General features: G+C 40.4%; 1 protein-coding gene across 7 annotated transcripts; it reads left to right on the top strand.

The window, feature by feature from the left end:
• Positions 1-5,018: 5,018 nt before the first annotated feature.
• TENT4A (terminal nucleotidyltransferase 4A) lies at positions 5,019-69,387 on the top strand. 7 transcript variants are annotated; one of them, XM_063326201.1, is made up of 13 exons: positions 7,754-8,608; positions 22,919-23,042; positions 24,536-24,582; positions 25,514-25,634; positions 27,212-27,319; positions 28,028-28,156; positions 29,253-29,466; positions 36,139-36,265; positions 43,659-43,759; positions 44,020-44,192; positions 47,823-47,891; positions 55,584-55,742; positions 67,122-69,387. In XM_063326201.1, the coding sequence occupies exons 1-13, from the start codon at positions 7,770-7,772 to the stop codon at positions 67,296-67,298; spliced, it is 2,388 nt and encodes a 795-aa protein (XP_063182271.1). In that variant the 5' UTR covers positions 7,754-7,769; the 3' UTR covers positions 67,299-69,387. The 7 variants fall into 7 exon arrangements, with proteins under 7 accessions (XP_063182274.1, XP_063182271.1, XP_063182270.1 ...); XM_063326200.1 differs by having other exon boundaries at positions 67,119-69,387; XM_063326202.1 differs by lacking the exon at positions 47,823-47,891 and having other exon boundaries at positions 67,119-69,387.
• Positions 69,388-115,694: the final 46,307 nt, after the last annotated feature.

The raw sequence follows: 115,694 nt of genomic DNA, 5'->3' as shown, positions 1-115,694 counted from the left end.
CAGATTAACCGTTCAGCCATGCTCTCTCAATGATTCACATTTTTCCTATCTTTGTTCCTATTCTCATTCTAAAGGACCTGCTAAACTGTATTATCCTTTCATATAAGCCCGTATCTAATCTATCCTACAGCTGCTGCACATTAGCGTTACCAAAAACCCTGCCAAAAAATCTTGCTCTCCTTTGATCTTCTGTACTCCTCTGCTCACTTATCCACGGGCCAATGTGAATATGGCTCAGGTCAGCACTTTTATACTGGCATGAAGCTGTTTCTCTTCTGGAAATCTCCTTCCTGAGATGTCCAAGTGATTTAGTTGCGGCCCAAGAACTGTTAAAAATAATATCTTTGAAGGTGGAGATGCAGGACAGAGACATACTTAAGGAAAGGGAGGTGCATTGCAACAGAGTGCAGTTTCTATTTAAAGAGCGAATGCGCATAGGTACGTGCATGTGCTGCCTATAGATAAGGACCAGTGGGCAGGATGAACCAATGAAAAATACTTAGGCAGCTGACCATGCAAGATAAATTAGCTTCCAGAAATCTGTACAAGATCAAATATGGCTTTGATCTAACTTGGAAGCTAATAAAAGTGAGCTACATCTTTCACCATGATAGTCTTTGCTGACACCTGATGTAACTTTTCTTTAATTCTATACACAGCCATTCTGCTATGCATAAATGATTCTTCCAGGTTTAGTTTAGAAGCAGCTGGTGCTCTATCTGATGCCATGTTAACACGACAGATGAGGGATCCAGGGCACATCCTCACTAAGAGAATTTTACATCGGCTCTCTCACAGCTTGTCCCGTATGTCCTAGCACTCTTTAATCCTATTTTTTTTAATAGTATCTTGCTCTCCTCAGCAGAAAGCACACATTCAACAGACCTGAAGGAAAGCATTTTTATTGTAATATTGTTCCTAGGAAGAACAATGCATTACTTACAGATTCTTTTCCTAGCAGAAGGTTAAGACAGATCTACTTTTTCCTTCCATTTTAGAGCATGTGCAACCACACCGTGAGCTGGTATCCATTCCCATGAACTTTCATGAGAGTCTCCTTAATGCGTCCTCTCAACCTGTCATTCAAAGGCAAGTGATCCTTCTTACAAAAGCATCTCTCTGCAGGGTTCTGCATTAACCAGGACAGGAAGACAGAACACCTGATTTCATACGACTCTTCAGTTCCCACTTAGAAAAATACTTTCAAGAGCTTTATAGATATTTAACATAAACTTCACTTGCTTATGATCTCTCTCACAGATTATTTTCTACACCTAAAATTACTCTTAAAACCCTCTCTGTGCTTGTTATCACAATTTAATTTCCACATCTAAATAAGCCTTTGAAGAAAGAAAGCCTGTAAGATTTAATTATCTTCAATTAGGTGTTAGTGCTGGCAGCATATTCTCTCTTAAGAAAACTGACAATTCTTAAAGGCAGAAATTCCTAATCTCTGAGTTAAAAAACAAACCTTTCAAAAATTTGTATCCTTCCAAACTTTCTCTAGACAAGGGAGAGAAACAAAATAAAACACAAAAACAATTTAAAAATTTGCATACACCATACTTGAAACAGAATAATTAAATAATTATTTGGTTTATGTCACGGAAAACGGTAAAAAAAGGCTGTGTTAAGTATTTAATTGCTGTGTAATAAACCAAGATAAATAGTCATATTGAAGCAGCATTTTGAAAGTAATCCCTACCAGACCCCCAAATATATAAATGGAAATAAAATGTGGGTGACACATTTATCTTGCTCCTGTTGTAGTATTGCACAACTACACAGTGACGAAAGGTCTCCAAGACAGAGTTCCCGCAAGAAGCGTTGACACACATTCAGCAGTGTGAGGCAAGAATGACACCTGGCTGCCCATGCAACCTCTCTCCCCCAAGCTGCCACCCTGACTGCAAGCGTCATTGAACGGCTTGTGAACCACCTCCCACGCGTTCTCCATTTACCATCCAGCTATTTCGTGTAGGCAGCTAGAAAAGGATTTTCATGTGTATGAACATGCCTGGCTGGAAGCTGCAGCTGTTCAGCTGTTGATTTATCATCTGTTCAGCTTCTCTGACACAGGGCTGGCAACCCTTGTGTGAGAATAGGGGGAGAAGGAGTGGGAAGAGGAGGCGGCTGGTGGTTGACAGCTGTTTCAGCCCCTGCACTTCAATTGGCTCTGAATGTGCCTCAACACCCTACATTTTGCCGATGCTCAGTGTTCATCAGCAGAGGACGTAAAGCCACAAAGAGAGAAAGGACTGAGCAAAGTGGAAGATTTAAGGAGGAAAAGATGACATGATTTTATCCTGTTCATGGTTACTCATGCCAGGCCTTCCTTAACAGGAGACAGAAGCCATTTTTAAGAAGGTAAAAGCCCATGTTTCCAGAGGACAGATTACAAACACGCACTAAATCATGCCATGTAAGAATCATAAACTCCTATTCTGCCTTTCCATTTGTCTTCCCACTGTGATCAGCTCCATTTGAGAGAGGAAAACTCTATCTCCGCTCTCCTCTCCAGGAATGCATTTACTGGAAAAAAGAAGTGACAAGGTACAGCTAAGAAAAGTGTCTCCCCTTTACCTCCTGGTGACTACCACACTCTAAAGGTCACTTGTTAGAGGCACATCGCCTTGGCTGGACAGCCTTTCTCTCATGCCCCCATCCAGCTCAAGATGGTGTTTTTTATCTGCCTTCAGCAGATACACGGCTGATCAGAAATACTGCTGAACCTTACTCTCTGTGCCTTCTCCATCCATCCTGTGGGCCACAAAGGCTACGAATAAGGAGATCAGAGCTGGTGAGTGTGAAGGAGGTGATGCATCAGAGGCTTGCAGCAAGATTGTGGGTGACCAGAATGAAGGTCATATAGGACAAAATCCTGGAGACATCCTGCAGAGTGTGAACTGTTAGGAGAACCCGTTGGTTACCTCTCAGCCACTGTGTCGCCCTGGTGCAATCACACCCGTGGCAATCCCCAGCTTCAGAGAAGAGAACTAAGGTTGCATCACCTGAGTATGCTGTATTTGCATCTCATCATTTCCAGGGGTGTAAACTGAGACACATTAAAGGCAGGAGAGACTATCTGCCTTTCCCTGCCTTAATGACTTCAGGAGGCTTGTTAAAAAAACCCAAAAACATTAATAGCAAGCATTGGGCAACACTGCCCTGTATATATCCCACTTACAGATTCAACTCGATTGCCATTATTTACCAAAAGACATGATATGAACTATTCACAGATTTGGAACTGCAGTCATCAGGACATCAAAGTCATCAAGTACAAGGTTACCAAAGACTTCAGTGCTGCCACTGTTGCCAAATGAAAAATGTATTTGGCTGAAGTTGAAACTGAAATACAATCTTCATCCAAGAGGGAGCTGTGGTTCTGTTTTCTGTGACAAGCAGCCAGATTAAAACACTTTATAACAGATTAATTAAATGACCTCAGAAGTAATGAGACTACATTTTAGTCATTAGTTCTATAACTTCAAAGTCAAATACTACCTTAAGGAAACTGAAGTCACAAAAAAGAGCAGGTATAAGGACATTGTGTTACTGGCATAAGACAGGCAATGCTAGTATAAGGCATTGTAATATGACATTAATAATCTGGATCAAGCATTTGAGGTTCACCACGGCAAACATGGCCTTGTGTCTCCTGAGATTAGGATCTTCTCAATATCTGGGTCCTCACAAGTTCACCAGTGGGAAGGAAGTTCTTTTGAAAATAAAGCACTTTTTTCTAATGATCAAAACTATATTTGACTTTCAAACTTTCTGAAAGTCTTTCCTTCAGTGAGTAGTTTCATTCAGTAAGGACAACTGAATTAAAATCAACCAGTTTTTAAAAAATCAATCCTGGCAAAGGAAATTCTCACTTTAAGGAGACAAGATTAGAAACATGCTTTATTTAGATTTCTCAATGGAGATGCTAGAGGCAGAGTAGGAGCTGATGTTAGAAGACAATAATTTTTCTTGTCCCTGTGCCACGACAGGCCATTGGGTGTTATGTCTTTACATTTTACACACTTACAAGGAAACATGTAATGTCTCCTTTTCTGCAGAGCTATTTCAGTGACATCCTTCAAGCTTCAGAGAATCATCATGGCATACATGAGTGAACTAGCATGTTAACCATTGCTTGTAGATTTTTCTGAGGTGAATTCCTTCTTCTCCATGTTCTTAACATGCAGATCCCTGAGTAGGTTGTGCCCAAAACTTCCATCCTGTGCCCATGATTACACTTGCATAGTATTTGCTGCCTTGACCCCACATAAGGAACTGACAAAGCACCATTTTAGCTTCAGAAATTCTGTCTACAGAACACAGTTTGAGTCAGCGAGAGGCAACCCCTTCTGATAAGACTGTAGCTACTTCAGTAAAGAGTCTGGCCCCTTCCAAGACAGCATTGTGATTGGTGAGAGCCTCAGGAATGTTGCGTCGCCCATCAATGAAAAGCTGCTTTTGAGTTATTGCCTCTTACAGGGCAGCGGTCTCTACCAGCTAGACCTCAAAATGAAGTCAGAGATAATTTTAGCAAGTGGGAAATTAGGCCCTCTTGAAAGCACTGACTTTTAAAAGATGGCAGCAGGGCAGGGCAGGTGTCCTGGTTTCAGCTGGAAGAGTTAATTTTCTTTCTAGTGATTGCTGTGAAAGGCATGTCAATAATACCTCTTGTTTTAAGTTGTTGCTAAGTGACGTTTACAATATTCAAGGACTTTTTGTCAGTTTTCCATAGAAGCATAGACAGAATGATGGAACGGCCAATGGAATATTCCATACCATAGGCATCATACTCAGTATATAAATGGGGGTTGGTCAGGAATCCACAATCACTGCTCTGGACAGTGCCAATTCACCTGGCAGTGAGTGCCCTGTGTCACTATTATTATTGCTATTATTAGTTATTTTTCCTTTTCTGTTATTGTTTCTATTAAACTGCCTTTATCTCAACCCAGGAGTTTGTTTTTTTTTTCTCCCTTCTCCCCCCCCTTTTTTTTTCCTCTTCTCCCACCCTTCTGTGAGGAAAAAAAATGGGGGTCAAGCGAGCGGCTGCATGCTTCTACTTGCTGGCTGGGCTTAAACCACAACAGAAGGAAAATAAAGAAAACAGGTCATGAAACTGCAAAGCTTGGAATTGCCTCTGTAAGATCAGTCCTTGTGTCTTTTTTTTCATTACTTTTTTAATTTATTTTCAAAACACTGATCAGTACTTCTTTATTTTTAACTCAGCAGCTTGAAGATGCGATCTTCACCTGTTGTGTGAAAAGTCAGAACACGGAACTGAAAAGGTTGGGATCTGGGCTCTATGGCCTCCTCAGTACTTCAAAGCAGATCTACAAAGTAACGATCCTAACCACCAGCATACCACACCGGCTAGGCTTGCAGAAATACTGCCGATCCTCGCCTCTCCTTGCTGAACCTGGGCCATCATAGAGGCAAGAATGCAAACTATTCAGGGCTAAAAGAAGAAAGATATAGTATACTTCTGTGCTTTACTTCTTATGGTATTATATAAGCAGAGTTGAGCGACCTGTTTATTTGTCTCCATTCAAGTTCAATTAAAGCCAAACCAAAAAAAAATATCCAAAATCCTTTGGGAAGATGAACTGTAAAAGCAAGGACTGCTACTCAAGTGGCTGAAATCTGTGCTGAAGATCTGTATACCTAGTTGACCACACAAGTTAGAAAGGCGCTTTGGTTTCATCAGATGGAAATTCTGGTGAACATGCTTTTCTATGAGACAAGCTTAATGACTCTTTTATGTGGTTTGGTTTTGGTTAGTTTATTGTGTACTTTTATGTGCAGTTTGGCTGTCATTCCCGAAAACAGATCTGTTTCTTAACAAAAACAAATGAATGACTTGCTCTTTCTAAATGACTTCCAGCAATAAACATTAGGCTGTCACCCTCAAATCAGTTTCTCTTACTCTGAAGTCTAAGGGTATAGTTAGAGTACAGCTGCATCAAATACAACTGCCCTCTGCTAACAAATGAGTCTCATCTTCTCTCCAACCCCCTCCTTAGTGCCAACTCCAACCACAAAATAAGCTCATTCAAAATAAACTATTACTTTTCTTCCTAGTGCAGTTTTCTGCTGAATTAACAAGTTAAATTGTCTCACCGATCAACATCAGAGCTTGTGCAAGAGAGCAGGAAAAGGGAGTAGCAGGGTTACTGAGAGTCGGATCTCTCCTTTTCTCTTCTTCTGTGGCAGTAAGTTGCTAGATCACCTAAGACATACCACACAACTGCACAGGAGGCCTACTGTAACTGGAATTCCCCTGATACTATTTGTCATTATGCACGTACAACCCTTCTCTCTGCTGTTCTGCAGTCAGGTAACAGCTGTATCCAACTGAGTAGTGATTCCTGGACCACTGGAGACTCTGGGGTATGCTGGTGAGAGAACACTTGATCCATATGCATGCTGAAGCTGCTCAAGGAAAAGACCAGATCACTGGATTAGAAAGAGAACAGTTGTGGACATCATTCTGGAAAGCTGGCTGTTAAAGCCTATCTGTAGGCCAGAGAAGAAACACAGAGTATCCAAATTTGATCCCACTTCAACAGCGATCACCACACATGAAACCCGTCCATTAGAGACACGCCCTGCAACAGGCACCAAGCCCCTGAGATTCAAGCCCAGTAAAAAACTAAGTAGCCAGCAGAAACACAGCACTTCACGGTGCTTTCTTGGTGCCAGAACGACAAGCGGGAGAGCCTCCCCTTGCTTACGAACGGCGTGCTTCCCTTTGCACGCACAGCCCGCCCGCCCCAGGCCTCCCCTGTCCTCCCAAGGGTCAGCGTGGCCCCGCTCAGTCCCCGCCCTGCCAACCATTCAGCCCCTCTCGCAGAAGCTCTGCCGGCGCTCGCTTTTCTCATCTCAGTTACCCCTCAAAAATTCACCCTTCTATTTCTGTGGGAGCAGGGCTACGCCTCTCCACGGGGGACGAGCCCCGGAACGGAGGGAGGAGACGCAGGTCCTCGCGAACAAACCGCCGCTGGGCCCCGGCTGCTCTAGCCGTTAGCGTCCACGACCTAGTAGAGGCTCCCGCCAGCCGGGACCGTGTTGGCAGGGCCCGCCGGCACCACTGTCTCCCCTCTCTCCCTCACCAGCGGCGACCGGGGCCCAGCAAGGGCCCGCCAGCCACCACCAACGGGGCGGGAGAGCCGCTCGTGCGCAGGCGCGGCGGACGCCGAGCCCCCCCCTCTCACCCGAGAGTTTCCGAACCCTTTCCAAACTTTACGAAGCTTTCCGAACCCTTCCGAGGCCCCCATCGGCCGCGCATGCGCGCAATGGCGAGCCCGCCGGAGCCGGGGAAGCCGTGCCAACGTCCTTTTTCCTCCCGCCGGCCCCGGCGGGGCCTGGTCCCGCCCCTCCGGGGGCGGCCAGCGCGCATGCGCGGTTGCCAGGGCGGCCGTCTTCCCGTGCAGGTTTAAAATCTGCGGCGCATGCGCAGTGCCGGTTCTGGCCCGGGCGAGGGGGACGCCACATTGGAACGGCGAGGGGGAGCGCTCCGGGCAGCCGCCGGGCCGGGTACAGTTTGCGCCGCCTCCGCTCCTCCCGGACCGCGTTCTCCTCGCCCGGCCCGGCTCTGCCCTTCCTCCCTCCCCGCGACACATGCCGCTGCAGCCGGCCCGTGTCTAGCGCCGCTGCCGGGCCCGGCGCGCTGAGGCGAGGGGTTGCGCGGTGAGCGGGGGGCGGCGGCGTCGGCGTCGCTCTGGCTGGGCCGTGAGGGTCGGAGGCCGGGCGGGCGGGCGTGGATGGATCCCCGCGTGGCCTGGATCCAGCCCGAGCAGAAAGGCCCCGCGAATGCGCTGTGGATGCAGATCTGGGAGACCTCGCAGGGCGTGGGGGGCCGGGGCGGCGCCAGCTTTCCGCACTACCTCTGCCTTAACTCCCCGGCGCTGGACTCCGCCGCCGCCTCCTCCCCGCCCCGCGGACACAGCTGCGTGCGGCTCGGGGCGCCCGGCGGCGGCGCCTGCTGCTCCTCTTCCTCGCCGCCTTCGCCTTCACCTTCCCCTCCGGCCCTGCTGACCGGACTGGTTCCCGCTGCCACCGCCGGCCCCGCGGCGGTCAACGGCGGCGGCGAGGGAGGGCGGCGGCTGCAGAAGTCGCCTTCTGTGTCTTCCTCCTCCTCCTCCTGCTCGTCGGTGGAGTCCGGCACCGAGAGCCCCGGCTTCTCCTCCTCGGGATCGTGCAGCGGCGGCGGAGGCGGCGGCTCCTCCTCTTCCTCCTGCGGCCCCCGGGCGGCGGCGGTGGTGGCTCCTCCCGGGCTGCTGGGCAGCGGGGCCGGACCCGGGGAGTTTTTTAACTTCCACGAGAACAAAGTGAACGGTGTGAACGGGCACCACCAGCCCCCGCACCTGGCGCGCAGCCCCCACCCGCCGCCGCCGGCCTCTCCCCAGCAGCACCAGTACCACCCGGGCCGGAGGAAACGAGAGAATAAAGCCAGCACCTATGGGATGAATTACCTGCTCTCCGGCAGCCGTGGCGTCGCCATCAACAACTCCCCCCACCAGCAGCGGCAGCCGCCTCAGCCAGCACTGCAGAGCCCCGGCACACCCTGGAAGACCAGAAAATACAGCCCGGGCGTGCAGGGGTGAGCAGCCGGGGCCCCTTGGGGCTGCTGCAGCCCGAGAGGAAAGGGGGACCTCGGCAGCCTCTCCTGCGGCTCCCTCCGGGCACGGGGGGGGCGGGTGGGTTGGGGTCAAACACCTCTGGAGCTGGCTGCGGCAGCGAGGGTGATGACAAGGGATGGTGGGCACGAAACTGTGTTCTTTTGTAAATCACCTTGGTCTGTGCTGGCTGGGTGGCTGCTGGCCCGAGCAGCCATGCGGGCAGGGCCTGGGAACCCATAGATACAGGGGGTTAGGCCTTGCCTTGTAGTAGGTAGAGGTGAAGATGTCAGGCCCCTATCAAACGGCACGTAGAATAGTTAAAGCAGAGATAGGTGGTGGATGCATGTCAGCCGCCTAGGGGTCAATTCAGATTGTAAGGGGGAAACAGAAGGCTTCAGAGGAGCTCAAAGACGACCCTTGCACTAATTTCTAAATGCCTCTGCTTAGGCCGTAGCAGACTGGTTACTTTGGGGAGTGTTAGGGACATCAACTGAAAGGGAAGTGCCCAATTCTGGCTGAAATAAGCATGAACGTCAGTGTGGTCTTAGAATGTTTTTGAGGGAGATGTTCTATCTCTAGAACAGATTGAGCCAGCTGATACCTGAAGTCTTGGCTTTCTAAAGAGAACACTTTTATGAAGCTTATACTATTTTGTGACCATAACTTTCTCATATAAATGGATAGTTAGTGAGGCTGAGTATTCAGTTTGGTCCAGTTGGCATGTAGAAGGGATGAAACTTGAACAAAACACCTCTGGGATGCTCCATGAGGCTTCTGTATTTCATCTGTCAAATTTCACTCAGTCAAGGGGAAATGTTGCTTTCTAATGTTAAGGTTATTTTATTCTTGGAAAAAGTGCTAGCTGCATTGATTGACCATAGCAGATTTCTGATGTCATTTCAAAAATAGTTTCCTGGCACTCCTAAAATCCAAGACCCTTGGATGCCCATGGAGTAAAGGCACTGCATATTTGTAGAGGGAGATACATAAAGATAACAGGGTGCACTTTCTGAGCTGGAGAAATTTAAGTGAGAGATTGAACTGAAGGATGGTGTCTTCCTTTTCTCTTTTGGGTGGTATTGCTAGGTGTTGAGTGCATTGAAGTTATCCAGAAGTATTAAAAGAAGTTTTTAAAATTCAGATTTTGCAAACCATAGCTTCTCCTGGGGGAGGACAAGACTTGTGAGTACTGCTTTTTAATTCCAAACTGACACTGACAATGAAAATTGCTTACAGGAAGCTAAGATTTGGATGTTTAAGAGATGTCATGTGCTAGGTGCTTTGGGTCCTGTACTAATAAGATATATGTCTAAAATTCCAATATTATCTTAAAAATAGTCTAGATTTCTTTGGTTTATTTACATAGAGATACAGTAGAACACTGACTTAATGTTTTAATTTATCTGTGTTAGACAAGTCAGTGTTGCTGAGGTAGATCTCCAGGCAGGCAGATGAGGGGGTTGCCTGAGGTCACCCAGCAAGTCTACAGCAAACCTCGGAATCAAATCCAGCAGCACGTATGCCAATCACATATCCTTATGTTTCATCTTCCACCCTTTTTTTTTTCTGTTTGCTTTCCTTATAAAGTTTATGCCTCTTCTCAAATACAAGTTTATCAAAAGTTCATACACAAGAAAATTGTTTAGCCAACCTTCAGTTGCACTGTTCAGTTCCATAATACAGGTTATTCTTTTGCTGATGAGTTAATGACAAGTTCTTGGCTAAATATCTTTGAAAGTGGAATCTGTGTTTCCTGGTCTTCTGTCAAGGATCTATATTACTACATGATGCTAGGGCTGGGACACCAGTAACTACAGCATGTGTGATCCCGTGGTTCCAGACTGTCTCATGATTAATTTGTCAAATCGTTACGCTTCACAAAACTACAAATGTAGAGTAGTGGGGAACTAGTGCTGAAGGAGAGCGTTGAGACCATAGACTTAAATGAGAGAAGCAGTTTCTGCTTAAAACTTTGAGTTCTGTTACCCAAGCTGAATCTTGGACAAGCATGTATTCTAAAACAATTTTCTGTTTGGTGTTAGAAATTTTTGTATGAAATACGTACATGATTGAAATAACAAAAATATTGTCACTGATGGAGTGGCTTTAGGCGTCTATCTTCTGCAGTAATTCCTGACTTCCGTTGAGTTTAACTTCACTTTCCTGAAACTAGGCTGGTGTATTATTTGGCTCTTCAAATCAAAATACTGAAAAGACTAGTGTCGGAACAGATCCTTACAGAAGTTTCTTCTGGATCTTTTACGTTCCTGATTTGTTGCCTGGTATTACTTGGAATTCTCAGCCCAGTCTTGGAGCATCACTTCCATAGCTGTGATGGTCGATTGACAGAGCATGTTCAGTGGTGTCAAACTGGCATAAGCAACTGTCAAAAAAATGTGTTCCTTACAATCTTCAGTTGCAGTCTGCTTTGGACATAGATTATAGGAAGAAGGACTTGATCAGTGATGCTCTTTTGCTCATATTATACATGAATGTTAGAGCTTACTCTGCCACGAATGTTGTTCTCTGAAGAATGTTTTTCTACAACGTGCTGAAATTTCCAACTGATGTGCAGTAGCTCACAGTGTTACTGTAGTGTCTTTTGGTAACAGACTAAGAAGGTAAATCTCTGTTTGCCCTCTCCCAGGCTGCAGTAGTAGTTTTGATGAAATGCTTACATGCTTTGAAATGGTACTGTCTTCTCTCTGCTTCCTCATTCAGAGCTGGAGATGGTGTGTAGCAGTGCAAGTCATCATCATTTTTTTCAAATGGATTGCATTCAGTAGTTTTGTGATGGTAGGTGTGGTGATATTTAGGAATGCTTTATGTTGTAAAGGCTGCCTATTGCTCTGTGTACAGCATTCCTTTTTTCCAGTGGACTCACACCTATTGCTTTTACTGCCTTATGACAGTAGCATGCCAATCTTTGTGTTGTAAAGGAAAGTTTCTCTCTTGTAAAACACAAGTGTGAGTAGCCATGCTTGATTAGATTTCATCCTAAAGCTATGCGTTAGGATACCCTAGATTGATCTGTGTCATCTTTTTCCAGATTTTTGGAAGGTAAGGAGTGAGGAGAATGAAGCTGTATTTATTCCAATGCTTCAACAGAGTGGTTAATCTAGCAATAGTGTAAATTCTTAAATGCCTGGGTTTAGGTTAGAAGTACAGCACAGCAGAGAAGACAAAATGATTGGTTTCAGATGCAATGCAGATAAGTGTCCTTTAATATTATGAGGTTAGCTCAAACTGTTGTGACTGATGTTCAGAACTACCTGTGGTTTCTTGGTACTGTAAAGCAACCTCTCAAGAGGTTTTAAACTACATCTAGCATTTTAGGGTCTGCCACCTTTGTACATCAAAGTAGCAATACCTTCTGTTTATGTTAAGTCAGTATTTTAAATATATATGACTAATTTAGACATCCAGAGAGTTTAAAAGTGCATTTCAAAATATGGAATCAAGCTGTTCTAAACTTTTTGCTAAAGACTCTACTGCTAGGTTTGCATTGCTTGGGTACACAGCTACTGCGGCACTTTCTTTTAAGATGTATCTAATGACTTATAAGTAGTGTAAAATTGTAGATGATTTAATTCTTCTGCTTCTTAATATGAAGTTAACAAAGTAAGTAAAGAATTAAGGCATGTTTAACAATATGAGTCTGTTCTGTGTAATACTGTCATCTAAATTTTCAGATTAATTGTAGATGTTGAATGAGATTAGTGCTGAAATACCTGGCATATCTGCTTGGTACATTACAGTGCTCTGCAGAAACAACAGAACTGGCTTGTTGAAGATTAGTGTGGATACCAGAAGTGTTGTGATACTTTGGAGTGGTGCTTTGCCTGGACTAATTAGCATTGCATAGCATCTCATGATTTACTGTATTCATTTTTTCCCCCTCCATACCTATTGTCTTTAACCATCTCTTGATTATGATGCAAAAGTTCTGTTGTAGAGCACAAACACCTCCACCTTTGGTTAGGCTGAAGGAGGATTTGGGCCAGCATTGTCTGGTGACCATAGCAGATACCTGGGGAGAGTTCTCATAAGCAAGGTAAGCTTATGACGATGCTTTCCCAGAAGACTTGCTTCAGTGTTCACCAGTTTGTAGCTGAAGGATACTGTGTACCAAAAGTGATATCCGGAGATTCATTTCTGTACCTACTCAGATGTGATGGTGTTACTATATAGAATAAGTCTATATTAGGATTTGTTTATTTTTTCACCTGTATGCTGAAGTATTTCTAATTCCAGTCTTACTGGGTTTTCTGCTTTTATGATCTGTTGCTGAACTTTGACCAAGCTAAATTCAATTACTGGGTTTTGTGCAATGCACTATTAAAAATGCATTGCATTCAGGACCTTTCATAGCTCTAGTTCCATGTTTGTAAACCCCTGCTTCTTATTATGCTGCTGTCAGAGCTGGACAGTGCTAACTAATGTGTAGGGATGCCATACTGTCAGCCCCTTTTGCGAGTTTTATTTTCTTGTACTTTGTCCGAGTTGAAAAAATGCAGACTTTGGAAACTCTGTGAGGCCTTTACTGGGGTGTCCAGCACTTGTAAGGGCTTTAAGGGGTTCCCAAGGGTGATATTCTAACTCTTCCCTGTACTTAACAGTGCTGTCTTGCTCTAATACAGAATCAACACAATGGACTGTGCTTCGTCTGTTAAATCGTTAGTGTCTTTTATCTGCAATATTAGGTAGACGCTGGAAGTGAAGGTCTTAACGTAAAAGGCAGGCAGCGCTGGCAATGTACACGCGGTTCTTGTTTCATCTGGCTTTAGGATCAGGGCAGAACTAGGCAGTATATACTGTAGTATGCAAAGAGGAGAGTGGGAATAGTTAGTTGCCTGTTAATCATAGTAAATGTCTGGAGAGAGACTTGAGAGAGCATCGCGATGTGGTTGAAGGGATTGTTTTCATGCCTAAAGGCTGGTACACAGCAGAGTTCAAGGGTAGCTGCTGGATGAATTGTCAAAAGAACTGAACATTTCTTTTTTGTGGTCAACAAAGTTGAATAGACTAGGTAGAGCTCAAAGTTTCCTTGTAAAGTGGATGCCTAGCGTGGAGTTAGACTGATACTTTCGGTAATGGAATGAAAGGAGTATTTTGGCAGCAGTAGACTTGAGAGAGAACATACTACTAGAGGTCAGAAAAGCTGAGCTACAGTAGTAAAACATGAGAAGGCTTTGCATGACAGGTGCTTACATCTGTGCGTAAAGGAGAATGGGACATGTTTGGAGCAGTTTAATCCTGGCATCAGCTTCATGATGCTTTTCACAGTTGTTAGGCTTTGGCAGAAGAGATAATTGGCACTAAGAACATAAACAGCTGTACTGGGTGAGACCATTAGAGGCCAGTGCCAAATGTTGGGAGAAGAATATATCAACATGAGCCTGTGGCGATGTTTCCTGGAATAATCTTTGGATTTTGGTGATCTGTGGTTCTCAGACTGCCTGGGCTACAGGCAGTGCATTGTTAGGCTTATTGTGGATTTTATGTATGAATTTGTCTCATCTCATCTTGATCTGGTATGAGCTTCTGGGATCAGCAGTGTCCTGTGGCAAGGTGTTCCTCAGTTAAGTTACGCGTTATGTAAAGATCCAGTTTTTTTGTCCTGAGGCTGTCACTAAGGTTGTAGTTGCTGCCAGACACAGGTCTGTGCATTAATGAGGTACCATGAGTGCTCTTTGCAGCTGACTTGGAAGAGGGAAGGGAAAAATTGAATCACCTGACAGTTGTCTGTTTTCTAGACTGTTTAATCATTGCTTCTATTGAAGCTGCTTCCTGCCTCTAGATGTTGATCGCCTCTGTACGCTTTACAGCTCTGTTGTATCTTTGGGACTTGAATGAACCAGACCTGTGCGCGATAGCGTCCCACTATTTCTACATCTTGGGCTATCTTGTTCTATCTTTTACTTCTGTTTCCTGATTGCTAACGTGGGACTTGCCTGTTCATTTTAAATGGCCACTGAGTATTGAACAGACCTTTTAAGAATTCTTATTTCAAGATCTTGATCCTCAGTGTTTAGAGCTGATGCAGAGCCCCAAAGATGCAATCATCTTTGTAAAGACAGAATCTTCTCATATGCCTCTGTTGTGCTTATATTTATCCTATCTCAAATTCTGCCTGCCACTTCATTGTGCAGTCTGTATTTTAATGTCCATCTGTGGTTCTTGAGCTGGCTTATTCTAGATAACCTTGCAGCCTCAGACTTGTCAGCTTTACTATTTGTCCCTGTGGCCGGATCACTTAAGAGGATGTTGATTAGCATAGGGCACTTTAGGGCTTCACTGGTTACCTTCCTTTAACATGCAAACTAAGAGTTCCATCTCCTTTTTTTTTTTCCTGCTTAAAACAGTTCTTTATCTATGTGAAGGTCTTCCCTCTCATCCCATGTCAGCTTAGTTACTTCATAAGGACATGTGGACCATTATCAAATGCTGTTTGGAAATCCAAGTAGATAACAGGATTTCCTTTGTGGTTGACTGATTCTTGCAAATCATTCCTAATGGTTTTCTTTAAGAAACTACCTCTATTTACGAAAGCTATGTTGACATCTTGATATAATCATAACTATTCATGTGTTGCATTGATTCTACTTTTGAGTAGTTTGACTATTAGGACTGTCAAAACTAATGCTTTTAAATTAAAAAAAAAAGATTGCTGCTTAATATTCTTCTGATATAAATGCAGTATCAAGTGAGTACTGCTTTTGGTGCATACCAAATTACCAAGAATAGATTTTCCTGTGAAGTATTTTCTACTAAAAAGTTGGTCTGGGACAAGTTCTCCCTGTATAGTTAGGGATCAGCGAAACCTCTGAGGGATTAAAAAAGAAAAATACTCATTTCTCTACTTGTCATGCATTGTGATCGCTTAACTTTCTCTGTTCTGATCATTTAATTCACTTAACAGAAGCAGATTTTTGGGCTTCTGAGCTAGTTTATCCTTTCTCAAGCATAGGTTTGCATCTCGTTAAGTTGTTCCTCATAATCCTTTTTGATATCCTTAATGTTGCAATCCTCTTTTCTTGCTTTGTACATGACTTCAGGGTTTCCGAAGATGTCTTCTGATGGAATCCTGTGACAAGGTAGTAGCTCTTTTTTCCCTAAAATCTGATTAGTGATGCAAGCTTTTGCTAAACAACCAGTGTGGTATCTTTAATAGCCTCTGAAACACCTTATTCTTGTGGGTGAGATTCTTAAATTAAGAAGCTTCCTCTTTAATGTGGTGAACTGCAGCAGTCCTTAAATCCAGAAAATGCTTTTCTAGCTTTTGCTGCTTTGCAGAGATACTGATGTTGAATGTGCAGGGTTTGCTGCCAGTGGTGCTTTGATGGATGCTTTTTGAATTAGACTCTGCTGCTTGAGATTATGTCAAGAGTTGCATCTCCTCTTAAATGTTTCAGTGGCTAACCTGGTGTAGTGCGCACCTGATCTACATAGGCATAATTAGTCTCTCATTGCTAATGTGTTTCTGCTGTTGCAACCTTTCTGACATGTCTGGGATTTTAATCACTTGCTATCTTTGGGCATTTGGAAAAGAATAGTATTAAGACAGGAATTTCAGTGTTTAGCGGTTTTATTTATTGGCATAGTGAGCTTGCTGATTCAGTTCCAAGGTTTAACATATGGTATGCTCCTTCACTGATGCAACAAAATAATTATGTGATGTTTTCTTGATGGTGTGGTGAAGTTCTGCTGGGCTTCACAAGTAACGTACAGCTGTTCAGAAGCTTATGTAGTGGGTCTATTTTGCCATGTATTGACTTGGAGAGATATATCAGTTTCTCTTCTAGATTTTTATTATGCAGCTTTTTCAAAGTACATCCAGCCATTAATGAGGGGGTCGGTTCAGCTGACATACTTTGCAAAAATAGATTGGTTTTGGATTCTTTTTCTCTTCCAAAATGCAAACAAATTCTGTTACTTAAGGCTGGAAATTTGCAGTGTAAATCAATCCAAGAAGCTTAGTTTCTTGAGTATGTGAACTGTGAAGTGCTCCTGAGGTAAAATTTAATTGGCAAGAAACTCAAGCTAAAATTAGGACTGGCTCTGACTTGCAAGAGTGTGGGGCAAAGAGAAAGCTTAGAGAGGAAATATGAACAATATGATTTCTTGTGGAAAAGGTACAATATATTTTGTAAACTACCCTCTTTGATCTATGGATGAGGAAAAAAAAAAAGTACTTTTTGTCTTCCATTCTTTTTTTAGTAGCTAACTTGCAAAGTAAGCTCGATTCTTATTTGAGTTTACTATTTAGGATACCTACCTGTAAAACATTTCACAGCTCTGATAAGTTCCATATAGTTGAGATTTTTTTTTATTTTATTCTGCCAATCTTTGAATTTGCTGCCTTCCATACAGTTACAGTGACAAAGATAATTGCTGTCTGAATTACGTAGTAATATGAGACTAATTTGGTGTGGCAGTATAGTCTGTGAACGTGGCACTGTGTTTTCATAGTTCCTCTCATCTGTAAGCCTAGAACATTGCATAGAGCACTGCTACCTGAGCGTTACTGATAGTGAGGGGGACTGGTATACAAAAGTGAAGGCATCTGATAGATGATGTGAGTGGGATGGGAAGAGAAGAATAAGAAGTTCATCTCCTTCTTGGTCATAGTTCTATTTTTTCTACGTTTGCAGATGTCTTAATTTTAGATCATATTGGGAAAAGTCTGTATCTCAGAATACACTATTGCTTTCAATCATACATACATATTCTCCCTTATTTTCCTAAACTGTGTTCCCAAACTGCAGTGCTGGTTTCAACTGTTGAATGCATTTGATTGTTGTAGTGTAAGATTCCACCTGCATTTCCACAGTAATGCAGCTGTGCTTTGTGGTAGTTGTAGGTGAAGATATAGTTCAACAGATTTCTGAAATATGCACAGTGGCTGCTGGGCCTTTCACCATTTAATCTCGAGAAAGCACAGTTGTCAGGCATGTTTCAGAGCTCACATGTCATTGAGAGAACGTGTCCTATTATTTGTAACCTTTATTTCAACAAAGCTTCTGTTGAAATGCTGCCTGTGCCTTCCCATTTCTTTACCTTCCTTTACTTTCCTACTCACCCCTAGTGTTTCACCCACATGCTTTAACTGTGGGATCTATTCTTTCATTTTAATAAGGATTCTTGTCTGATGTGTTAGACTTTTCAGTTAGAAAAATATTCTTTACTTACTAGAATGAGTATGTTTTTAAAAAGAATGAGTTGTTCCATGTAAATGATACAGTCATGTTTCTATGTGTTCCTTTCAAATAAATTAACGTGTTTTGTAGTGTAGACATGATGTTGAAAGGTAACAGGATGCTTACTTGAGGGAACAAAGTCTCTGTAGCTTTTCATTCACCTTCTAGTTTGCTGATGCTGTTTGAGAATTTCATTTTGTTGTGTTGAAGGTATCAAGTCAGTGTTATATATAATAATAGTTGTAGATACAGTAAGTGATGAGTAAACTAAAGGATCTCCTTTCTTAGAAACCTGCCTTTAAGGAAAGACATTGGAAAAGTCTGAGTATGTCTCCTGAGTATTATTTTAACCTGAAGACTAGAAGTGTGTCTGCCTTTCCTAAAACACTAAAAGGGCTATTTTTTTGGTAAACAAAAGGTGTCAGTTCCGTTGCATAGTTCAGCCTGTAAGCAGCAGATGTTTACTGTGCTTAGCAGTAATAGCGTTAGTGAATGGTAGGTTCCTTCAGGCTGTTCAAATTAGCAAGCTGAATAGTGTAGCAAGTGCAACCAGCTTCTATTCTGCATCCTTGCATTCTGATCTTTTCTACCTTGCATTAAGAGTGCAGTTATAACTCACCAAGTTTTGTTCCCAGTGTTTCTATAAATATAGTGAAAATGCCTTGTGAAAAAGTTAATTAAAATGCCTGTCTTTGCTAGGAAAGTACTATAAAAGGCATCTTAAAGTATGATAGAAGATAGCTAGGTGTTGGGATGCTGCTGGAGCCCAAATTCTTTGAGAAACCGGAAGGAGATTGAGAAAATTGGCTCGTGCTAGGTGTTGAAGGAAGTTATCTTTAAAACAGAAAAAGAATTAAGATGTTACTTGTATCTGCATGTACATAGTGTGCTGCAAATTGAAATTCTGTTCCTAATGATTAAGATACTGTCACAGTCATGACTTAAGAAGTAACAAATGCTCGTGAAGATCATAGAGGCTAAATGGGCAAAATACTTAACTGAAAACTGTACCTGTATTGGCTGAGTGAATATCCTGTTGTGATCTGTTTTTTTTTTTCAGATGCCAAATTATTCCTTCAGCTAGTAGAGAAGTTACTCTTAGTCCCGAGCAGCATACAGCAGCTTGTTTTATGTATAACAGAGATGCTTTTTTGTGACTGTTCCAGTAACTTTGAGCAAAGATGTTTAGAAAAGTGTAAACTACAGTAATACTAAACTTTAAAAAAAGCATCTCAGTCTTAAGAATCTTCTTCAGTTGGAAGCCAAAAGGGTAAAATGCTTGAAAATGCTGTATTAAGATGTTTGTGTTGTCATAAGCTGACTGTGAAGATAGCATTGGCTCGTATCCAGAAGGATGTAGACCAGGAAGATGGTGTTCTCTGAGAAGCAGAAGCTGTTGAATTAAGGAAAACTGGAAAGAGCGAACAAAAAAGTCTGTTAAGACAGAAGGTTTGAGAACTGGTTTGCTAAGTGAATTAAATGTGAAAACCTTGCACATCAAAAGCAAGAAACTTGGTAGAGTCACTAGGACTCATAGAAAGAGACATGAAAGGGCACCCAGGAGAAATCAGATCGTGTAGTTAAAATGAAGTGAACTAATTGTATTGCTTTTTGTGAGAGAAGGGCTTAAGAGACTTCTCACCAGAACTTTCTTTGACTCCAGGCAACTGTCATTTTAAATTTTAGTAAGGAATGTTTAAATCCATCAGCAGAATAATACTATTGTACAGCCATGTCTAGAGGTATATGCTGAAGAATTCCAGAGGAACTTAACCATGAAACAATGGCATATGGTTTGAACTTTAAATGAGTTTTGATTTTCTAGCTCTCGCGCTGTTGTCCCATGCAAACTGAAGCGTTAAATGAAGTGCTGCCTTGTCCCTGCAAGGCAAAAAATACGAAGCCGACTTCTTAAAAAGTAGATGAAGGAAATATAGACTAGTGATGGGTGGTATTCTTTTGAGTCTTTCATGATACGATTAAGAATTGCGACAGTGTTAATCGTCTGAACAGAAGTTCAGTGGGGCATTGAAGTGAGAGAGTGCTCGTGTTCTTGCTGTTTTTCTGGCCTTGCTGACACACTGGGGACTGCTTTTGAAAGACTATGCTGTGCATGGTAGAGGCTGCAGTGTGCAGGGGAACTGAGACCCCTTTTATTCTCCTCCTTCCCTAATATGGGATGGCTACTGTAAACATATTGTTTTTTTCAGGAATGTCTGGGTTTCCTGGAGCAGTGGTATGAGGTTGATACCATAACAAACCAGAACTTTTGAGTGAATAAACATAAAGAAAGGGGTTAGTGCATGCTTTGATAAAAGTAGTTGTCTCACAGGTCTCATTTCCTTATACATGTAATCAGTTTGATAACACAGAGCTGTTGGATTTTTTCCAGAAGAATGTCTCTGAGATTCTTTTTTCCAGACTTTGTAAAAACTGAACAGTCACAGGTTTGCTGCATTTAAGGCTTAACTGCTTAGAAGTAAGCAAAGGAAGGAATAAACTATTTACTTTATATAATAAGGGAAGGTTACCTGTGGAATTACTCAAGACCCTGTTGCTCGATATATTCATAAATACCTGGAGGGAAGAAATGAATGAGAAAAGGATAGAAAGGATAATAGAAAGCTAGAGCTGACTGCAGACAGTTGCAGTGGGAGTTCAATGTTCATTAGGTTATAAAATTTCTGATAAAATTAAATTCTAGTAAATATGGAATCATAAATCTGAAGAAAAATAATTCAGGATGAATATACCCAGTGGGTGGGCTTTATGTTGGTGGTTATTGTTCAGAAAACACCTTGAAGCTCCTTCATAATGGTTTCTTTTAAAGAGCAGCTGTATGCTCAAATATCCTCAAATAGCAGTTAGCAGCAATCTTTGCTAAGACATGGACAATAAAATGAAAACAAATGTGTGTCATGGATGAATGGTGTAATTATGTATTGACTCTGTGCATTTCTGGCCACCTGTCAGAAAACATGGTACAACTGAAAAGAAGCTGAAGAAGGTTAGCAGTGATCAAACTTTGGACCTGCTCCTGTGTAACGAAAAACAGATGAGGATTTCTAGCTTGAAAAATTGCTGGTGGATAGAGACAAGTGGATATGAATTGAGAGCCTGAGAAGTGCTACGTTTGGAGATGAACTGCCAGTAATAATTTTTTTTTTTTTCCCCCAAGAAGGAGCATCAAATAAAATCATGAACAGGCAGCACTTTAAAAGATAGCACTACTTTATTCTGATGCATATTTAAATTCTCATAGAATGCCATGAATGACAAAAGCATAAATGGATTAAAAGGACCTGGAAAAATCACTGGAGGAAAAGTCCTTTGAGCTAAAACATGTTATGGTTGGGATCCACCCCAAAAGTATGCTAAACAAAATTACAGGAGGCTTGGAAGGATTGCTGCAAGGGAATTGGATAATTGCTTTGTCTTTTTTTGCTTTCACCCAGTATCTGCCTACTGCTGATTTTTTTTATAAGTAGGACAATGGGAAGTCTTTAGTTTGGCCCCACTGCTGTTAGGTGTGTTCAGGTATTTTCTTCATTGGTCTTGTCTTGGAGAGGGGAAAAAAAAAAAAACGTGCTTTCCAGAAACAAAATGAAATAGGTGCATATTAATTTGTACCTTCTGTCTTGCTTTGAAGTTTTGATATCAAGTAGATTCATCAACAAATTGAAAAGTTTAGTTGATAAGTTGACTGTGTAGTTAAATGTTCAATTGTGGATCCGGGCCCAGTTTAAGATAAGAGAAAGGGCAAACAGTAATTGTAAATATGTATACTTTTTAGAAATATCTTAGTGCTTTGCTGCTATAAAATTTCTTTGTGTATAGAACGGAATCCTGACACTTAAAAATTGGGCACGTGGTCAGTTGGAGGCTATCTGTTAGAGTGGGAATTCTCTATGAAAATGAGTTGCAAAAGTCTCAGGGGAAGAATTACGAGTTCTACTAACGATGTATAAAATTTTCCTTTTGAAAGTCTAAGTATGCTAACTAAGGATTGAACCTGACTTTTTTCTTTTTTTTTTTTTAGGACAGTATTTGGATTTCACTACAATGTTGAATTAATATGTTTCTTGAATTAGGAATCTTAGAGATATGTCAACATCAAAAAATGTTTTTGTAAAATATCACAGCAGTAGTTATTACTGTTCTGTTTCAGAAACTATATTTTTTTGGTTTTGTTTGGCATGGCTCGATGCTTTACCATTGAAAGCAAACACGACATTCACCTCAAAACTCAAATTGATCTTTCAGATTTGGCAGTGAGTGTTCGATAGGGTTGGGAGATGGGAAACAAAAGGACTTAACAGGTGTGTAAAGATCCAGTGTCAGAACTCCTCATGTGGCACTGGTATTAATGTACTTTACACTTGAGAATATATTTAACCCCTTCTCACATTGAGTAGTTCGTTTGGAAGGTCACTTTCTCTATGAATGAATGGCTAATAAAGGTCTTGAGTGGTCAGAGGAATCCCCGTTTATCAAACTGGACATTCTCACATCAAGGAGTACTCAAATGTCCCTTTTATCACCCTCTACAAAAACTCATTAATGCTAGTGGCCTGTTTCCAAGTTTGTGTAAACTTCCACATACACAGAAGAAAAAAATCCCTAGAAGAATAAACCTACTTGAAGATTTTAATTGGTCTTGTGCTGCTTCACATTTGGATTATTGCATAGTTTCTAGGACTACGCTTTGTTTTTTAAGGAAAATAATCTTTGGGAATCAGGAATTGAATTTGACCTTCGCTGTTGAGCCAGTAAGAAAGTTAGTAAATATCTACTGTTTTTTGCATCCTGTGTCTTTTGAGGTCTTTAGCATTCTGGTAGTATGTTGAGGGCTGATGTGTAGGTATCGTTGACGTTACTGTGAGGTGCTGCCTTGAAAATCAATATGAATATGTCTGCCTGAACCCTCCAGTTTCCCATATGAAAGCCTTATTACTGTGGCATTCACCTTTCTTGAAAGTACTGCTGATTATTGTTAAACGATGATATTAAATAAAGCCTGTGGCCTGTTTTTGTTGAAATTTATTGTAATAGTTAAATCATCGTTATAACTGGTGCTACTTTCTCCTTTAGACTACATGAAGAAATAATTGACTTCTATGACTTCATGTCCCCTCGTCCTGAAGAAGCAGCTATGAGAAGAGAAGTGGTGAAAAGAATAGAAACGGTCATCAAAGATCTTTGGCCTACAGCTGATGTGAGTGTAACTCAAGTGTTGATTTGCTTCTCTAGTAAATTGTAGAGCTCGGTTCGCTTAACCTGGCTATTATCTTTGTGTGTTTTAGAAATGAATAGATAAGACTTCCATCTTAAGCCAATTGACTTGATATTACAGCTCTTGCAGTACTTGACAGTTTATTTTAAAAAGAGGAAATTTGAAACCTAGATTTCAGTTTAATGAAGACACTGATAATTCTTTTCGTTTTGGGAACTGGGGATGTGAAAACTGTCCACTTCAGGAAGTGCACTTCTTAAAGTAAAAGCTTAGGAAATTTGTCTCTTTGTCACTTTAATATTCCTTTTGTATATTAAAGTGAGACTGACTACCTATGTATCCGTTTCTGCAAGGACTCCTGGCTTGTAAGTACAAGTGTCTTACAAAAAAACAGTTAAAAACCCCAGAATATTTTTTGACTTCACAAATTTGACATTCAGGGAATTAATTTAGCCCTGATTTAGTGGGAAAATTGGACTTGACTTCCTGAGATATCTTGTGACGACAGTTGTTGTATTTCAAACCCTTTATTACCCAGAGACTGTTTCCTCCAAACAAAGAACATCCATAAGGAATTTAATGTAAACTGTATCTCTAGCATCACCTTTCTGAATACGAGATAGTAGCGTTGTCATTAACAAGCAGAAAAACATTTCAGAACAAAGTGATTTCAAAGGCTTCCATCACAGAGTGAGGCCTGTGGCCACAGTGCTGAGCTAAAGATACTGTAAAGGTCATCTGCTTCGTCCTTACCTGCAATTTTCCATAGTAATAACACTGTTCTAGCTTGTGGGAACAGGTATAAACACTGAAATGGGCCAGTGTTGCCCAGCCTTTTTATAGGTCACTTCAAGGATGTGGACTTGTACATTTTGCTCTATTGTAGCAGAGGGGGAAGAATGTCTCAGCTCTCTAGATTGGAAGCATGCTAAAAGTATTTGATGCGGACTGTGAATGTCTCTTCAGCATACCTTCTTTTCCACGCACAAACACATACCACAATTTCATGGTCATCTTTACAGTAAAATTCATGTTTCTCTGAATTATATGTTTAGATACACTTGCTGGGTTTTAAACAAAAAAAGTTTGGAAAAATATTTCCTTTAAACTCTTCTAATTTCAGTGAAGCTGTCCTACAAGTAAAGAAGGGAGCAGGAAGGAAGGAAAATTATAACAACTTCTGTCAAACTAGAAATTAATAGTGAAAAGGACTTGTTTCAAAAGTTTATGCTCTGCTGCTAGCAGGATTGGTGGTCGTTGTATGTTCAAAAAAAATACGATTTCCTGTAAAGTTGCATCTATAAGAGAAAGTGTATTTGTTGAGGCTTAACAGAGTATGTAGTAAAGTAAGTTCAATAACTTTTTTTACTGGGCTATATCCTTAACAGGTCTAGAAAAATCTTAAGTCTTGTGAAAGTGAAATGATGTGAGTGTTCATAATTACAAGATATTTCACTGGTCTGGGTTTTTTTCAGGTCCAGATATTTGGCAGCTTTAGTACAGGGCTTTATCTTCCAACTAGGTAAGTAATAATTTACTTTTATGTAAAGCTTGTCTTCTTTTAGAGTAATGGTAAATTTTAAAGGTGAATTTAGACTGGAATGTGTAAACTTATCAAACTTCCAGTAAAATTTTTCCCTAATGTCCCATGTGACAAAGGGAAGAGCTCTTGAACATACAGATTTGAGATAAGTATTTGGTATATCATTGTACTGTTGTAGGTACTTACTGACCCTTTGGTGAATTTCCTTTTCTTCCTTGTGTCTGGGGTTAGTCTTTGGCTCTTTGTTTTCAAGATACAGTGAAATTGAATGTTTAGTATTTCCTGTGTGAAGATTGTGTTTTGTTAAATAAGGTGAATTACTGAGTGTGTCACTTGTCACAGAGTTACTGTGCAAAGTCAGAGGAGTCATCAGCGCTCTGTTTCCCCATTTTTTGGGAGCAAAATGCCTTATTTCAGTGGTTTATATTGCTAAATGGTTTAATAGATGAATGTGGAAAACCTGTATAGCTATGTCTTAAAGAGTATGTTGTCTTTACATAAATTAAATTTTCAGTAGGAAAGCACTGGAAGTTTAATTTCTGTGAATAATGATCAATGATAAAAATTATTTGGACTATTAACATTCCTGTCAAAGTGGGTTGATGAGGGATGGGATTAGGCTGTGGAAGTCAGAGGGGAGGGAGCAAGAAAGGTAAAAGGGAGAGGAGCTTAAAGAGCTCATCAGAGAACTGAAAGCAAGAAACCAGAATACTATTTTGTGTCCTAAAGTGAACTAGACCATCTCTTACTTAACATAACTAAAGGAAGCTTATGGGGAACCTAAATTAAAAGTTGCAGAATGGTCACCCTGAAGGACTTGTAATATGGAGAATGCCAATTTTACCTTTTTTTTTGGTAGAGTATTATACTTTAGTCCTTATGGATCTCATGCTGTGTTCTTTTTGTCCAGTGATATTGATCTAGTTGTTTTTGGGAAATGGGAACGGCCCCCTTTACAGCTGCTGGAGCAAGCACTAAGAAAACACAATGTGGCTGAGCCATATTCCATTAAAGTACTTGATAAAGCTACGGTAAGTAATAGTCTATGGAATACCAAAATGAAAAGCTTTCAGACCCCTTAAGATGTTGGTGATAAATAGTGTTCTTAATTCATCAAGCAAATGATGTTTTCTTAAGCACAATATTTTGCTCTGTGCAGTATTTTAGTAGAATGTATATGTGCTTAACAATAGGACACAGTTTTTTACATGGACAACGGTAATTCTGTGTACTGTATTTGCTGGAAGGCCATACTTTATGCTTATGTTGTCAATAAAGATCTGAAAGTCAGTAGTTGCAAAATATCTAGTAAAATAAGTTAACTATTTGTATAATGTTCTTACACTGACATTTGAGAGGACTTTGAGCCAGAGGCCAGTAACTAGAGCTATTTAGCTTGAAACCCCAATTTTTCAGGTTGTCTTGTTTCTGATGACAGTGAAGTGTTCCAAGCCTAACATTTGTTTTTCCCTTCCAAAATATGCTACATAAGAGCTTTATTTAATTTGTGAAACTGATATATAGTATCTCTCACGTCTTTCTTGTAAGCCTAACAGATCACATTGAATATGCTAAAAACTTAAAATATGAGAATTTTTTGTTACTGAACAAGTGGTGTTTTCTCCAGGAGCAGAGTATTCCAAACTCCTATTAGCAAGCTGTTGCATTTTCAGGTCTCTGAAATAAGGTGACTGTTTTAGGTCCAGAAGATTCCAATGGCTTCAGTTGGAGTAGCGGTACATAACAGTAACTCTGGTAATCTTTGGGTGTGATTTTCAGAATTGGTGATACCAGTTAGTGATGGATAATGGCACTAGGCTAGGCTTATCAATTTTACCAGCCTTTCTTGTTTTATTCCTTCTGCTGTTGGTATAAAATGATGCTATACTTCTGCTCTTTTTTGTTTTTGACTTCAGATTAAAAATACAAGAAGTTGAATTTAAAATAAATGCCATCAGCTGAAGTTTTAAGTTATGACTGTAAGACCATTTTGTAGGATACTGCCTTCAAGGTGGTGGTGTGAGACTGAACTTGCATATTCAGTAGTTCTGTAATAAATTATTCCTGCCAGAAGAGGAAAGACTGCTACTCCTGCTTTGCTTTGATCCGTTCTGGCTTTCATTTGACTCTGCAGTGAACCAGTTCAGCTTGATAAACCAACACAGTGCTTTATTTTTTCTGCTAGGCTGGTCTTCTGTCAGTTTAACAAGTGAATGGTGCAGTGCTGGGTAATGCAGTTCCCACAGGTTATGAGAGTAGAATCACTCCTATGAACAGCAGTGAGTCATTAAATTAAGTAAATTTAGTTGTCTTACAAAAAGCTGATATTGCAGCTATGAAGGCAGATATCTAATAGCTATGGGATGGTACATGAGTGATCATATGTTAATGTGATCATACATGCCTGTGTTTTTAATCACCTCACTAAAAAGTGTTTGCTTGTCAGTCAAGTTAGGGTTGTTATCTTTTCTCAAAAACATGTTTTCTTGTCTTGATAGTTGCATTCATTTGGACTGATAGTATCCATGTGTCTTAAGTGAATAAGGTGGAGAATAGCACCAGCGTTGCATTTCTGGGGATTCGTAAAACCTTGTTTTAACCTTTTCAGGTACCAATAATAAAACTTACTGACCAGGAGACAGAAGTGAAAGTTGACATCAGTTTTAACGTAGAAACTGGTGTGAAGGCAGCTCGATTTATCAAGGAATACATGAAGGTATCAACTATATAATGAATGTTATACCACTTACCAAGGATGCATTAGATGCTTAGCTAACTTTTTTTGGTATGGCGTAAGACTTTTGAAGATTTATTGCTGAAGACTATTTTCATTAATTAGACATGGATGTTTTAATTTATTTTCTATTGGTGTGTATTCAGTGTTGCCTTTGAGTGCTAGGTGTTTTGTGTGGATAAACCTGTACACTGAACAGACTTCTACAGTCATATCTAGATCTGCAGATAGGTACTAAACTTTGTTTCTAAAGCAAGTCTGTTCAAGTTTTGCTTACCTTGAATTTAAGTGGTGCTTGATTATGAATATTATCTTGCTAAACAATGTCTGAAACCAATTCTTCTGTAGCTACATACTTAAAATAAAGTTACTTTTATGCTCTGCAGTAAAAGTACTGTTTAGATGGAAAACTTCGACTATGAGTGACACTGGCATTCAAAAAAGGATATAAAAATCTTACTGTTTAGGGGAAGGAAATAAATTTGATATGTAAGCTGTTTGATCAAATAAGGGTTGAAGTCTATTCTAGAATAAAAAAGCATGTTTCAGTTCTTCCTGTGGAAACACTATAGCACACTACTGAATAACGTTTTTGTATTAGAAGATGAATCTTCCTGTATTGAGATTATGTAGTTCTCTTTGTTTTGGAATGTTGACATTTTCATTGATGTGACTTATCTTGCTTTGCAGAAATATTCTTTGCTGCCTTACTTGATTTTAGTATTAAAACAGTTCCTCCTTCAGAGGGACTTGAATGAAGTTTTTACTGGTGGAATTAGCTCTTACAGCCTAATTTTAATGGCAATTAGTTTCCTGCAGGTAAGTCTGTTCCTTATTTGTTTCTGTGTTCTTTAAAATATTTTGGTTTCTGTATTTACACTCTGTTAGGATGCTGTTTCTTTAGATTCCCCTAGCAATGCACAGCTTTATGTTTATGACTCTAGCTGTTTGATCATTGGCAGCTCCTACAGACTGCCTCTCAAACCTCTAAGAACTTCTGTTCACTGTGAACTGAAAAAGTAGCAGGAGCCTTGTGAACAGCATAGAGGCTGTGTGTTGCTTTCTATACCAGGGCCTGTGATGTGGATTATGCTACCCTCCTGGGCAGTCTATTCCAGTACCTGAATCATCTTACTAGTGTTTTGTAAATCTGCCAGGATGCAGTTTAAGTTTGTTGCGTCCTAGGCTGTTGATACTGAATGTACAGAGTAGTTAAATTCAGTGTTTATTAAAGTTACGAAATCAAACAGTCAAGTTTTTTAATTATGTTGGCTAGGTTTTGACATACTTAAAACTGGTAGATATTGTAGGTAACTAATGAAATAGCTAATGAGTTATAACTTCTTCCAGTACATTTTTGTGACAGTAAGCTTTGTATGAGTATGACGAGGTACAGTGTTAGGCACCTCTCAGAAGCTGTGATAATGGAAAAACCTACATATCCTGCTGCTGTTAACGATTATGTTGCTATAGATTATGCATACCACATATAACATGGGGGGATTGATAAAAGAACTGTATTCCAATGGGGGTAAATAGATTCCCTCCCACTTGTGAAAACATTAAGACCAATGGATTTTCTGTGAAAAATCAGGTATATTACTCCATTACTAACTAACCTGTGATGTAGTATGCAGTACTTCTTTATTGCCTTTGGTTTAGGGAAAAGAATTTACTAATCTGCAAATAGCTGGAAGAGGAGGCAAGAAGGAATTCTTTGGCTTCCAGATACTACTTAAGTGCTGCCCCCTCTTGGTTATGTGAAAGTGGTTTAAGTACATGAAGAATTAATGACTCAATTCAGACTTGTGTAAAGAGATTATGCTCAGCTGTTTAAATGAGAGCTTTTTGTTGCACTTTGTTATGGTCTGAAAAGCACTAATTTTTAATAATTAACAACTGTTCTGTGTCACAGCTGCATCCAAGAATTGATGCCAGAAGAGCTGATGAAAACCTTGGAATGCTTCTGATAGAATTTTTTGAACTTTACGGAAGGAATTTTAACTACTTGAAAACTGGTATTAGAATAAAAAATGGAGGTGCCTATATTGCCAAAGAAGAAATAATGAAAGTCATGACTAATGGATACAGACCATCCATGCTATGTATTGAAGATCCTCTCCTGCCTGGTAAGATTGTACACTTCTTGCAATAGTCTAAAGCTCTGGCTCTACTTGTGCACTTACAGCTTACATTAGAGTCCCTAAAGTCCACCAGATGAGTTAAGAAGCTGCACTGAGAAGTGACTTTTCTGATGTCAAGGTACAGTTACGGAGATGCACTAAGGGAGTAGGACGTGAAGTGTCCCAAGATTCATAGCCTGAGAAAATTGGATTGTATGCAAACAGTGCAGATATATAATGCGTTGGAGATTCAGAACTGTTGAGTGTATAATAAGATTCTTTACCAGTGCTGAGGGGCAGCAGAAGAAGGAGGTCTAGGAAATTGTGGAACGGGGTTTATTAGTAGGAACAGCTCTTCATTGTCCGTTATGAGAGAATGGGAATAGAAGGTGTAGCTTTTTCTGGCCACATTCTGTGGTGCCATGTTTCAGACAAGTTATACCATAAGGGAAGGAAGTGCCCCAGATGAGGTACCTGCCCTGCAAGGCAGTGCAGTAGGGACTGCACAGAAACATGGGTGTATATCACTGAACGTGTAGTAAGGGAGCAGCTGTGTTATGATGTTGGTGTGAAGAGTCTGGTTTGCATAACTGGCTTCTGTGTTGCACACGGACCTTTGGAGAATGCCAGTTCTAGTTGCATGTACTTTTGAAAGTAATTAACTTAAGGGTTTTTTTTCTTTAAGGTTTGGTTTTGATTCGGTAACCTTCAAAGTAATCAAGATTAATTTTGTCTGAGCTCCTGAAAAAAATTTCCAGCTTTGTAGTACTCGGTTTGGATTCTATTTAGACTGTCACAAGTAGCTGAAATTCCAAGACAGCTTTTTAACTAAGTCAATTTTCAGTTAATTTGGACTTAAGCATTAGTATTTGTAGAATGTAATTGGCACTCAAACTCCATACTGTCACGTCTTGTGGGTAGACTGCTTATGTAGAGCACTTTTAAAGCAAATACCATGGATCAGGAGCTGAAGTCTGGCACCTTTCTAAATATTCAGTATGCTGAATGTTTGTAGTCCTCTAGAAGAGGTTACAAGCTACAGTACTCATTTATCTAACCACGTCTCCGGTATGTTTGTAGCTCTGAGCTTGTGTCCCTCATGACTCTTGTACTTTGCCAGGAATAGGTGTGGTTTTGCAGAACTTTCATTGTGTTATTGAGATTTCCTTCAGTAGATGTGTACTAACTTGCTTGAAGACCCGTTTCAGTAGCAGCATGAGCCACATGTCTTTAGAGTCAAAAACCTTTACTGTCCTCCAGTACTGTTCCTTCCTATCTGTTGAGAACTAAAAAAGATGATACTACGTATGCTGCACAATGTTTTAATCACTGCTAATAGTTAATCTTTGAAATTTTGTCTTCTCTTTGACTTTTCAGAGAATAAAAAAAAATGAATTGCAAGTCTAGTAAGGACTCTGAACTGTTCCTCCTAGCATAAATCTTGCAGAAGCAAAGAACTATAATTCAAAAGAAAGATATCTAGTTATATACTATCAAAGAGTTAAGAACTAAATTTTAGATGAGGTTCTATGGGCTGAGATAATGCAATTCCTACAGGAGAGAAAGTGTTTTAGCAAGGGAAATGAAAGCTGACAATAACTTGAAGTTCTTTGACCACTGTGTCCCATGGGGATATTTTCTGGCAGCTACCATAAAGCTTCAGAACTTGCCTGATGGAACTAGGAGGAAAATCACGTAGAACATACAGGATGGCTCTTTGAATCTTAACTCACAAATACAGCCTTCCTAGATCTAGACTCAATCACATATTCCTACAGTATCTAAAAGCACCTGTCAGGTGTATGTAGATAATGTCTAGAATTCTGTTAATTAGTTTAGTTCTCTACTGCTTGTGTCCCAGTACAAAAAACTTTTCCAAGGGTTCAGGACCTTGTCCAGTTGACAAGTCATCTCTGCTTGATTAGTTTGTGGCCAGATCCACTCAGTGTCTATATCTTCATGAGGGTCAGTACCAGTACTGTGGAGGAGATGGGAACAAGTATTTTGGTAAAGAGTGGATGCGTATGTTTTTTGACTTAAGTTTGTGTAAGCTGCTCTGGAGTTTTTCCCTCAAACCAGTTTATGCAATATATGCACAAATTTTTAATCCTTTGTTTACCATCTTTTTTTAGCCTGATCACAGCTTTCTCTAAAGTTCTGGTTAAGCCTTGGAAGAAGACTTCAAAAAATGACGACTTAATCTAGAAATGAGACAAAAAATACAGGGATGAAAAAAAGCCTTTCAATTGCTAAAGACTATCCAAGTAGCGTAAGGTCCCTCCTATGAACGCGTACACTAGTTCAGCCTTAGGATGCTGAAAGGTATAACTCATAAGAATAGCTTTAGACAGTCTTCTAGGAAACAGGATTAAGTTTATTGGGATTAGTTCCTTTAAATTGTAGGAAATGTTTTTTCTTCCAGTGTGAAATGGTGATGTCTCGCTATCAGAAGGGTATGATACATCATTTCTACCTTCTCAGTACCTTCTGTTAGTTTCTGGATTTGGAAGGAACAGGCATCAACCTGTTGTCTTGCTGTTTTGGTCGTAGTGGGTTTTGTGCAGATTCTCTTGGGTGCTGTAGGATTTCCTCTAAGATTCTGAAAGATCTATTCTTGGGTGCTAGAGGATTATAATTTCTGTGATTTGAGAAACAAGATTCCAACAAAGATGTCAGGAGTGTACACTCAAAGCGGGAAGTGTGTTGAAATCTGGATTTGAGACGTCAGACTAACCTGGCTGGTGATGCATTTTGAAGTGGTAGTTTATACTTGCTTTTCATACGTAGCCTAAGATTCTTCATCTTGAGTTAGTGTCCTAGGACAGGGTAATGAGATGAAAAATTTTCCCTTAGCATCATCCAAAGAAGGAAGTTTCTATAAACGTTTTGTAGTTGCCACCATTTCAGTTTCTCAAAGCAGTTGTCCTTTCTTTGATGTGGAAAAAGTGGAAATATTCATTTAGGAGAACTGCAAAGCCGGACACTCAGAAGTCTGTTCACAGGAACATGTTGGAGCGAGGCAGGTGATACCATCCTAGAAGAGGTTTGTGCAGAATTTGTCTAACAGCATCCTGTATTGGAAGACATGACTCTGCAGGTGACAAATCTTTAATCTGTGGTTGTGGGGGAAAAAACAACAACAACAACAACAACAAAAAACCACAAAAAAAACCCCCAACCAACCAAACCAACCTTGACACTTATTCAACAGATTGTTAGGGAAGTTTATTACTCTGTGCCTTTGAGTCAGGTGATTATCAAGGTCATTCTGTCATTTCTGATGCTCAGAACAGGAATGTTTTTGATCTTGGTTCAGATGGGCAGTGGGCAAGAGTAGCTAAATTGCAGTTTAAGACTTGGAGTTCCACCTGCATTGCTCCCTTCATGAGAAAGGTTGTTCTTCATTCTGAATTGCTGCGGGAACTAACAAAAGTTCTAAACCTTAAATTCAGTGTGTTTTCTCTGAAAAGAGACGCTTTAACTTGCAGGACTAATTATGCTTTATGTTGCTTGCTTCTGCATCTTGATAGGTCACAAATCGAGGAAGTAATTATATTTGAGATTGGCAGTAACTGTTGGGATTATCTATTCTATCCTTAGTGGCCACCCAAAGTTACTCATTGCAGTTTTTCAGTATCTGATGTTTGTCATTAGAACCTGCAATTATATATATGTGTGTGTATATAAAATATATGCATTTATAAAAATATACAAATGCATTGAAGTTAGCATCTGAAAAAGCACTTTAATGCTGAATGTTGCAAAAAGGTACTTACCAGCTAATAGCTTAACATAAATAGATCTGCTTCAGTCCTAGCTCATGGTCTTACCTTTACCTTTCCAGGCCATGTTCTTAAAACTGCTTCAGGTAATGGAAGGCCACCTGATGCAGTGGTAATACTGAAGCAAGTGATGACAATCTTAGACATGCTCCTTTAGGATGAAGGCTTTGTAAGAAGGAATGAGGTTTGAATTATACATGAAATCACACACCATTGTTATCTACTAATGTACATCTGGGGATTGAAGTCTGTATGATTTTTTTAAAGAGTGAGAGCATTTGGGTTATGTGCTTTAACTGATCAGTCTGTAGACTGTGACAAAAGAAGGATGCTCAGGTATGTAAGAAGTGATCTGCTAGTGAGAATGGTCTCTCAGAAGAAAATTTATTCAGGACAACAAGTGCAAATGTGTGATCTTCTGGCTTCTTTAATGTGTTGCTTCCCGGATTGGGTAGGGCCACCTCTATACAGGCTTCACTGGTACAGTTCACAGTAGCTTGCATAGTAGCTTTGCCTTCCATACCTGCTTTTCAGCTGCAGTGCAAGTCAGAAACTCTGCAGACTGTATAATTGAATAAGACTGTTTATTCAGACATTTTTATGAACTAATTACAGGTGCAGAATGAGGCAATCCAGGAACCTAGGCATGCTATGGCATGAGCTATCCTGCCTCTGTTCTCAAATCTGCTTCAATCAAGACTCATACACAACTTCGTTGGTGGTTTAAACTAAACTGCTTGAGTTGCCGTAAGTGGATTAGGGAAGGCTTATGATTTCTTTTGCTGGCACAGCAGTGGAGGTGGCAACGGCTGATGAAAAGAGTAACCAACAGTTTGTAGCAGCAGTGTCTTCATTTTGGTCAAACTCCATGCAGGATGCATGTCAAATGTAGCATTTTTACATCAATCAGACTAAACTATTGCAATTTGATTGAGTGTGTATTCTTAATTCCTGTTATGTGAATTTGTAGAAACATAGAATTATTTAGGTTGGAAAAGACCCTTAAGATCATCAAGTCCCACCGTGGATGAACTCTAATTTAGTGGTAGGTGCAACTGTGTGTTTAGCCACTTGTATATATTCCATTTCTGTATTGCTTCTTAATTTAATTCTATTTTGTATATACGTTTAGCGTGGCATTGTTGCAGCACACAACAATATGTCCTGTCCCTGGAAGACCAGTACTAAATTAATTTTTGTTTTTCTAGTAGAATTAACATTTTCGTGATCTGATTTCTTGACCACTGAAATACCTTGGTCTCTATTCAGCTGCCTTTGGACTAAGTTCTTTGTGAAGTTCTCTGCTACTTTGTAGTGCAGCTCTGAACTTGATTACAATGTGTTTCTTCCTAGATTCTCTGTTCTAGGACCGCATTGGTCTCTGTTTCTACCTCAGGATAGAGTTCAATTGCAAATATGCCATTTAGGGAGGCTTCTGTAGTTTTGAGTGTAGTAGCTGCTGGATACTGCAGCGATGCATTCAGAACAAGATACTCAGTTACTTCAGTAAACAGGGAGTATTTCTTGATCACCTTCTATTTGATCACATAAATTACTGAAGAATTTTTGTGTTCCCAAAATGCTCTTGTGTTCCCAGTCTGTTTTCATTGATTATGTTTTCCTGATAAAGTGGCATTATGATTGGAGAATCCTGAAGGACTAAAATATGTTGTGAAGTAGTAAAGCCAAGGCTGTTTTTTCTCCCCCCCCCGGATGGCAAACCTCAGTATGTTTGTCTATAATGGCTCGCTGGACAAAATACTTCAGTGAATGAAGGGTTCCTCTAAAGTCAAATTCAGCCTCGTTGGATTCAGTCCTCCATCAGATAGATACTGTCCTATACCCATCAATTTTCAAGGTAGATTTTTCATTAAAACCTGTTCATGGGCCCTGATCTGATTTTCAAGCTTAAAATAAACATCTTCGGTGGTTCGTCCCTTTCCAGTGTTCTCACAGCATTTCAAGCATCATTCTGAAGGAGAGAACCTTTTACTGTAAGCAGCTTTCTACCCACTCAAGATCTAGTCTGTATTTTAAACATGGAATTTGCAGAAGTTTTTCTCTGTGTCTTTTAAATTGAGTGGTGACAGTGAACCGTTGGTGTCTGGTGCCAAACATATCTACAAAAAAAACCAAACCCAAATCTTTCTTCTTGCTAGTACTAGCAAGATCTTTCTAGGTGCCAAATGGGAGACTAATGCTTGTATGTTGTCACTGATACACGGAAGCATTAGCATGTTCTTAACTTCTGTGGTTCCTCACACTTGGCACTGGATTTGGAAAGAGTTCTGCTATAAATGTCCCTCGTGCTTAAAGAGGGGCAGTCAAGAAGTGCCACTAACTTGATCAAAAAGCAATGCTCTACAAGCTTCTGGAATCCTCTATGATAGATTTTGTCAAACTGGTTTATCCTGTGGAGATAAATAATCTGTCTGAGCTGGCTTATTAACCTGTAGTTTCGATAAGGTTAAGTAGAGGTTGATGTAAGTATACCTGGCCCTATGAAGATAATGTTGCACAAGCGGAATTTTAAGCTGAATTTGGCCTGCAGAAACTCTACTGGTAAGTGAGACACGATGCTTTAAGCTTAGTGGGTTCCCTCTTAAAAGACAGCTGTAAGAGCTCTAAGCTTATCTCTATTCTGTTTCTTTCAGGCACTGGTACATAGGTGTTTTAAAAGTGGTGAATTTGAATGCGTAATGTTAAGTGTCATTCCTAAGGTTAGCTGCTTTTGTTGAGATAGATGCACTTAGTTGTTCCTGATATGAGTAGGATGGGCTAACCAGTTCAAACAGAGTTAAGCTGTATTGTTAAGGCTTCTGAGCTTTAAGTATGAATAATTTTCTGGTTACTGATATTAAAAAAAGATGATCTGATGACTGTCACATTATTTCAGGAAACGACGTTGGCAGAAGTTCTTACGGTGCCATGCAAGTGAAACAAGTTTTTGATTATGCCTACATTGTTCTTAGCCATGCAGTATCACCACTTGCAAGATCATATCCAAATAGAGATTCTGAGAGGTAATTAGTCCACTTTTTGAATATCCATTTGTCTGTGTAATCAATTAGGAATGTTTGGGTCTAAATCAATAAAAGGAATATTGTTATTTATTGTTTAACTGTGGCTGTATTGAAATTTGTCTGGAAATTTAGGCTGCCTAGTGGTATGAGAGTGTAATATCTCAATGTGCAGCACTGAAATGAAGACAGCATGACAAAACCCAGGACGAGTCCAATATGAGGTTCTGTTAGTGTGGAAGGGAGAGAGAAGATAATTGGTCTTTCCTCAAACATTCTGCTTAAAGTGCTTCAAAGGAAGGTCTGCTGGTTTAATGTTTGGTGTGATGTATGACTGTACTGTGGTAGAAGGCAACGTGTGCAATCAAATTGCTTGTTTAGACACAAAACTAGACAAGGCTAGAAATTTTCCTAGTTCTTTAATACATGCTCTCATAAGCTGTTTTAAAAGGCTTGATATGTAGTTAAGCTATTAAAAGAAATCAGTTCAGTTTGGCCGGAATGTCAGAACTGCCTTTAAAAGCAGCATACTTCTACACGTGCCATTATAATGCAGTTCTTAATGTCTTTCGTAGAAACACTGTACAGTTAGTACTTTCTCAGCTCTCACCTTTGCAAGTTTTCTTCTTTTTCTTTTTTCGAAAGGAGGAGGAGAAAGAAAATGAAGGCATGTCAGCCATGTTGTATTTGCATTTATATATCTGCTCTAGCATCTCTTATTCTAACCCTCAGTACAAATTGGGTGTAGAACAGGGGCCATCTCCTTCCCTGATACTTCCCTAGAATTCCAATGACTTTGACTTCCCTAGCTAGTGGCCAGGAGGGATGGCTGTAACAAGTCACATAAACCATCTGGATACAATTACAAACTCTAGTCAAGCTGTTAACTTCCAGCATTGATGTCATTGGAAGGTGAAATAGTTATTCTACAGTAAGTTTACCACAAAGTGGATGCAGTCTTTCTCTTGTGTATTTAAAACTGACAGTGTTTTAGTAATGCCTATGAATCTCTAGGTTTTCTGTGGTGTTAAAATCACGAAGGTTGAGGCTGCACTTCTGCCTGTGATGGAGCTATAGGAAGAGTGATACATAGCGTTACACACTGACATTTGAGACTGCTGTTTCAAGATCGATTAAACCTATATCTGTTAAATGTGTACTGGCTGACAGTTCCTATTGCAGAATGAAATTTCATTCTTATATAAGTATAAATAGAATACTCAGGGATTCCTGAAGTTTTGCTTGTGTCTTGGGTCCTGGCTTTCATTAACTTTTCTGTGTTTCTCCAAAGGATATAATCATTCTCTTATAAGGTACCTGTATATATTACAGACATCAAAAAGTATATTTGTAAATGTATTTTAATGGAAGCCTCAGATGTCATCAATGTGTGCACTTCACATGTACACTTCTTATTGTATTTGGGAAAATGCTTTGAGTGTTGCTGTAACTTCAAACCTCGGGAGAAGTCCCAGTAGCAGTGTTCAGGTGTCATACATCTGACCTGTCTTTGTGCTGGTTCTGGGCTCTCTGTGCCAGTGATGTCTGAGTCTCAGAACTCGTCATGCCAGAGGCTTGCCATTCTCTCAGAGACTGATGTTGCAAGAGGAACAGCATTCGACAAAGTCCTGTATGCAGGTAGTTCCCCCAGCACCAGTCTTGTCAATGCTGAAGGACCTGTAGATGGATGGTGAGCTGTTTGGTAACCAGTTTGTTGCAGAACCACAACACCAGACCATGTTCATTCTCAGTTTTTAGTTAAACCTTGGCAATCCAGGTGTGTTTCAGATCCTTCTTCCACCTGTTAGGAGGAGTGGGCCAGGCTCTGTATAAAGACTTTTCAGTGGCCTGACCTAAAGCCTTAGCCCTTCAGGAACCATTTGTCCTGATCCACTTTTTTCCCCTTTTCTAGGCTTGTTAGTGGTAGGTTAAACTGTAAACAACGGTCTCCATTTAAGAGCAGTAACTAGCTATATGCCTTTTTACTAGAAGGATCGACAGAGACTAAATGAAGAGCGCTTGAAAGGGCAGGAGCTTGCAGGAGGCTGAATTCCCCAGGCTGACTTGAATTTATTCAGTTTTGTTATAATGGGGGCCAGTGTTCCCCTAAGTGGAACTGTTCTTGAACTACCTGGTGGTTTTGGATTTGTATCAGCTCTTTGTAGGGAAAATTTCTGTGTACAGAGTCCTATTTTGTAGATGACAGTCTTGGTAGATTTCAGATCTTTCTGGGTGATTATTGTTACTGCCCTTTTTCAGGGTCAGTCCAATTTAAAGCAGCACAAGCCTAAATTAAATTAAGGCCTTTGAGCCAACTGCTGCTGCTGATATTCCTAGTGTGGGGGGAAAAAAAAAAGTCGCCATATTTTGGTCCTTCCTTTCTCTTGTCCATGTTCAGTAGTAACAAGTCCCACAGAATAATAAGGGGTAGATTCAAATCACTCTGACCAGCATCTTCATTCAAGCTTCCACATATACCATGTGGAGTGTAGTAGGAATAAAAAGCTATCTTCTGTCTGAATGGAAACAGTAATCAGCTGAGTCCTAAAGGTAATTCTTACAGCTACAGAAATTACCTTAACACTGTTTTGTCCCCAGTCTGTCTCGAGTCCAGTTGTTAACCTAGCACTGCCAAGTCCACCGCTAAACCATGCCCTGAAGCGCTGCATCTGCATGTCCTTTAAATACCTCCAGGGAAGATGATTCAACCGCTTCACTGGGCAGCCTGTTCCAATGTTTGACAACACTTTCTGTGAAGAAATTTTCCTAATATCCAATCAAAACCTCCCCTGGCACAACTGGAAACCATTTCCTATTGCTTGTTACTTGGGAGAAGAGACTGACAGCGACCTCTCTACAACCTCCTTTCAGGTAGTTGTAGAGAGTGATAAGGTCTCCCCTCAGCCTCCTTTTCTCCAGACTAAAGAACCCCAGTTCCCTCAGCCATTTCTCACAGGACCCGTTCTCTAGACCCTTTGCAAGCTTTGTTGCTTTTCTTTGGACACAGAGTTTTAAGTTAGTGACCATTTTCCCAGTTTTATTCTGTTTCTTGATTAACCACAGGAAACTTTAGCACATGTTTGGCAACATGCTCTTGCTCATTAATTCATCTTCTTTGAAATAGTGGACTATCTGTTACTCCCCTGTCCATGGTCTCGATATTAAAGTGCAGTTTTTCATTATACCTTGTCTAGCCTATCTGTGGGCTGTCTCCTGTCAGCTGGCCCTTTTTGTTCCTTCTCAATCTGTATGTTCCCGACTCTTGCCTTGGATCAGGTTTAGCTTATGTCAAGATCATCAACAACACTTATGTCAAGAAGTTGATCCAGCTTGTGGCTGTGTGATGGGCAGATCAGAAGCAAGAGAAGCAACAGGAGTTCATGTTTGGGGGAAGATGGAGAGAGTAGTATTGTACCATTTAACAGCAATAAGTTGTGCTGATCTGGACGTGACAAAGATGCATCCTCAGGTCAATATGTATGCCTGTAGATCAGGATGTTGGCTTACATGTTGGCCTGTCACATGGTTCAAATACGAATGTGTGCTCAGACTGTGTCTCTAAACAGCAGCATAGCCACATTTGGGAGGCAGATGAGGTCATGTGAAATGAGGAATGCAAGATTGGTTCGGCTGTGATATGCCCTTCCAGAGTAACTAAGACTTCTGAAGCCTTTTTTCAGTTCCTAGAATTGCAGGTTGGTAACAGGTTCATCCTTATTGGTGCCAGACATGTGGTGCAGGTGGATGAGGGAAAGGGACTGTCATGCCAACAGGCCAGATTTCAGAGTTTGAGGAAGCCTTGGCAGGGTTTTGTTACTGCATATCTGGTGTTGTCACTTAGAGGTGATAATCTTCAAAACTACAGTAGTCTGGGCCATATATTAAGTGATTTTTCCATCTCTGTGCTTGAAAGCTGTTTGGGTCTCTTCCTAGTGTACAGTTCAACTGATCATACTGCTAACAGGTCTCTATGTTAGGTTTGGGTTGCTCCTGGTTGGCCAGAATAGTCCTGGGAGCTGTCAAAGGGAACCTTAAATTTGCCTGCTAAATCTGCTGATGCCAAAAGCAAAAACGCGCTGTCTGAAACAGTCCTTCCTCTGCTTCACATATTGAATGGTGGGTGGCTGTCACTACAATGCATGCTGTCTCTTAAGAGGTATCAGCAATATCAGCTTTTCCTACACAGAGTATTTGTCTGGGTAAAGGTTTTAATTTTTTCTTTATTTTTATCCTCATGCTCAAATGGATCTGTCTCAGGTGTTCCTTAGTCTGCTTTGAGATTATATTGCCCGTTTAATACCAGGGGGATATTTCATAAGCTCAGTTAAGGCCTACTGAATGGTTATTTTGACTGTTCTTTCACAGACTTGATGTTTTTTCTTGTTCTGGTACTCACTCATTCATGTAAAGCTTGGCTGAAGCTTTAGATATTTGATTTTACTGAATCTTATATCAGCAATCTGAGCATTTTAAGAGTCATCTTAAGATTTATTTGTACCGTAGTTGTGTTGTAATGACAGCTAGAAAGTGTCCCTGTGAACTGAGGGCTTGCAGTGTGTAAAAAGAGGAGCTTCTAACTCTTATAAAATAAACCAGGTATGTAAATAGCTTATTCCTGGTTCTACTATATGATAATATTAGAGAAAAACCTTAAAGGGGCATCTTTCACAGGAGAGATGTTTAATTTTATTAAGCAGTTAACCGTGTTTTCTATGTCATCTAAACAAGTACCTTTGAAGAAGGTAGTGTCTCATATCTGTAGAAATTCTGGCCTCAGCCAAAAAAAGACGACCAAAAGCATGGAATTTTGTCATACTAAAGACGGGGCAGATTAATAGGTTTTTTGTTCTGAAGCATTTTCAGTGTTGAACAGATATAAGATACAGATATAAGCACAATTTTTAAATGTTTATTTTAAAAAAATTGTTCTCTGTCCCTGTGGGTGTACTTGAGTCCCATACATGTGAAAGGGTGTTCTTTGAGAGCAGTATCTAGTTTGATCATACTTGCTTCCTCTTTCTTTGCTGCCGTATTAAGCATATGGCAGTATAGCCTTAATCACCTTTCAGTTTCTGATGTCTCATAATGAATGTTTTTAATTTTGGTGTACAAGCAATGTAGCATGGAACTGCCTTTTGACTCCTGACCTGATAACTTAGTGAATTTCTTCCCCCTCCCTGCACCTTTCCAGCAAAAATGAGGGTTTGGGGCTTTGATCTCTATTCTCTGTGAAAGGAGCTAGTGAGATAAGAGATTCCCTGGTTCCGTGTGTACAACTTTGCCAGAATTGTTAATGTAGCAGGAGTTTCACCCTTTACATCTATTTGATAGCAAGCATTTTTGGTATATCAGTCACCCTGGCTGATATAGTGCCATCTTATATCATTCATTTTCCTTCTGGATATGAAGGCATGACTATTGATTTGCTTCTGGGGAAAGTACTCCAAGAAGCTTCAGACTTGACAAACTCCTACATAAGAGCTTATGTTATTCAGTCTGTGTCAATTTTCTGGTTCTAAGACCACAGCTGGTAGTAGTTGTGAAATTTGTAGGTCATCCTGGAGTGAAAACTCAAATCTTTCTGCAGGCATTCTCAGATGAAAACTTTTAGCTGTGAGGTTTCCTTCTCTGTCCCAGTGCTGAAGAGATCCAGCACGCGTATGTTTGAGTCCCATACTGGCATTGCTGTCTTGGGAACTGCAGCTTCAAGGCCACAGCTGATTCTCTGCAGTATTGGTCATCCCTGTCTTCATTCTGTCTCCTCTGGCTTAACTTCCTTTTGAGATTAAGAAACCAGAACTGCATTGAGTATTTAAAATGCTGTTATGTCATGGGAGCATACGTTGACAAGATACTGTCCTCTGTTTTTATTTGTTCCTTTCTTAATGTGCTCTACATAGCTATTGAGCTGTGTTTTCCAAAGAATTTCCTATTCTTTATATATATATATATATATATATATTATATATATAACCGAGATCTTCAGTTGCTGAGTGGTGACAATCATGCCTTTAATTCTGTATGTAAAATTCAAGATTTTGTTTTTCTGACATGCATCATTTTATCTACATTACATAAATAGAATGATGGATGACATTCATTCTGTCCATGAGGCCCTTATGCAGTTATTGGACTTGTAACTTAGATGATGATATTTGGTTCAATGTTTGCTTAAATAGTTGTACTGCCTTTTTCAGTACTAACATACCGATGTGCCTTAAAGTTGGAAGACTAAAGATGGAACATGTGGCATTTGGTCTTGCATGATATAGTAATCCCTAAACCAGCAGGAGAATTATTGATCCTTTTTAAAGTGTTACTAAAAAATCGACCAAATAAAGGTAGTCTAAATATATTTAGGCTCTGTACGTCCTCCCTTCCCATTATAAACTTAAACCAAAAGAAAATTCTAGTACAGGTACTATGTATCTTTATGCTGTGAAATGCACAATAAGCTTTATTGTAACTCTTGAAGATTTTTCAAAATTGAAATAAAATTACCTTCTCCAAGATGGTAACTTTTCACAGTCCATTTTTGTACAATAGTCCGTCCTTCATGTATCTTGAGCGTCGAATTTATAGTTAAGTGTTTCAGCCACTAGTCCCCAGTAAAAGCTTGAAAGTTTAGCTCTTGAACAAGGATGCAACTCCTGCTCATGAAGTAGCACAATTCAGATAGCTGAATGTTGGGAAGGTATATTGGAAAAATATTACTTTGTACTTGTTGATAACTGGTCACTGTTCAGCAGGACCAGGTAGGCTTTTTCTTTGAACCAGTTACTGTTATGAATTTTCTTAAATTCTAACTTCCTCTGGTTTTGGAGCCAGTCTGTTTGTTTCCACTACTTTATGATCCATGGTACTTCCTTTATAGTTGTGGGAATCTTGCACCTTTTAAGTTGTATTGTAGATCTGTAAGCAAGGACTAGTGAAGGTCTCTGGCTTCAGCATGAAGGTCAGCTAGGGGGGCTGGGGATATTAATAGTCTTCAGTGCATCCCATAACTGTTCTAATCCAGATTCTGGGGAAAAAAATAATTTCTGTATGGAGAAATGCAAGAACCTGTAAACTGCTTTTATCAAGTACGTTGGTATCTGCATGTACATTCTTGATAATTAAGATGCACTCACTCCATTTAGAAATATAGAGTAAAAATCTTACTTATATGTCACTGTTTGCATATTAGTATGGTAGAAGATAAGTATTATACTAGTTTAAAAATTATGATGCTTTAGTGGATTAAATGGTGTGCTAAGGAAATGGAAGTTCAAAAGGATTCAATTCTTTGGGTAGGGATATCTTAAACTGACTTCCAGCTTAATTTGATTGCTTGTTGAAATGCTTGCAAATATGTAATCAACAGTCTTTAATACTTAGTTGAATTTTTTTTTTTTAGTACATTAGGTAGAATCATCAAAGTGACCCAAGAAGTGATTGACTACAGGGCCTGGATTAAAAAGAAGTGGGGGAGCAAAATTAACTTATCACCTGAACTTGGTAGGTATAGCAGGAATCCTCGAAACCAATGTAATTTTTTTTTCTTGAGTATGATGTAATTCAAAATTACTCGTGCCTTGAAATAAATCACTTTTGGTTACGTAGGAAAAAATAGAAGGAATTTGGAACTTTCTAACCCAAGACTAGTTTTCTCTGAGCCTATTTTTCAATTAACTTGTTAAACTGCAGCTCTTCCTAGACTTCAAGGCCCATGCGTTTGTATTCTGTGCTCTTATATGATACTTATGTTTTGTTAACAGATAATAGGTTGAAAATAAGAGACCAGATAGCTCCGTGTAATGGAGAACAGCAGCAGAACAGAGACTCTGAACCATCTTACAACCAACGCTTGACTTTGTCATTGACTAGTACACAACAGTTATCCTCTGGCTCTTCTGCCTCTTCTGTATCATCACTCTCCGGCAGTGACATTGTAAGCTTTTTCTTTTAATGGGTTAAACTAACAAGAAGCAGAGTTTATGACATTCTTCAAAGCCTCAACTGATACAACAGCAGTTAATGTGATAGTATCCATAAGCTGCTACAGCAAATTAATAGTTTCCCCTGCTCAGAAAAATTACTGAAATCAAATATTTTTTCATTAAATTAAATGGGTCTTAATTACATACTAAATCTTCAGTACTCTTTGTGATAGCAGTTAGATGTAATAAAATATAAAAACCCAAGTTAACAGTAGCTATTTAAGTAAGAAGAGTAGAAATGTATCTTCATAAATCTTCCCATCAAGCAGAATCTCCCATTGTTAAATTCTGGTCCTTTTCCCCCACACCCCAAATTGAACATGAACATCATACCATGCTGTGAAGGTGAATAATATTCTTTACTATTTTCATCCAAGCAGTCAGTTCATGTTTTAATGGTAATGGGGCCCTCGTATGCAAAGTCTTGCTGTCAGCTTCCTTGTTTGAAAGTGGAATTTGAAAGTAATTGCTGGCCTTTATCGTAACTTTCTGGAAGTTAAAGGCTATAGTCTCTTTAGGTATGTTCCCAGACTCTTAAGATTCTGTAAGGTGTTTTTGTTTCGATGTGGAGTTAAATCAACACGGAATTGGGCAGTGCAGATTATAAAGCACAAAATTGCATTGCATTGCATGGCATGAGGTACTCATTATAAATCTACTGAAGTGTTCTGTGCTGGGTAGAGGTATTGAGTGGAACAAGATGTAATATCCCGTTAGCTACAGTACTGAATAACTGGATGATGCCGAGAGAGGTCCAAGTACCTGTTTCTTGACTGCTTTCAAAAACTAGTCAAATATGGAATTAAAAGTTGGGAATTGTATTCAATAAAAATTTAATAACTTCTGGGGGACAAATGCATTCTTTATATGTTCTGGTTACTTCCTGTAATTTCTTTACTGAATTTTCTGCGTTGAATTGTCTCTTCACTCCACCTCCAGTAAATATGGTAAACGCTTTAGTTGCACCATCTAGCTAATGGAAAAAGAACAGCATGATGCTTGCCAGTGATACTACTAGCCATGCTCCTGGTTTCAGTATGTTAGTGAGAAAGATATCGCTGTAATAAGTTTTATGAGAAAAAGCAAATATTTTCTTAATATTATGAACTCTCAAAGTAATGGGTGGTGAGTGGTTATGACCTCCCCTTAGTCCCTTTTTGCCTGACACTGAAGGTGAAACTTCATTGCCTAATGCCAGAGAAATTAATGAAAAGTGAAAAGGAAGCTCTCAACAAGAACGACCCGCAATCAGTTTCGGCATCCACACAGTAAATGGAAATGCTGCCTTTTTTAACAAAATACCTGATGCCCTTGTTCTTATGACAGCCCCTAGTTTAAGACCTGGTCGTTTATTGGTGTTTCATCCTTATTAGACTGCCAGCATGTTGTCTTAATTTGGAATGGAATGGTGGGTTTCTAACAAATAACTGATGAGTTCATCCTGCTCACACTTGGATATGTGAGGATGAGCAAGTTCTGGTTAAGCAGTCCTGAGCTGCACCTGATTCAGGAGGAGAAGCCTATTCTGTTGGAGTGGAAGAGGCTGTCGCGGGCATGATCTGGCATTATACTATGCCCAGGTTCCAGCAAAGGAACATCTAGCATGCGTGACAACTGGTATTTGTGACAAAACTTCTGCTGCACTGCAAACAGGTATGATGCAGTGAACTTTGGTATCAGCTTCAGAACAAGGGAATATGGATATGGTGCATCTCATCACTGTAGAGTTGTATGTAGTGGTAGCTCTGATCTTGTGGAAGAATTGTTCTTCAGGACAGATTCTGTGTTCATTTAAAGTTAAATCTTCCAAACATCTCTGATACTGGAGACTGAAAGCAAGATACAGATTATAAAGAAAATGCGGGAAACGGGGAGATCCTAGATTGACAGTTTTTGGATCTCTTCTCAATAATTGCAGTTTTATTTTAATAGCAAAATATTCATCCCTATGATGCCACTGTTGACCTTAAGCACAAGGTCTGCATGAAGACACTGTTTCTGGAGATGTATTTTGCATGACTGCAGAATATCTTTTGCTGTGTATCAATGACAAGATCGTAGCTGTCAAATTAGAGTGACTTGATAGTGTATTTGCTTTCCAGTTTACTGCTAAAGTTTCACTGGTAACAGTGATCAGATGCACCTGGACCTTTCCAAGATTGGCCTACCGATATGATAGAAGTCAACTTACGTATGTTGAGGAAGAAGAAATAAGCTTGGCAACTTGTGACTTGATTTGGTCATACTGCCTCTCTCTGAACTTCAGCTCTACTGAAGGTCAAATATTCCAGCTGATATATATATTAAGTGTGCAAACATTATCCAAGCAGTGCAGTATTGCCCATAGCGATCCTGGAATTTTTATAAACCCTATAGTTTAATAGTTGGTTGTAACAGTAGTTAGTTTAGTTGGTTGTAATACAGCATGCTGTATGGTTTTTAGAGATTTGCTTCCTTCAAGTTCTGGCAGTGTTACAGATTTTTGCCTTATATTCTGTAAATATGGCTCAGCAGCTGAATAGACAAGGCTCCGGGTGTCATGGATTTATGGGCACTTCAGAGATAGCAATGGTTATAGATTTGTTCCAGCAGCAGGAGAACAGGTGTCAGAATAGAACAATAAAAAGGAGCAAGTTTTTCTGGAGGCCTGATTGGCATAAACCAGAGCTAACATTTAGAAGTCAGCCTGTCAACTTTTGTACATACTCAAAAAAATGGAAGTGTCAGGGATATACGAGCTTAAAGTTACTACCCTGAGTTCTTTTGATTCCTGCTACTGCTTTCCTTCCTTCAGGGAGCATACTGATGGTAATCTTTTGAAGATGAGAACTCAGGTACCGCTGAGGAACAAGAGAACTGCCTCCTTCAGGGACAGTCTTCTCCTTCCCCATATTTAATTGTATATGCTTTTTCTTAGTACACTGTCTCAAATTCAGGAAGATGATTGCTTTAATCTCTGCAGATCCAGGAGTAGTTGCCCAGAACACACTTCTGGGCCATTGTCTACACAGCCCAAAACTAAGAACTGGATCTAATAAGGCTAAGTCATAATTTGTACAAAAAGTATCCTTTTATGGATTTTCCAAGGCAGCAAAGCTATTTACAAAATGCCTCATGCCGGCACTGTCTGGCTGATGAAATTCTAGTTGTGCTGTCTTTCAGAAGCGTCCAAGGAAACTGCAATATCTTAGTCATAAGAGAAAGCTTTCATAAGCACCAGTAAACTGTGGTTCCAAGACTGTAAAAGAGAAATATGTCTTCTGGTATCACCGTTAGGGAGAGAGCTGTCCTGTTTATGGGCTTGTCTTACTGTACCTGTCAGTACAGAGCTCTGACTCTCACTGGTACCGCTAATGTAGTTCCTTGCAAAATAGTGAGTACTGAAATTCCTGCCCTGTTACCTCAGCTCTGTGCAGAATATAAATATTAGTGATCAGGAGCTAACTGAGGAACACATGGAAATAAACCCATGGATACAAGGAGTCTGATCATCAGAATGTACTCAACTGTGCATACATTTTTCTGGATTCTGTTAATTATCAAACTGACCTGTGTAGTAATTGAAGTATTCTGCTGTGCAGGTATTTAAAATACCATGTGCTGCCCTGACAAAGAGGCAGTATGTGTTCTTCACTTACTCATGCAAACAGGTAAGTTGCACAATACTACACATTCCCACATGATCCAACAAATGTTGAAGTGAATAATGGGAGGTGCTTTATAAATATCTTTGCTATCAAGGACAGTGCAAAGTGTGTGAATTTTTACTCTACGGGAGCAAGAGTCAAACTGTTCCACAACAGAAAATAAGCCTCTGGCATTAGTAAATCTCACTTTAACCTTCATACAGAGTAAAGTTATTGTTAGGAGAGTCTGAAACCAGATGAAATGAGCTATGTTTTCCCCCCAGCTCTCTGCTTGTTCTGGCTAGTTGCAGATGTCAGTCTGAGAACCTAAGCAGTGACCAAATTCCTCTTGAAAATGCCTTTTTTTTCCTGGGTACTTTTTTATTCTGGACCTGCACTCTGTAACTGGTGACCTAGATTTCTTGTTGCTTAAGCATTGTGGAAAGCTGCTTTTTATTAGCTCAGGAAGTCCTAGAGTAGTGCTGGAGAATATCTGCTGCCTGATCAACAGTCTCTGCCAAGTAAAAAATAATCATAGGTATGTTTTTGCATCTCATTTTGGTCTGGTATAATTCCTGGTGTTAAGTATGCTCTGCAGTTTTGATGCTGTTATGCCAAATAAAGCATAGTATTTTATGTGACAGTGATACCTGCGTATCAGTGACAGATGTAATGGCTCATAGGAAAGCTTTAAAGCTCTCTTCTGTCACCTAATGCATATATCATCTCATATCCAGTCCAGCACATAAGCTCAAAGTTGTCTGTTAGAAGTTCGGATCTAAGAAATTTCATACACCTTATCTCAGTGTTTCTGGTGATAATGTTCTTTGGGCTTCTGTGACAGGATTATTTTGTGAAGAGTTCTGACTTCTCAAGACCATGCAGTCATGTCAAGGTAGTTGAAGTTCCAGTGAACAAGGTATCTGTGTAGTCTAGTTTGGGAGAGAACACAATCCTTGCCTCTATTTAACTGTTTAGCACTTACAATATGTTCTTTCAGACTGTTCTTGAAATTTTAGCTGTAGCCATTGCTGTTCAGGCTTTATAACAACCTTTCATCAGAATGTCAGTGCTTGATGTGCCTAATGTTCTGCCCCCATCAGTTAGGGGATATACCAAGCAGTACCTTAAGTGTTTTGTGGAATGTGTCTTTTCACTGTCTTCAGGTACTAAGTACTTTGATCGGATGCATACATTGTGAGAGTAGTATATAAATGTCTGTAAGGCTAATACTTGTTATTGCTATCGTTCTGCTGAATGCATACAAGTTCCACGCTGACTTTGGAACTGTTACTTGCTCTGCAGTAGTTGTGCCTTAGTACTTGAAATCAACATGCTTAATGAAGTTATCACCATCTCCCCTTCCTTCCTATTAGTCAAAGGCTGTGCATTTCAGCGTATTCGCAGGAACTGTTGTACTTCCCTATTCACAGATAGAGGTCATAGTCATGTATCTTGTCCTGATAAATGTTGCTTTCTTTTAAAGCAATTAAATTTGCAGGTGTAAGATATGCTTATCTGCAGTAGAGGGACAAACACTTCAGAATAGTTACTGTAGCCGCTCTTGTAGTCCTGTTAAATCTGTCTTAATGACTATGATTAATTTGTAGAGTTCCAGTTGAAAGTGTGTGTGTCGGAGAGGGGGCAGAAGAGGGTAGTCCAACAAAATTCTCTGTCTGAGAGCAAGCACTCTACAGATTTTCTCCCTTCTTCCTACATGCCTGAATATTCTCATGTTTTAACCAAAGTAACAATTCAAATATGCGTATAGATAGTTGGTCATCTTTTTGTAGAAGAATGCAGGTTCTGTCATATTCTTTTCCACTTCCTGAACAAGTAGAGGCAAGTGCTCTAAAAAGTAGGCCTTTTAATCTTTAAAGAAAAATACAAATGCTGACTTGCAGCCAGCTTGTCTCCAAATAAAGCAGTGGGTAATCCTGACTGTGCAGACATGGACAACCTGATTTTACTAGGGAAAAGCTTTGGTTGACATTTGATTTGGGACTTCTAAGTGTTTACGCCCCATATCCTTTAAAACTCTACTGTTTTCTCCTATTCTTGCTGTGCAGATTACTGACAGTTTCTGCAGACTGGAGGGGAAAAAACTTTTCCAGTGCTGCTTTTGCCTATTTTCCTCTTTCACCATACAGTCCCACATTTGTTTTTTGATTTTTTCACCCATATCTCTGACAATGTGCTGTTTTATACTGCCTTATGCTCTCCTTCAGTTCTTCCTTCTCAGTTGCTTAAGCAGTCTTTTATCTATATCCACTTGAAGAATAAATTTCTGCAAACTGCAGGAGGCACAATTTTGAACACAATTATAAAGTAATTTTATTTAATAACAACTTATTCTAAGCAGCAAAGAGTACAGAGGGAATGTGTAAATCAGCAAGTAAAATTGGATTTTGCTGCTGTGATGTCAGTGAAGTAAGGAGAGAAGCAGACAATTTTGTAACAGCTCAGACTACTTTCTGATGCCAAGTGCCAGTCATGTTCTTGCCATATCTTAACATTCCCTCCCCTCAAAAACACAGAGGTACCTAAGCCTTTTTAGAATAGAAGAAAACCTAAACTCAATATTTATGTGCTAGTATGGTATATATTCAGCTTGCATAATGAGTTCTATAATTTAGTGCTTAACTTGAAAAACACTAACTGGAAATACTACTGTACTCTTAACAATACAGACCAGTTGAAAGCCCGTGAAATGAAAGTATTAGAAGTAACAAAGGAAACTTGAAATGACACATTTCTGGGACCTTTTTTTTATTTAAGATGGCTTATCTGAAATACAGTGAGTATTGATAAAACATGGAATAAGCCCATGGTTAGGCCTGGCAGGATATAACGAGGTGAGGTTAAAGGGGTACTGTGCTTGTGCTTAATCTTTGTAGATACTGATTAGATTACACCTTTAGTTGTCTTTCTGGAAAACAAACACTAACGCTTTTGGAGGATGTATATTTTTTCAGTTTGTTTGTGTATTCTGTATATCTTTTACTTTTCCTCTCCTGTAAGCATAATGACCAAGACATTTTCCTTTTGTAATGCAGTTGACCTAAAGGCAGAGAAATCAACCAATTGCGTCTTACTCGAGACTGTTTTGTGTTGCTTATAGGCTGGCACATGGGGATGGTGCAACCATATTGATGCAAATTCCGGCCCCCCCCCTCTTCCCCCATAGGAGTAGAATTTTTGTTCATCTCAATTCTACTTTATTTACACCATAGTTTAAGTTATGGCTCCACCTACCAAAAAGGCAAATGGCAGAAGCTGGTGTGGAAGAAAGGAGACAGGGGTGTAATCCTTGAAATCACATTGGGAAGCATGTTGCTTTATCAAACAGAGTTAAGTACGCTGGGGCTAAAACCATTCAAGCAAGAGCATGCCTTGAAGTTTTTCTGCTGCACATGGCCCTGAACTATGAAGTATCTGAAGTTTTCCGGTGTTGCTTTATGTTCCAAGGAGTGTGGTTGTACACTTTTACTAAGCCAATCCAGTAGTTAGATGTTCTTGCTGGGGATGTTTCTGTTCACTAGCTGCTCCTGTTTTTTTGTACTGCTGTTCTTCTGATCCTGTGGTGAGCTGATTCAGAAGGTGAAGACAGTAAAAACTGTTTCTGTGGTTCACCTCTGTGAAATTGGCTCATAATAATGTCAAATGCTAATGCAGGTATTAATGGAGAAGGCTAGAACAGGAAAAGAGGCAAAAGGAGTAAGACTGGCAGCAGTTACCTGTTAAATCACTTTAATTGTAAGAAAGGAGGGGAGCCCATGAAAAAATCTGTAGTGTAAAATGCTAACTGTAAAGACCAATTTTCTCACTATTTTCAGTTCTTTGCTTTCAAAGATGGAACACAATTTTTACTGAAGTCGTCATTGTTCTCTCACAGCTTCCAGCTCCTGAATGTTGTGGGAAAGAGGAAAAAAAAAATAAATTCAAATAGTAGAAGTTTGGACAATAGAAAAAGTAAGAATCTTTTTGCCAAGACCTCTGTAGGTAATTCTTTTGGGGGTGGGGCATGAAGTATAAGAACCCAAATCTGTCACATTAGCAAGAAATTTGCATTCTATTGTTTAAGTTTTGATTTGTGGATACTGACTTCTAGGATAGTTAGACTTTTCTACCACTGGGCCAAAACTTAAAAAGACTGGGATCATGAATTAATCTTCTTAGGCCACTTTAAAAAAATATTATCTTGGAAATTGAAAGCTCTAGAATGATAAGTATTGTCAGTCGATTGAAACTTCTCAACTGAGTACATCATGAAACAAAGCAGAAGGCGCCACTTTTTCCTGCATTTAGCATCATGGAAAGGAAGCTTATGAGTATAATCAAGTGCCCATGGAAATGGAACTGTTGTCTTGATGGATGAATGTACTGGTACAGTTTACCTTGTATCTTAACCCTCGAGTATTAATGGCATTGAAAGCTCTTACAGCCAGACGTAATTAATAAGGAGCTTCTTTCAAGTAAGTATTCTCTTGCTGATGAGGTCCTGGGACTTGTTACAATGGGAGATGCATTTTGCAGAACAGTAAAGGATTTTTTTTGTCCTCTTATGTCAGAAACAGAAGTTTGGATTGTAAGATTGCTTCAGCTCTTCATCTTCCATATGACTGCAGTGTTTAGCGTTTCTGTCTAGACAGAAAGCTAGGGGATTCCATTTCTAAAATTTGGAGCTAGATGAGAGTTCATCAGTAACACTTGAGTTTCTAGGTCTCTTCCATACTTTATCTTCTTTCCAACATTAAGGTAAATTAAAGAGTCCTCAGTAATCAAGGCTATGAATGGTAGATACCTTCCTTCTAGGTACTAAGTTCTTATTTAGGAAGTTGAAACTGGTTTAAAGTGTGTGTTCTAAAATGGAAACTTCCCAGTAGAATAAACCTGCATCTGGCAATCTCTCTCTTTGTTTCTAAAAGCTTTAGAAGATAGATCTCTAGAAGGTATTTTCCTTGCAGGATGAAGGACTCTGTATGATTGGCATTCGTAGTAGTATTCAAGACATCAGGAACTTATCTTGGGTCTTAGTGCAGTCATTGTAGCTTTATTCCTAGATTATTTGCTAAAATCGATTGAGGGATCTTACCCCTTTATTTTACATTCATCTTTTTACGATGTGACCTCTGTAGCCCTGAACCCAGTAAGGGTAAGAGGTTTTTGTCTTCCAGACATGGATCTAAAGTGTCAGAGCATTACTGGTGTGCATTTGCTTACTGTAGGTCTTCTGAGCTTCTGTAGTGCTTCAAATTTGCACATTACACTCACGTGGTATTTTGGATAGCATTCTTAAGACTTAATACCTCAGTGTAGGCAGTGCCTGTGGAAAATCAGTTTTGTTCACATTCGGTTCAGCTTTCTGATCACTGAGGGTTAACCTTTCAGTTTGAGGAAGAAAGGTAATGCTCTCCTTCACAAAAGGGATTTTGATGCTGATGAGAAGTCAGTATATCAACTCCATACAGCAATCCTGTTAGCAATCCAGGATTGCCTCAGAAGAGGGATTACAGTCTACTTGTATGAGACCTGTATCAGTAAATAACATTGAGGCAGAAGAACATACGTATTACAAAATTAAAATAAAGCAACACAAGCTTCCTTGTGTTGAAACTTACCTAGTCACAGTTAAACCATATGACTTCCTTTTCTCTTCCGTCTGCTGCTGCTCCATACTGGAGCTAACTTTTTGTTAGCAAAAAGTTTCTGTTGTTTGTTGGTTTTGTTAACAAAATCCCTTAGAAATCTTATAAATGGGAAGTGTTCCATCTGGGTTAGGTATGTGAATCTTCAGGTGGTCTAAGTGTATCTAAGCAGAAAAGAAAGGGGAGATTCGTTGAGTGGAGAGGCTAAAACTATTCTTTGGTCAAGTTTGTGAAGGTTGCATCGCAGAAGATAGTGCATTGGTTTGGATAGACAACAAGATCCCCTTTTCCCTCCCATCTGCCTGCTCATGGTTACTTGTGAGCATACTCAGAAGTTGTCTGTTCAAACATGATTACCCCCTCTTTATTTTTCCCACTTTTTATAATTCCATGACCAATAGTGTCTGAAGAACCTTCAGTTTAGAAATCCGAGTTCTTGCCCTTGTACCTGACTCTACCACCTACTTAGTTAAGAATATATCAGCTTCATCTTTGTAGAGACCTTAGCCTGTTCCCATGGCTAATATTGTAGGATTGGGCAAAGGAGAAAAATGCTGTCATCCAGGCAGTCAGCTTTGCATGTGCATACAACTAAGCTTAATTTTTTGATCAGTGCTACAGCATGTGGTTGCCCACTGTGAATGTACTTATTAAATGGTAAACATCTGATCTCATAAATAAGACTTAAGCTTCTGCACAGATTCTTGTTACCAGTATGGTCTGTCTCCAGTGAATTCATGATGCAAGTATCTCAACCTGCTTCACGAACGCACGCTCCAACTTTTACCATTAGTTGACCTAGTAGGAGAGCAGTTTCTTTCTAGAACATATTTTTCAGTAAGCACAACTTCATATGGACCAGTAAAGGAGTGATTGTTCTAATAGCTGACAGTTTTATTGAAGGCTGTTTCTACTGTGGGTATTCACTTCAGCTGGGATGCAAGTTTTGCTTTCTGGTAATTCATTGCTTAGGCTGCTCAGTATTCACAACTATCAGTCTCCCTCACATGACCTCCTTCTTTCCTCAAGAAAAAGTTTTAAATATTTTCTTGTTTCTGTTCTTGAAAATGTTTTCCTAGACAGCCTATTCTCTGAATACTCTAATTTGGAAAACAAGGCCATGTGAGGGCAAGTAGTAGTGGTGGAGGTTTATTTAAAGTTTGCTTTACTTAAGCGAAGAGTTTTTGCTTCCAGTCAGTTAATCTTTAGAGAAAGAGCAATAGAATATTTTGGTAATTACTTTGACAGTAAAGGTCCTTGATGATCTGAGCCAATACTGTCTTTTAATTTAGTAACTCCTAAACTACTAATTGGCCAAGTCCCATCTCTTGCTATACTTAGAGCCAAACGGATAGGAATGGAAAAAAGCAGTCATGTTTTGGGACAAAGAATAGGTTTTTTCCACTATTTTCAAGTTCAGAATACTTTGGAATTAAGGGCAAGGTAAAAAAGCAGCAGATTTCCGATGGAAAGTGAGGGGAGCAGAGCTCCTAACTAGCAGTGAAGTGGATGACTGGTGTCCATGTACTAGTCTTGACTGGCAGACCATCTCCTTGTTTCTTGGTAGGTGGAGCCTTAACTTTGCTGTTGCTGGGTAGAATGGGAGAAGACTATGACAATTACAGTGAGTAACTTTGCTGTACAGTTAAGTACAATCCAGAACACTGTTCAGAGGACTGATTCTGTAATGGCACCTAAAATTCTAGCCCATGTATCACTAACAGTGTTGCTGTTCTTGTTCCATTTTTTTTTTTTCCAACCTTAGTTCCCATCTTTTAATTCAAATTTGGTAGAGATAAAAGTTTGGCTTTAGGTTGTGCTGACTGAAACTGACCTGTGATAGACCTGTTGACATTACCTTCTTGATGCAGGTTCAATTAAACTTTTGCTCAGTATGTAAAATAAACATAGTGCTGGCTTGTATTTTATTTTTTACCATTGAAACAAATCATTAAATTTTACAGTATTCACATGAGTTGATATTTGGGTGCATTTTCACATGCATAGCCTGTATATACTGTACTTTCTGTAAAGTTGCTTTTCTTTTCCCCTTTTTCTCTGCCAAAAGGATTCTGATACACCACCTTGCACAGCTCCTAATGTTTACCAGTTCAGTCTGCAAGCACCGACTCAGCTTATGGCCAGTTTACCACCCGCATTGCCTATGCCAAGTGGTAAACCCCAATCTGCGCCTACGAGAACCTTGATAATGGCCGCCAGTAATCAGGTATGAGCCAACTAAATGGAGCGACTTTTTCATGAGAAAGCGATCAAATCGGAAGTGTAGATCATTTACGCTGTGCTGTCAGTCTAAAAACCTCTGAAGATAACCTTCATATAGCATGTGCTAAACTTCATGTAATCATAAAAGTATTTATCTGCTGTGTCAGAAACGTGGGGAGAAGAATGGGTGGGAAAGGGTTCGCTGTTTGAGACACACCTCTGAATTGAAGAGCCCTTCCACAGCACACTGACATCTAGGAATACGTTGAAGGGAGAGTGTCAGATGTTTGACTCCTTAAGTTGTACTTGAGACTCCTGGTCCCTAGCCCGTGTGATATTTGCAGATCTTTAGGCTATTTAACTTCCTGTTCTTAAAATAGAAACTTCATGTAGGTGGTGTATCTGTAAGCTAGTTTTGAATCTGAAGAAGTAATACTGATCTGTCTAGGCTTGTTTAGTTGTCTTGATTTTTGAATTATTAGAACGTATCTGACTACACTTGTAACTTTCTGTAATACATTTTAAAGACAGAGAACAGAGAATTAATTGTGTACATGTGTACAAGAGCTTTTACCAAAATGTTAAATGTGCGCTCAAATGTGCTGGGAGGTGAACGTGCAGGGAAACTGTATGCTACTCAGCTAGCCTGAAGTGTTTTTGCTAATGTATCTGTTATAGTACAACGGAAGATTTTTTTTGGAAGATTTTTTTTTTTTTGGAAGAAAAATCCTCAGTTTTTCTTACAGCCTCAGTGCCTCTATCTGTAGGAAAATAGTCCCTCAATTTTGATTATTAAATTATTAGTCAAAACAGCTGTCTCACGTGAGCTTGTTGTGGGTTGCCTATGATAACAAAATAATGAGTTGGTTTCTCCGAAACCTCATTTTGGTCAGGTTCTTATGTTTTCTTGCTTCTCTCAGTCCTCCTATCACAGTTCTTGCGAATCTAGGGCCAGGATATTTTTTAATTTAATGACCTTGTCTTTTTATTTGATTCAGCACTTCCTTGACAGTTTGGGCATGAGACAAGATGTATTTGCTTCAGTTTCTCCTTTAAGATTGTTCAAGTATTTTGCAGAATTGCAGAATAGTTGAGGGTGGAAGGGCCCTCTAGAAGTCACCTAGTCCCACCGTCCTACCCAAAACAAGGTCAGCTACACCATGCTGCTCAAGGCTTTGTCCTGTCAGGGTTTGAGTGTCTCCAAGGATGGAGACCCCCCAACCACTCTGGGCAACTTGTTCCAGTAAAATAGTGTTGTTTTCTTAAGTTAAATGGTGTTTTCTGTATTTCAGTTTATGCTTATTATTTCTTGTCCTTTTACTGGGTGCTGATGAGAAGAGTCTGGCTCCGTCTTCTTTACACCTGCTCATTAGTTAGACCCATCCATAAGATCCTTTCCGGGCTCTCTCTTCTTGAGATTAAGCAGTGCAAGCTCTGTCATAATTTTCTTGTATGACAAATGTTTCAGTTCCTTATTTATCTTCGTGGACCTTCATTGGACTCCCACCTGTATGTCTATGTCTCTCTGTTACTGGGGACCCCGATCCTGGGCCCAGCACTCCGTGTGGTGTCACCAGTGTTGAGTAGAGGGGAAATGATCACCTCCCTTGACCTGCTAGAGATACTCTCCCTAATGTAGCCCAGGATGCTGTTGGCTTTCCTTAAGGCAAGGCCATTTTGCTCGCTCATGTTCAATTTGTCCACCAGGAATCCCTGGTCATTTTGTGCCAAGCTGCTTTCCAGCTGTGTACTGGTGTGTGGGGTTATTCCTTCCCAAGTGAGGAGTTTAGCATTTCCCTTTTGCAAACTTCATGAGATTCATGTCAGCCCTTTTTTCCAGCCTGACAAGGTCCCTCTTTATTGGCAGCACAACCATTTTTATGTATAGGCCGCTCCTTCCAATTTTGTATAATCTGCCACCCTGCTGAGGGTCGCTCTCTCCCATCGTCCAGGTCATTAGCAGAGATGTTAACTAGCATTGACCCTAGTATCAGCTCTTGGGATACACCACTAGCTGCTGACCTCCAGCTGGACTTTGTGCTGCTGATCAAAATACTCTGAGCCTGGCATGTCAGAGAATATTTTTCATTCAGCCTGTGAGTTTGATTTATATGTCTAGAGATGGTAACTGCCACTTACTACAGAATAATAATAATAAAAAAAGATAGTGCTTTAAACATTAAAACTTTTAGATGAATAATGAAGACTTTTCACCCGGACAGCATTTTCAGTATTCAATAATATCAGCATTGAGCTAGGGCATGTCACAGCTTGGTGCCCAAATTCTTCATGCTTACTACACAATTGCTTGGTTTAGGCACTTCGCTGCAATATTTTTCACCCTCTTTTTCCTTTAGACCAGGCTGCTTTCCCTTTGCTCTTTCTAGCTAGCTCTGCAATCCTCAGTTATCTACCAAGCCCCACTTGTATCTTGAGGTGTGCCTTTTGTTTTGGTCTTGTGATTCCTCCCCTGCTCTTCCCCTCCTTTACCCGTCCTCCCCTACTGCTGAATCTTACCTAGGCAAAACCAGCTTATCTGCACAGGAAATGTTTTCTATTAGTGAGAAGCTAATAGAAAAAGATATTGCTATTTTAATGTCTTCAATTGAGTATTCACGTGCTAGTGTACAGTCTGAAGCTTTTGAAGTTTGTTTAGAATAAAACTGGAGTGCTATTTTAAGCTAAACTTCATCTAAAATGCAAACTTAGTCTAGTTTATTCTTTTCCTTAACAGCTCTGCTTTTCTGAAGAGGTACCCTGGAGCTTAACTTCATCAAAATTATACAAAAAAAGATTCCAGTTTTGAGGCATGCAGTTGTTAGCGCAAAACAAGTTGGCAGCCAGAGTTTTTGCCTCAGTTGTGAAGAGGCAATGTTTTGCGTGAATTTTGGATCTCTGATGGAATTTCGAATCTTGGAAAACCAACTGCTTTGTAGCACTTCTTCTGGCTTTCTGTTACTTGGCTGTCCTTTCCAATACTTGTTAACTGTTCTTTTAGTAGTTTGTGCAATACTTTTATGTTTAAAATTGGGAATTTTTCTGTGGCCTTTGCTTGACAAAGATGTGCCTTTGGGATTCCTTTTAAATCAGAGGAATTTCTTGCTATCTACAGTTCAGAAATGGGATGATGCTTTTTCTGCATTGAATTTACCAAAAGCTTATGTATTGTGAAGTAGAAATGTTCATTTTTGATAAGGATTATGACCAAGTCCGAAGCGGGAAAAGAAATCATTCTACCCAGAAATGAAGTCACTCTACTCCTTTTAATTTGCAACTTTCTGGAGCGTGACTGAGCTAGATTAGGTTGATGGCTTTCCTTTTGCAGTTAATATAACTTAAGACCATGCTAATATATAACTTTTAATGGGCTCATTTTACTAGCTCAGAGGACTCTTATCCTGATAGACTTGAATGTGTACAAGTCTTTTTCTTAACAGAGAGTGTGCTTTCATATTAAAAAAAAAAAATCTTTGAAAGGGATTCATTTGTCTGCATGGCGTGTTCAGCCTTTTCCCTGGCAACTTTCTCTGCCTCAGTTCAGCTTGGAAGCTGTACCTAAGTGTCCAGTACTACCCTCAAAAGCAGGAGGTGCCAATGTCAAGAGCAGTAGCTGTATTTTGAACAACTTGCAGCCTTCTAGGCAAATTCTCTGCCATTAGAACTTCCTAATACTTTCTTTTTTGAAACAGCTTTGGTGTGATTACCAATTCTGTTTACATACTGCATAATTAATTGGAGAATTTCCAGGCAGTTCAGGGACTAATTAAGCGCCTGATATAGGTCTATGTGCTTGTTGGGATCATCATCATCATTTTTCCAAGGTAATTATTCTTCTGCTTTGCTGACAAGCAGTTTGCAATTTCACTTGGGAGAGCAGAACAGTTTAGGAACCAGTGCTGCCCACTGCAATAAGCAAGAAAAACAGATATTGGCATGCGTGTCCAGATGAATGGAGGGGGTGAAAATTGTTTGGTGACTTCCCATGGAGAAGAAAGAACTCCTTTTGGTGGTGTTATTTGGAGTTTGAAATAAGTTCAGTTCTCTCTTGGATTGTTGGTCACTTAGTCACCAGTGAAGACAGAAAAAATTTCATGTTGTTTAGGTCAGAAGAACTCTTTTACTTTAAATTGCATTGTTTTTTTGTTTTGTTTTGTTTTTTCTCTCAAAGAGTGTTCTCTTGATTCAAAAGTATCTAAAGCCAGTAAGCACCAGTCCTGCTGCGCTGGCTTCCCATGTGCCAAAGAAAACCTCCACTGAAGGCCCTTTAGATAAATGGTATCTAACCATGAATGTGTCATTGAGATTTTGTAGCAGCATTCACTGGCTCAGTTGTGAAGCACGGGAGACAACTAGGAATGAAACCTTAATGTCAGCGCTGAAATACCACAGTCTAAATAACTTCTAGAGGAACTTGTAGAAGTAGTTTGTTTCTCAGATTCTTTTGTGTTTGGCCATATAAGGCCAGACACTTGAACTTATAAACTGCTTGTTTATATTGCTTTACAGGCACTTCACTAGCTGAAAGACTGCTTCAGAGTTTGTTCTTCTCCAGCACAATTGTTAATGGTGTTGCTTCGTCTCGCTGGTAATGCTGATACTGCTAGTGTGGCTGGAATGATTCCTCAAAAGTTAGCAGCATTGGAAACAAAAATTACTTTGCTCAGGGGCTTGAGTCAAAAATGTATTTCTTTCACATGAGTGCAAGCAGTTAAGTGTAGTTTACTTTGATGAAATATACATTTGTAAAGATGCATTTTAATTCATGTCAAGGCTGAACTCTAGTCCACTTCACCAAATATTTCTGAGAATGCAGGTGTCATCAACTGGTCAAATGTACAAATGTGCTAAACTCCCTGTAGTGTGATGCTTCAGAGTTTTAAGTGCATTCCCTTCAATTTAGAAGTGACCCAATTTGTTTCTTCAGTGGCATTATTAAGCTTCTTAGGTATTGAGGGTTTCTTCAGTCAACCAAGTGGCATTTTTCTTATCTTTTATTTAGAGCGCTCTCATTTAGGGTGGAATACGTTTTTGGTGTCCATGCTTTTTCTTAGACAAAGGAAGGAGGATGCTACTGTCAATTTTGGAAACAGTTTCAGTTCTAGATGCCAGACTCCTATCTCTCTGTATGACAGAACGCTGTTTGGTTTTTGACTTAATACATGCAAAATTAGTAAAAGATGATGATGTTTTATTTCCTTTCCTAAAGAATGGAGAGAACAAAACTGCATCTGAGTTTCGGAGGCTGTTCAGCTGAAAACAGTACTCGAGATATTTTTCATCTTAGATTGTCATATATTTATATGGACAGCCTTTACGTGGTGATACCCTTCTGTGTACGGAAAGGGAACTCAGCTTGAATAAACCCTGGGTAACCTAATCTGTTCTCCAGAGGTCTCCATATAAAAGCATCCAGCCTAGATGTTTATATGACTGTATGAAAGTCTCTGGCCGCCTTGGTGGTTGCTTCCTGAGTGCTTTTTGAGTTGCAGGAAAGACATAAAATCTAAATAGTAGTTTCTAGGAACATAAATAAACCCACCATAAATAAAATTTATAGAAATGTAGCAGTAATACCTGATTTTTGTTTGCGTAGTACACATTTATCTTCCAATGTCACTGTAATTAGATTGTTGGTCCCAAACTGAGATTGATTTGAATATTCACATATGCATTTCCTCTACTGACTTTTTCTTATATACTGTATTGATATCAGCTCATCATTTGCAAAGTGTTTTGGGTCTGCTTGCTCTAGTAATACTTTTTTTGTGCCAAATAAAAAGGTGAGAAATCTCAGCGGGATAAGATTTTTCTTTAAGGTCTAAAATAGTCAGCTTTATGCTAGAGAAGCTATTATCTCTTGTTCTCCTTAATGACAAGTATGCAGATAACACTTCATGGCCCATGTCACAACAGTAGCAAAATTTCAGTATGAGTTCTGTCTTCTGGTAGTGTTGTTTTGACTCTTGCCCCTCATTTTTGAAACTTGACTGGTGACAAGATCAAAAAGGGTGTTTATTTTGTGTGTCAGATTCTACTTTCTCTACCACAAGGCAGTTCAAAATGTGCTTAGATTATGATGGTAGTCTCTACTGTCAAGTCACTCATTCTGAGACAAGGCCCTCTGATCTCTCAAATACTAGTTTATTTTTGAACTGACGAGAATAGTGGTTGCCTAACCTGTTGTTAAAGGTGGAGAGAACCAAAAGCTTCCCTTTGTTACAGGCTACTGGCAGAGCTACTGCACGAAGTAAGATAAGATATGAAGGACTGATATAACCTGCTCCATGGTGGCTTTGACTCTTTCAGTTCTCTAGTGTTAGAAGATGAGAAACATCTGAAACTTCTTGCTTTTGAGCTCTTTCTAGTCTCTATGTTGATTTTTCTTTTCTGTGCTGCTCTCGCAACTGGTTGCATGAGTGCTGTTTTCTCCTTTTAATAGGAGGAGAAATGGGTTTTGGCTCATTTTATAGAATCTGTTCAGGACTTAAGATCGTGTCAGTTGCAGCTGGAAGTAGCCAGTGGGTCCAAACAAGGGGCCCAAAAGGAAGTGTCTTTGGTATTTGCAAAAGGCCCAATTGGCTTTGGGCCTTATTTCCCCACATCACCAGTTCTACACAGCTTGAATATGAACTTATTTTGGTTTTACTATACTTCAGCTTAGAAATCTGAACCACTTCTAAATCTTACCAGGTTAAGAGTATGCCCAGGTAGCAGGTGCAAATATCTTGTAGAATCCTCTTAGCTAATTTAAAGTAATGAGGCTAGATTGAACGACAGCCTAATAGTTAAGTTATTGCCTGTGCAGGAAGGATTTAAATTAATGGCTAGGTTGTTGCCCATTGTTTCTCTGCAAAACACTGAATTTATTTCGTAAAGAACAAGAAGCTAAATTTTACTTAAAAGAAAGATGCATTTTTTTAGTGTATTTCCAGATGTTGTTATACTTAGAAAATGTGAAAGTGAACACAAATCCTTTAAAAAAGGGCTCTTTATGTTTTGTTTGGGGGTTTTTTGTTTTTGTTTTGTTTTTTGCTACAAGCTGAAAATAGAGAATTTGGAAATACGCTGAGAAATTGAAAATAACTTTATGAAATACTTTGATTATTTAAGGCAATAATTAAAATGTTAATGGTGCATTAAAGTTCTTCTGAATACTACTGTAATATTTCACATGGAATGATTTTGAAGTCTACAAGTTTGATTACAATTTCGGTCAACTACAGACTAGATTCAACCATGGCCAGTAATCTTGTAGTCTTAACAACAAAACAGTAAATATATGTGTTCTTCCTAAACTTTCTTACGCCCTTTCTAAAGTTTTCCTTTATCTCTGTAGGTCCTTACCAGTTTTTGAGTGCTATATGAATATTCTCTTTTCTGTTAAAGTTAAGGGTACTGAAAATTCATTTTCATCGATAACACTTCTCTGTGTTTTTCTCCTTACTTTAGAGATGCTAAGGGGTAAAAAACCACAAACACCAGACCAATTCAGAAACCCTGTTTATGTTTAGACTTCAGCTCTGTTATGTTACTCATGTTATTTCAAAGTGTAGGTGACTCTTTTTGGCTATAAATTTTCTTTTTGAATAATGACAGTCTTTGAACATCAGCAGTTTTGTATAGTAAATTTGCCAGTATTTAAGAATAAAAGTTTGGTTTCCTTAGCAAAGAATTACCTGGTATTTCAATTTCCACCAGATTTCTGTTTGGGATAAAGGCCAGGAACATCCTTTTCTTAAATTTCTGTTAAAATATCTGGAAGCTTTTTTAACCGTGTATGTGATAAAGAATTCCACCCCACCCACTGCCCCGCGGCTTGCCTTAATTGCAATTTTATAGTTTTTTCTCCGGAATCTGTCAGCTCTTATTTGCAGAGGATCAAACTCAACAAATTTGTCAAAAAAAAATAATCCCAACAAACAAACAAAAAAACCCCAACAACAACAAAAAAAAACAGGAAAAAAAACCCCCAACCACCAACCCCCAAACAGTTCTATCATTCAGTTGTTGAATCAATAGCTCTATGATAGGAGACAACGTTATTCTATCAAAAGAAATAGATCTAAAGAAGTCAAAACATCTAAACCAAAGATTTGTCTGTGACATCACAGATGAAGGGCTTTCTTTTTTGATCATCTAATGTCACTCCAGCTGTTATCTGCTTACAGACATGTGCCATTTCTCAGTGATCATGGGAGTCCCAAGCGTGTGAATATCCAGAAGTGTGTGGACAAGAGAAAGCTGTTTGATACAGTCTCTTGAGATTTCCAAAAGACAGGAAGGAAAATTCTTTTATCAAAGATTCTGAAAGAAACTAAGTGAAAGGTGTGCATTCTCCTGTAAACAATTAACTAGTTAAAAGATGAGAAACAAAGATTCAGTTTTTGTAGTACATTTGTGCCAGGCCTTGTGCTGCCTAATGTCTGAAAGGCAATGGATGAAGTGTGGCGAAGTTTACTTGTGTTGTTAAGCTCCTTAACTGAGAAGGGATACCGAAGGACCTTTCAAGGCAATGCGAGGGGGAGAAATACGTTAAACTTTGTGGAGAGTGGTAGGCCCTGGGCTGACGGTTTCTGGCAAAGTTGAGATCTTGATGTTTTTGCAGAAAACTGCCTTGATAAGGCTTTCTTGATTTTTCTACTGGCAATTGAGTGTCAAACCAAATTTCAGACATTATTAGCAATAAAGAGCAGAAATGAAAACATCATGTAAAAGTCTATGTATGTCTTCCATCATGAACAGTAAGTACAATTTTGCCTCTGACATTTGAAGAATGGAAGAAGAGTAGGCAAGGATGGTAAGAGTAGTCAAACATGTGGAACTGCTTCTGTGTGAAGAATGAATGATACTTTAACCTGGAGAAGAAAATGAGGAGGTATATGATCTAGGTCTGTGTAGCCATCAGCCGTATATGGAAAAGTCAGAGAGCAGAACGACAAGAAATTAATTATTCTGAGAACTAAAAAAAAAATCAGATGGTAGGTTCAAATTAAATATGATGCTTGTTTAAGCTCTGAAATGCCATAGCACAGGATGCTAAAAGCTTGTGATTTCAAAAATCTAAACAAAATAACTATCTAATTGACAACTACTAAATTTAAAGGCATCATCTCTGACTTACAGGGCCCCTGAGTCAGCTTCCTTATGGACCTGCTCTCAGCTGAGTCGTTAGCAGGTGGATTCGGATTCTGCTGATAGTTTGACAGTTTTTATCTTGATGGCCTAAAAGAGTGTGAAATGTTTCATGACAAGCTAGAGATCACTTTCTAGCTAGCTTATTAATCCTTCTTTGGAAGTTTGGTTACCTTTTGAACAAACCAGGGATATGGCTTCTTTTAGGATATGGGTAGATTTAATTGTCATACTTGCTGTGGTGCTCGTCTGATCTTGTGGTGACCTGCCTTCCTGCCCCCAGTTGTTTTTTGTTGTTTCTTTGTTTTTTTGTTGTTTGGTTTTTTTTCTTTCTGAATTCTCAAATGGAGGATGAAGTTGCCAGATTTTTCACATTTCCAGCTGAAGAAGATAGGCTCACTGAGACTTTGTATGCTCCTTGGTCAGAGTTTTGTTCTCGTTCTACAGTAGCAAAACTGAAGTTTTCCTCTTCCTTTTTTTTTTTCAGCATATAATTGAGGGTAACTGTAATGACTGGCTGGTTTTAGTGTTTTAACTGTTGAAGGATCATTTTTAATATTTTGACCTCATTTGATGTAGATGCTTAATTGTCTGTTTATATAATTAAGTCAGATGCACACTTATTGAACTAGAAAACTTTGCTGCGCAAGAATGTGACAAGGTGGTGTATTTGCTTGAAGAACCACTTGCCAAAAGTATAAACTTATTCTACTTTTTTTTTTTTAAGTTTCATCTTGTTGACTTTCACAAATAGATTCTGGTAGATGCTTTAGCAACATACAACTGCCCCAACCTTATTTATTGATGTGTCTCTTAAGAATGAGAGATTCTTAGCTTGCGCTCCCCTTTTTCTGTTTGTCCTTAAATATTTCACCATTGGTAGTCTGAGGACAACACTTAGCACATCTGTCCTGAGAGTGTAGAAGTTGCATGTTGAAGGTTGATGAGGTTACTGTAGGATATACTTTACAAATAAAAAAGACAACTTTAGAGGTTTTGACCATCCTGCAGTTAACCTTAATTATTCCTCAATATTAGTCTTCACCAGTTTGTTTTTCCTGTATGCTCCGTGTCTCTTCTAATTATAATTTGACAGTAGAACGTTGCTTATGGAATTATGCTTTTCAATAACTTTTGGTTTTGTGCACACACTTGTAATGATGGCTTGGTGTTCTGATTTCTACTCCAAACTTGTTTGGAACTATAGATTAGTAAAGTAGCTGCAGATATTTCGTATTCTAAGCAGTTCCCTCAATTGTTAGCTTTGTGCTGTTCCTGTTTAACCACTTATGGTAGACAAAATGATGTATTAGCTTTTTGTTGAAGGCAGTCAGTTGTCTGTCTTTAAGCTATTGCTGTCAGTCATCAGAAAAAGTTGCTTGCATTGAAGTTACCAGTATTTGGGAAGTCTGTTCCAGTTTCATCTTTTGAAACTCTTGTACGTATTTTAAGTACATACCATGTATGTACTTAAAATGTATGTAAAACAAGTATGTAAACCAACATACTGTATGCCATTAAGTGATAGGGGTGCCAGTACTGACTTACGGTGTGGTAGATTTACTTAGGCTGCCACTAAACCATTTTGGCAGCTTCTGTTCCAAGTTATTGGAGATTCCCTCCAAAGAAAGTGTCATACCATGTTCCTGATCACTTAATTGTTTTGCCTTGGTCTGGATGTGAGGTATGGTCTAGAAGCCATGTAGCCCTGTGATCAGACTAGTAGGATTTACAAGCTCCTCACAAGCCATAGCTAGTTTACCTGTAGCTGAGTGAGATTATGGGCAGAGCAGACTTGTGCTTTGTATCAGCTCATATGATCGCACCCTTACATTTCTCCATGGTGTTTCTGAAAGTCTTATTGAGTATCTCACTTGGTCATGCTCTTGCTAAGATCTTCTAAAATAGACAAAACTGTCACAATTAGTATTTAATGTGGAATGGAAGGTCTCTTGTTTTTGTAAGGGTGATGCATAGGGAGCGTACTTCAAACTGAAATCCAAGGGTTTTAAGGATTCTTTGAAATCTACACAATTTCATTTGCAGTACGTTTACTTCAGAAAACGCTTATTAAGCTGTTAGTGCCATTGCACTTGCACAGCTAAAATTAGACAAGCGTGAAAAGACCAGTTTCTTCAAAGAGCGTTCTGTGGGAATGACTTCTATATTGAGGAAATACCACTGGTGGTATGTGCTTTGTTTCAGTTGTTTGTATGCCTAAACTGAGTTCTTACCTTGTGTTTTTTAGCAGCACAGTGGAATGAAGTTTTCCATGAAAGGAACTCATAACCAAGGCAACAGCTACAGCCCTGTCGGCAGCGGAGGCATGCGGCAACCAGTTGGTAACCGAGGACACCACCAGTACAATCGTAATATGTGGAGAAGAAAAAAACACAGAGACAGTTTGCCTATTAGTCTGAGCAGATAATGGCAGATGCCAAAATGACCTTCCCTGTTCAGACAAACTGAGCGAGTGCCACTCGACTTGGGGGATGGAGACCAGCGTCCAGCACATCGTTTTATTGGTGTTGCCAAATATCTGCAGCTGACTTCTTTGCATGTTTCTTTGTGTGGTGGTTCAGTCCATCTTCAAGAAGTAGTTGTGCTTATCTGTGAAGCCTTATTAAATGTGGAAGTTTGTTTTCTGCCTTCCCACAATGGTTCATACAGTGCCGAAGCAGCTCTGGCAATAGAACTGCAAGGACAGTTACAAATGCTGTGGCTTTTTTGCTGTGGCTACATCGGTTCCTTTGTGGGTTCTGTTTTCTTTTATTTTAGAAGTGAAGGAAACTTCAGCCCCTTGGAATTTTTTTTTTCTTTGCAGCAAATCAAGTTGGGAATTCATAAAAGTAAATTTGCTGCTCTCCTGTTTTTGTTTCAAAGTTCAGAATTTTTTTTCTCTGTAAATATTGGAAGTATAATTTGTGCAATAACTTGGAATTTTTAATTTAATTTCATATTGTCACATAAGTTATATTTAAGGGGAAGAGGTTTTTTTAATTTACAGATCCTTTCCCAGGTTGCATTATCTAAGTTGGGTTCATAGTTTTGGCAGGTTGTCTGAGCAGTGTTACAAACATGACATTTGGTAATATTTGAGGCTTCTTGATTCACAATGAAAGTGCGATTTGGCTTACGGTTTTAAGAAGGTATTAAGCTCCAAAGCATTTTGACCCTGTGTTTTTTAGCTCATTGTCTGGCCTCTATCAGTCGTCTTGCTCTGACCAATGAGTTTTAATTTTATTCCTTTAACTAGACAACAAATCCAGCATTTGTAGTACCAGAAGTAAAACTTTTGAAAGGGAGGGGAAAAAGGTTGGTTCAAGTCCTGATGTGAAATTAAAAAGCTGTGAGCTACACGCTTTGATGCATTTTAGTAATGTAACCTGTTAATGTTTGGGTTCAAACAATGTTATTAAACAGAGGTACCCGGCTTAAGGAATGTGGAGAAAGGAAATATGTTGATTCCATTAAGGAATCTGTATAGCAGTATGCATTAGTTCTGTTAAGAGCAAATATATAAAAAGTACTTCAGCTGCTCTAAGCATTACGAGAAGTATCTTTTAATGTATTGCAGGAGAGCACAGCCCAGTGTTGTACACAGTATGAGTGGCTGGCACTTAATTTACAGATGCATACAGGTATACTATGCAAGTGTGTATTGCCATGACAAACACTGTCTTTAACTTTTTGAAAAATGTACATCCTGCCTAACCCTGAGTTTTTAAAGCACCACAGTTGTCCTGGGAGTAGGTCGCATCTCATGCCCTCTGACTTCCCGTTTTGTTGTTTTTTTTTTTTTCTTTTTAGTGAGAGTTCTAAAGCTATACAGAAAACTACAGATCAGTTATATAAGTCACTAGCGGAGGAAGCTGAAGAATCCTGTGAACAGGACGTCTATACTGTGTACAGATATAGAAGGTTTTAAAACTGATATCTGATTATTAAAATGAGGTGTCAAGCATGAAGCTTTTTAATATGCTGTATGCCTTTGGAGCAGAAGTAGTTCATGTTATTACTGAATCTGTCAAACACAAACAGGTCCTTGAGGGGAGAGAGGGCAACATTCCAAAGTAGAGTAGTGCATATCTGTTTGCAAAAAGTTTGTCTTAATGCTCCAGACTCATCACAATTAAAAAAAAAAAAAAAAGTTTTAAAAATTGTGAGCTGATTCATAAATAATATCTAAGGGCTGTTACATGAGCCTGTACTGCTTAGTCTTCACACACTAGCAATATTGAGCATAACTACATTAAAGAGCCTTCAAAGGCTTTAGTTGGTGTCTTATACTAGCGTCCATTTTAAAGCAAAACTCATTTGAAAAGTGGTATCATGTAACACTTCAGTCATGGTGAACCAAATAAATTGGCCTGGCTATCACTGTGGTTATGTGCTACAGGTTTAAAAAAATCATGTTTAAATTTTTTGTGTGGACAACTATGTGGAAGCTAAAATTGACATATTTTTATGTAAAGTTTTCTATTCTTTGATTTTTAATAAACTTTGGAGACCAGTCACTCTTCTGTACCTTTTTATGGGAAATGTAATGGATGAAGTAATACTTGACCTTATCACCTTGTTTGACATACACTTTGAACATCTGCTTTAACACGTTCATGCTGAACACCTTCAGAATGAGCTTCAAAGGTGGATGGACGCTCTCCGTTAATGTTTGTGATGTGTTTATAAAGGGAGTAATGAACACTGCTGTTGGTTTTGTAGTTGTGGATTTGATCCCACGATAATATGAGAGAGCAAAGGAGTTGGAGGTAGTTCACAACAATATTCTTAGAAGGGGAGATTGACTGACAGATCCCTTGGGATACCTTAACTTGCCATATAATTTTTTAGTCCCTCCTCGTAGTTTCTAACTTCCTTTCAAAATCTCTGTCCAGTTTTCAGCCTCCTCAAAGATTGGACATACCTTATCTTTTTTGTTAGTGTCTGTTTACCCTCTGAGAGGACTCTGAAGTATTAATAACTGATTCAAAGTCAAAATTTCAGAAACTGAGTCTTTGGAAGGAGCTTCTAAAACCAAAGTTATGTCCTGAACTCTGCAATTAAGAAACACGAGACGAGGCACTGATTAGGTGCTGATGGTGCCTTGTACTTATGCGCACAGACTATTTTGATAGGGGCTTGGCGTGATATGGAAAGTAGATGTAGTGCCAAAAAGGATTTTGGAAGTGGCCTTGGAAAGAAGGGAGGCCTGAAAAGGAAAGTAAAGATTCTGCCTGGAGGAAAGACCCTGGAGATCAGGAAGATGAGTGGAGAAAAACACCAGGGGATGCCCAGGGACGTCGACTGATAGTGCCTCGGACTGGTAACGGTGAGTAGCTGTATCGCATGAAGGGACATGGTTTTCTGCCTGACCTTCAGACAGCAGCAGCAAGCCTTCCTGCTGGGAAGGGAGTTGAGGCCCTGGCAAATGTCCTGCTTTGGGGGTGTGTGTGTGAGTGGATGCGTGTGTGACATGATCAACCAGAATAAAAGCTCTAATCTTGTTGGTTTGTAAATAAACCCTTGTATTCAGACATAGTACAGGTTGTTCACTTGAATTCACCTGTAACAGAAAGCGGTGTCAGAATCACAATACTGACCATTTACTGAACCGTAGGTTGACAGCCAGAAGACTGTTTCAGCTGACCTTTCCCAAAACCGTCTTCAGATGGCTTTATGCTTTCTTTTCAACCAGGATGTTAACCTATTGTATTAAATTTGGTTTGTTTGTTTGTTTTTTACTTCAAACAGACTGCATAAGTTTCAATCCTGGAGGTGCCTTGCCTGTTTTGGATGACAGAAATCCTTCAGTTGTTCTTGGCAGTAGGAGATCACTTAAAGAAACTATGGACAGTTCATGTCTGCAAGACATTTATTGGGCAAAGTGTTTTTAACTTTTTAACTGAGGATTATTACTATAAGATCAGCCATATATTTCTATTATAATTGGTTAAAGGAATGGACTACAGTCGTGTTTCAGTGAAAGGATGATTGGGATGCATCTCTTAGAACGTCTATGTACCCAAAACATGCAAAATTGCTGCCTAAGGTTCTGGTCACATCTCTTCTCAGCATTAATGCTACTGCAAAAGTTTTGAGGGAGAATGTTGCCTGTGGGAGAACAGTCTCAAATCAATTAGGGATTCCTCAACCATTTGCTTTTTTAATAAGACTTTTTTTTATTGGCAGATTGTTGCATGAACGTAAAAGGAAATTATTAATGGAGGGATTTTTTTTTTTTCCCCTTCAGGGAGTAGCCTTACGTGCACGCTCATACATGTCTTCATGCTCGAGATCAGGAAAACTTTCTGCTGTGGCATGGCTTATGGCTTTCGTGCTGCTGTCTCTCGTGCAAAGATTGTGGGTGCAAAGGGCATCTTGTCTCCGACCCCAGTACTTTCCCCTTACCCACTGCTGTGACATGTTTTTCTGCTGTGAATTCTTAGCTGTGCAGCAAAGCTGTTTCCTGCTTGAGTAACTTACGAGAGCTGAACAGTAGGTTGATTTACTGTCTTACTAAAAAAATGGGTTCCAAATAAATACTTCACTGACTCATTTTTAAACCTAAACTGAGCAGGATTTAGGAGCTCCTATTACAGGATTTTCTGTGTGAGAGGATGAAAGTGGTGTTTAAACTGGAAGTCCATAACCTCTCTGCTAAAATTACCACTTTCTATCAGTGAAAACTTTGGCACTGATCCACCTGGGGATGTTCTGTTCAGAAAATCTTTGCAAGACGATTCCTTGCTTCTTGCTCCTCTTTTCCAGAGAGGAAAAGCTGAATCTTCTGATGGGCTATATCCACCCCTTCAGGATTACTCTTGGTTGCATCTGGCTAATTTGAAGAGCCAAGTAAATGATAACAGATGACTTGAGTACCACTTACTGTATAATCATGGGTGAGATCATCAAATCATCTCCATTCTCTCGGGGAAATTTCTTAGGAGACGGAGGAAGAGAGAATTAGGTTAATCTACTAGTCATTCATACACGTGCGTGCAGTCTCAGGCAGACGAGCAGAGTTGCAGTTCTCAGCTGAAGTGCAAAGTTTGTTCTGTTGTCCTTACGAGGACCTCAGGAGGAGCAAAGTCAGCCCAGTAGATCTATTTGCCCCTCAAATTAAGAGGACATCCTGCCACTGATCCTCAAGAGCAGGTCTGTGCAACAAGTTTTCTGACTAGTTCCTGATAGAAGAGCTGAACAAAATGACTTGCCGTTTCTTCCTGCTCCTCTGTTAAAAAGGAGTGGTCAAGAAACATAAGATTGTGCGAGTGACGTGCGCCGTGTGGACGTGAGGGTTAGAAAATCACGAGTGGTTAAGCGCTGAATACAAATGCTCTCAAGTGGTTGTGAAATTTCCACCTTTTGAAATTTTCAAACCCCGCCTGGAGAGGGCCCCAAGTAAACCCACGCTAACTTCAGAGTCAGTCCTGCTGGACCCAGGAGGTTGGGCCACGTGGCCTCTGTGGGGCTGCTCATAATCTAAATTTTTCTGTTATATCACAAAAAAGAATAACTATTTTTTTTGTTTTATCTTTATCTCTGTTGGATTTATGAAGTGTTTTAATGGGGCCACAAGTCAGGCAGGAATTGTTCATTTTTTTCACTTTGCCCTGCACTTGATAAAATACATCTGCAAGTTCTAGGACCAGCGGGTTGAAACAGGTAAGAATGCACTTTCTTCTGAAGTTAATAATCCCTGGAAATGCATAGTCCCCAAACATATATTACTGATCAAGAAGTAAATAAATAGATTTTCTGGATTAAAATGCATTTTTGTTTGTATTTTCTTTGTATTATTATTATTATTGATGAACATATATTTTGTGTCCTCTGATTTCAGTCAACTTGCATTTGCAATGGTGACGCAGTGCAGATGTGTGGGAGTACAGGGGTTCATGGAGGGCATCAGCAAAATACTCCAAAATGCTAAGTCCTTCGCCTCTTCTTCCTGATGAGAGTTGCATAGATTCATTGTGGAAACTTTTGATAATTAAAATCTGCTTATTTGCATTTATTCTGCAGTACAGGGGTAGGTGGAATACTTACACTAATACTGCCTGAAAGGTAGTGAAACAGCACTGATGGGAGCTGAAAGCTTCCTGAAAAGTCTTTTTCAGAGGTAAGGTTTGGAAGCTGCTATTTGCTCAAGTTTTACCTAAATAACTCTAGGTCATATCTGTCTAGATCAGAGCTGTTCCTTACTTCGCATCACAGAAATGAAGGGGGTGATAAAGTTCATCAGGAGCAGGTATATAGAAAAGGAAATTTCCACAAAGAAAAAGGAAGCAAAAATCTAAGAACTTAATGATCTTAACTTGAAATATAAAATAACCATCCCAGCAGAATGGGAATTGTGACATCCCAAGCTGATGATCTACGTATAAGGACTTAAAGCCAGCAGCAAAAAAGCCCCTCTAGTGCTAGTATGATGTATAGAGAACAGCTCCAGGATCTCTGAGCTACCAGTATCGCTGAGAAATGAATAAAGTTGTTATTGGGACAACTCCTATCAGTATTGCATCTTTGTTTCTGTGGGGAAAGCAGAATAGGGCTAATTAGAAACCGAGGGAAAAATTAACTCTAATTTATCAAATGTTTTGTAATGTCTAAGACAGTGTTTCTTCAATTAAAAAAACAAACAAAAAAACAACAAACCAAACACATAAATATATTCTTTAAATTGTTCAGTAAAGCGTATGGTATGGTTCACCAGGGTGTTACCTTCTACTTCACTGGAATGGAATCAATAGATGGCGCTAAGTGCAAATTTTTGGGCCAAGGTGGTGCAGTTAGTTGAAGATTAATTTTAGAAACAGATTATTTTGACTGTGTTCGCTAATGGTCGTGACACAAGAACTGCCATGCGCTGGCTGGATTTGCTGATGTGACAAATGTGGGAAGTGTGAAGAGTTTTGTTGTACTGCGTATTAGAGACAGGATGAAATACAAGGCACAAGGCTGGAAATTAAGAATTTATAGCTACTTCAAATCAGTGAAAGCTTATGGGTTAGAAATGATACAGAGGAAAGAGACCTGGGCATATTTTTTGACGGTATGACTGAATTCACCAACCTGTCTCATAAAGATGTGTGAACCTAAGACACATCAGTTGAAATATTGCCAGTAGTGTTAGTGATTTTTCTTTTAGTACAAGTCCAGAGTTTTGCTGGTTAAATTACCTGTGTCTTTCCTCACTTCAGGGAGAAAAAAAGAAGGGACAAAAAGAAAAATGTAATCCTCTTTTTTTTCTTTATTCAGTCATGGCAGGAGCTACAGACACAGGTTTAAAAAATCTTCTGACACCCGAGGATCTACTTAATCTGGAGATTCATCAAAGCTCAAGTTAGCTTTTATGATGTCATGTCAAAATGGTGTGAAGTCCTAGAGATAACAGATACCATGACCCAGCTTTTTGCATCAGTTTGCACTGTTCTTTTATTGACAAACTTTTGATCTTTGGCTTTGATGTAGAAGTGATTTGCCTCCTGGGGATGCTAAGCATTACTGGCTGACTGTCATTTCGGATTTATGGATGACAAGTAGAAGATCTGACTGGATGTAATTGATCTAGGGAATCTGGTATGACTGAAGTAGCCATCTCTCCTCCTTCAATTTTGGTAGAGAAATGCATGTGGTTTTACTCTGGGTTTCCTGTCAGAAGCTTTTGTAGTAGCTGGAAGAAACAGGCATGCAACATCTCAGACCCCTCCAATAACCCTGAGCGCTTCAGGGGATAAAATGGGATGGGAATTTCACGACACCCTTTGACCCAGCCTGGCATCCAAGACCTAGCTTAGTCCCTGATGGCTCTTGCTTCCTATTCCTGTTTGTTGACCTACTGGTGCAGGTAGGTCCAAACTCAAATGTCTGGGAGAGGAGAGGTGGGGAGGCATCTGAGATTGTGAAGAATGTAATCCCATAGTCATGAAAGCTATTTAAATTCTCTTTGCATGGCTCCTGTCTGTCTGCGATGGCTTGCAAAGAGACTAGTTCTTCATCAAAGAGAAGGGCCCTCCCATGAGGAATGAGAGATCTACCACATGATTGTTATGTCTAAAAGGAATAAATTTCTGTCCCCTCTCCAAGTCCTCCTCCCATCCACTTGTACAGTCAGGTCTTAGTGACCTGAAAGTATTTTCTTCTCTACTATTTTAATGTATTTGCTTTAACTTGGTACAGCTAGTCTAGACTGTCCCAAAGGGGAGAAATAGCTCCATTAAGCTGATTTTACCTGTTACTCGCTGTACAATATTCTTAATACCAGTGTTCTCAGATTTATGCAGGATATAGTCGGGTTTTTTTCCTCTCTACACTCCCTGTAGCTCTAAATTTGATGCTCTACCTACAGCAGAGAGAAAGTTGAGACCCACCCTGATTATGCAGTTATCATTCAAGCTGATGGGGCACATTATAATGTGTTAAGAGTCTGCTACATGATCACGCCATAGTCACAAGTTGCACCTTAGTGGTCAGAGCACGTTCCACCATGGCATAAGCCACACGTGGAGCTTTGCTCAGAAATGTCTCCACCTCTGACGTGTTCTAAACAGCTAGATGGGATCTCCATGTGTGCCTTCACCGAGCTTTATGGAACTGTTGAGACATCCGAGTGTCTAGCTGCATTTCACAGAACAGTGCTAGGATCGTTATTTGCTTGGGAGACTCAGAAATGCCTGTAGAGACGCCAAGATGTAGGATGCTGCCTGCCATATCCAAGAGTATGGAGTCATGTCAACCAAGCCCCAAAGAAAGAAAAGGCTGATGAACAATTCTCAAAATGATCCACCTGTTCATTCATCTCACAACTATATTCTCATTTTCCCTGTAGCCCTTTCTCTTTTGTAGGAACCGAAAACCTGTGGTTTCTGGCGCTTATGAACTCCTGAGAGGAGAGAGGACGGTGGGGGAGGAGGGGCGGGGAGGCATCCAAGATTGTGAGGACTGTAATTTTCTAGGCATGAATGCTATTTAAATTACCAAGGCAAAACATGCTACCCTTTATGCATTTAAATTTGGGAGACCCTTCTGATGCACATGAGGTCGAAAGCTCAGCACGATCTTTCTAAAGATGTTTTATGAAAAGGATTGCAGTGAATGTGAATTAATTTTTTCTAGCATTTTTTAAGCAGGCTGTTGTCAGTGGATACTTCACAATTAGCTTGTCCTTATCTCTTTTTAGGTAAACACTGAATCTGAGGGGGGGAAAAAGAGCTTTTTTTTTTTTCCTGTGCATTTTACAGTTGTGGTAATTTTTTTTGTTTGTTTCGTTTTATTTTAAGTGAAAGTCCCCATGGAGTCCTGGAACTGAATGCTGCTCATCTAGCAGTAAGACTTTGAATCGACTCTCAAATATAGGATTTTTAATTTTTTTTTTTTTTTAATTTTTACTTAGCTCCTTACGGGATATCGCAAGATTTTCTGCTGTTACGAAGGTAAATAATGAAATTTGCGAGGTTCAGTTTGCCCTGGCTGCGGAGAGGGTGCGCTCTTGCACCGCTCTGATGTCCCATCGCCAAATGAACAGCCCACCCGCTTCGGGCGTGGAGGGGGTGCTGCCTCCACTGAAAAACCTTTCCTGGGGCACAGGGTAGCTTTAAAAGTAATTTCATTTGGCTTCATAAGCATAATACTCATAACACTTTATTTGTAATAAGTAATGGATCACTGACCAAGGTAATTGTTTGTGTTTTTGTTTTTTTGTTTTTTTTTTTTTTTGTTTGTTTTTTTTAATTAAAACCGTACCTGGGAAACCCTATGTTTGATTTGGGCTGTGCTGCTGTACCACTAGCATAACATTTCATGCTTCCGGATGTTAAATTGTTGTTTCCTTCTTAGGGATCTCTCAGTCCCTTAACTACGCAGATCGAGCTCAGGTGCATGGGCTCCTAATTGTTTTACCACGCAGAAGAGATTTTTTTTGGGTGTGTTTTTTTTTTTTTTTTTTGTTCCTAGGTGCTTTTGGGAATGGCATGGGGACACTGACAGGTTTTCTCCAGCTTGCCTGAAATGGGTGTTTTGTATTTTTTTTTTTCTCTCCCTTCAAGTTTAAGATGTCAGGTGAAAATAGAGTATGCTCAGCACGGATGTAAAAGACACTCTTGAAAATAGCTCCAAGCAGTATACAGATTGGGGATTCTTTGCCTTGTGCAAACAGATACTGATGTTCCTTGTGTTCTCTAGCTCTAGTTCAGTTGGTCAATTAGCATTAATGCTATTTTCTGAAGGTTGAAGAGTTGATAGAGTGAAATCTTTAGTCTGTAACATAATATCAGCAATCACAGTGGCAAATGAGATTGTGTTCACTAAAAGTGCATGCGGAAAAATAAATAGGAATAGGACTTCTAACATAAAGCATAGACCTATGCAAGGCAGAACTTCATTCAGTTCTTCTGTGCAGCCCAGGCTGTATGCAGGGAATCTGTGTTGCCGTCAGTTTAAGAGTTAATTTTGTGCTTTAAAAGAGGAATTGGAATTGCAAGTGAAACAGGCTGAATCAGTAGACCTTGAATTTAAATAGGCTCTTATGTTTAATTAAAGAACTTTTAAAGACAATTATATGTGTTGACAAGGTTATCTTTTCTTGACCCAGAATTAAGAGTTATTTCACTCTGGGTTTGGGTGTTGGCTTTATGTTTGTGTTCCTTCCCCCTTCCAAAGCTTTTCTTTCCTATCTTACCCCCAGCTTCTTCCTGGAAATTACTAGAGATAAAGGTACTAACATCTGTTTCTCATCTTGTACCTTTTTGCCAGGGTACTGTCTTAATTTAGCCTAACATTCAGTGAGAGCATTTAAGATTTTCATTATCTTGAGTTTATATTGCCAGTGTGAGAAATGTGTGATTTTACAGAGCTGCTTGGCTTTCACTGTCAGAAGAAAGCGTTTGCTCTACTGTAGTGGAAGGGTCTTGAATCCTCTTCCAAAAGGAGATCTTTCCTAGAGCCTGTTTCTTTCTCCAGCTACTTCTAGGCTATATAATGAGTAGCTCTTCAGAAAAAAATCACCTTTGTCTCATGGAAGTTCATAAAATATTTTAGCCATGTAGTAATAATGTGTAGCCACATTATTTATGGTTTGGTATTGTATTTCTTACCATGAATTCAATATACATATTAAAAAAAAAAGCTTTCAGTATGTCTTTTTTTTTCCATATAAGTTGCTTTCACATAGCTGTCAGTCATTACATCCATGCCTCGATTCAGATTTATTGAAGAATCTGAGCCTTCTATTCAAAGTATGGGCAGATTTGGTCACGTGGAGAGCAATGTCCTCTATAGTTTCCATATAAGACCATATAGAATATACAGATTAGGACTTTTCACCTTTGGGAAAAGATAAGTGAAGACGGATGTGACAAAGGTCTAAAATAGGCAAAGGGAAAGTTGCCAGTCTCTTCTAATAACAGTGGAGCAGCATCAAGCAAATCACGTAGGTGCAGGTTGAAAGCGAGCAAAGGGAACGCTTTCCATAACTCCTGGTTAAGCTGCAGAATTTCTTCCTGAAAGATTTTGTTATGTGAAATCTTATTTGAGTTTGAAAAGCAGCTGGACAGATCCCAAGAAGAGACACCCGTTCGGGGCTACTAAACGCAGGATAATACCTCTGGATGGAGGAACCAGAGCTGCAAAGGGGTTGGTTTGGAAAGGGGAGCTGTGTGCTCCGGACGGAGGCTTCTCTCTCCCACTACATTTCTCTTCAATCCCCCTCAGAGGCAGGCAGCGGCTTCCAGAGCTTTGGCTGCTTCAGGGTGAGGTAAGCCGTCTCCAGATAAGCTGAGAGTGGTTTGTGTGGAGGAGGAAAGGGCCAGAAGAGAAAAGGAGCTTCTGCAATGAAAAGGATCTGGGAAAAGGCGTAATAAGATGAAATTAAGGAAAATTGCATTAAAAGGTACTGGTGGTACTGGCTTCTCCAACTACACAGGAGAGTGGTAAAGGGCTGTAGAGTGAGGAGAAAATGAAGAGAAAGCTAATTGCACGCAGGTAACTGGGGAGGGGGAGTGGAGAGAGAGAGATCAGTGGGACTCATGGCGGGTGAAGGGAAAGAGGAAGAATCAAACAGGAGGGAAAGTTTGCATCCATTTATAGGGCCTTAATACTTTATCCATTGTGCCCCATTGCGCCACTTGCCCACCTACAACTTAGTTCCGTGCGGTAGTAGAGCCTCCAGTTATTATTGTCTTTTTTTGCCATCCGCCACTTCTCTGATTTATCTCAGCCTGTCACTGTCCCTGCTCTGTTGTGTGGCCGATGCCATTTCTAGTACAGCTCTGCTCCTACCCACACGCGGGATTCAGGCCAGTGAAGTCCGTGGTAAATATTAGTAAGGCTAATGTGCTTATATATATGAAATCAAGCTTTGATTGATGTGTAGAAGCTTCTTTGTATGTAAGTTTGTATGTACCTTATTATGTCAACGTTCCATGGATTATTCTAATTGCACCAAATTTGTGAGTGTTGCCTATTGGGTCTGTCCTCTGGTTTGGTCCATTGGCAGTTCTGCTTGGGCACAGGTTAGGGCAGCCTGAGACCTGCCTTGTTGCGTGAGTGGGTCCCTTAGTCATGCTTTTAAGGAGGTTTTGTTGTTTTTTTTTTTTTTTTAAACTAAATATGTCCTCTGGCTCTATGTATTTAATTCATGCTACACAGTGTTTACTAGAGGTATGCAGGAATACTCTTAATCCCTGCACTTAACAACGTCTAACACTAAAACATGTTCCTTCCTGAAAATCTAATGATTTCACATGCAGGGAGTTACTCCATTTTTACTCCATGATTACTCCATTTATACATGGACTTTGGGAGATGAAATCTAGATGACTTTTATTACTTCATTATAAAAACATTTAGTATGCCCCTCTATGGAAAGAAAAAAAAATAGATCAGGCAAACTGTATAATGCATCATCGTGGTAATTCTTTTCTCCTTAGCTGCAATCCAGCATTACTTTATTTTCTGTGGGGATGCTTCCTCTGTCGGTGCATGTCAGGATACCGCCGTAGAATTAACTGATTTACAGCAGCTAAGAAAGTGCTCTTGAGAGTTTTAATATAATGCAGGATTTAATGTTTGTAAAATGTCTCGAGAAGTGTAAAATACTGAAATAATTAATAAGTGCTTATAAAAACCTGAGAGGGTGATATTAAGATTCAAATGCCAGCATCTTCAGTGGTAGATAAATGCAGTGTGTAGAAGCTGAATTCTGCATCTTTCCCTTCTCAAGTACACTGCTGTGATTTGGTGTCCTCTACCAAGCTGCTAATATTCACGTGACTTAAGAGTAACTCAGTCATCTTCCTCATATTCACCCCTTTCAAGCCTGATTGAAGCTGGCCAACAGAATCAAATCTTCTATTAGAAGACATGTAGATGGGACAGCTGGAAAGCAGAATTGCATAAGCTTCTTTTTCTTAGGAAACCTACCTAAAAATATGGTCTTCTAGACCTATTCATCAGTCTTGCATCCCACTGAACTACAGCCTTTCATGTGTGACAGATATCAAGATTTGGAAGCAGAGAACATTTTGATTAAATTTGTCTCCTTTGTTGCTGCAGGTACATTCTGTGTATTCTTAGAATGTAAATCCTGCTGCTAATTAAGTTGTTCACTATTTGAGATGATAGCCTTAAAAAAATATATAGCTCACCTCAGGGAGTCCCAGAAAGTAAAATGTCCACGCACAAGATTGTAATTTACCAGGAATAACTACTGTACATCCATTCAGTGAAAACAATTGAAGCTATTTTTCATTTTTTTTGTAAATTCTTTTCAGTTTGCAAAAGTTACTTTTGTTCTCAAAAACTGGAAAACAATTATCTTTCTAAAAAAGTCACACATTGATGATTTGGATTGAGTTGAACAATGCAGAATAAAATTGTTCAGGCTGATCTCTGCTTCTTGCTCCATTTTTAACTATAAAGAGGACAACAATGAATAGATACAATCATAATATCTATGCAGAAGCAACATGCTCAAAGGGCTACAGCAAATACAAACCTTACGTAATGAGTTTGATTGAATTTTGTATCCAAAGAAAACAAAACCAGATAGAAGCAGGCTGGTTTATGAGCGTCAGAAGTAATGAGTTTCAGTCTGTTCTGGTGTTATTGTTTCTGTCTCGTTCCCTCCATCCCAGCACCTCACATGTCTCTTGTGATAACTGAGGTCTGTAACTGACCTGGAGCTGTAGTGTTCCTGCTGACCACTGCCACGTGGACAGTATATCCTCTCAGTTATGGCTGCAGTTCCATGGTAGCACGCTCATGTATGTGTGCTTCCCCTTCACCTACCTGTGGATTTTTGGGGAAGGTGTAGAAAGTGAGTTACCTCAGGGATTGTGCAGCATGTGCTCTGCAAGCAGCAGCTGAGGGACTGGGGCTGGCTCAGCACGGAGGAGAGAAGCGTTCGGGGAGACCTGACAGCAGCTGCCAGGACCCACAAGGAGGTGATGGAGAAGGTGGAGCCAGGCATGGAGAAGGTGGAGCCAGGCTCTTCACAGTGGTGCCTGGTGGGACGATAAGAGCCAACATGTATAAAATGAAACATGAGATGTCCTGACTGGTTGTAAGGAGAAACTTCTTAACCATGATGACAGTCAAATGATGGACCAGGGTTCCAAGAGAGGTTGTGTAGTCTCCATCATTAGTTCTCAAGACCAGGTTGGGTAAAAACCTGAGTAATATTTTGCTGATCCTGCTTTGAGCAGAAGGTTGTATTAGTTGACCTTCTGAGGCTGAAGTCCTTTCCAGTCTGAGCTATTCTATGATCCTGTTTTTCTGTCCAATTTGGCTGATCTCATGAGATAGCTGCATGAAATATACAGGGAATTGCATAAACAGGAGATTGCTTTTGCATTTTTGCGCCCCTCCTGCTCCCTTAAAAAAAAGCTTCATTTTGCTTACAATAAAAATAGGTACAAATTTTGTTTCTCTCCATCGCAGCAAGCTGGTAATACCTGGGGAGGGGGGAAGCCTTTCCTACACCCCTAGCAGATCAAGAGAAGTGAGGAAAACCCTCCTGTTACAACAGGACCACTGTGCAAGATCAACTGGAGCAAGTTGTTTATGCTTTCATGTTTCAGTTTCTCTTGCAAGGGGTTTCAAGGGACTTAAGCATCTCTGCTCCCACCTAATTAGCAGTTCCAATATTTTTTTGACATAGTTTTTCTTTAGTTTCTTAATCCTACTATTTATAAAATAGCTATTGGTTTAAAGTTTAATTCTCTTATCATAACAATTCATTCTCTTAGTAGGAGTGTTTACTTTCTGGTAGACTGACATCCTACAGGGCCATTTCTCTTCTACAGGCATTCTTGAAAATGTTTCCCAAGCCATGCAAGGAAGGAATTAGCCTAGATAATCAGGAATACCCCCCGATATTTCTTGCCAGTTTGCTTCACATAAATGTGGAAGAAGCCTGGGAAGGCTGACTTTGGCTTTCTCTTTGAGATTATCTTTTTGTATATGAATCTGTTACACCTGTTTTAAGCATTCTGAGATGTGGTGAGACTGCCGTATCCCCCTTCTATGCACCGCTGTGGCTTTTTTATATCCTGATATAGTTATTCTGGATGCACAAGAGTTGATGGGTCTTTATTTTTAAAAATCAGGGCTGTTTCTGGAGGCAGCTTGTTACATCTGTGACACGATTTAAATATTTCTTTGGCATCAGTAACCAGTGGAATTATTTTCCCTTGAGCCACGATATGAGGTCAAGAGCTTAAACACGTTCAGAAAATGACTGGCGCTTTACTATTGATAAAAACCTGTCCTGCAACGTTAGATAAGACTGAGAGAAAAACAGCCAAACGAGGAAGATCATTAGTTTGGACACTCTGTGGGCATCAAAAGAATTTCAGGAAAAAGAGGTGGGGGAGGGAACCAGCCCATTATATTTTTGAGGTTTAGGCTAGACAAAAGGTTTTCTTGTTATAAGTGGAAAATTCATGTTTTAAGTTCAATTTAGCTGAGAGAATATACTGAAAAATCAGCTTTAACTGCTCCTAATATAATTAAATAGCCAAAATATTTACAGAAGGTATTGAATGGTTGAAAAAATACACTTTATTTCTGAGAGGAACAATAATTGATAAACAAGAAGCTAATTAAATATTATCAGTACCATTCAGAGCTGGCTTTTTAAAGGCTAATATGAAAGGAGAGAGGAAAAAAAGACTATGGTAATTATTTCAGGTAATAACAGCAAGGAGGATTCCCCCCACCCCCCCTGCCTTTTGCCTTTTATTAGTTTACTGTGTGTGATAAATTGTTACTACTCATAGCTCTGCCCTAGAATTTAAATCACAGTAGACATGTGTTTTCCTGGCGAGGGCATAGTTTTTGTTAATCCCAGAACTAGACTGCATATGTGATGGCAGCTGTAGGCCATAGGACACTGTTCCTCAACAGCATGGAACGGAGCAACTACCCCAGGAACATCAGAGGTCTCTGCTCAGACGCAGCTCCAGAAGAGGCCACCACTCTCCAGGTCTGGAGCTGCAGGGAGTGCCTGGTGCCGCTGGCTAAGGCTGGGGCAGAGGGAGATGATGTCCATTCCGACAGGAGTTGTGCGCTGTTTGAGGAGGTGCGCCGTCAAGTTAAGGAGCGGTGGGAGGAGGGTGACACATAGCACAGCAATAGGGATGGCAAGAAACAGATTGGTCCAGACAGGACCCAGTCACTGCAGAAACAAGAGCCTGAACTCTCGGCTGCACATAGGAACAGCCAGACCCTGTGCTCATCAGGGTAGCAAATGAAGGCTCCTGTGATCGTGAAGGTTGGAGGCTTGTGACTTCAGGCAGCAGGAGGGTGGTTCCTTCTCCAGCTGCAGATCTGCGCTTACAGAACAGGTTCGGTGCTCTGGTAGCAGGCGAGGGGCTGGACACCAGGTATCAGAGCTGGACAAGTCTGAACCAGGCAACAGCACCAAGAGGACGCGACCAGTGGTAACAGTGGGAGATTCCCACCGGCAGGACAGAGAAGACCCCACTTGCGACCTGACTTGCTGCCTAGGGAGGTTTGCTGCTTGCTGGGGACTGCAACATCCAGGATGTTGCAGAAAGGCTGACAAGGAACAGCCCTCACATTCTTCCCTCCCTACTGCTTTTCCACGTGCACATCAGTGATACTGCTGGGAGACCTCGAGTGTATCAAGGGTGACTGCATGTCTGCTGTTCAGGGTCAAGCGTGTGGATACCCAGGTGGTTTTCTCCTCATTCCAGCCCATGACAGGAAAGGGCTTGAGGGAGGATTGGATGGATCTTGCTCTTCCCCTTGTTGAACTTCATGAGAGGTCTCTGTCAGCCTGTTTCTCTAACCTGTCAATGTCCCTCTGGATGGCAGCATGATCCTCTGGCGTGTCAGCCCCTCCTCCCAGCTTTGTGTCATCTGCAAACTTGCTGAGGGACAATCTGACCCATCAGCCAGATCATTAAGTACTCTGTTTCCTGATATTATTGTCACCCTTTCCCTGCTCCTCTGAATCCCACTGTCTGTGTTTTTATTGTGGTGGTGGTAGGTGTTATGGTGAGTTGTCAGCACCTGCTGTCCTCTGCCAGGAGGAATATGTTGTTCAGGTTGATAATTTTATCTTCATCCTTCTAGGACCCACTTGAGGTCATTTCTGTATGTTTCCTAACATGCTTTTACACCTTTGTTCCTCAGTCATCTCTGGCTCCACGTTACATCAAAATCTACTATATCTGGTGTCTTTCATATATTACTGTTAATAAATGGATTATCTGACCAGGTCTATATTTCTCTATACTTTATCATTATGTTAAAGGTATAAATATCTCATTCTACATAGGATAATTTACTACTGCTGCTATCTATCTAAAGCTATGGTTTTACAATACGAAGATAAATGCCGGTAAAACAAATTAGCCATAGACACATGGTAACCTAAAACACCTCTAAAAATAATTTAAAACAACCAAGTAAAGCAAACCTGCAGGCGGGTCAAGAAAAGTTGAGACAGAACAAATCTGAAAAGCTTCAGGTCTGGGGCCTTTTAAACTCAGTACAAAGCCCATGGCCTGTCACTAGCTGTGGCAAAACTGGATTACAGGGCAATGCGGGCAAACTATTAATAATTTGATTCCAGATTTTCTGGATTCGTATCAGTTAGTAAATTGGGATTTGGTTAATTGTCTTCAGATCTGTTGTTCCTCCCATATGAATTATGCACAAAACCCAGGAGTTCCTAAGTACAGTAACTCTTTGATTTCATCACACATTGGATGCTGTGCTATTTCTATCACAATGAACTAGCCTGTTTGGTTTAATGGCCACGATGTCAGGCTCCAGGAAATGTCATATATAGCATGACCTCTTTAAGAAGCAAGTTATGTAGTTCTTGGGATGTAGCAGTACTTTCTGTTCTTAGACTGCATGAACACCCTGAAGTGCTTTTAGTTCAGCCTATTCTTCAGTACATGCTGAAAAATATCTCACCTATATATATATATTGAGAGAAGTTTCTTTCCTTAATGCTATTGAGACCAAGGGTTCATAGTTCTCTTAGTGTCATAGTGTTCAAATTGCCTGTGTTCTCTCTCTTGTGTCTTTTTGCCCTTGTTATACACCAGGTTAAGATGAGCTCAGGTGAACTATCTAGTGTTTGCATTTTCATTGCCTTTCAGATTATCCTCTTTTTTAGCCACTGCGTATTTACTCTTCATTTTGTCTACAGGAAGAACTATTCCTGTGGGTATTCTTGAATAGGCTTTGAATGTTTCAATATCATGTCAGTCGATTAATTTTCATTAAAAACCTAACCTTCAGGAGGCTCTGCTGGGAAGGTCTGAGACTGCCTGCTGCACCTAGTTGTGGACCTGAATAAAAATCCGTCAGTTAAGAGCAAGGATGAGCCTGGCTAGGAATAGAAAATTGCCACTAGCAGTTGTTTAAGATGCAGTTTTAATATGAATTTACTTGTGGGTGCCTATAAATAGAATAAAACTTTGAATATAAAGGTAGTTAAATAGGTTTTTTGTAAAATACAAATAGCAGACTCAATTTTCTGAGAGTTTTCTTTAGTACAACTCTTTCATTTCCTGCTTCACAAAGGCAGTTCTCATGGGTTTAAATGATTTCATTTTCAACTTCACAGTAATTCACAGGTAGCGAAGTATGGACCATAGTATGCTTATGGTCCTATCTAACTGTGGTTGCCACTGTTCAATGGAACTTGCGAACAGCTCCTGGGTGGCCAAATCAGTCCAGAAGTATTCCAAGCATGAACTTACTAAGACCCATTTTTAAAATGTTTAAGGTTTTGGATCCTACTTTTCTCAAAATCCCATTTCAGAACATGATTGAGTCAATGGTCTAGATATCCTCTTCTCATTTCAAATGGATATTTATTCATGGCTCATTAAGAGTCACTTATTTTCATGCATAGTAGCTCATTTTCTTTCCTGATGTTAACTCAAATATCTGATGTTATGAGTATAGGTGTACATGCTAGAATAGTTTTTGCATTTTAGAGGAGGATTGCTTGGAACCAAACAGCAAATATTTTCTAACAGTTTCTCTTAAAAACAGGGTCCCTGCTCCTTTCATCTCTCAGGTAGGCCTTCTCCACGTGCCTTTAAAGATTCATCTTTCTTGAGTACAGGTCATCAAACTTGGATCCACTACCAATGGCTCCCAAGAGTAATTTTCCATCTACTCAGAATGCCTCTGCTAACAGGTTTTATGATTTTATTCTCATCATTTTTTTGTACCGTATCATGTTTTGCAGTTTATGTAGGCATACCTGAGCAAAGTGTCCTAGCACTGTCTACAGAAAGAAAAGCTAACATGACACTGGCTCTCTGGTTATAAAACCAGAATAGGTCTCTGTGACTTAGTGTACTGTGATGTGTGCTGATTGTGTTGAAAGCAAAGCTTTACCTGCTGCCTCTTCACAGTGTTGGTAATGATAACAAAGTTCTTCCAAAATCTCCTTCTACCTTTCATAAGAGAAAGAGAAATGGAAAGTCTTATGTAAAGCACTTTGCTAGTAAAAAATCTTCTCTTGCAAATATGTTGAGAACAAAGGCCCAGTTTCTGAAATTTTAATTATTTTCTACATCTGCATCCAAAGAGATTCTTGGTTCAGTGTTTATGACTATGATATTTCCTTTTCCACATATTCTCAGGGATCTATTTTAAATCTTGCTTGATATGTTTCTGCACAGCATCTGTCAGTCTTATGCCATTACATACAATGTATTGCTGTACTCTAGGAAAGTGGATCTGAAATGTAGTCTGTAAAATGCTAGTTAGAGGAAAATTTGCCTCCAAATTCCTATTTAGAAAAAACATGAGACAAACTACACTGTTGAACCAGTTTCTTTCACGGCATTTCTTTCTTTTCAACAAATCTGATTTTATTATAAAATATGTGAGGAGCTGGGTAATCTTCCACAACAAAGTTTCTCTTTTCTCTTTCTTTCATCCCATCCACCTCAGTGGTACCTGCGGCTGCTCCAAATTCCAGTACCTTTGAGGCACTTGGATTTAGAAGAGTAGCAACAGGAATGAACCTCTTGGGTTTCCTAGGTTCAGTTGCGTCTGAAAAGCAGCTGTCTGGTTGCAAATTTTCTTCCTGCATTGGCACCTGTAATATTCATATGATATTGGGAATCCTGACAGTTTCTGTAAGGGGTGAAAGTTAGACATGAAAGGGTATGGAGGTTCCTGACAGAGGAACTTTCAATTATTTTTTTTTAATTAATAATTTAAAAAGAAATATGTAGAAGTGTAATCACTTAGTAGTCATTACTTAGTAATAAATTAATAACTAATGATTAAATTAATAATGATTTAATATTATTCAATAATTTAATATTAAAAAACCATTTAAAATACATATTGGGTTTATCCACATATGGTTATTTTATACGTATGCCTGCACGCACACATACACATACATGTATAGTAATAGTCATCGTATCACACCGTGGAGTGATCCCTGACTCTTTGCTAGAGGCTGGCTTAAGTCAAAATGGTTTGGATCTATCCCCAGTGCTCCCCGCTGTGAATAGTGTGTAGAGAGACCCTTGCCTCAGGGTGCGCCCTACTGATTTTGCACATACTTATTCACATACCACACTAACATGCAACACATGTTATCCTCCCCATCTGTCTACCCCACTCTGCAACAGCCTGCAGTTCATTACTGTATCTGTTGCATCAGCTGTCGCTGCTGCCTTAAATGCTGTGTTCGTTGCTTGTGTCTGAGTGTTTTTTTCACTACATGAGGCCTATTAGTGGGCCACCCTCATCAGCAGACTGATTTACGTCCTGGGGCATCCGGCCCGTCAGAGCTTCTGGAGTATGGACAAATAAGTAGAACAGATCAGTATCTTTGGACAAAGTCCCTCACCAAAACTTTCGAGGAAACTAACTAGCTATGACATAGGACAGAAGGCCCATGCGTCAATACATAATTGTTTAAAAAGGTAAGTAATGGATAGTAAATGGTTTGGTCTGACTAAAGAGAGATCACCGGTGTATCTACAAGGGCTTGTGGTGCTAACCAGGAAAGGAGATGAGCAATGGGTTAAGAAAATTGCTGACAGTGCAAAGTTATTCATAGTACCAAGGTTTAGAGCAGGCTATGAAGAGTGAAAGGACGTTTCCAAGTCACTCAGTCTTGTAGTAAAATTACCTGGATGAAATTCAACAGAGGTAAGTTGAAAGAAATGCACTTTGGGGGAAGATATGGGTAGCTTCAGTTGTAAAATGATGGGCTCAGAGCTGATCTGTAGAATTCAGGGGCAAGATGGTGGGGTTATGCGAGATGATTCCATGAAGACATTGGCTCAGTGCTCAGTAATGTTCCAAAAAGCAGACTAAATGTGAATTTTTAGGGGGGGGAGGGGAAGCTGTTATTCCATTGTATAAATCCATTCACCTACCATGTAACTTTACAGCCTAGCAAAGACAGAGGGGATGTGATAGGGGCCTGTGAATCTGTTCACTGCTCTATGACACAAAACCTAGAGGCCTAAACTACTAAATTTCCTACTAGTAGGAAACCAGTTCAAAAGAAACAAAAGGAAGGTTGTTCTCTGTGCAACAATTACATTTGCACATTTATGGTCAAGTTTTGCAGATATGTGATAGAGCTTGTTCTGTGAGCAGCTTCTCTCTGTTTTTGTTGCTGTTTTCCTTCATTGCTTGCTCTTCAAGCCACACCTGCTTCTTCCTCTGCTCGCTGCTCTAGCTGATACTGCAGTTTTTCTAACAGTTTCTTGTTATTTCAGCTCCTAATTGGAGGGTCTGCAGTACTGCAAAAAGGAGACTCTTAAACACGTATTATTTTTTCTCTAAATCACAAGAGAGATCTATCTTAGTCTTGATGACTGTAAACTGTAGCCTGCATGACAATCTGTGACTGCTTTACAGTTTACAGCAGATTTTTAAACCAATCTGCTGCCCTTTTGTCAGGCTGTAGCTTCTGTAACCTCGAGTCGGAAACCATTGCCCCGGCATGACGGCTACTCCTGGCACACTGAGGTGGAACTATTTATCTCCAGTTTTGTTATTGCTCTTTTACAGACCATGTCCGAAGTGGACTACGTGGAGGAGAACTCCACATGGGGGCCTACAAAACGCCAGTGTGAGTGGTCTCCACTCTTGGGGGATGAGAGCGGTGCCACGGTGATCACCCGTAGCAAGCAGACTGCAGGAGAGTCGGGTGTGTGGCAGTCCTCTGCTGTGTTTTCACATATATATGTGTGAAACATATATACGTGAGGAAGCAAGACGTGTTACTCTCATGCCAAGACGAGTTCAGCAACTTCCTCTGTCCCCTGCCTGAGGTTACTGTCAACACCCCAGTGACCCGGTCACAGACCAGGTGGTTACTGGAGGGCAACGGGGATTCTAGAGTTGGGTGGGGAGTAGAAGGGGTAGGGAAAAAAGCACCAGATTTCTGATTCACCTCTGTCACCTCTGTATATGTAGACATCCATCTGAAATAGTGCTGTGCACTCTGTTCACTTTTGTGCATGCAGCCAGCACCTTGTACACAAGGCTGATGTTGACTTGACATTACAAATCTCTCTCCTTCCTCTCTTTCCTCTGAGGCTTGGGAAAGCTTCAGACAGACAGCTACAAGGACCCACACTGACATCCTTTGAGTAACGATGCTGCTCTCTCCGAGCTTGCTTCCGCAGGATGATGCCCAGGGTGTGAGCTCCATGGGGCAGGGGGAGAGGAGGTATGGCAGGAGGGAGACAGGTCTGCTGAAAGAGTGTTGGAAAGGATGGTTCCTGTCACCTTCTTCCCTGCCTGGGCAGAGCAGACCATGGGGTGGACTTTGAGGCAGAGGCACCATCTTCCTGTGTACGTGCAGTGTCCTGCATTACAAACCCTTGATGTCAAACAGGACCTCTAGGTGATGCACCATGAGTAACAAACAGCAATATACAAAATGGCAAAGAGGATCCTGGAGGCAGACGATGCGTAGAGCAGGGAGGTTATAACGATGTTTTGTGCATGTGTCAGTAGTTCTGGCAATTTATTTCTGGGATAAGCTATTATCAAATGCTTGCCTGTTTAGGAGTGATCAGCTTGACAAATGATGGTTATAAAATGAAAACTCTTAAATTGCTGACCTTAGGAAGCCCAAATTAGAGGTAGCTTTAGTGTAACCATCAAGACTGAAGACACATTAAAACAGACAAAAATCACATTTGACATCATGAAGGTTATCCATCAGGAAGCGAAAGAGCAATCACCTTTTTTCCCTCCTAAAATTCAATACACATGGAGAATTTGCAGTTCTATTTAGGGAAATAAGAGAGGAAATTACAGCATCATTACTATTTCCCTATGGATTGTCTGTCAAACGACTGCAAAGCTGGTAAAAATACCTGTAGTGAATTGGAACCAGACCGCACACTAAACTTGACGTTTTATGTGAATGTAAAAAAGCGATGAACTTGTTGCTCATTTACCACAGTTCAGGAGAAAACAAAGTGGAAGAGTTCAAATTTAGATTATGTTTCCATTACTCTTCCATTTGTTGTTTTGCGTATCTCTCAAATCATTTATTACAGCTGGTATGACTTTATTAAACTATGACTTCATTAGGTTGAAGTGGTCCAACTGTTCAGCTTACAAACAGAAAATTCTCAGAAATTGACTTAGCCTATCTTTCTTTATTATTTATCCGCAAAGGACAAATTATTCCTTACATCTGATGAAAAAGCTATGGTTCATTTTAAGGACAACGTTTAACAGTGTCTACTCTGACACTCTCTCCCTAAATTTCCTAAGGGATCTCAGATGTATGCTATTAGTTATGAAGATGACATAGATGGAAGAGATTATATATAATAAGCTGGCAGCGAAGTAAGACTTTAATGGCCAGCTGAGAGGTTGTACTTTTAAATTCAGATGGAGATGAAAAACTGTGCAGTAATATATGCTTAAAAAAGCAGGGAAAGGAGAAACTGTACTATTCCGTTTTAAAACAAAATGTTCCACTTCTTATTAAGGGCCACAACAACCTTTTGTTTTCACTCTTCAGTGAGGGAAGATGACTAGGAACAACATGGAAAGGAACCATTCATTTACTTCAGTCGCTCTCCAGCATACATGCCAGGCATCTATGTACCCACAAATAATTTTCATGACTACAGATGACCCGAAAATTTCACTTGCTATGACAAGCGGGAGACTAACCAGAGTTAAGCTTATATTTATGTAACTATTTATTACCAAGTTAACAAGAGATTTGTCTAATTTTGTGCTGTAATTTCTTGTTCCTGTATACATTCCAACACAAAGCTTTGTACAAACTGAAAATCTACAGAACTGGCAACGTATTAAATTTTGGGATTTAGCAGTTTATCCAGGGATTTCTAATTATGCATCCTGAAGGAATTCTCTTCTAACAAGCCAGAACTCAGTAGTGTGAGGCATTTTTGCATGTTTGATTAAGTGTCCTACTGCTGAATTCCAAATTCATTGCACACAGAAAAGTCAAGTGTTGCCAGAATCAAACATGACAAATTCTTAACATTACAGTCACTTCCTATAAAAGACTATGCCCTCAAGAACGAACGCCAGTGATCACATGCCCCTCATTGTTGGGGGGGGGGGGGGGGGGGGGGGAGAAGAAAAGCTGGCAATGAAATATAACGAGCTCACAAGTGGTAAAATTCTAGTGGTCCTTCCAGCTGGCACAAGTAACGAGAAAGGTTGAGTTCAATTATTGAGGAGGTATCCTGCTTAAAAATAAATAATGAGAAAAGCTGCAAACCAGGAGAACTGAATTCCATCATCTAGGTTCCCATCATGACTAACAACCCTGGCAAAACCAAGGGAACTTCACCAAGAGGGCAATGCATCTTCACCGGAAGAAAATAATTCATCTGGGGAAGCCAGCAGTGAGTATAAATGGACAATATCAAATCAATCATGATGGCCGCCTTGCCTTGCCTCATTACACTTCTAGAACTTCATTTCTGTTCACTGTAGATCCAAAATACAGCACACATGCATCTCTTTGTTGCCTGTTTGGCTCTGAATAAAGAAGCCCTACCGAAGTCCCTCGGCTAGTCCAGAGGTCTGTACAACAGCAGCCTATCATTAGATAACTATCTGAACTTGACTCTGACCAGTTCCACCTTGGCCTACTACCATAGCATTGCTGCTAAGCCACCTTGGCTTTCTACGTTGTGGCTGTCACTCCACTTTTTTTACCTTCGAATGGGAATCTGAGATATATGGGATCCACTAAATAGTCTTGTCCCAAGCCAGAAAACACTGGGTAGTTTGGTCAAGGTCCTCTGGACCTAGGTGGGAGAATGATGGGAGTCTAGAAGGCCCTCTGTTCTAGAAAGGTCTCTTGTCTGCTTGCTGCCCAAAAGGGTTAGTAGCAGGTTTTGTGCTCAAAGTCAAAACACGTATTTTAGCAAAAAACCCCACCAAACTGAACTGTGGTTAAACTTAAATTTAAGTAAGGCTTGACCCACTCACTCCCCTTGCTGACCAGAAGCCCTCTCTCCCTCAGCATATGCCTGTTTACCCAGAGTCCTCAGGAAGCCCTGAGCTGCTCCTCTGCCTCACCAATAACAGCGTCTGCAGCGTGCTCCTCACTCTTTGGGACTGCACCTACAGCCAGAAGGTAGTGAAGATAATGTTTTACAAGCAGGGAGTTATGAGGGAACAGGATATTTTGTTCTAGTAACATCCCCGCCCAGCACAGTGTCTGTTGTTGTGTGCTACGCCGACAGCTGCCCGGTCCACCCCACGGAGGGGGCTGCGCCGCCTTCTGGAGGAGCGGGTTGGGGTGAGCCCTGAGTCCTCACGTGGTCTTCAGCTTGGTTTGCTAGACTGGAAATGGAGCCACGCTGCCCGTACAAAGACAACGTTGTCATTCTGTTAGAGCAGACCGAACACCATTTTTCACTAATTTGAGTGTAACCAATTAAACAGCCTGAAATTTCTGTCTGGCAGGTACACCTACAAGCAGTAGTTTGGCTGGGTATCTGTCATCACAGTATAGCTGGTACCCCTTTCTGAACATCTCATTAAAGTACAAGGAGTTTAAAGTGACAAGAGTTGCACGGTGCTGCAACTAAAATGCTCTGTAATGCAATGAACGATAATTTATAGCAATATAGAGGTTCAATTATTTGAGTACAAGGCGTTCACAAATGCACACATGCTCTCATTGCTCCCACCTGCAAGCTAAAAAGAGTTGTGAATTGTCTTAAATCCAGCTCCTGTTTTTATGAACACAGGATATAGGCTGACACTCATATTTAGCCCCTGTTGCGCTAGAACTTAAACTCTTGCTAGTCTTTGGATGGTGCGGGCTCCCATGGTGTGTGGTACAGTCGCATAGGTGCTATGCGGCACCAGTATTTGGATCAAGATTGTATCTGCTCTGGTTTACAACAGATAGTCATCAAAACTGATTCACTGGTACTGTAAAAAGCGACTGGGGAGGAGGCGAGTGGGAGTGATATTTACACCACCCAAAAAGGAGGGAGAACTCTCTTCTCCTTTAACTGGGGGGACTAAGGGAATCGCTATGGTCCACAAAATCCAGCCAACCAATTGTGAATGCGGAAATTTAGAACTTTGAGTCTCAAATCTCTGGTTTCCTTATTAGCATCCAGAGCTTCACATGGCAAAGATTGATCACTTCAGATACATGAAGGTTTAAAATAGATGAAAAATTCGTTACGCGTTTTATAATTTGGTGCCTGGATTTTGCATGAGCGTCTTGGTTTTCAACTTTTATTCTACAATTCCTTATTCCTAGTCTGGATGTCTGAGTTATATCACCTGGAAATCTCTCTTGTCATTTGTAGCAGGAGTACAGCCAGACTAAGATTTAAGCATCACGGATGGGCTCAGAGAATTTGGGAGGGTGGAGTCTGGTATTAGAAGGCAGAGGTAATATAGGTGGAAGAAGAAATAAGAGGGATCAAAGACAACAAATCAGTGATACCTCCAAGACCAGGTGGCTCTTTCCACCAGCATGACAAAACACATCCAGTTTCTGTAGTCAAAGTCTACATAACTTCACATGTAGCCTTACCTCTTGTGGCCTCTGTTGCCATCTAAAGGGTCTGTGTATGGCTGGGTTGACTGGAAGAAGCCTTTGGGGTGGGAATTAAGTTCATAGCTCCAGATTCTTGGGTGCCTTTGCTTCTCTGTCACCACCTTCCCATGGAAAAGATTAGAAGGAGACTTTATTTGATAAACACGTCAGCTAGAGTGTTCTAGAAAAGGAAAAACAGATATTTAAAAGGATAAAAGTCACCAAATTGACTTGGCAAAGAGTTAGACTGTATTCCAAAGGCAATCACACGTTGTGATGATTTTGGATATAGGCAGGTAGGAAAGATGAAGAAAAAAATAAGCCATAAAAAATATTTTTCAATTTAAATTAATACAAACTCATAGACGCCTAGATTGAAAGCATCATACAGGGCTTGCGGATTTTTCGAAGCATCCATTTACAGCGGAAAGAGAAGAGGATAATAGAGATGAAAAATGTGAACAGATGTGAAATACCTGAAGGAAGTACTCACAGTATATTGACAGTGATGAACTAGGAGAGTTGTTGTTCGATGCCATCTTGCTAGCAAACTGTTTTGAAAAAGTAAACCTTTTTTAGCTAAGAACAGAATTGGTCAACAGAACAGAATCCAACCAAAATGTGAATTATAATAATCAAGACAAAGACAAATTTCTTTGCTGATTTTTGTATATTTTGCACTGCAAAAGTATCTGTTAAAAAAAGAAAGAAAATATTTGGATTTTTTAAACTGTACTGAATAACAAATTGCCTTTACATCTTGCAGTCTATCTTGATAGATCATTTTTATTATTCACACATTGGTGCATCACTCCTGCACTTGTTAGTACCTCATGAATGGATATTCCCTATCTATTTCATTTAGTTTGTCAGTAGTGATAAATCACAGTGGGTTTGTTTGTTTGTCCCTGAAGTAAGACAAATAGTTTAGCCTTACTGCACTTAGCCCCAGGCTTCCTTGTGGGTGATATGTATGCCTGGAAAATTAAGTCAGGAGCAATGGTTGTTTTTTCATGATCCAGTTGCTGCCTGTGCAGGTCCAGAGAATGGAAAATTAATACTTCAATTTTCAAGCAGCTGGGACTGAGCTGCAAAAAAATGACCACCAACCTCCAATCTGGAGCCTCATTGAAAACATTTCACAAACAGGTACATATAACCTCTTCTAAAAAGAGACAAGCTCGAAGTACAAGGGAAGTAGAACCACTCACTAACAGCTTTCAGCTTCTAAAGAGTTGTGGTCAAAATTCATTGAATTAAAACAAGGTAATTTTGTGGTAACTATAGCATCATAAAAAGCTTTGGTCTGTATTTAGGGAAGAACTGAGTAGTTTTGAAGATTATTTTAAATAGCTCACATGCATGTTTGAAAGACCTAAACATAACCAAAAAGAGTTTTGTCTGAAAACATTACCTAAAATGGAAGAGTAGATGGAGCTTTCCTTGCTACAAGAAGATTTGACCTCTTGGATGTTCAAGGTCCTGAGAGCATCAGTAAGCCTTGATGGCCCTCACCAGCCTCATATGGAGACTCCACTCGCCCCTTCTGCCAATGGGCCCAGGGTCTCATTTAAGTTTAAGTTTGTGTCTTTAATCCTTGCATGAGCTATATTGTGGGCATAATGGTCTCCTGTTCCTCCCTGGGACACACCTTGGACATATGCAGTAGGTAACAGTATTTCCACTCCTGACTCTGTCCCTGTCTCTTGTCAGTCCTAAGTGGACCCCCAAACCCTACTGACTGCTTTGCTTTGTCTGGGGCTGTCGATAGAGCCTGTTACCAGTGCCCTGCCCTGCCCACTGCGTGCAGCTCCTGCAGGACTGTGCCCTGACCCTGCAGAACTGTGTCTCATCAGTGAGGACACTGCCTGGGCTGCGCTCACCTCCATCTCCTGGCTTGTCCCCTCTTACTGAGCAGCCCCACTCTTGCTGCTCCCTGGCACTGCTTTGGGCTAACCAAAATAGAAACCATACTTAGTCTGTTTCAGAGATGGACCCTCATGAAGCCCTCCCATTTTCCAGGATGAGTTCCGGTCTCCCAAGCTCCTGGCATGATGCCAAGAGGATGACGGTACGTGATGCTCTGGGATGCAGTGTTTTGAGCATTTTCTCTAAAAGATGTTCCACTGTGCCAATCCTAATGTGGTTGCAGATGGAAAGAGCAATCATCCCCCCCATACCTCATTAAGTGATTATTTAATTGGCAGTTCATAAGTTATGTGGAACTGTGTTCTCTCTCCCTCAGTGGAGGCTACCCACTACGTTTAAATGGAGTTTGGAACAGAACTGGATACCTCCCCTCATGTGTATTCATGAGGTTACAGAGACCTTCTTACCCACTTCTTTGTCCTGCAGAGCAGGAACCCACCCCAGAATACCGGTTACGTATATTTATATATATAGTTATATGCCAGTTAGTTTACCTTTTGCAAGGCAAACAATTAAAACAGGGTACTCTGTCAGTGGGAGTGACTGCTCTGGCTTTGGTGGATAAAGAAGGGATACAGCAGTCCATCCTCACTGTTTGAGTGTTACAGGCATAATAATTCAGAATAATTTCTTTATGTCTCTGCAGGGGATAAATGGATTATGAGATACTCATACGGATGGAAACAAGGTTGACATAGGTTTGGAAGAAAGGGCCTCTTAAGGTTTGAAAGCTGGTCAAAGAATAGGAAACAAAGAGTAGGATTCATGGTCATTTTCCAGGATAGAGAAGTATCAGCAGTGGCATCCCAGGGATCAGTACTAGACTAAGGTTTATCGAGCATCTTCATCACTGACTCGGAAATGGCAGTGCACAGTGGAGTTTCCAAGTTTTCAAATGAGACATTTGGGTATTCAAAGGCTGTTCAGATGGCAAGGAACTCTAGAATGACCTCATAAGCTGGAGTGAATGGATATTCATGCCATTTTTTTCTGGGAAATGGGGAGAGGGAAAGGGCACATGGACAACGCTACCTCCCTCTAGGAGACATGAAGTTCCATCAGCTGTATCAGTCTGTGGTTGCCCCTGGTGACACTGGCCTTATGGAGGAGGAATCTTTGTCCAAGGAATCCAGCCCCTACAGCGGCACAAGACAGCGTAGTGTGAGCTTGGGAAGAACAGCAGTGAGTGCAGAGCTTTTGGATGTAAGGTGCCTCCCTTCAAGGCTTTCTGCAGGGAACTGGAGCCTGCTACCTTGTTCCAGCAGACCACCACCAGTAGTCCCTTTGCTGCCAGAGACAGAAACCATTCCTCTAGAGTCTCACTGCCCCTGACTCTTCCCAGCTACTGGGGAACCAGTTTAAGGTAAGTAAGTTAATGAGGGAGTGGATCGCAGTGCTCAGGCGCAGTATGAAGACTGGAGAACACACTATCAGTGATTTTACACCTGGCGGTGGGGCAAACTAGAAACTTAGCGCGCTAGCAGGCCTGGGCCACAGCTGATGGCATGGTATGGCACTACATGGAGCTTCAGATGATTTGATAGCAGAGTGAAGTGGATCTGTATTCGGTATATGCTGCTTAGGCATCGCAGGCCTGCAATTTAAGCAGTCCCCCTCCTTAGAAGTATCTTCCAAATACAGTATCCCAGACGATAAAATTCTTAGGAAAGATGATACTGGAGAGATTTGCTTCTGTTGCTGCCTCGACCATCAGTGGTTACAGGCCAGAATAGCACTCCAGTGAGCATAAGTTAAATTTCTTAATAAGTTAAACGCAGCAGGGATGAGGAAGGGAGTGCAGCTCGTGGTCGGTATGTTACATGTGCAGCAGTGGGAACAAGCAGTACAGAAATTTAGGGCTAGGGAACATTTAGAAGAATACAGATTTGGTAACTTTGGTCAGGTATTGCTTCACTGCTTATGAAGTGATTGCAGGGGGAATACATCAAATCCTTCATTGCTTATGGTAATTCTTTGAGCATAGAGTCTAGGATCAGCTCTGTCTTGAAGTCGTCAGCATGCATGATTTTTATATTCCCACCCTTAATAAATCTAAGCAATATGAATGTGGGGGCATTTTTAAAGTGAGCCAGTAATCTGCATATTAAAAGGAAGGGGGTTTCTTGATCCACTTTTTGAGTAGTTTTGACTACCACTATTGTAAAAGCAGTTGAGGATGCTGTACACAGTCTATCCTCAGTCCTAAGATCATTGGCAAGAAGTGGTGCTATGTCATCTAAGTAACGGGGACAGAAATATCAGTTTCAATGGTAGTCTCACAGCAGTGACAGATCTGACAGACTCAGAACTCTCTGACGGATACAAAAGTTTTACATGACCATCGGGGGTGGTCCATGAGTTGGATAGGCACGCTAAGTGGCATTGCACTGTTTGAGGATATGCTACATGTTAAAATACGTCATCATCTTGTGTGGGAGGAAAAATGGCGGTGTCAAATGACAATCTCTAATATCCCAGGGCCCATTTTCTCCTTTTACACAATGAGCGTTAGAGTTAGGTTGTCAGGAAGGTGTTTGGGCCAAGAAATTTCAATGAGTTTTTTCATTCATTTTACAAACATGTTTAAAGCTGCCAATATATACTGCTAGCTCTACCTGCCATGTGCCTGTGACGTTAACATGGGCACAAGAATAAGGTGCCCTAACTCATGAGCATGGAAGTCCCCAGCCTCAGCATCCATTTTCTAGAACCTTTTGATATTTTTAACTCATGAAACTAAGCAGCCTTTCCCAAGCACTGCAATCCTTAGCCTACGAGTGTTATTCCCCCTTCCCTCCTTTTTTTAACACCGTTGAAAATCAAAATTATATAAGCCATTCCTCAGCATGAATACTACGTGTGTCAGGGAACAGTGGTGGCTGGCTGCCTCCTGAGGGAGGGTAAGCTGAGCAAGGTAACAGTCAGCAGGGCTGGTGCCTCGCTGACCAGATCATAGCCCCGCACTACCTGAGCAAGACAAGCAGGGCAGCCCTGGAGGTGGTAGCCAGGTTGCACTGAGAGTCCAGATCATAAGGCAAGTCTGGTCAAGGGTTCAAGTCAAATAAGACAGGTCCGTGGCCAAACCAGGAAGCCAATCTGCAGATCAGGATCAGGTTTGGTGAGGGTAATCAGGATCAGCTGCGGCCCAGTGATTGTTGTCTGAGGAGAAAAAGCAGCTGGAATGGCAATGCCATGAAAAGGAAATGGCAACAAAGCAATGAAGAGGAAAATTTTTGACCTGCAAGAACTGACTTATTGCCCACAAGATGTGAAACTTTTGAGAGGCTGCAGAAGTGAGACTATGGTGGTGATCATCTCCCACGCGTGAGGGGACTGCAGTACGAAATGTGATGGTGGCCTCTGCATGTTCATGTTCCTGTTTGTGTTCCTCAAGTCTACGACTGTAGTGGTAATGGGCTAAAGTACATAGGGAGATTCCAAAATAAAATTTGAGGAGGAAGGTGTTCAGTGAGGTTACTGTGGTCTTTCTCATTTCAAGTGACTCCTGTCTACATTGCTACCAAAGAGCCTGTACAAAAAATGAACTTAATCTCATGCAAACCTTGAGCACCACGTTAGCTCTTTTTGCACCCAATATGACTTATAACTTATCAGTTAATAGGCCCCCATACTCTCACAGTCTTTTCCTAAATTACTCTCCCAAACTCATTTAATGTGAATTATGAGAGTTTCTGCACTCACCTCTGAGCTTGTTTTTTATAGGGCATTGACCATCACACTACTGCAGGTCAGCATGAAATTACGTTTCGGTTTGATTTTAATGGAAATCCCCTGCGAACACAATGTTCCAACAACCATAAACTACACTTGCTCCACAGGCCACTTCATTGCAGAGTGGCTAAAAATACTGGTGACCTCTCCTGTGCTTTGCGCTCACTGTCTCCAAACAACTCCACCTCCAAACAACAACCAGCATATGCAGATACCACAAGAAGTAGACCTTGGTTTTCGTTGGTAATTAGCCTTAACACTTTTTATTTTTCTTTCATGATTTATATGCTGTTTAGGGTAACCGGAGTGGACCTAACCAGAAGACTATTGTCCATCAAGAAGGCAGTGATCCACAGAACAGCTGACCTGAGCAGGCAAAGCCCGTGTTGTGACCAACAGGCAAGGTTAACAAGACAGGTCCAAGGGCAATCCAGGAAAGCCAAACAGCACCCCAGGAACAGGGCTAGGGACAGGCACAATTAATACATAGCTCAGGCAAAGACTAAAGGCCCAGGACCGAGCTTAAATGGAGCCCCTGGGCCATGGGCATGAGTGAGGCCCCAGGTGAGGCTGGTCAGTGTGATTAGGGACTATTAGTGTTCTCAGGTCCCTGAAAAATTCTTGGCATGGCAAAGAGCTAATCAGGAGGAGATGTTTGACCTGCAAAAAGAGCTGAGTTCCTGTTGCTAACATGATGCAAAAATTTTGAGGGGCACTTGCAGATCACAGAAGGAGATCATGGCATTGGCCTGTCACGTGTTCTGTGAGAAGGAGCATGCCAAAAAGGGGAAGTTTCATTACTGTGTAACTGTGTAGTGATAAGCCTTTCAGTAAACTACGCTGATCTGTAGTTCACATCCACTTACGGGTTTATGTTTCTTAAACTTAACACAATGACCCTCTTCCATCCAGATGGCTGTGAGAGGAGAAAGAAATATTCCACTCTGTGCAGTGGCTTATGTACATGGCCAAAAAGGAAAATATTCAAATCTGTCATGCATTACAAAGCAGGAGATATAACGTGGGAGCCTAACTTCTTGGATGGCTCCACAGGCAACAATAGGGTGCTGACGGCTTTTGAATTTAAGGGGTGCTTTTCCCACAGCTGTGTCAAGTGCTACCATGGAAATGACTGACCCCCCCCTGGCATGGAGAGGCCTCCTTTGGACCACCTGAAGAGAACAGGAGTTAGTGTCAACTCTGTGCGGGCACAGGATTGGGCTGCTGGGACAAAGCCAGGTGGGAGCTAGTGCAGTTCTCAGCTGGGAGCAAACGCTACTGATCCCCGCAGGTGCACTTTGGGCAGCGGGACATTTGCCTTTTGTCTATATGATAGAGCAGCCCCTGATGAGAAAATACATTACTATGATTTTACTAATTGTTGTTGCTTCATCAACAAAACGATACCCTCTTGGACATCCCAAAGTTATTTCTGAGAGCTCTGACACCCTGACGGCATACTTTGGGCTGGTGAAAGCAAACACTACTGTTAGCAGTGTGAAAGAACTAAATGAGTTGTATGGCTGCCTCTTTTCTCTGACTTATGCTGTGTCCTCCTGCATAAATAAGGATGCGGCCCCCCATATCATGGAAGCATGTCAAAAAAGGTGTGACGCTGAACCACAACGCTAACACTTTTTGCCCCTGCATACATATGCCTAGAGCTTTGTGACCTCTCAGGTGCCCTCCAGTGCCACTGGCTTTATCACAACACAGACTCTAAGATTTGAATGAATTGTTCAGGGTACCAGAACACTCCCAGCATGGTGATTGTTTAGGTGACCTGACAAGTGATCTGCTGCTAGACGAGCACATTACTGAGTTTGCATCATCAGGACTCAAATCCTTTGTTTACCTGCAGTGTGTATGAAAGTTCAAGGTATCAATCTGAATGAAACAAACAGAAAACATCAATTTTGAGTTGTTGAGGGACCCCATCTTGGACTACAGCATACATTCAGACAGTCATGCACCCCAAAAGATCATGATAGTGCAGTGCTCTGTTGTCAGGAACAAGAAGTGTGTGATAGGAATAAGGCCCCTTCAGAAGATGCAGACACGCTCTATGTCAAGAGGGTACTCACTAAAAGTTTTAATGGCCTTCCCTATAGTTTTGGATCACTGATCACTTGGTCACTGTTACAAAGACCCCTTTTCTGCTATTCTGAAAAGGCACAGCAACTATGGGAAAAATTATTTTGTAAAAAGTTTTGGAGAATGCCAACTGCTTGCTTTTTACTATGTCTGAGAGCATCATGTTCAGTCACAGTTGTTGTCAACCATTGCATCAGAAAGGAAAATCTGCCAAAAAAAAAAAAAGCAGGACTGCTCTGCAAATATTTTTTTAATCAAATTTGTGGAGAACTTAGCTGAAGGTCTTAGTGACTGTCCTTATAAGAAGAGTCTGAGAGAGCTGGGATTGTTCAGCCAGGAAAGGAGTAGGCGTAGGGGTACCTTACCAGTGTGTATAAATACTCGGTGGGAGGCTGTAAAGAAGATGGGGCCAGACTCTTCTTGGTGTTATCACATGGCTGAAGAGGAGACAAAGGGCACATATTGAAATACATGAAAAGTGCTGCACCTTTGCCCTTGACTCAGTCCTATTTAAGAACCCCTTAGGTAATCTCCAGGTTGTGTCCTTAGCCAGGCAGATGTATGCCAGTGAGGCCCATTTGTTTTTAGAAGCATTTGAAGTTGCTACTTAGGCACTATATGGGTACCTGGTTGTCAGTTTAAGTGCTTCCAGAGGCTTTTACGCTAAGAACTGAGTTCTTTTCTGCCAGTGCAGCTGGGCATTTACATATTGAAAACAGCTACCAACATTCAGCGCTAAATAGGGAGGACACAGACCAACATCCTGCCTTGCTATCAGGGCAGGCTTAGGATCATGATGTGCCACCGTCTGACAAGTCACCTGTACCTTCTGGAGCTGTTGATCTCTTAATGCACTCAGGGCTATGCCATCAGTACCCGCCTAGAAATGTTTCTCTGGCATAGGGATTTGCTGTAAAAAAAAGGAGAGCTGTTTGGTGTCTGTCTTCACGTTTAGTCAAAAGGCACATATCTCCTCTGGTTTATTTCTATCACATTGCCAAATATGCTGTCTAATATTATATTAACAGTGGTGGTCAAAGCCCCTGCAAAGTGTGCTCCTGCTCTCCTGTTTTCTGTTTTAATCAAGGAACAGTGATCAGCAAATTGCTGATCTGGAGATGGGTTGAAGCTAAACAGGGTATAGCCAGGGGTGAACTCTTCCCTGTTGGCTGACAGCATATATGGTCTTTCATATGGCTGCCAATCCTCCGTATGAGCTACAGGTATTCCCTCACTCATCCCCTGTTCCTAAAATCAAGCTGCAGTGGTTTCGCTAGGGCTTGTTCACCATCCACATATAGAGCCACAAAATCTGTATTTTAGAGTTTAAAGTTAAAAGGCTTCTAAGTGTAATTGCTGCTAAAAGCATCGTTATCTATGAGCACAATAACAACAAGTTTGGGCAGCTTTCCCAGAAACAAATTTTCCTGGTTTGCCAACATGGCTGCCTGCCTGTTATGTTGAATGCTTTCATGCCTACCCGATCAACCAGGTATTTAGCGTTGGCCATGTGTAAAGAACTCAGTGTGTCCCAAATGCACCCTGCATTCCACCCACGCTCTCTTCGCAAGCAGCCAGCCATAGGTATTAACTGGTCTTGTTGCCAGGGATGTCGTCAAACAAATGCTGTCTTTGCTGCGCATCAGCCTAATTTTTACATCCACTCAGTTCTCCACAAGCTTGTCTTGAAAGAACAGATTGTGGCGGAGTGGTCCCAAGTGCTCAATCCTCCTACTCCAGGCCATCAGAGCTGAGCGTTGCCGTGACTGCTTTCCATTTTCTGCTTTCTGCTGCCCAGCCGTGTCTTTGCAGAACAGCCCCACGGAGAAACATGTGGTCATTGCCACTGCTGTAAGTGCGGAGTGACACAATTACCGTGCAAGGAGGGGCAGCAGTTGTTGCTCTAATGTTTAAGTTGGTCTCCCAATATAACTGATGGAAAACGGAGGCCGGCAAGCCTCACAGCTTCACTGGTATGGAGGTTGGACAGCCCCCCCCACAGCTTTCATGGTTTTGCTGCAAAGGTACAGCAGACTGTTGTTCATATCTCTCTAATCTTCCTCATTCCTGGCTAAGGGAAAGTCCAGAGGTGCAGACTGCCATGGTGGAAAGTGGAGGCAACTCCACAAACAGGCTTTTTTCGATGCTAGTCTGCGCTGGGGACACTTCAAACAAATCTAACTTTGATTTGCTATATTATTCTGAGCAGCCTTAAATGTAAGCCATCCCTTTTAAAACATATCTCCTTTTCTAGTGTTAGAACAGGCCCTTGTTTTTTCTGGGCTTTCAATTTCTTTTGCACCATTTGGCCTGTTTTTTTTTTTCCCTTCTTCCCAGCCAGACTGCTGTCTGCTGCCTCCTGCCCTCATCTTTTTAAAGGGCAGACGCAGGCCGTCTCTGTGCCAGGAGACATGACAAGTCTCTCTTTCTTTTAAAGCTTTTTTTTGTTTTTTAATGTAAATAAGCCATGAGCCCTCCTTGATTTGCTGGTGTTTCCAACTTGCCCAGCGTGGCCTTGGAAATGTGTCCAAAGGCATTTTTTGCAATATCTTGAGTGATATGTTCAACATGTGACTTAAAAATTTCCAAACCCCTTTTCAAAAGTTGTCTGGCCTTTCTACAGCTGAAGTATATGGAATGTACCTCCTACATACAGGGAATATATGGCAGGCTACAGAGTAAACCACCTACGCCTGCAGCATACATAGCAGGAATGCCTGGAAAACCAGGGAGACCATTGCTAGCCTGGACTGTATAATTTATTTATAAGGCTGGGTCCCTGTAACAATTTACTTTTACCATGTTGGTGGGGTTTATTAAAATATCAGAGACTTCCAGGGCTGCAGACGCTACTTTACAATCAACTTTCTAAAGCAAAATAAGATGTGCTTGTTCTGCTCGGTCTTTATTTCAACTCTGATTGTGTCAATGCACAGGCAGTATACTGGCAGACGGTGCAGCTTACCACCCACCACGGAAATGATCTCATTGTTACTACTGCTGGTTGGAATACAGTGCAATAATGCAACCAGAAAGTCCCCGAAAAGCTGGTACTCTACGAAACATGGTAGAGGTAGAGCAAGCTAAACCCTCTGGTGATGCCTGCCCCAAAGTGAACTTTTTTTGCAGGAGCCCCTGGCAAAGCTCCCCCAAATATGTGCTAAAATCCCAGTTTCAGAAAAAGTGTGAGGATTTTCATCTGGTTTAAGCTTTGTTTTCCATATGACAAGGTTGCAGACCAGGCATATGGCTGGAGATTGGAGGACTGAAGCTTTGTTGTGAGGGTTAATAAGGGTTCACACATTCCACCAAAATGGACCACCTTTCTGCAAAGCATAGTGCCATGTCTACTGGCCAGCAGTGATATTTCAAAGGTGGCATTTTCACTGATGTTATTCTAGCTGTTGGGGTATTGTACTTTTGCTAGCCTCCTCTCCTACTCGAATGAGCTCCATGGACCTCACCATCTGTATAGTCAAGTCTGAGATGGTGGCCTGAGGGAAAATTCTGGTGCTGGCGTTGCTGGGTATCAAGAGGTATAAGAAACTGTCCACCATCCTTCTTTTCTCCTTGCTCCAACCCAACCTCTAGATATCCTGATCTTGGGAGACTTCTATGCAACTGTTAAGTGTCTAGGGTGAGCCACGCTACATCACGTTTGCGGCAATGACCTTCTCATTTTAGTAGACTCTGCCCTTATTTAGATTTTGAAATTCTTATGCGTAAAATGTCCCTTTGATTGCTTTGTGACTGTGATCTATTGAGTGGTATGTGGGTATCCCTTTTCATAATTTTAGCTACTTTGAAAATTTAATCCGTGAATGCTTATAACCCTTCTCAAATCTCTCTTTTCTTTCAGACACCCTTACATGGTCTACCTTTTTGATGAAAGGTGCAGATTCTTTAATTTAAACTTAATTTAAATTTTTAAATTTAAACTCCTGCAAAAGTTTAAAGATTTCACTTCCACAGGCCCGGTGGCTGTGATAGTTCTGTGGCAGCTATGGTTATAACTCCTTATAAACTCTGGTAGTATATCAATGTAGCAAAAAGTGTTGTGTGCTATAAAATATCTCCACATCTTGCTTTTGAGTGCCTCGTTAAAGTGCTCTGTGATGGAGGCTTTACTTCGTGAATAGTAACAAAGTGGTGAATGTTATACAGCTTTAAAAGTTTTTTTGAAGACTGCCTTAAAACATCTGTTCCCGGTCAGTCTATGACTTCTAAAGTGGTGTGCCCTTGGTAAAAATGGTTCCAAAATACCCCTGACTATTATGCAGTGGCCTGCATAATATACCTGTCACCATGAGGATGCGCTTAACACCATCCTTGTGTTTGGAAAACTGTTACACATCCACCAAGGCTGACATTGTACCTCCACCTTTGCCACAATCACCTTGTTTATTTTAAAACGCCTTTTTGCTGCCTTACATAAGCTGTAAACCTCTTGGTTTGCAAGCCACACTTCCACTTGGCTTTTGCTTGGAGAGGGGATTTGCCCTTTAGCTACTTCCAAACAGGTGATTTATACCCCTAAGGCTTCCGATTTCCCCAGGAGCATAGTGTCTTCTAACAGGAGCTGAGGCATAGACATGTCTACCAACACACTACTACTACACCCATTAAGAAATGAAACATTGGACAATCTGTTTAACTTGTACGTAGAGAAATTTTATTAACTGGGTATGAGGAGTAATGGTTGCTGCTCAGGCTTTTACAGCTCCAGCACAGATGAAGTCTCTCCCACATGTCCCTCATCATTTTTTCCTATTAGGGATCTTGCATTAGAGTTTATAATGGGTATGACTAGAAGACATCGGAGTTCCTCCCATTTCTTGAAGCTGTTTTACATAGCAGCAACTGTAGTATTATGGACTTTTCTCTCCGTTTGTTGTTTGGGATGAGTATTCTTCATTCTATGTCTGACAAAGTACCTTCACAGGGGTCAGCGGAGTCTGTATGCAGCATTGTGATAGTTATACTGATTCACAGAAAAATTAGTTGTTGATTTGGGAGGAAGGAAAAAGTAAACTATTCCCAAATTACAAACCACAGCAGAGAATGTGGTCCTTAAGTGATGTGCTCAGGAGGGAAGTTAAACACAAAAGAACATTCATTTTACAAAAGGAACAAGGGCTGGGGCATGTAGATTTTAGGAACAGAGAATGACTTATTATCAGAGGTAGTAAAAAGGCACTTACTTAAAAAATATATCTTCGCATGATGATCTCAGAGAGCACTGTAGACAAGTGGTTAGAAAGTCACAGTGAGACAGGTCTAAATGCTGGTGAGAGTGCCTTAGTTACTAGGTAAAAGAGAGGTAATTGCATCTTTTCTGGTAGTACACATAGCAGTGACACTCTATTTGACTCTGTGCCTGGTAATGCACTGTAATCTCTGTATCTCTGTTAGGTTGTGTGCTGTTTAATTTACAGAGCCATGCACCGTCTTCATGCAAGGTTGAAGCAGATAAATTCAGATCCTTGATTCCATACCTTAGTAAATATTTGGTGAAAATAGTATATGATGTCTGGTGTTCCTGAATTCCACATCCTCCTTTGATTTCTTGCTTTTCAATCATACTCCTGACTCAAACCACAAGAAAGCTTCATCCCAGAGCTGAAGGTATTTTTGTAAGTAAAAGCAGCGTGTCCTACTGTTGATCGCAAAGAGGCAGCCACTGATATATTAACAGATACCTTCATAAACACTGCAGAGTCTGCCAAAGCTAAGCATGAATACAAATATTATATGAGCAAGATGATCTCTATGTCTCCTTCAATTTTTGCCATTTTCTAGTCTTCTGTTTGAAAAGTTCCAGTCATTTCAACCTATGGCCTCTTGCTGCTCGTCCATCTGGGCACCAGTCACACACCCAGAGAAGACAGGAGCAGGTCAAGGATGAGGGCGAGGGAAGTGTGGTCTCAGGTGGTATCCTTCTCAATCCTTCTGATCAAGAGGAAGGGCTTGTGTAAGAGAAAACACATATGGTACAGCAGAACCTAGAATCATGTAATAATGTAGATTGTAAGGGACCTCCAATGGTCGTTTAATCCAATGCCCAGTTTAAAGCAGGCCTAATTTGATCAGGCTGCTCAGAGACTTGTGTAGTCAAGTCTTGCAAACCTCCAAAGATGGGGATTCCACAAAATCGCTGGGCAACCTGTTTCTGTAGTTGACCACTCTCATGGTTTAAAAAAATAATAATTTATATTTAACCTGCATTTTTCATGATCCAGCTTGTGTCTGTTTACTCCCGTCTTATCACTTCTGACTAGAGCCTAGCTCCATTTTCTCTCTATCCTGTCGTTGAGTAGTTGAATAATGTCTCTCTTTAGCTTTCTCTTCTTAAGCCTGAACAGGCCCACTTCTCTCAGCTCTCTTTGTATGTCATGTGCTCTGGCTCCCGATTCACCATCTTTGTGGCCCTCTACTGGACTTAGCCGGTATGTCGATATCTCTCTTGTAATGGGGAGACCAAAACTAGACACAGCAGTTCAGGTGTATCTCACAAATCCTGTGTAGAGGAAGGATCACTTCCCTGGAGCTGCTGGTTACATTTTTCTTAATACAACCCAGAATGTCGTAGGCCTTTGTTATAACAATGCACTGCTAACTCAAGTTCAAGTTGTCCACCAGGACCACCAGATCCTTTCTGGAAAAGTGTTTCCTTGATAGCTGTCCCCCAGCCTGCGCTGTTGCAGGGGTGAACTGGCTGATATCTTCAGAAAACTTTGGTTCCTTTGATCATGGCACTTCATTCGATGAAAATGAAAGTCTACAAAAAAGACGGTATCCACCTGATAATAAGGAGAACATCTCTGTGAATAAACTTACTAATGCAATTAGAGGGTCTTGAACTATGTTCAAGAACAGGGACCTCAACACAGAGGCAAGTGAGGAAGTGGTGCATATGGGGAAAGTAGCACATGGGAGAAGGTTACATGGAGGACTTTTCACTTTTCTGTTCAAAGGGAAGGACATTCAAAGGTGTATCTCAAATGTCTGGACATTAATGCACAGAATTTGAGCTACAAGCAAGAAGCATTGGAGGTGCATGCACCATCACAGAGCTCCTCCAACATCAGAGCAGTGCATAAACATGTAGCTAATAACAAGACTTCTTCATTCTATACAAAGTGAACTTCTTCATGAGGAAAATAAGCAGATATAAAGATATTCTGCCTCTATTACAGTTGTTACTGCTGTAAACATTTTCTCCATAATTATTTTGTTGGGTGAGCACTACCACATAGGGAAGAAGAGACCTCTCTCTACACAGCCGAGAATTTACACAAGGTCTTTGTGCAGAAAAACAAATGAAAGGTAATCCTCCCCCCCTCAGCCCCCCCCAATTTCTGTCCTGTTTTCCAGTTAATTTTTTTTTTTCCCACATCTCTCTCCCAAACTTGCATTTACTTCAGCAAATCCTTGGAATGTATTCCACACTTTTTGTCAGCAGGATCACCTTTACCGCTGCAGGGGTGAGGGGGAAAGAGCTGTTATTAACATTTAGTAGACTTCGCTGAGTTATCTCCCATTTACTGGATTATATCACGCTCTAAACCTTTATTTCTCTGCAACTGTGCACATATTTTCCTCTGGGAAGACAGAAATTTTATTGCAGCAGAAGTCTGTGTGCTTTCTAAAAGAGCAGCCTTGTACAGATGAAAAGCAAAACTGTGCTGACAAATGCACATATTTATATTCACAGCTGAATGCAATTGTTGCTTATTTTTTTGTGACCTGGTCAAATTCTAATAAAATAAAAACTGAAACCAAGTTTTAATGGCAGAAATCTGAATGACTAAAATAGCATGCAACACATTTTCCATTTCTAGTAAATCTGTTCCTCTTCTATAGCTTATTTATCCAGGATGAAAGAAAATTGTGGTGTACTTGAATGTCACTTAATGAATTTTTAACAGGAAATTAAGCTTTTTAAAACTAAAGAATATGAGTCACTACAGTACATTTAATCAGGAACCAGCTCAATCATCTTCAGTAGTCATTTTTGCTTGATTAAGGTTTGTAGGGTGTGGTTGTTTATGTGGTGTGTGGTAGTCTCCTATGAAGGGGTTTATGTTGTTATGAACTAGCATAATGTTGACATGTTACTGACACATTTCACTTCCCGTTCACAACAACTACGACTCAATACTTTCTGCGTGCCTAGCTGAGTCTTTAGTATGGCAGAAACAAGACTGATTAGGTCCATCTTGGATGAAGTGGAAATGTTTCTTACTATAAAATATCAGTAGTAAATGAAAGCAATCAGGGACTATTCCATACAAAAACATATTAATTGTATCAAATGTTTTTGGATGCCTTAAACAGCAGCAGTAGCTACAGCACAAAAGGCACTCATGGGTCCCTTAGTTCTCGCTATGAGAGATACCCAGAATACTCAGTGTGTGCAGAAGTTTTCTAATGTTCAAATGACTAGACAAGAGTCAAAGACATTTTGACTGAAATGTAAATGAACTTTAGATCAGAATTTTGGCCTCAGGTATGCAGATAAAGTGAGCAAAAATTTCAAGTCCACAAACAGTATCAATTATCTGTCTGCAGTTTTTATGTGCTTCTTACCACTAATAGCTTCCTCTTTCTTCAATAAAATCCATCAAGAGCAGTGGCTGTATGGGTAATTTTCCACTATTAATACTGTCTCTTGAAACTGTAAAATTGAAAGTCTTTGCACAATTTCATTGTGAATATGCAACACTTCCCAGAATTTTGGATCCCAAGAATTCTACTAGGAATAAGTGGCATAACAGTTAAATTTTAATCCCAGCCTTGCAGCTGGTGGACCTGGGGAGATGGAGCTGCAACAGCCTCACTTCTTTAGCTGATTTGATCCTTCATTCAAAACTTTGAAGGCTTTGGTTCTAGATTCACACTTGGATCTCCTACCTTGATTAGTTTGAGTTGTCTAGGACAGGCCAGGGAACGACATATTTGCTTGAGGTGCAGAAAACACGGATTAGTACACCTTCATTTCCATGTAAGAAAAACTTAGAATTTGAGCCAGTCAATGCCAGAACATATTTCTTTACGGGCTATAATAAGGACATCCTAGTATGAACAATGTTTTTAAGACCTGAAGTTGCCGAGTACCAATATTTGACAGTAAAGACTTTCACTAGATTTTGATGTGAATTTTCCAGCTAATTCCTTCAGATGTTTCTGCCCTCCTCATCAGTATTGCCACAAATGATTCTTTATTTGCTGCGATATGATGGTCTAAACTGATTACATCTTTTTCCTCTAAAACGTCTGTTTGCTATAACTTTTTTTTTACCATCTCCCCATTCCTCAGCGTTATCTTCATTCATTTAAATGAATAAGAATAGGAAGTGAGCACATGGAGAACTGGGAGGCAGCTGCCTATGGTATCTTCTATCCATATAGATCTGCATGGTATGCCCGCTGCCTTGTGGTGGTGATGATTGCTTCAAGAATGCAGTTATAGTTGTTTGACCCCACCTAGAGACTCCAAGATCCTATGACAAGAACCTATGACAAGCAGTGCTGATTGTGTGTCAAACCCAAGCAATATTTTAGAGGGTTCTAGAGAAAATTAACCTTTTAAGAGAATGGGTCCCTCCCTAAAGTGATATGAAGGATTTTTGTGTCACACAATATATAGGACATCCTCAGCAAGGACACCCGGCAAGTTTGCCAATGACATCAACCTGTGTGGGACGGTTGACATGCCGGAGGGAAGGGGTGCTATCCAGAGGGACCTGGACAAGCTTGAGAAGTGGGCCCATGTGAACATCATGAGGTTCAAGAAGGCCAAGTGCAAGGTCCTGCACCTGGGCTGTGGTAATCCCAAGCACAGATACAGTCTGGTTTCAGAATGGATTGAGAACAGCCCTGAGGAGAACAACTTAGGGGTGTTGGTGGATGAGAAGCTCAATATGAGCCAGCAATGTGCGCTCGCAGCCTAGAAAGCCAATCACATCCTAGGCGCATCGAAAGAATTGTGGCCAGCAGGTCAAGGGAGGTGATTCTGCCCTTCTACTCTGCTCTCATGGGACCCCACGTGGAGTACTGTGTCCAGCTCTGGAGTCCTCAGCACAGGAAGGACATGGACCTGTTGGAGCGAGTCCAGAGGAGAGCCACAAAGATGATGAGAGGGCTGGAGCACCTCCCCTGTGAAGACAGGCTGGGGTTGTTCAGCCTGGAGAAGAGGAGGCTCTGGGGAGACCTTATAATGGCCTTCCAGTAGCTGAAGGGGGCCTACAGGAAAGCTGGGAAGGGATTCCTTGTCAGGGAGTGTAGCGGAAGGATGAGGGGTAAAAGTTTTAAACTGAAAGAGGGGAAATTTAGGTTAGATATTAGGAAGAAATTCTTTACTGTGAGGGTGGTGAGACCCTGGAACAGGTTGCCCAGAGAAGTTGTGGATGCCCCATCCCTGGAAGTGTTCAAGGCCAGGCTGGATGGGGCTTTGAGCAGCCTGGTCTAGTGGGAGGTGTCCCTGCCCATGGCAGGGGGGGTTGGAACATGGTGATCTTTAAGGTCCCTTCCAACCCGATGCATTCTATGATTCTATGACAGGAATTGTCATAATGTTAGTAAGAAATCTGTTCACTTATGAAAATGTGTTGGGAGTTTCTTCTCCATTCCGCTCAGAAAGGAAGAGTTCATCACTGTTGTATTTTTCTAGCCACTATACACCCAGCAGCAGTGTTCTTTTGTTTACACGGGCTCATGTGTACAGCTGTGTATTGATGACGTTTGGTTGATCTGTACGTGATAAGAATTGTTTGTAACAACAGTGTTTTTTCTTAAATAAATTTGTCCTTATTTCTGAAATATTCAGCAGTTCTCTGACTATATTTGGAGTTCAGCTGTTTGTGAAGTTATTTGTGAACATAATTGCTTCTATTTTATGTTTAGAAATGTAAATTTAAGTCTTCTGTTAATAGAGTGATTATTTTAACAACAAAGCCTTTAAGGTAGGGGCTTTATTGTCCTTTAATGGTTTTCCCTAAGTTGTTATCAGCCTAAGGAACACATTGGTACAGCTACATGGTAAGCTATACATAATTTTAAAAAAGATATCGGGGACACCAAGGTAAGTTCAAGTGAGCAAACCAGTTTGAGTTCACAGAATATTAATGTCATCTTAATTATTGCCCAAATGATTGTTCCAGTGACTAGCATTCTATTTGTTGGTCTGAAAACAGATATGAACCTGTACACCTGGTTTCAAACCTCACCCTACACTGCTTATGAGCGTGCCATCTGTCTAGCTTTTCACCAGCGAAAGCAGAAACCATCACAGTGAAATGGTATTTCTAAGTGCCTTATCTGTTCTAGTACTCTTCCACCAAAGGAGGCTGGTTCCTCCCGAAGAGGTGAATCTTTCTGAATTGAACCACCATCTCCATGTGGTTCTAATTGACAGAAGGGCAATGGAGAATCAAAATCTTATTTTAGGGGATGCAGTGAACAAATACTGAACATTTTGGTTATTAGGTAAAGAAAATAATTGTGTACAAAATCTTTTTACATATCTTCATGAGTTATGCTGCACCATAAAATGTGTGGAGTGTTGCCATGGACAATTTTCCCACAGTGAACAGGTGTAAGGGAGCGTAAGGGACGGACTGTAAATTCCCTGACGAGGGGCAGAAGGCCCTCCAAGCCTTCAATGGAATGCCTCAAACACTCGCAAGGAAATAAATAATGCAGGCCTGGCCTTCAAAGAACTGTTAAGGCTAACACTTCTGGTGCCTGAAAGTGTGGGAGAACTGTCTTGTGAAGACAGGATAGTTCAGCCACTCGTGTGGTGATCTTGCTAGTTCTCAGTTCTCAAGGCCATTGTGTCCGATGAGTGACCTTTGCTTCATTATCCGCGAAATGCATATGAAAGCGCACACCCCTGCATATGCTAATGAAGATTATAGAGATCATGCTAAACATGTATGACTATGGCACTTGTCTCTCCACCCAAATCATGCTACACGTCACCTGGGAGAAGGGAGAAACCTGAGACGAGGCTGTCCTCAGCAAGGGGGGGGTGGACCATGCTGATTCAGCAAACATAAAAGGGGAAAATAAGTGCCCCTAGGGGGGAACAAAGAAGAAAAAATAGAAGAAGACTGTGCCTGGAGAGATTCTTCCCAAGAAAGAAGACCGTACCTGGAAAGATTCTTCCCAAGAAAGAAGACCGTACCTGGGAAGATTCTTCCCAAGAAAGAAGACCGTGCCTGGGAAGATTTTTCCAAGAAAGAAGAAGATTATGCCTGGGAAGATTCCCTGAAAAAGACGCTGGAACCAGGACCAGTGATCTCTTTATCTCTGTCTTTTTAATCCGTCTTTTCCTTTCTCTCTCCCTCAGTTTCCCTTTTCTCTTAGAATTGTTAAGTAACGGTTAGAGTTGTTAAGTAACGACCTCAAGTATGACCTTAAGTACCACTTGCCATAAGTTGTCCTATACCTGTTGTTAAATAACACAATGCATACCTCACCACTTGCCATAATTTGTTATATACCTAACCAATTATCGTGGACTTGTTAAGACCCATACTAACCATTTTGGTAAGCTAATAAATGTTTGTATATGGACCTTGAGATTTATCTCACCTTAGTCCGCACCATTGAGAATTTATGAATCTGAAGTCACTTACCGTCCCTCTTTACTGGGAGTGGGACGTGACTCTGAGTCAAATGAGAAGTTTGAGAAGACTTTTTTTTTTTAAATTACAAGGTTTAAAATACTTCTATAAGTATTTCACCAATGCTTCAAAAATTTGCTGTATGTGAAAATGGAATAAATCTATGAGGTTCTTCTGTTTCCACAATTATCAGCGTTTTTCTCCTGAAGTCAAAATGCAGGGGAGATCTGTGGAGCAAATGAAAATACGAGTAGGTATATCTGCACCAATTCTCATCTACATAATGCAAGCAATGAGAGTAATGAAGATGTGCCATGTCGTATCTCAGACGCCCTAGTGCAAACTCACCTCCATGAGCAATCCAAGCTGATACTAGACTGGGACCCGAAACATCTACAATATAGCATATTCTCTTCAGCTAACCAGAAAAATCAAGCCGAAGTCGGGATACAGAGTCAGGGCAATAATCTTTTAAGCTACTGCAGTAAGGTCTTGTCTGCCAGAATAAAATTTCTATCACTATGTATTACTCTTACTCAAGCTAGAAAGAATGAGCCAACTTCACGTACACCTATCCACACTACAAATGTACCTTTCTTGATAGTGTTGTCACATCTACCAGTTGCATGCTGGGATTAAAATTTAACTGTTAAGGGTTACCAATGTAGAACAATAAAAAGTTTCCTACTAAGCTACTAGGTCGCTTTTCATAATTTCTTCTGAGTAGAAGTTGATGGGGTCACAGCAGTCACTGGATGAATTTAATATACTTCTGACTCCCTTGCTATCCTAAAAAAAAACATTCTTTGGTTAAACAGTTTACAGTTCACTAGGTAGAAATGGAAAAGAGAGCACCAGAAAAGTCCATGTTCCAAAAACTACT

The sequence above is a fragment of the Chroicocephalus ridibundus genome, chromosome 2 (assembly GCF_963924245.1).
Source record: "Chroicocephalus ridibundus chromosome 2, bChrRid1.1, whole genome shotgun sequence".
Classification (NCBI taxonomy): Eukaryota; Metazoa; Chordata; class Aves; order Charadriiformes; family Laridae; genus Chroicocephalus; species Chroicocephalus ridibundus.
Note: the sequence above shows the minus strand (reverse complement) of the source record. Positions and strands in the feature narration are given on the sequence as shown.

What these genes read in the sequence shown, in the direction of transcription:
- TENT4A (XM_063326200.1), top strand. Translation starts at nt 7,770, where the DNA reads ATGGATCCCCGCGTGGCCTGGATCCAGCCCGAGCAGAAAGGCCCCGCG. An exon ending in TTATCAAGGAATACATGAAG is followed by an intron (nt 27,320 to 28,027) that starts GTATCAACTATA and finishes CTTGCTTTGCAG; the next exon opens with AAATATTCTTTGCTGCCTTA. An exon ending in CACTCTCCGGCAGTGACATT is followed by an intron (nt 44,193 to 47,822) that starts GTAAGCTTTTTC and finishes TCTGCTGTGCAG; the next exon opens with GTATTTAAAATACCATGTGC.